At 43.3% G+C, this 137,802-nt stretch overlaps 3 protein-coding genes and 1 long non-coding RNA gene across 7 annotated transcripts; 2 read left to right on the forward strand and 2 right to left on the reverse strand.

Moving 5' to 3' along the window:
* Positions 1–13,546: 13,546 nt before the first annotated feature.
* Positions 13,547–18,791, reverse strand: LOC112547488 (uncharacterized). Its single transcript, XR_012902593.1, has 3 exons — positions 18,653–18,791; positions 16,761–16,845; positions 13,547–15,446 (listed from the first exon to the last, which is right to left on the reverse strand). It is a non-coding gene; the product is annotated as an uncharacterized LOC112547488 (long non-coding RNA).
* Positions 18,792–18,846: 55 nt separating this feature from the next.
* Positions 18,847–94,509, forward strand: ZNF292 (zinc finger protein 292). 2 transcript variants are annotated; one of them, XM_006133326.4, is made up of 9 exons: positions 19,015–19,152; positions 59,558–59,695; positions 60,726–60,880; positions 62,008–62,086; positions 63,344–63,479; positions 71,653–71,855; positions 74,902–75,038; positions 77,293–77,434; positions 86,376–94,509. In XM_006133326.4, the coding sequence occupies exons 5-9, from the start codon at positions 63,344–63,346 to the stop codon at positions 93,579–93,581; spliced, it is 7,824 nt and encodes a 2,607-aa protein (XP_006133388.2). In that variant the 5' UTR covers positions 19,015–19,152; positions 59,558–59,695; positions 60,726–60,880; positions 62,008–62,086; the 3' UTR covers positions 93,582–94,509. The 2 variants fall into 2 exon arrangements, with proteins under 2 accessions (XP_006133387.2, XP_006133388.2); XM_006133325.4 differs by lacking the exon at positions 59,558–59,695 and having other exon boundaries at positions 18,847–19,152.
* A 6,685-nt stretch (positions 94,510–101,194) lies between these two features.
* GJB7 (gap junction protein beta 7) lies at positions 101,195–114,784 on the reverse strand. Of its 3 annotated transcripts, none has more exons than XM_006133323.4 (3): positions 114,658–114,784; positions 110,052–110,205; positions 101,195–103,889 (listed from the first exon to the last, which is right to left on the reverse strand). In XM_006133323.4, the coding sequence occupies exon 3, from the start codon at positions 103,860–103,862 to the stop codon at positions 103,056–103,058; it is 807 nt and encodes a 268-aa protein (XP_006133385.1). In that variant the 5' UTR covers positions 103,863–103,889; positions 110,052–110,205; positions 114,658–114,784; the 3' UTR covers positions 101,195–103,055. The 3 variants fall into 3 exon arrangements, with proteins under 3 accessions (XP_006133385.1, XP_025045576.1, XP_075779964.1); XM_025189791.2 differs by having other exon boundaries at positions 110,006–110,205; XM_075923849.1 differs by lacking the exon at positions 114,658–114,784 and adding an exon at positions 113,208–113,473.
* A 14,234-nt stretch (positions 114,785–129,018) lies between these two features.
* Positions 129,019–136,316, forward strand: SMIM8 (small integral membrane protein 8). Its single transcript, XM_075923852.1, has 3 exons — positions 129,019–129,249; positions 132,759–132,916; positions 135,943–136,316. Exons 2-3 carry the CDS (start codon positions 132,782–132,784, stop codon positions 136,099–136,101), a joined length of 294 nt encoding a protein of 97 aa, XP_075779967.1. The 5' UTR covers positions 129,019–129,249; positions 132,759–132,781; the 3' UTR covers positions 136,102–136,316.
* The last annotated feature ends 1,486 nt before the right edge of the window (positions 136,317–137,802 follow it).

Genomic DNA, 137,802 nt, shown 5'->3' on the forward strand with positions numbered 1-137,802 from the left:
CCGCAAAAGCACTTTTTTGCGGAAAAGCATCCGTGCCAAGCTAGACAGGCTTTTCCGCAAAAAGCCCCGATCGCCATTTTCACGATAGGGGCTTTTTTGCGGAAAACAAATCTGAGCTGTCTACACTGGCCCTTTAGCGCAAAAGGGACTTTTGCCTGAACGGAAGCAGAATAGTATTTCCGCAAGAAGCACTGATTTCTTACAGTAGGAAGTCAGTGCTTTTGAGGAAATTCAAGCGGCCAGTGTAGATAGCTGGCAAGTTTTTCCGGAAAAGTGGCTGATTTTCTGGAAAAACTGGCCAGTCTAGACACAGCCTGTGTGTTTAAATCATCTGGAAGGGTCATGTCATTATAAGTTGCTTTACAACCATAATAATAATCACTGTGGCACAGTCCAAATAGATTTCCACTGCTATTGTATGAAATATTTATGTCCTTGTTTTACAGTGTGGCAAGATCAATTCCACTCTTGGGCCCCAAGCCCCTGTTCAACCCACAGTGTCACTAATACAGTGGTCCCTAAACTTTTGGAGTTGCTGGGCGTCCGGGGGCTGGGCCACTCACATGCCGTGTGCCCAGGGGTGACGACCCCCTGTGCCGCGCACCCAGGGCCGGCACCCACCATGCGCCCGGGGCCAGCGTCCCCCATGCGCTGCGTGCCCGGGGTGGGGCCAGCCCCAAGCACTTGGCGGGCGCACGTAAATGCCCCTGCGGGCGCCATGGCACCCACGGGCACTGCATTGGGGACCACTGCACTAATAGTTTAGGGTATGTCTACACTACAAAGTTAATTCGAACTAACAGATGTTAGTTCGAATTAACTTTAATAGGCGCTACACTAGCGCTCCGCTAGTTCAAACTTAATTCGAACTAGCGGAGCACTTAGTTCGAACTAGGTAAACCTCATTCCATGAGGACTAAGCCTAGTTCGAACTTACTAGTTCGAATTAAGGGGCGTGTAGCCCCTTAATTCAAACTAGTGGGAGGCTAGCCCTCCCCAGCTTTCCCTGCTGGCCACTCTGGCCAACACCAGGCAAACTCTACTGCCCCCCTCCCGGCCCCAGAGCCCTTAAAAGGTCATGGGCTGGCTACAGGGTTTGTGGCAGTTGCAAGGCTGCCAGCACGCTGCCAGCAGACCGTGCACCTGACATCCCATGAGCCAGCCCGATGCCCTCCAGCCCTCTCCCTCTTCCCGGGACAAGCCTGGCGGCTCCCAGGAGCCTGCCCGGGGACGCAAGAGGAGGGCGCCCGCGTGGTCTAGTGCGGAGATCGTGGACCTCATCCAGGTTTGGGGGGAAGCCTCCAATGTCCACGATCTCCACACTAGCCACAGGAACGCGGCAGTCTACGGCCGCATGGCTGCCAGCCTGGCCGCCAGAGGCCACCACCGCAGCAGGGAGCAGGTCCGCTGCAAGATAAAGGACCTGCGGCAGTCCTACTCCCGGGCCTGTCTGCCAGGGGCCGACCCGGAGGCCTGCCCCCACTTTCTGGCTCTGGACCGCATCCTGGGGGCTCATGCTGTCCCTGCCCCCCGGGTTGTGATTGACCCCGGGGCAGAGGGACCACTCCCTGACACCGAGGAGGAGGAGGAGGACGCCGAGAGCCAGGAGCCTGCCGGCAGCCTGCCCAGGACCCAGGACCCCCGAGGCACCCCACTGAGCCGCTCTCCTGTGTCGTCCGAGGCCGGAGAGGCCTCCACATGTGAGTACCATCATGCTCCCCTTATGTGTACGGGGGACTGAGGGGAGAGGGAGCCCAGGGACTGTGCGCCTGGGCCTTGCCCACCATGGAGCAGCAGCTGGGTGTCATGCAGGGGCCCTGGCCTTGCAGAGGGGGGCGTGGCACTTGGCTGACTTCTGCACTGCTCAGCCGGGCCGCCGTGCAGAAGCATGTGGCGCAAGCGGCCGTTTGGGCCCCTCGCTCCGTGTGCTGCATGGGGAGCGTGGACTTCAAACGGCCACTTGCGCTGCTTGTTCCCGCACGGTGGCCCGGCTGAGTGGTGCAGAAGTCAGCCGAGCACCACGGCGGGAGGCAACAGCGCTGCCCAGAGAGAACAGCCAGCATTTCAGCATTACAGAGAGACAGACATTGGGCTACTATATATATGATGTTATGATGTTTAAGTTGGTGACTGGGGCAACTAAAATGTAGTCTGTGACCTTGTTGGATCCTCTCATGACCTCCCTGAGTATTCAAAGATTGGCTTAAAAGAGATGTCCCGCCAAGTGATCACAGGGGTTCTGTTCTCTTCAGATTTTTCCCACCCTTATGGCTATATAAGGATCGTGTTGCCTTAGCCTCATGGCTGTCTGCCATAGTGACAGCAATGTGCAGGTCTCTCTATTCTTACCACCTGATGAGGAACAATCCCAGTAATGCCTGCAGAGGAAGAAAGAGGAGGATTACCATGCTTATCATCACACTTACCTCCTCATACCATCATCAGTCTTCTTTTTGACCACCGCTCTGGGACAGAAACATTGTAGGACTCCCCAGTGGTCCTCCCCAAGGGCTCTAAATCAGCCTGAGGGTAGGAGGTCCTAGGCACCTCTACCACTGGAGTTTTCTTACCATTTTAATTACTGAAGCCTGTAGTGGGTTCCTATTTGAAAACATGGGAAGGTGGCATAGCACACCCACATTCTAAAAGCCCCTCCCCCAGCCTTGTTGGAAGGACGACTGGACCCACGTCCAACTGATCACAGGGGACAAATAATGACTGAAGGGTAAGGGGATGCGGGTCACAGGTTTAAAATGAGGGAACCGGATGGGGACACCGAGCAGAGAACCCCAGACAGCGCCCATTGCTCCTTAAAGCTATCGATGGAGCCAGTGGATGCCGCCCAGGGGAATTCTGCCCGGATACGTGAAACCAGGGAGGAACGGAAATAGGCCCCACAGTCGCAGAGAACCACCTCATCCAGCATCCTCCTCCTGGTATTGTAGATGGCAGCTTTTGCTAAGGCCAAGAGGAGGTTGACGAGGAGGTCTTGCGACTTTGTGGGGCCATGGATAGGGTGTGCATAAATAAAAAGGTGTGAGGAAAAGTGCAGCCAGAACCTCAATAAGAGGTTCTAGAGGAGCCGGAATAGGGACTGCAACCTGGCGCATTCTAGATATGCATGCGCCAGGTTCTCCCTCACGCTGCAGAAAGGGCAGGTGTCTGGGATACGGGTGAACTGCACCAGGTGCTCACAGCTCCATACAGGAGCCGCCAACTGAAGTCCCCAATGGGCCGTGAGATTAAGGTGGAATATACGCTGGCCCATTGGGATTCCCCACCCTCTATTGGTCTTAAGTAGTCCCGCCACTTGGTGTCTGGGCGGGACACGAGGGTGAGTAAATGCAGAGTGTGGAGCAGGAGTGTGTACAGATGTTCTCTTTGCGTGGTTCAGAAACAGACCGGCTGCAAATCCTGTAGCCAGCTGGAGGTCTAGGGGTGGGAAGGCCGGGGGGGCCCCGCAGAACAGGGGCCCGATAACAATGGCCGGAGGGTTTGTAGGAAGGGAGGGGTGGGGTCCCTCTCGCAGGGACCGTTGCAGGAAATCGAGAGCGGGCTGCGGCAAAGCTGCCTTCACTCCTCGGAGTAGGCGCAGGGGGGTTTGAAGAGTGGAAAGCCCCATGCACTGAGTGAGCACTCAGGGATCCACCCAGGCTCCCCCATCATAGTCTAGGAGGTCTCCAACCTTGGTGGTTTCTGCCAGGATCAACCTCCAGTGCACCGAGGGAGACTCCGCCACCTGCACGCACAAGGCTGGATTTTGGAGCAGGGGCTCCGCAAGATCTGCTCCCTTGGTGGCCACAACGGATCTGGTTGCCGAGAATAGCTTCCAGGCCTGGAGGAGTCCCTGGTAGAATTCCAGCAGCTCAGAGAGGTCTTGCAGAAGACTCCTTGGGTGGATAAAAATGAGCTGCCGGTCGTATCAGAGCCCTCATAGGCGGCGGAGGAAGGTGCACCCCAAAGTGTTCCATGCCGGACTACCTGCACTAAAGAGAAGTCTCTGCAGGGCCTGGAGGCGGAAGGTCCGGACCTGGCTGTGCACACAGACCAGGCCCTAGCCCCCCTCCTCTGCGGGAAGAGACAGAACTCTTGCAGAGACCTAGTGCAGCCCTGGCCAAAAGAACTCTAGAGCTGTCCTCTGGAGATTGGACAGGACCTCAGGGCTGGGCTCAGGGTGTTGAGCTGGTGCCAGAACATGGACAGGATCAGCTGATTTAGCACCAGTGCCCTCCTACAGAGGGAGAGGCACTGGAGCAGTCCCGTCCACCTCCGCAGCCACTCACCCACCCTGGCCTCCAAACCTTGCCAGTTCTCCGGCAGAGAAGGATGCGTGGCGGATAAATGAACGCCCAGATAGAGTAGCAGACCCGTGCTCCTCCTGATGGCCTGAAGCGCGGGTGGGAGGGAGCCGGCCCGCCACCCATCCCCGACCACCAGGCCAGAGCTCTTAACCCAGTTGAGGAGGATGCTGAGTAGACGGCTTGGCAGGCCTCCACACACGTCAGGTCGCCTGGGTCCTGGACCACTAGGAGCACGTCATTGGCGTATGCCGACAGAACTAGCCACAGCTCTGGCTCTCGGAGCACCAACACTGTCACCTCCTATGGAGGAGACAGAGGAAGGGCTCGATCGCCAGAGCGTACAGCTGGCCCGACAGCAGACACCCCTGACGTACTCCCCGTCCGAAGCTGACCGGCTCAGTCAGGGTCCAGTTGTGCCTGACCAAACACTCTGCGAGGGCAAACAGCACCCGGAGAAAACCCACAAAACGGGGCCCAAAACCAAAGGCCTGCAGAGTGCCCAGGAGATACCCATGGTCCATCCTGTTGAATGCCTTCTCTTGGTCCAGAGACAGAAGGGCGAACGACAAACCGTCCCTACACCCAAGCTCCAAGAGATCCAGGACCAAGTACAAATTATCAAAGATGCTACGGCCCAGGACTGTGTAGGTCTGGTAGGGACGGATCATGTCCACCAGCACGGACCGTGGTTGCAGCGAGATGGCTTTTGCTAAGACCTTGTAGTCCGTGCTGAGGAGCGAGACAGGACGCCAGTTCCGAAGGTTGCGGAGGTCCCCATTCTTCGGCGATAAGGCCAGCACGACTCGCCTGCATGACAAAGGAAGGACCCCGCTCTCCAACGGTACCCATAGGAGCGGGGTCAGGAACGTGAGAGGACTCGGGGCTGGAAATTGATTCATGGAGGGTGGGATCAGGACCAAGGGCATGAACAGGGGAGAGGAGAGGATCAGGACAACAAAAGGAACCAGAGCTTTTGTCAGGGTCAAAGGGAAGATCCCCCGAGTTTGTGCCACTGGGCTGCAGTGCCTCCCGAACGGCGACTGGGGGGTAAGAGCAGGAGCAGGAAGGGGACCCGTGCTGGCACCGGGCTCAGGCGGAGAGGCAGAAGTTATGACCACGGCATCAGCTAGGGAGGTGTTCTCTGACAGGAAGGGAAGATGGTCGCCCCGCCTCATTTGCGATGGAGGGGGCCCCGAGCTCGGGACCCAGCCACTCAATGCCAGCCGTTGTCCCTAAGGGCTCAGCAGCTTCAGGTCTGGCACTCAAGTCAGCCGGGCCAATGGGCAACACTACGGGCGCCCCGAGCATGAGGACGGGGTCAGCCACCTGGGGCGTAAGGGTGGGGAGAGGAAGGGGCGGCACAGCACAGGTGCCGCCCAGACCGAGGCCCGCTGGCGGAGGGTCGTCCTCCCCCTGGGTGAGCGGGGTCAGACCCAGGGCCTCGATCTCCTCAAAAATGGAGCTAAGCTCCATCCCCTTGACCCCAGAGCTCTCCCCACCAGCTGCCGAGGCAACAATTACCTCGGCAGTGGCAACGGGGGGCTCAGCTGATCCCGGGGGAGCTCCACCTGAGGCCTCCTCATGAATGGGCTCCAGAGGAGGGATGGTGGCATCACCCCACACTGCCATGGCTTCCTCACCTGCGCCTCCTGCTGACGCTCGCCGCAGGCGTTCTCAGCAGTGCTGGTCCCCCTCGGGATTTTTCGGAAGGGGGCCTTCCCACCCTCCTCATCGGAGGGAGAAGATTGAGCCTGCGGACTGCAGGCTCAGTGCTTCCCCCGAACAAGTGTCCAGCCCTCCAAGGTGGAGGTGGAGGGCTGGTCAGCAGGGGCAAGGCCAGGGGGCCTTGGTTTTCAAGGGGAGCGAGGAGGCAAGGGAGAGATAGAGGGGGGTAGGGAAACCTCCCCCTGATGGGAGCCCTCTCCTTCACCCAGCAGTGACCACACCACCCTCTCCTCCTTGGGCCCCGGGGAGACAGATGGAACGGAGGTGGGACTTGCCTGCTCGCCCAGGCACACCAGAGGGGGTGCCTCCGGCTCCCGAGCGAAGCCGTTGGTTGCAGGAGGGGTGGCTGCGGAGGCTGGACTACCAGGGGGGCCGGCGATGTTAGGGCTGGTGCCCTCCCAGGTCCCAGGGGGGCCCAGACACCTTCTCCGACCAAGCCAATGGGCAGTCCCTCCAGACGTGCCCCATCACCCAGCAGAGAAAGCACCAGATCTCCACCATTGAATAATGGACCCGGTAGAGGGCCCCCTGGAAGGGCACCATGAAGGATCCCTCTAACGCCACCCCACCACGTGCCGCCGGCAGCAGCTGCAGGTGTACCTGCCGGCGGAAGGACAGGATGTGGCGCAGGGCAGGGTCCCTTCAGCCCAACGGGAGAGGGCTAATCGTTGATATTGGCCTTCCCAGGGTGGACAGGGCAGGCAGCAGGGCAGCACTGGGGAGGAAGGGTGGGACCACATCGCCAGGCCCCACATCGCTAGGCCCACATGCATGCCCCACATCACCAGGCCCCTCTCTACCGCCTCCTGGGCAGTGGCCTCCGAGGCAAAGAAGAACATTATACATTTTGGAGGCCCCCACCACCATTGCCAAGCACTTGTAATGTTGCCCTGACAGAAAGACAAGAAAGACAAGAAAAACGTCTTTGGGAGCAGAGTGCTGGCTTGTAAGCCTGGCTTGAAATTGTAAGCAAAGAAATTTCCTCCTGTTATTCGAGCTACTCTGTTCATGGAACCAGGAGCTTGTGTACATTCTTTGTAAAAACAAAAACAGGATTGCATCAAGGGAATACCTGATTCCAACATTAATTTCTCCTCCTAACTGAAACAACCTGCAAGATCCTAAATATTAGCTAACAGCTCACATCTAAAAGTTTGAAGAAATCATCCCTAATGGCTAAAAAAAAATCAGAAGATGGCTATTAAAAAGACTAAGTCATAGTTTATGGCTAGCTTTGTAACAGCTTTAAAGCCAGTATCATGGGAATCTGACTCAAGACTTTGAAGAGCAGGGGTTAACAATGCACTCCCTTGGGCCGTGTCCAGTCTCAGGGGCTTTTTCGGGAAAAGTAGCCTTTTCCCGAAAAAACTTCCCCTGCGTCCAGACTCAAGCCGCGTTCTTTCGAAATTATTTCGAAAGAACGCGGCTTTTCTTTCGATGGCGGTAAACCTCATTTCACGAGGAAGAACGCCTTCTTTCGAAAGTTCCTCTTTCGAAAGAAGGCGTTCTTCAATGTAAAGAGGCCGTCTTCGAAAGAGAGCATCCAGACTCGCTGGGTGCTCTCTTTCGAAAAAGCGGATTTCTCTTTTGAAAGATCCGCCTGCAGTCTAGACGCGATCTTTCGAAAGAGGCTCTTTCGAAAGATGCTTTCGAAAGAGCCTCTTTCAAAAGAAGCCTGCAGTCTAGACATAGCCTTGGTGGGTGGAGCCGAGTAGCTTCCCTACAGACTGAATAACAAGGGATCACTCCTTTCCCCTTAGTGGCTGAAGCCATCCCCCCTCTCCCCTCATCTGAAGAACCAGGGTGGGAAAGGAAGTATATGAGAACAGCCCCAGAACTCAGTGCTGAACCAATGGAAGCTGCAAATGTCTCTTCCCAGGAGCTGCAACCCTTACAGGATTCCAAACAGCTATGCCAACCAGCACCCTATTGAACAAAGAGACAGAAGACCCCAAGGAGTGAAGTGGCCTCCATCCAACTGCCAGATAGAAAGACAGCCTCTGCTCAGTATAGTAACACAAACCGAGATAGGAAGTAGCCCAGGGGAACCAGACTTTTGTCCAGTTGTGCTCCTAGGAAACAAGTCAGTGTATTTTGCTGATTTTCCCGCTGACTCCACAGTGGGACTTGCCACTGATAGGGCCCTGGGCTGGAACTCTGTGGAATAGAGTGGACCTGGGTCCCTCTACCCCCTGCCACCTCACCCTTGGGGTGGTTGCTTACTCATTTGCTATAGACTGTGGTTGCTCTCTGATTTAGCCAGGAGGATTGGACTAAAGACTGCTCATTGCTCTGCCCCATACAGAGATTTAAAGCTATAAACTGTGATTGCTGTCTGCTCTAACTAGGAGGTTATTGCTCTGCCCCACCCAGAGATCTAGACTGTTGCTTTCTATCAGCCCTAGTAAGGAGATGCAGGGTTAACAATTACTTATGCTTCAATATGCCCTTCCAGCTTGACTATGAGCCACTGATAACTATTCTCTGGGAATGGTTTTCCAGCCAGTTATGCACCCCATCTTATGGAAGTTCCAGCTGGGATGTATTTCCCCAATTTGTTTATGATATGGCCATGTGAGACAGTATCAAAAGCCTTACTAAAATCAAACTATAGCACATCTACCACTTCCTCCCCCATCTGCTAAGGCTTGTTACCCTCTCAAAGAAAGCTGTGTTTGATTTGATACAATTTGTTCTTGATAAATCCACACTGCTACTTATTATTTTCTAGGTATTTGCAAATGGATTACTTAATTATTTGCGCCATCATTTTTCCAAGTATTGAAGTTAAGATAATTGGTTTGTAATTCCCCCAGGTTATCTTTATAATATAGTCCTATAACACCCACAGAAGATATCCCCATGAAATTCTAAAAACAGTATACCGCCCATTCCCCTCGAGAACCTTGATTCCCCACAGAAGCTGCAACCAAAGTTCGAGAAAACCAACTGAAAAGTCTTGCATTACATTTCAAAATTCAAAGAATAGCCCCTAGAAATCCATAATCTTCCAAGAGATTTGGCAAAATTCAAACCACATAGTGGAGATTCCCTGCTTCTAGGAGAAACTGACATGAGTTCCGAGTATTTCTAGTCTCCCCTGTCATGAGGGAAGGAAGCAATTCTGACCCTTCTCCTACCATATTTCAAAAGAAAGGTCTACAAATCTCAGCAGCCTTGGGACGCCACTTGTCAGGATCTCAGGAGGCTGAGAGAAAAGCGTAGCCTTGAGACTCCAGTCCAGGACCTTAGAAAGTCAGTACTCTGTCTTCTCTACAAACCACAGACTGTCTTCCCTGAACCACTTCCTCTCTGTCTCGGTGATTATTTTCTTTGTTCCGTGAATCTGTCTTTGCAGTGCAACCAGTGGGATAAGAAATGTGACCATGGAGACTTCCCTCCTCGGTCTTAAATTATTGAGGGCCTACAAAATTCACAGTCAATTTTGGTCAATTTCACACTAATAGGATTTTTTAAAATGGTAAATGTCATTATTTCAGCTATTTATATATGAAATTTCATGGTGTTATACTTGTGGGGGTCCTGACCCAAAAAGGAGTTGTAGGAGGTCACCAGGTTATAGGGAAGGTTGCAATACTGCTATTCTTACTTCTGTGTTGCCTTCCCAGCTAAGCAACTATAGGGCGGTGGCTGCTAGCCAGGAATCCAGTGCTGAAAACAGAGCCGTTGCCAACAGCAATGCAAGATAGCATGATATGGTATGCCGCCCATCTCTGAAATCAGCACAGTAGTAAGGATGGCAATCCTGTGAGGTCACAACCCCTAGTCTGAGAAACACTGGTCTCTTTCCCCCTCCATGAAATATGTATAGTATAGGGTAAAAGCACAGAAAAGACCAGGTTTCATGGGTCAAGACCAGATTTCATAGTACATGACTCATGGTTCATACAGTGATTTTGGTAGGGTTCTACTCACTGCAAGCGCCATACTGCACTATTTTTCATAGGCACTGAATCTATGGGTGTGCTGGGATTAGACATCCATGGATAAAAAACACACTCCGCTCTCTCTGGCCCCCTCACCCTGCACCTCTCCTGCTCCAGCAGCCCCAATGACCAACTCCTTCCCTCCCTCCAATTGCTTCCAGAGCACCACAAACAGCTGATTCGCAGTATTCAAGCTCCAGGAGGGAGGGGAAAGAGTAGGCATGAGGTGCACTCAGGTGATGGTGGGGGTGGGGTGAAGCAGGGGTGGGAAGAAGCAGGGCAGGGGCAGGAATTTGGGGGGAGGGTGGAGTGAGGGCAGGGTCTGGAACAGAGTGTGGAGGGGGTCATACATCACCTAGCAAGAAGTTGGCACCTATACTATCATTCCACTTCATTCTCATCTTCTCAGTCCTTGGAGATGGAGGGAGAGTAAAATGTAACAGCCTAATTACTGCCCCAACATTCCTCTCTCCTGGCTTATGCAGGCCCAGTACTCTCCTCCTGATAAAAGTTCTTCATATAGTCAGAAATGTGTGGAGAGGATACAAATCTTCTCTTTTGCACAACAGGAGTGATTTGCACATGGGGGAGACATGAGCAAGTGAGGGCATGATCTCACTATACACATATGTTTTTCTTTTTGAACAGATATTTTCATAGACTTAAATATAGAAAAATATTTTGGATGGGGGCAAAAATGAGACCTTGATCTGGATTAGGGTTACCAGATGTTACAGTAATACAAAAATAATAAATTAATAATAAGCTCTAAATAAATAGAGTATTTAATATAGTATTTATACAACAACATAGTCCTGTGCTGCATTCACATTTTTTCATTGTAAGCTCATGTCTCATTGCTGTCAACTGTCGTCATCAGATCTTCTGTATTACTGCTTTCTAGCAATAATCTCCCATGTAACTGTTTTGTCTGATAATAATCCTCACATTTATTATGGCATATTGCAATATTGTTGGGAGTCACATGACAGTGTTATTAAAGAAATCCTACAAATTCTCTTTAGCTGTCGGGATAAGCAATTAAATCTTGGAAAATTTTTATTGTTGGTTGGGCGGGGAGCAATTCTTTTTAGAAATTGTGCATATCAGAAGGAAAGCTGGTCCTTGAATATCTACTCATTTATAAAGAGCCGCTACTGCCTGCAGAATATACCCAGGCAATCAGAGAAAGATATTACATTGTGTCAAAATATTTTGAGCCAGAATCTCAGTTGGCATAAACTGGCATATCTTAATTTAAATTAACAAACCTATACTGAAACCAAATTAGGATTTAACCCTAGAGTGTACTGTGGCATTCATCAAAATGTTGCATTCACAGTGTCAGGATCACTCTTTTTTCGTTTGTTTGTTATCCCATTTGTTATCTCATGCACTGATACCACCTCAATTCTCTGTATGCAGTTGTCAGTGGTTTGGCAAGTTCATTCTTTAAAACGCACATTGTCTGAACTATTGAGCTGTATATATTAAAATTTTCAAACTAATTTGTTTTTCCTTTTTTTTTACTTAACCTAATTCTGACAGGCCAACCTTAAAAATCCCAAAACTGCTAAGAAAATAATGCTACAATTTTTGATAACCCAGATACATGAAAGGTAGGATAAGACCAAAAAAAACCCTCAAACCCAACAAGAGTTAATTTGAGATTTATCACAGTGATCATGGCTAGGGTTACCAGATGCTTCCAAAAAAATACCAGACACAGATCGGGGGAAGGTGGGGAGAACAGCCAGGATGGGAATGGGGCTGGCCGGGAGGAGGTCGGCGGGAGTGGGGCTGGCCAGGAGAGATGGGGGTGGGAACCAGCCGGTGGGAAGAAGGGCTGGCCAGGAGGGGGTTGGGAGGAGCGGGGCTGGCCAAGGGGACCCAGCCGGCAGGGAACGGGGCTGGCTGGGAGGGAGCCGGAGGGAGCAGGGCTGGATGGGGGCTGGGGGGGGGGGGGGGGGAGGAACGGCCAGCGGCCCAGGCGCATGCAGATCCCGGAGTGCTGCCCGTCCCATGCACGGTCCCAGCGGGGTACATGGGCGAATCCAACCCCAGGGATTCCTTCCCGTCCCGGCAACACCCCAGCGCCACCCCCTCCTCTCTACTGTGTAGTTGCGTACTGCCTGACTGGTAGACACGCTCACGCAGTGTGAGTGTGTTTACCAGCCAAGCAATATGCAACTACGTATTGATACTCATGGTAATAATAAAACTTACTTAATTAGAAAATACCGGACATTTATATGTCCGGTATTTTCTCAATTTGTTTCCTGTACAGAAAGCTCAAATACCAGGCTGTCCAGTTCAAAACCGGACACCTGGCAACCCTAATCATGGCTATTTACGATTGCAACGATTCAATAATGAGTCCTGTCCTTTTGAGCAATATATAACTCATGCTTAACAAGAAACATTATTTTTTCCCCCCAGTTTTCTTCCTGGTTGCTTTCTGCTATTCAGTGATGAAATTTATCAGAATTATCCTCATATAACATCCAGCATTTCAGGAATCTGGTGGGCTGAAAATTACCGTATGCACATGAGGCAGACTGAAGCACTGAGCAAAAGCTATATAAGGGTGGTGACAATATAGGAAAGGTCAGTCCTTCTGACACACTCAAGCTTAACTTTACCCGTGTTAATAGCTCCATTGAACTCAGTTACTCATGTGTGTGAAGTTAAACACATGAATAAGTAAAGGATTAGGGTCTAAAAGCCATTAATTCTGAAATAACTGCACTGATAATGGGGAATTACTAGTCTTTCTAAATTCATTGTGGAGTTAAAAAAAATCCTACTGAGAATCTGACCTTCTTTCAAAAAGATGCAATGGACTTGAACTTATGAACGCAAAAGAAATATTAACTGAAAGCCACAGTCAAAACTGAACATTTAAAATAAAATTAAAATTAGTTCTTCTTCATCTGCATAATCTCCTGTATGTTTTACTATCCAGTGTTTAGACTTGCTATTTTCTGTTTCTGGCATGTATGTATTCTTGTAATACAAAGGCAGAATAGTCTGTAAATTAAAGTGCCCTTCAAGTCATATCATACTTGACAAAATTAACATTTTCACATAAACAACATAGCTGACAGAAATAAGACTATGGCTTAATTCCAATCCATAGGAAATGTAAAGTGTGGTGGATGTGGCATGTATATGTGTTTGCATGAGAGAAACAGACAAATAAATGAATTAGGTGAGCAGGACAGAGAATTCTGTAACTGGTGGGAAATAACTGCTAGTGAGTATATATTTGACGATAGTGTAACAGAACCTCTGCCTAACCTGAGGACTGGAATGTCTGTATTTTGGAACCTGGCTTAAAGGCTGGGGGGGCCATTTAGGGAGGCAACAGGTCACTGAAGGTTGAACCTGCTTCAGGTCTGCTTAAAGGAGCAGTCGGCAACTTTTTCAAATCAAAGAGCCAAACTACATCAAAATTCAGAACAAGTGGTCAACAAAGCACAGTATAAGAATGCTCATCTGCATGACAGAAAACATACAACTTAATATGACTGATAATTGACTATATGATTAATAATAGCATAAATGAAACATTATACTCAGATTTTAATGGGACTGCTGCTGAATCTTTTTGCACATTTCTTTGAAGTTTACATCATAACTGGTGAAATCCAGCTTCATGCACACATTCAGCAACGTTGTTCACTGGCTGGAGAGTTTGGACGTCCAATTTTGACAAAGAAATAAAGCGTTGAACACGATATTTGAAAGAAATGCTCTGAATGTCTTCACCTCCAGACCCATTATTTGTGCAGTCCCACAAAGATGAATTTTCTTTCTCAACCTATGCATCCTGGGCATGCAGCAGCCACTAAGAATTGATAAGACAACACAGACAGAAGTGTCAACAATGTGCAAAGAGCACACAGCTCTATTTTCCTTCACTGCACATGATAACTCAACAGTCACTAAAATGGCCCAGTGCTTGGCCAAAAGGCAGCCCATGACTGAACAACAGGTTGGTTATAACAGGGAATCACGTTGAACAGCTTGTAGCTATAATAAGGGCTGGCCTTAGGCTGATTCGTCCAATTCCCTGGAATTGGACCCTGCACCTAAAGGAGCCCAGTGCCCTGAACCCAGAAGCATGGGCAGCGAGTTATATGGGCTTGTGGTGCTCATGCTCCAATATTCAGAGCCGAGGGCCCTGCTCCATCAATATGTGGAGCTGAGTCTCTCCCCTGGCCCTCCCTGGAGTGGACCCTGGCCACCCCATGCGTCCTCCCACCCCGGCCCGAGCGTCCTCCCCCATCCCCATCCCCATCCCCATCCCATCCCTGCCGTGTGCAGCTTTCAGTCCAGCTCCCCATTGCCGGCTGCTGCCATGTGCGACGTTCCCAGGTAAGTGGGGATACGCCTGGGCACGATGTGACATCACAGCCCAGGACTTTAAAACTGAGTTGTGCCACACAGCCTAAATCTGAGTTTGGAGTCCGGGGACTTCTGGGGCCCAAGCGCAGACTCCGGCCCCACAAAGTGGAAGGCAGAGGTAAGGTAAGGAGAGGAAGGGGCTTGAGAGGAGGGGGAGGGGGAAAATAGGAGAAGGGGTGGGAGAGGAAGGGGTTTGTATGGAGGGGGAGGGGGAAGAAAGGAGAAGGTACAAAGAGACAGGGTGGAGGAGAGACAAATGCAAGGGGGCCAAGTGGAGACAATGAGGAAAAGGGCAGGAGGGGAGGTGTCAGTGGGAGGGGGGACAGGGTGATGCTGCAAGAGGCGAGGGTAAGGGCATTGGGGGCTAGAGGGGGGAAGGGGAGGTGCTGGGAGAAGGCTTGAAAGAAGGGGTGGGCATGAGAAAGGTGGGGATGGAGCAAGTCATGTGTGAGGGCACAGAGGGGCATGAGGGGAATGGGGGCAGAGAGTGGTAAGGGGGTGGGCATCAGGGGAAAAGAGGGCAAAGGGGGCAAGGGCAGTGAGGGAAGGGGGAGGCACCAGGAGGGTGCAGGTGCCAGGGGATTCTGGGGGTGAAGCAGAAGGGCAGACACCTGCAGGGGAGGGACCAGCACCAGAGGAGAGAGGCAGGGCAGGTGTGTAAAGGGAGGTCTTAGAAGAAGGGATGAGGAGGGGTAGCTCACATGATCAGAGTGGGGCTACTGGAGGAGTGGGCACAGGGGGCTGAGAAGGGCTGGTGGAGGGGGGCAGGTCTCAGGAAGGCTGAAGGCAGTGAGAAGGGCAGGAGTCAGGACAGCAGAGGAGGGTGAGGAGTTGGGGGGCAGCAGGCACCAGGGGAGCTGATGGAGCATGGCAGCAGAGAGCAGGGGCGGCCCATGAGCCTAGGCGAGCTAGGCAGTTGCCTAGGGCGCTGCTGGCCCGGGCGCCTGATGATGATGTCACGGGGAGTGATGACGTCATGGCCATTGATGGCCATTCATGCAGGGGCGCCGATTGCGCAGCCCCGCCTAAGGCGCCAGCTGCTGCAGCCGGCCTCGGGCCGTTCCTGGCAGAGAGAAAAGGTAAAGGTTTATAAAATATGTATAAATAACTTGGGTGCCACAGTGGCACATACAAACAAGCCACATGAACTCAGTACTGCTGCACAACAGAATTCATTCTGCTCATGGGAGGAAACACTTAGGCTATATCTACACTGGTGGCTTCTTGCACAAGAACATCTTGCGCAAGGGTTCTTGAGCAAGAAGTCTTGCACAAGAACATGTCCACACTGCCATGTGCGAGCTGTGCTTTTGCGCAAGAGCATCCATGGCAATGTGGACGCTCTCTTGCGCAAGAAAGCTCCGATGGCCATTTTAGCCATAGGGGTTTCTTGCACAAGAAATCCCTGCTGAGCATCCGCACTGCCCTCTTGCGCAAGAGAGCTTACACCTGTTAGAAAAGAGTGTAGCTCTTGCACAAGACACCCTCTCTTTACCACGCTGTACTGTAAATGCTCTTGTGCAAGAGCAGGTGGGCAGTATGGATACTCTGTGGGTTTTTGCGCAAGAACGGCTGTACTTGTGCAAGAAGCCGCGAGTGTAGACATAGCCTTAGAGGGGACACTTCCCCCAGCCTCTCTGCCCCTGAGTGAATGTCACACACATTGGGTTAATGCAATTGCAGTATAGTTGCATGAGGGGGGGTTGGTGGGGGCAAAACTAATCCCTCTTGGTAGGAGGATGGTGGGAAAAGTCCTTCAAGAGGGGTGACATGATACCTTTTACTTCTCATGTGTCCATCTTCCCCGAGCGTGTTACCTCCAGAGGCCTGGTTAATGGGGGTCAGGGGCGTGGTTAACAGGGGTCAGAGGGTGTGGCTAATGGGGCACCACCAAAAATTATACAAACTTGCCGCCCCTGCCCAGAAGTGTGCCAGGCGTGCTGTGAGAGGGGGTGTCGGCCCCGGAAGAGTACGGCGGCTGTCTGCACTGCAGGAGGTGTGAGTTGAACATACTGCCTGCACCACGTGGGGTGGTAGGGGTGGGGGTGTTAGCTACATCCAGGGCTTTGCGGGGGAGGTAGCTGGGGATTTTTTGTGTGCGGATTTATTTATTTATTTTGCTCAACCAAAATTGCTGCGGGGCCCTGTCGAAATTGTTCAAATTGGGCCCCGCACTTCCTAAAGCCGGCCCTGGCTATAATGCAGTCTCCATTGGTTCGATACATACTTATAACTGGTTAAATCAATCCACGGTTTATGTGTTTCACAGAATTCTTTGCTGACAAAAAGCAGCACCAGTGAAGAACACTATCACTACTATCTCTAATTGAATAACAGGCTTCATGACAAATGATGACCAGACTTCAGTAATACACACCTTCAACACCTCTTCACTGGACCACACCAATGCAACAGCTTTTAGGAAACTCCAACACAGTAGCACACCTCCTTCTCACCATGAACTACAAGGAGAAAAATAACCCTGCCTTTGCTCCTTTATACTGGCTTCCCATAGGATATCAATTCAAATTCAAGATCTCCATCCTTATCTTTAAGGTACTCAATGGTCTGGAGTCAGAACTCCTAAAAGACCTCCGGAGATAAGACTGCATATAACAACTCCACTTCTAAGGCACACTTGAGCTGAACACCTTAATGGTAATAATACATATATAATGAGATGGTGCCTTAGTTGGGATTGGTCCTGCCTAGGGCAGGGGGCTGGACTTGATAACCTCCTGAGGTCTCTTCCAGCTCTATTATTCTATGCTTTTATTGGGAGTGGACCCAAAGGTGTGGAATGAACTTCCATAGGACATCAACTCACAAAGCTGTACTAAGTACAATGTGTGGGTTTTGACCTATATAGCACTGAAGTCATAAAATAGATAGTAATACATATTTTAAACAAGCCTACAAATTTTTTTCTGTGCTTTGAAAAGAGACAGGCATAAGAAAAGTTAGTGATGTCACTCAATGTACTTTGGCTGTGTCTAGACTGGCAAGTTTTTCCGCAAAAGCAGCTGCTTTTGCAGAAAAACTTGCCAGCTGTCTACACTGGCCACTTGAATTTCCGCAAGAACACTGATGATCTCATGTAAGAAATCAGTGCTTCTTGCAGAAATACTATGCTGCTCCCATTCGGGCAAAAGCTTTTGCGCAAAAGGGCCAGTGTAGACAGCTCAGATTTGTTTTACGCAAAAAAGCCCCGATGGCGAAAATGGGGCTGTACCGGTGGTTCGGAATAGGAATCCGTGGGTGTGTCTAGACTACATGCCTCCTTCGACGGAGGCATGTAGATTAGCCAGATCGGAAGAGGGAAATGAAGCCGCGATTAAAATAATCGCGGCTTCATTTAAATTTAAATGGCTGCCCCGATCTGCCGATCAGCTGTTTGTCGGCAGATCGGGGGAGCCTGGACGCGATGCCCCGACAAAGAAGCCTTTCTTCATCGACACAGGTAAACCTGGTTTCACGAGGCTTACCTGTGTCGATGAAGAAAGGCTTCTTTGTCGGGGCATCGCGTCCAGACTCCCCCCGATCTGCCGACAAACAGCTGATCGGCAGATCGGGGCAGCCATTTAAATTTAAATGAAGCCGCGATTATTTTAATCGCGGCTTCATTTCCCTCTTCCGATCTGGCTAATCTACATGCCTCCGTCGAAGGAGGCATGTAGTCTAGACACACCCCTAGTTCGAACTACCTAGTTCGAGCCCCGTGTAGCCGCGCTGCACGGGGTTCGAACCAGCGGGGTTTTAAAAATGACGGCTCCCCGCTTATGCAAATGAAGCCCGGGAAATTCAAATCCCGGGCTTCATTTGCAAGTTCGGTATGCATACATTACCCGCTAGTTCGAACTAGGAGGGTAGTGTAGACATACCCTTAGAGATGGGGGCTGTCTTCACAGGCTGCAAAGAAATCTTAGAAGACTCCCTTTCCTACCCTTACCTGGGAAATGGCCATTCACCCAGGAAGCTCCTAAGTGGAGCTTTGTTTTATTCCTCCCTAGAGTGAGTGGAGACAGCAAGCATGAAAAATCAGGTGGGGAATGGGGGGGGGATAGGGGGGCAGGAGCTATGTAAGATAAAGCTCCAAATATCAGGCCTGTCTCTCGGGTCAGCTGGACACGTGCCAGGCAATGGTGACTGGCAGGAATGGCTCTGAGGTCTCCCCCTTTTAGGTCAGCCTCCAGGTCACGCTGCTGTGGCAGGGGAGGGAGGCTCCACAGCGGCCTAGGCCAGCGCCAGCCTCCTCTCCCGCCGACCCACCAGCACGTCACGTGACCCAGGACGCTGCGAAGGCAACCAGGCGGGCCTGAGCCTCGTCGTCTCTGTTTGCCGCCAAAAGCCCATCGGAGGAGGATCACGTGGCAAGGCTGGTCCAGCCCCCTAGGCGCGCGCCGTCGTGTCATGTGACGCGACACACCAGCCACTCCTCCCAACCAAAGCCTGCGGCCGTGGGCGAGGGAGCGCGCGTTTGTGCCTCTCTCCTCCGCACGTGACCCCTCCCCGGAACGTGGCATTGTGTAATCACGTGACCCGAGCGGCGAAAGACGGGGGCGGGGTGCGGAGGGGGGGTTGCGTACGCGACGGAGCGGGGTGCGAAGATGGCGGATGAGGAGGCCGAGCAGGAGAGCGGTAGCCTCGGCGGCGGCCTCCTGGAGCTGCAGCGCCTGCGGGAGCGGCTGCTGGAGCTGGAGAGCGGGCTCCGGGAGAGCGCGGAGCCGGCCGTGCAGGCGGCCACCGAGTACTGTCAGCAGCTCTGCCAGGTCAGGCCGCCTGCCCCTCCCCCGTGTGTGTGTGTGTGTGTGCGGGAGAGACGGGAGAGCAGCGCCGCCCCCGCCGCGCGCGGGAGGAGGCAGCGGCTCGGCGCTTCGCCCCGCGCGGAGCTGGCTGCGGCCGGGCCCTGGTGCCGCGGGAGGCTGCTGCTCATTCTAGCCTCGGATTAGCGGCCCGCCCCGCCCCCCGCCCCGGGAGCTGCTCCCGTCCCGTAATTTCTCGCCCCTCCCTCGGCCGCCGGCCTCTTGCGGTCTCGGGGCCCCTTTGTTGTGCTCTGCGGGCTGGTGTCGCCTCGCCTGGCCTTTGTTCCTGGCGGCGGCGCTAGCGGCCCTGCTGGGAGCAGCAGCGGGGCGGCGAAGGCCTCTCTCCTCCCTGGCAGGGCTCGCGAGCCGGGGGGAGGAGCTGAGACTCCGTTCCGGGGCCCTGTTTACACTCGGCGAGCTGCGGAGTGCGGGACTGGCGGGCGGAGAGTCCGGCACCGCCCCTGGGCCTCTGTATTGTCCGCCGCCTGGCCGGGCCTGGTCTGCCCGGGGGAGGGGGTGCGCTGCTCTGCTCCCCTCCTGCTCGCGCCCAGGGATTCACATTGCACTGAGTGGGACACTGTCGGAGCCCCGTTGTCAGTATCACCGTCTCTATCTAATTGGCGCAGGAAAAGCGCTTCCTGTGGCATTGGCTAGTCCTGAAGTAGAAACCTTGCAGGTTGATCCTATTATCTAGTAGCCCTTCTAAACGGGTTTCGTTGTACTATATAGTTAAAATAGTCCCATATCTCCTGTAAGACAATGCATTTGTCATGTTGACTTTCCTAAAGCGTTAAACATCAGAAATCGGAGAATATGTCTCTAGAATTCTTTGCAGGATAGAGAACTTCCATTTCTAGTGAGAGCTTTTTGGAAATTCAGCCACCATAGTGTGGGTAAATTCCTAAACTAGACCTCCCCTGCCCTCTAAAAATTCTACAAGTTTTCTTTGCTCTTTTCCTATTCTTTTAAATATCTTATCAGGTATCAGTGGACAATATAAAGAGAGAGATTCTGAAGTTAACTGATGCTCCCACTAAAGAAAGATTTCATTGTGTTGGACCTACAGAAGGCATAAATTCATAATGCCAGTGGGTGAAAAGCACCATGATTCAATGTTACTTTAAACAACTAATTTGAAGAATCTGAAGGTTTTGAGGGTGTCAAACAACAGATTTTTTTTTTTTAAGAATCTGTACTGTAGTTTTTCACTGACTTACCCTAATAAACGTCCCATCGCTTTATCTGAACTGTTGATTCCTAAACAAGAGTTCTCAGAAGATCTGCTGATGCCTAAATGTGTAGTGCCATCTCCTGTGGAGGTGCTTGAAATTACTGGGTATGATTCAAATATCATGTTTGGTTGTCTGCGTTGGATAAGGGTTGTTAATGGTTTTGTAGAAAATCTGCATTGCTGGAAGTCTGATATTTCAAAGACAGATTCTTCCTGGTTTTTTTTAAGAATGTTTTGCATGTACAAATAACAATCAAAAATTCACATAATTAAAACTTGCAACCATAATTCTATGCAAAATCTGAAAAGCATGAAGTAATATTTTAGTTATCACAGTACAATTTCTTACATTTTCCCCTCCTTAGTATTGTCAAGATTTAAAAACTACCTGTGGTATCCAAACTGTTCTGTTATGTTAGAGGCATTTGGATTTTAACAAGCAGGTAGGGTTGAACAGATGTGTAGATAATATATCGCATTAATTTGGATGAAATAAGATGGATCGTTTAATTGTGATGGGGGAACTATAACCATTGTAAGAAATTGTTAGATTAAGAAATAAATGTACTTTTGCACTTTTTTAGAGTAAAGTGTAGCTATAAAATGTGCACTTGTTCATCAGTAGATTCTGAGGTTCCAAGCCAAATAAGGAATTTAGCCGCTCAAGTCATGTTCACGTCAATTAAAGTTGTCTAGTTAATCCCTTAGCTGATTTGAAAATTTCTTTCTGAAACAGTTCAGGTAAACGCTTGCTTGTGCCTTGAAAAATAGGATAGCTTCATTCCAAATTTTACTGGTCTTGTAAGAGTGAAATACAGTGTAAATTCAATTTTGTCATGGTGTCATACCATTTTCATTATACACGTACGGTAAACATTTTTGTGTATTCAGTATTCATTGTCGCATATCCTATCTCATAGAACTGGAAGGAACCATATCCTTTATGTGTTTTAATAATTCTAAGAAAAATATATGTGGAATATTAGGCTGTACTTTATTATTCTATGCAGTTCCCAGAAAGTAGTAGTTACTTTATTATCACTGTACAACTGATGTAATGAAATTCAGTTTTATTCTCATAGATTCCATATCAACAGTTCAAACTGCATGTAGAGCGACTTTGACTTTCTTAATTACAGCTCATTGTCTAAAATACATTCTGTATTTCTTTGGCTTCCAAATAATCATCTGTAACAAAGATACCACGATTAAGGTTTAGTAATAGTTCAATTTTTCAAATCCATGTATTTGCTTTCTAAAAATTAAGCTTAATAGCCAGAGGCCTAGTCTCAACTGTTACATGTGGAAGTCCACCTACAACCACAGTTGTTTCTGCTTCTCCAGCTATTCTTTTTAGGAACATGGGACTTGCCATATCCCATCAGGCCAGTAGACCCTTTAGTCCAATATCATGTTACTAGCAGTAGCCTGCACTAGGTGATTTAGTGGAAGGGGTAAGAAAACTTGTAGTGGAAAATTACAGAATAAGCAGACTACAGGGAAGGAATTTTTTCTTTCCTTTAACAATTAGAAGCTGACTTATGCTCTGAAGCATGAAGATTTATATTTCTTGCATCTCTTTATGACATGCAACTGTAGATATTTTCATCTGAATAAATATTCCTATTTTATCCCCTCGTCAGATCTGCTTCCAGCTACAGTGCATTCTTCTGTTGCTGGTCATATTCTTCACAAGCACAAGGAAATGTGTATTGACACAATCTTGTCGTCTTACTGCTGACTGCAAGGTGTGACTATTAGTAGTAAAAGCGACTAGTCCCTTGTCACTTTCACTAAACAATCTACTCAGGCTGTTTGGGAAAGTACACTCAAGTAATCTGTATGCAGGCTCAGAAACACAGATCTGTGTTGGTTCTCTTTTTTGAAGGTTATTTTAAATGACAGACTTAATTTTGTATTGAAAACGTAGATCCTGCAGTTACTGATGGTTTAGAATGGACAACTCTCCAGAAAACTCTTGTCCTGCTCTGATTAATATTTTCAAACTTTGGTTTTATCGATAATTTTGGTAATACTTAGTTTTTAAAAAAATCAACTCTCTTTGCTATAGCTGCATAGAGCCAATTACAGTCCCTGACCAGACTGTCAGACCTCTAATCCTGGCCTTTAATGTACTGATGTATAATCTCCTCTGGGGCATTGACTGCTGTAACCTTGCATCCATTGTTAGTTGAAAATGGGGCTGTTCTATTCTTTCTTCTAGCTGTTTTCTTTGACACACCCTTTCTCCCCTTTCCCTGCTGCTGCCTCCTTTCTACAACACCTGTTATAAATTTCTTGTCCTTACTTTTACTGTCTTTTGCTGTTTAGCTCCACTCTATCTATGAGGCTTTTTATTGCCTTTACTCCACTAACATCCAGCCTTAATCTCACCAACTAATCCACTTCTCCCACACCTCTTTTGTGTGGTATAAAGCTCCTTCAGATCTCTTGTACATCTCTTCTGCTGTACTGCCTACAGAACATAGCCAGCTGTTATCAGACAGACAAATAAGGAGCTAAATTTTGTGTAGTCAGTCTCTAAAACTTGCTGCATACCCACACATTTTTTGCTTTGTTTATACTAGGAAAATGCATTTTTAGAAAACATTAACTAAAAGCCTATAGCTAATAGAATGCTAAATGTGATTGTTCTCTTTAGTGTGAGCAATCATTTTTTTTTAAGTTAACTAGTTGTGATTAACCTTAGAGGTTCCTTAGCTTGATAGCATACTAGCAAAATAATTAAAGGATTAGAAGAGCCAGTGAATGATCTATCCAAGTATAATTAGACAGAAAAAGACCTGTAAAGAATAACATGCTTATCCAACATATCTGCTCCCTATGTGTATTTTGAGTCATATCTGCTTGCTTTACAAATAATAACTTCAGTATATTAGTATAATACAGTTGTACCTAGTAATCTCAGGGATTGGGAATCCCTTGTACAAGGTGCTGTATAAACCAATAACAAAGAGTGTATCCCTCCCCCAAAGATTTACAAATTTAGGTTAGATTATACTTGGAAAATGCATTAGATTAGAAAAACATGTTAGCCAATCAGGATTAATCATAGTCAGATACCATGACCTTAAATATGATTGACATTGTTCACACTAACAGTAATGTTAACATCATGCTCTTTTGGAAATAGTCACTGAATGGAATCACATGGCAATATTACAGTATTAGTAGTAATACTTTAATAATTAAAAGTAAGCTAATATGACTTGGAATAAATACACACGCAAAGAGCAAGATTTGTTAAATAAGAACCTACTGCTAACCAAAACTAAAAAATAGATCATCAGTAAGTTGCTATTCTAATCATACTTTAATGTCTTTCCATTATGCCATCAAAGCTATCTCTGCCTTTCATAGCAGTTTGTTGTTCAAGTATATATATGTCAGCATTTACAGAAAGAATTATCAAGTTTTGCTGTACCTAATAGTTTATCCAAACATTCTTTACATAATTTATACATATCTCTAAATACACTGTGCCATACTAAAGCACTTCACTTCCATCAGATCTTTCTTATGTGGGGTAGATTTTCTGTGTCTTACTGGCATTGTTTTCCAGTTATTTGCAAACTCATCCATTGGGAACAGACTAAAATAACATTTCAAATCTGGGCCAGAACAATCCAAATAACCTTTTTGGCTGGTGCCCAATGCCTTGACTGACAGAATTCTCTTCCCTTCCTATTCTGCCTCTTCCTATTCTGCCAAAGTTGAGCTCTGCAGCACTGCAGTTTCTTTGAGAGGTGAAGGGAAGGACCTGGAACTCCAATTCCATGTGAAACATGTCTAAGCATTGTTTGTATTAAGCTGAGATCGCTAGATGTCCATATATTATAACATCACAGTTTATCATACTGTGGTGCATTCCCTAATTTGGTAAATTCCAAAAGTATTTCCAGAGGGAAACTGTTGACCATGGCATCAGTGGTGTGAACATTCGCGAATTTCTGTGTGACAGGCTGGGGGAGCATAGATGGTTCACGCAAATCTTTCAGGGAAATTGTATGCCCCAGAAAAGAGGATGACAGTGAACAGTTTGAAATTCAGAGCTATGTGGGAAATTGATCTACACTTGAACCTCTTAATCCCACAACCTTGGGAAATACACTATACTGGATTATGGAGTTTTATGGACCATGGGTATTTGCCATAATGAAGGAGAATGGGAGTGTAGAGTCAGTGAGGGAGGCTGCAGGAGTATGGTGAGGGTGCAAGGTATGGGAGGGCCTTCAGACTAGCATTTTTCCTGTATTGCCATTCCCCCAACCTGGGCAGCCTAAGAGAAATGTCAGCACACAGAGCCACTTCCTCCTCTCCTGCCAGGGTCTGAACCATAGATGTTCCCAGATCATGGAAACCCAGATTACAGCAGTTCAAGTGTATTTGATTAAACTTGTTGAGACAGTTGAATAGTAGTCTGCATAAAGTGAGGTGGGGTAGAATATTTGAAGTGTAAGTCTTAAAAAAGATTCTCTGAAAATGGGCTGAACAATGGAAGTTCTCAGTAAATTGTTAATTGTTTTGGTAAAGACGTTTTTTACACCGTATCTAGCACACCATGGCCCTGATTTTTATTCAAATCCCTGGGCACTATTATAATACAGATAAATGCACAGGGTGAGCCCTGTGCTCGCTATGCTCTCCAACTCCCCTCTCTCTGGCCACTTTTGTGGTTAGAGAGAATGACGACATTGTCACACGACAGGAAAAACTTTTTTATATATTGAGATAAAAGTTGCTTTCGTATAGGGCATTCAGCATTTCAGTCCAGTGGCAGTCAACATGCATTTTCCCTCGAGATAAGGAACAGAATCAGGAAATCAGACAGTCCATCTTCAGGAATGAGTACATATCGATTTGCTTTAATCAACAATAAATAACCAAATTTTTACATGTCAGTCTCTGAGAAAGGAAAGCATGGAAAATATACAATATCATTTAAATGTTATGGTCACCTAGTGAATTTCTTCCTTCTTCCTGAGCGGGTAGGCTTGATAAGATCAAGTTATTTCTCTGATATCCTTGTGAGCTTTCTGTTCATCTGACTCTTAAGGATATCAGCTTGTTTCCTTGTATTCTACGTTTTGGACTATATTCTGACTTAAGATTTCAGCATATGATTGGATCTTATGAAGTTCAGACTAGAATAATTGTTCCTTGGACTTCCAGACCAAAATTCAAGATATTGAATTTATAGACTTTTCAGGAATCCAGGAAAGAATCCACTTCTGATTCCATAAGAATAAGATATACCTTCAGAAATGGTGCTGCACTCATACTCTCAAACCATGATGCAACTTCTTTGACTTTTTTGGGGAGGGACAGTTTCTGTGTAATCTCCTTGCATAGTTTTCTGGAAAGAAGAGTGCCTTATCACAGCCTCATGTCATCAGCTTCACATAGGTTATGTTTATAGCAGCTCTTCTGTTGATGAAACTTTTGTCAGTCAAAGGTGTTGTGGGGAGAGGGGAGCAATCTCCCTCCAGCTTGTTAGTGATGTTCTGTGTTGGGGTTGTTTGTTATGCTGATGAGAGAGAGCTCTCTTGTCATAGAGTGGCTACAGGGGAGACCTTACAGAGCCATAACTCTGTTTCTGTAAGACCTGTAAAATAGACATGGCCTAAGGCAGTGCTCACACTACATCTACAAACTGAAATCCCATTCAACATCTAGAACTTGACTTTAGGTCATATAGAACCAGCCTTTGAACCAGTGTCCACTGTTTCCCTGTTATGTTTTTGATCATCACATGTAAAGAGTAATTGAAGTTAATATACTGTCCATAAAAGAACCATTACAAGGGTTTTTTTTCCTCCCCCTTCACAAAGTGGTCAAACTCCTCTTGAAGATGTATTCCCTTATCACATTCATGAAGCTTAATGTTTGTATTTATGAAAAACCCAGACCCTAAATGTTCAAAATATATTGCCTAGATGTGAGGAATTAACGACTCAATGCTATTCTGTCAAGACTTATCTGAGCTATTTTTATCTGAGCATACATGAAAGGAGCATAGCAATTTTTATCTAAGTTTACTTGATCAATTTTAGCTTCTTGGGCAAAGAAAATAGAACACTGCGTAGTCAATTTGCAGAGAATTTGGGAAATGACTTTTTATTTAAGTTTTTGCCAAAAAGGTTTAATGGTAATTAAATGTCCAACATAGTAAATGCTGGTGAAAATGAGGTGTAGGATCAAAGGCTAAAATAGAGAAAGAACAAGTTAAAAATTACTTGGGTAAGTTAGATGTCTTCAGGTAATCAAGGTCTAATTAAATACATCCTAGAATGCTCAAGGAGCTTACTGAGGAGATAGCTGAACCATTAGTGATTCTTTTAAAAGTTATGAAAGATGGAGCTGATTCCAGAGGCCTGGAAAAGAGCAAATATAGTATCCACAAAAAGGAATGGGGAATTATAGCTCAATCAGTTTAAATTCAGTACCTGGAAAGATTAGGCAAATAAGGAATCAGTCTGCAAACATAAAAAAGATAAGGTGATAAGTAACAGTGAGCATGGATTTATAAAAAATAAATAGTGTTAAATCAACCAAATAGCTTTCTTTGCTAGGGTAAGAAGACTTATGGACGGGGAGAAGCAATAGGTGTGATGTATGGTGACTTGGTAATACCTTGGATATCGTCTTGCGTGACCTTCTCATTAACAAAATAGGCAGCTAAAACCTAGATGGAACTATAAGAGAGTTTCTCCAGCCACTTACAAACCTTTCCCAGAGAGTAACTATCAATTGTTCACAGTCAAGCTAGAAGGATACATTAAGTGGGGTCCCATGTGGATCTGTTCTGAGTCCAGTTATTTTCAATATCTTTATGCTATTATCTAAGTCATTGATGGAGATTTACTTAAAGTTTACGGTGATATCCAGTTGTGGGGAGGAAGGGTTGCAAGTGCTTTGGAGGATACAATTAAAATTCAAAATCATCTGGACAAACTAGAGAAATGATCTGAAGTAAATAGGATGACATTCAATAAGGACAAATTCAAAGTATTCCACTTTAGGAAGGATCAATCAGTTGCACATCTACAAAATGGGAAATGACAGCCTAGGACAGAGTACTGCAGAAAGGTATCTGAAGGTCATAGTGGATCACCAACTAAATATGAGTCGAGTTAAAGTAAAAAGTTAAACAAAAATAGGAACGCATCCAAGAAAACTGTTCAACTAATCCAAGACGCTTAAACAAAAATAGGTGAAATAGATTCTGGCAGTGGATGAATTAACATAATAGGCATTTCTGAAACATGGTAGAATTTCAGGAATCAATGAGATACTGGAACAGCTTGCTACAAACAACACAAAAACAGATAAATAAGATTAGTGAGATGAAAACTTGAATAGCGATCCCTACAGTCAATGTGATATGGATTCAAATTTCAAAGCATAAGGATATAAAGATACCAGTTACACAACTGAACTGATCAGGAGAAAAGGAGACTGAAATCCGAAGGAGATCAAAAGCACTTAACAATGCATGATTTTAGCTACTCATTTCTAAACCGATAGTATGGTACAACAGGGTGAAGTTTGGGGGAACAATTTCTCAGTGTTTTAAAAAACTGCTGCTTAGAACATGGTAATGCAGACTTTTTTTGTTGTACTTCATGCAAGATTAGGTTCAAGAATTAATTCTCGTTGAATCACCTCAGCAGTAATAGTGACTGCAATATGATTGCATTTAATAACTTCTGAGATGAATGGTACAAAAACAATTGCTGTTACGTGAAAGTTCAGAAAGGGGGATTTAAACAAAAAAACCCTACCGCCTTGAATTCTGACCAACTTCATCCTATACAGTATACATTCTTCTGAGCTCATCTGCCTTCTGTATCCTACATTTCTGGAAAGTGCCATAAACTCTCAGACAACTCACTATGTTTGGTTCAAAGAGAGTCCCCCAGTTCACTTATCTGTAAATAGGAGGATTTAACATCTTCCCTCCTATGTACAGACCAAAATATTCAATCCTCCCTCCCCATCTTTCTCTTTTACCATGACTTCCCCATCCCAATCCACATGCCTTGCTTCGGGAATGACAGCAACTCTGATGCCAACGTTGTTTTTTTCCACTTCTTTTCCAAACCTCAGTTCCTTGTTCTTCCTCAGTCCATGTGACTATGCGTAAGCTTTTTAGGGTATATTTCCAGTGCAAATAAGTGGTAATTGTAATGCAGATACATACCTATACTCACTTTAATATAGGTAGCGTGGATAACAGTAGTACTGAAAATGTGACAGCATAGGCATCAATGTGGGCTAGCAACCAGAGTTATAGTCTGGCTCTCTGTTGGGTTTGTATTTCTCACCTCATGCTGCCAGGTTTTCATTGCTATTTTTACCCTTGCTGGCTATGTTAACTAACACAGTGAGTCTCTGTGCTATCCTTGCACTTTAACTGGATGTGTAGACATACCTTTAGTCTCCTCGTGCCTCTGTTCTCCTTCTGAAAAAATGAGGATACTAGCATTTCCCCATCACCACAAACCTGTTAATGGCTGTGGGGTGCTCTCATGTATATATAATCTCTTATGCTGTAGGATATATGAGCATGAATGGGAATCTACCCATTGCTTCAAGTTGAACTGTGTGTAAACGTTTGGAGCATCCAACCCTTAAGTGTTTCAGTGCAACCTTTTGCATGGAAAATAAAAATTTAGCTGTGAATTGTTTAATCTTCATGAGCATTAATTTTTCTCTTGAGTCAGATGGCTCTTTACACAACATCTGTACAAACCTCCTTATGTTGCTGTCTAATATCTTAATCATACCATGAAACATACTGACCATAGCAGTTCTGAGTCTCTTATGTGGGGAACTTATTTTGTTACTGATTAAGTAGTTGCCAGGCACCAAAGTGAAATCATGAAATCGGTAGAATTGTAATTCTTTTAAAAAAATGTGAAGCAAGACCTTCTGCTGTTAATCTTCTGGAAGTATTGAAATGAAAATCTAGCTAGCGAATATGTACAGTAACTAGGGCAGGTTTACAGATTTATGAGGATTATTATAAAAAAGGGCTTGATGACTGCTATTCTTTCTTTTCTGGAAAGAGCTAGGAGAGGAGCTAATGGTTACTCTCATTGACTTTGCTTCCTTGTCTTTTACCTGTTTCTTCGTCAAATATTAAGTATTCTCTGACTTTTATAAGAAACGTGATGGAAAAATAAAACTGTTCTATTCAGCAACTTGCATAAGCACTAATGGATTAATAGGCCTTGCATTGTGCCCGCACTTCTGAGAATGAGGGTGTGTTGACACTAAAAAGGTAAGTCAACCTAAATAAGTAATTAGGGCATATCCACACTACCCTTTTTGGTACTGTGGTGTGTCTTCACCAGGAGCATTTTCAAAGACCTAAAGGGGCAGCATAGGGAGCTGAGAGCCAAGTCACTCAGCTCCACTGGCAGCTTCTTGCTTGGAGCCAGGTTTCCTCAGAGGGTCCCAAGTTCCTGGCAGGCTGCTCTCTCTCCTCCCCATTCCCTGCAACACTGGGAATGGGGGTGGCCAGGAGCAGGGTCTAGCTATGAGCTCTCCAAAAGAGCAGTGGGCTATCTAGGCTCTTTCTGCTTGTCTGTCTTGTAAGTTTCATAGTTCCCACAGTGAAATTGACAAGATAAGAACATAAGAACGGCTGTACTGGGTCAGACCAAAGGTCCATCTAGCCCAGTATCCTGTTTGCCGACAGTGGCCAGCACCAGTTTCCCCAGAGAGGGTGGACCGAAGACAATGATCAAGCGATTTGTCTCCTGCCATCCTTTTCCAGCTTCTGACAGACAGAGGCCAGGGACACCAATTCTATCCCCTGGCTAATAGCCTTTTATGGACCTAACCTCCATGAAATTATCTAGCTTCTCTTTAAACTCTGTAATAGTCCTAGCCTTTACAGTCTCTTCTGGCAAGGAGTTCCACAGGTTGACTACACGCTGTGTGAAGAAGAACTTTCTTTTATTAGTTTTAAACCTGCTACCCATTAATTTCATTTGGTGTCCTCTAATACTTCTATTGTGGGAACTAATAAATAACTTGTCTTTATCCACCCTCTCCACACCACTCACGATTTTATATACCTCTATCATATCCCCCCTCAGTCTCCTCTTTTCTAAACTGAAGAGTCCCAGTCGCTTTAACCTCTCTTCATATGGGACCTGTTCGCAACCCCTAATCATTTTAGTTTCCCTTTTCTGAACCCTTTCCGTGGCCAAAATATCTTTTTTTTGAGGTGAGGAAACCACATCTGTACACAGTATTCAAGATGTGGGCGTACCATAGTTTTATACAGGGGCAGTAAGATATTCTGTCTTCTTTTCTATCCCTTTCTTAATCATTCCTAGCATCCTATTTGCCTTTTTGACCGCCACTGCACACTGTGTGGAAGTTTTCAGAGAACTATCCACGATAACTCCAAGATCTCTTTCCTGATTTGTCATAGCCAAATTATCCCCCATCATACTGTTCCTATAGTTGGGGTTATTTTTCCCGATGTACATTACTTTACACTTATCTACATTCAATTTCATTTGCCATTTTGTTGCCCGATCACTCAGTTTGGGGAGATCTTTTTGGAGTCCCTCACAGTCTGCTTCTGTCTTGACTATCCTAAACAGTTTGGTATCATCCGCAAACTTTACCACCTCACTGCTTATCCCTTTCTCCAGATCATTTATGAATAAGTTGAAAAGGATTGGTCCCAGGACTGACCCTTGGGGGACACCACTAGTTACCCCTCTCCATTCTGAACATTTACCATTTATTCCTACCCTTTGTTTCCTGTCTTTTAACCAGTTCTCAATCCAAGAAAGGACCTTCCCTCTTATCCCATGGCCATGTAATTTACACAAGAGCCCTTGGTGAGGGACCTTGTCAAAGGCTTTCTGAAAATCCAAGTATACTATATCTACTGGATCCCCCTTGTCCGCATGTTTGTTATCCCTTCAAAGAACTCTAATAGATTAGTAAGACATTATTTTCTTTTACAGAAACCATGCTGACTTTTGTCCAACAAATTATGTTCTTCTACATGCCTCACAATTTTATTCTTTACTATTGTTTCGACTAATTTGCCCGGTACTGAAGTTAGACTTACCGGTCTGTAATTGCCAGGATAGCCTCTAGAGCCCTTTTTAAATATTGGTGTCACGTTGGCTACCTTCTAGTCATTAGGTACGGAAGCCGATTTAAAGGATAGGTTACAAACCACAGATAATAGTTCAGCAATTTCCCGTTTGAATTCTTTTAGAACCCTTGGATGAATGCCATCCGGTCCCGGAGATTTGTTAACATTAAGTTTTTCTATTTGTTCCAAAACCTCCTCTAATGACACTTCAATCTGGGACAGTTCCTCACATTCATCACCCACAAAGGAGGGTGCAGATTTGGGAATCTCCCCAATGTCCTCAGCCGTGAAGACTGAAGCAAAGAAATCATTTAGTTTCTCCGCAATGGCTTTATCATCCTGATTGCTCCTTTAATATCTCGATCGTCTAGGGGACCCACAGGTTTTTTAGCAGGCTTCCTGCTTCTAATGTACTTAAACATTTTATTTCTTTTTGAGTTTTTGGCTAGCTGCTCCTCAATCTTTTTTTGCTTTTATTACATTTTTACACTTGATTTGACAGTGTTTATGTTCCTTTCTATTTATCTCACTAGGATTGGACTTCCACTTAAGATACCTTTTTGTCCCTCACTGCTTCTTTTACATGGTGTTTAAGCCAAGGTGACTCTTTTTTAGGTCTCTTGCTATGTTTTTTAATTTGGGGTATACATTTAAGTTGGGCCTCTATTATGGTGTCTTTAAAAAGTTTCCATGCAGCTTGCAGGGATTTTGCTCTAGTCATTGTGCCTCTTTTCTGTTTAACTCATTTTTGTGTAATTCCCCTTTTTTTAAATTAAATGCCAGAGTGCTGGACTGCTGAGATGTTCTTCCCACCACAGGAATGTTAAATGTTGTTATATTATGGTCACTATTCCCAAGCGGTCCTGTAACGGTTATCTCCTGGACCTGGTCCTGCGTTCCACTCAGGACTCCATTGTAGTTAGTGCAGTATCTCTCCACAGACACTCTGTGGCACTAACTACATTGATGTAAGTATTATGCCTCGCATTAAAGTGCTGTTACTATGCAGGTGTTGTAGGGTGCCTACATGGTCAAGAGGAAGGCTATAGTGTAGATTCTGACTAGGGATTTAAAAGAGTAGTCAGTCTGCTACTTGCATTTCCTCCCCTCTTGCTGCCTCTATCAGAGGCAGCAGTGGAGAAGAAGAGGAGCAGGAGATGGGGACCCCTTGAGAACAGGAACTGCTGCCAGAACAGCCTCTGTCCGCAGGGGTCCCAGCTTCTTGCTGGAACATTCCCCTCTCCAGAGAAGAACTGCTGGACCTGGCATGAGCCGGGACTGAGCAGGCCCAACTCAGTTCCAGCTCGTGCTAAGTCCAGAGGCTGCCTGCACACCCTGCTCTTAAGAACATAAGAACGACCGTACTGGGTCAGACCAACGGTCCATCTAGCCCACTATCCTGTCTGCCGACAGTGGCCAGTGCCAGATGTCCCACAGAGAGGGAGCACAACAGGTAATCCTCAAGTTATCCCTCCCCTGTCACTCATTTCCAGATAAACACAGGCTATGGGCCCCATTCCTACCCACCCTGGCTAATAACCATTGATTGACCTAACCTCCATGAATCTATCTAGCTTTTTTGAACCCTGTTAAAGTCCTAGCCTTCACCACATCCTCTGGCAAGGAGTTCTACAGGTTGACTGTGTGCTGAGTGAAGAAAAACTTTTTGTTTGTTTGTTTGTTTGTTTTAAACCTGATGCCTATTAACTTCTTTTCCTTATTCACTTTTTCCACACCAGTCATGATTTTATAGACCTCTATCATATCTCCCCGTCTCTACTCTTTTTTTAAGCTGAAAAGTCCAAGTCTTTTTAATCTCTCTTCATGAAGACCCATTCCAAACCCCTCATCATTTTTGTTGCCCTTCTTTGAACTTTTTCCAATGCCAGTATATCTCTTTGAGATGAGGTGGTATTCAAGATGTGGGTTTACTATGGTTTTACATAGAGGCAATAAGATATTTTCTGTCTTATTCTCTATCCCTTTTTTAATTATTCGTAAAATCTATTTGCTTTTTTGACTGCTGCTGCAAATTGAGTGGCTATTTTCAGAGAACTATCCACAGTGATTCCAGGATCTCTTGAGTAGTTGTAGCCAAATTAGTCCCCATCATATTGTCTGTATAATTGGGATTATTTTTTCCAATGAGTATTACTATACATTGCATTTTATTTGCCATTTTGTTGCCCAATCACTTAGTTTGGTGAGATCTTTTTGAAGGTTTTCACAGTCTGCTTTGGTCTAAATTATCTTGAGCAGTTTGGTGGTATCTGCAAATTTTTCCACCTCACTGTTTACCCTTTTCTCTAGATAACTTAGAAATAAGTTCAATCAGATTGGTCCCAGGACAGACCTTTGGGGGACCCCACTAGTTGCCTCTCTCTACTCTGAAAACTCACCATTTATTCCTATCCTTTTTTCCGTCTTTTAACCAGTTATCACTGTATGAAAGGACCTTCCTGCTTATCCCACGACAACTTACTTTACTTAAGACCGTTGGTGAGGGGCTTGTAAAAGGCTTTCTAGAAATCTAAATATACTGTTATCTACTGGATCTCTCTTGTCCACATGTTTGTTTGACCCTCTCAAAGAACTCTAGCAGATTAGTGAGGCATGATTTCCCTTTACAGAATCCATATTGATTTTCCCCCACCAAATTATGTTCATCTGTTCATCTGACAATTTTATTTTTTACTATAGTTTCAGCTAATTTGTCTGGTACTGACATTAGACTTACCGGTCTGTAATTTGCCAGGATTACCTCTAGAGCCCTTTTGAAATATTGGTGTCACATTAGCTATCTTCCAGTCATTAGCTACAGAAGCTGATTTTAAGAATAGGTTACAAGCCACAGTTCTGCAGTTACTACATTTAAACTGCAAAGCCGCAGTGGGGGTAGCTCCTGCTGAGAGCATTTCCATATCAACTGCACAAATAGTCAATACAGGTTGTATCGACTACACGATTACCCAGTTACATGCCTCTTAACATCCTTAATACTGATGTAATAAGGTCAATATAAGCTGCCTTAGGATGTTGTAACCAGATGTTGTGATCCAGTCATGAGAAAACAAATTTTATTGGTTCCAAAACATTCAAGCCTTTTTTTAACAGGAATTAAAAGAGGGGGTAAATAAGCCCTACTGTTTGTTTTTTGTTAAAAGACCTAATATATTTGAAACTGTGTTAGTAGGTGTGTTAACTTGTTCAGTAGTAAAAAAATTGTCCACTTTTTTGCCATAGTTTGTGGGTTTTCTCAGTTTGCATTTTTAATTTTCTTTTGTGGGAAAGGTTTATCTGGGATTGTTACCTATTTACCACTACCACTTTTAAAACCTTTATTGTGGCAGACATTCCTGCTGCTAAAAGGGTTCTTCTGTGTGAAGGGTAACTTTAGCCAGAGAGCCATTCTTCTTTCTTTCCAGCATCAGACTTCTTGTCCTGCTATCACAAAACCCTTTCCTGCTAGACAGTGAGAATATAAGCATAGAACCTGACTGCTTCTTGTCCAGTCCTTCACACTTTTGCCACCAAAATTGTAATTGATTTTAGTTAAAGCAGAAGCAGCAAATTCATGAGTGCTGTTTTCCTCTCTTTAATGAAGGCAATTGCAGTGGGAGGTGAGAATAGAAGTTTTAAATTTTTCTTTTTTTCCCTCCTTTTCATCTATCCCAGGCATCAAATGATTAATAATGATGAGGCTGCAACAGAAATAACCAAATGGAACTGGTTATTGCCCTATTTGGGCTAGGGCACAGTACAGTCGTAGAGGAGGCTAAGAAGGGAAATACAATTAAAGCATTGTATTCAGTCAGTTGACTGTAAGATTGAGATCTGTATCCTCCTCAGAGTAGAAATATGACCTTTCCATGATCTTTAAAATGTATTGGGTACAGTGATAGTGGAGCGGTACCAACATTATAGTTAAGGTTGGGATTAAATTACCATTTCACAGTCAGTTTTTCTAAGTGCTCTAAAGTCCACATGGTAACTCAGGCTATGTCTGCACTGGAAAGGTTTGGCAACAAAGAGTTTGTCAACATGCAAAAGTCACCAAAACATTAAATAGGTTTGACCAGTTTACTACCACCTATTGTCAACACGTCATGGTCACATTGTTAGTAATTTTGTCAACAGAGCAAAGCAACGTGGGTAAGCATCCCACAGTGTCTGGCATCACCTTCAGTCGCTAAGCACTGAGAGAATGCACAACGTAGCACTGTGCATTTTGTGAGCATGAAAAGCATCCTGTCAGCCACCTCTTTTGCTTCCCAGCCCTCCCTGGGCTTTCAGCTTATTTTCGTGCCATTTGAATAACAGTCCTTGCTGCAAACTCCAGCGTCTGCTTTGAGAGACCATGGATCTCACAATTCTCTCCCATGCTGTATTCAGTGTTCTTAGGGCATTTCAGCAAAGGTACTTATTCTATTAATAGCAGAGGATGAAGACTCAGATACAGATGGTAAAGTGAGTGACGGGGACTTCACCAAATTGGCATTGCATTGGACTGTCACAGATGAACTGTGCCCATTACACCCTTACTTCTAGGCTAGGGAAACCAGCACTGAGTGGTGAGATCGCACTGTCATGCAAATGCGGGATGAAGATCAGTGGGTACAGAACTGTTGGATGCATAAAGCAACTTTCCTGGAGCTGTGTGCTGAGCTGACCCCTGAATTGCGGCACACAGGCATCTGAATGAGAGCTGCTTTCTAGGTAGAGAAGCATATTGGGGTTGCTTTGTTGTTGGTGACTCCTGATTGCTACCATTCAGTTGCAAATCAGTTTGGAGTGGGAAAATCTACATCAGGGCATCACTCCTGCAAGTGTGCAGGGCAATAAATCACATTTTGCTGCATAAGGTTGTGACTCTGGGAAATGCGGGTGATATAATGGCTGGCTTTGCTGGCATGGGCTTTTCAACTTGTGGTGGGGCAAAAGATGGTGCTCATATTCCCATTGTAGTATCACCCCCACCTTGCCTCAATGTACATCAGTCATAAAGGGTAGTTTTCCATGGTGCTTCAGGAGCTTGTAGATCACCATGAGTGGTCTGGAAAGGTGCATGATGCAAGCATCTTCAGGAACAGTGGCCTGTTCAGAAAGCTGCATGCTGGAACTTTCTTTCCAGACTAGAAAATTACAGTGGGGATAGGGAAATACCTAGAGTGATCTAGGTGATGTGGCTTACTCCTTACAGCCTTGGCTCAGTGGGCGTCTGGACCACAATAAGGAGCGGTTCAACAACAGGCTAAGCTGATGCCACATGGTTGTTGAATGTGCCTTTGGCAGATTGAAAGGGAGATGGAGGTGTCTCAATGGCAGGCTGGATTTGTTGGAGGATCATATCCCCAAAGTGGTGGCTGAATGCTGTTGCTTACATAATTTGTGTGAGAGTAAGGGTGTAATGTTTGTCCATGGGTGGAACAATGAGACAGTGCCTGGACAAACAGTTTGAATAGCCAGACACTTGTGCTGTCAGAGGAGCTCATAGGGCGGCCAACCACATCAGGGAGGCTCTGCGAAACCATTTTGATAATGAGGGGTGCTGACATTTCTGCATGTTGGAGTTCTCATCCCACTGCTCATCCTGAGAGAGGCATTCCCATGCAACCCATGGGATATTTCAGGCTTTTACAGAAGCCAGAGCAATTGATGTAGGTTGTCGCACACAAAAAATAAATTAATGGAAACTTGCATCAGACTTGTCTTTGTTGATGTATTTTAATCAGGATATTCGTGGTAAGGGTAAAACCTCACAATGGTGCTAACATCCAGCTGTAAAAGTCAGATGCTATCAGAGGGAATGGAGTGTGCGGGGTTGGGGGGGGGGAGGGAAATTACTTGATTATAAAAATGAGTGTGTGGGTGTGGAGGGATGGTTGCTGTGAAAAGTATTGTGTATATGTTGACATTGAGACCTTTGGTTGTTTTCACTCTGCATATTAAGACACTTCAGCAGCTCATTTTGGTCTTCCATGAGCTTTAGCCATCCACTCAGTGGTTTGTGTTCTCATTTCCATCTCCGTTGCTCCCTTTTCCTTATTTGAACTGTTAAGTGACACAACACATCCTTGACCAGATCCTCCTTCATCTTCTGTGTTCTTTGCCTTAGTTGGTGGAGTCTGTCTGCTTATGAACGTGCCTGACTTCCAGCCAAGATCTGGGCTGGAAAAATAACTATTAACAATGAAGTTATTTCTATTCATGATAAAGATTATAATATTTCACTAACATGCACATCTCTGAACAAAGCTTGCCACTCTTGTTACTTTAGAGGCAAACACAGATCTCTCCAGACCCTCTGATCATGGTGAGTTTTAAAGGGAAGGAAGGAGTATCGGGCATGAGTCCCCAAGAAAGTACAATCTATGCTTGTGCTGGACATGGAAACAGTTTATAATAATCCTACATTTCTCTCCAGACTGACACATCCCTGCAGAAGGTTAACAGGCCACCCTGGGCTCAGCTTCTGCACGTGAGTGGAGGGCAGCCCTGCCTGTTCCTTATGCTGCCAAACTCTATACTGCCTTAGTTTGGGCAGCACAGTCTGAGGAATAGTTTGGAAGAGAGAGCAGTGAGGAAATGGCAGCCCTGCCATGGAATGTCCATGAGAAAATTGATATGTATGTCAGGCAAAGTTTTGACATCATCTCCCAGCAAGATTCTCTTAATATCTGTGTGTACATCAATACTCTGTCTGGACACAATACAGATTCAGGCAGGGCTTACTTAGCCAGCTCACAGCCTGTTTGCTCTTCAGCACCGACCCCTCTCAACTTCCTGCTGCAATAGCAACTTCCCAAGCCCCCACGCACACCCCCCCCCCCCCACCTCACTGCAATACATAGCAGCTTGGTGCCCCGCATGGCCTCCACCCTTCCTCCCCCGCTGCATGAGAGCAACTTACTGCCCAGTATGGCCGCCAGCCGAACCGCTCATCCCCCCCGCTCCCCATCTGCACAGCAACTTACTCTGCATCATTTCCCTTGCTTCTTGACTCTGCGTCTCATCCCTTTCTTCATGCTCCACATACAGTTGCTGAGAGTTCTCACAAATAATTGAGACTTAAGAACAATTCCTCACTGCCTGATGCACTGGTTGTCACCAGATTGACCCTAACTCCTTTGTCCACTTCCACCTCTTCATCAATAACTTGTCTCAAGGACAAGTGTTTCTGACTCTGCTGTGGGACATATCTACATTCTCCTTGGGTATGAACGTAGGATCCCCTCCCAGGATTGCCTCCAGTTCTTTATAAAAACGGCATGTTGTTAGTGCAGCACCAGACCAGCTGTTTGCCTCTTTCACATTCTGGTGTGCCTGCCAAAGTTCTTTTTTATCTAGGATAGCTCTGCATTGTAGGGTGTGTCGCTCATACCCCTTCTCTCATAGTGATTGAGAAACGTGACCGTGTGTCCCAGTCCCTACAGGTCACTCGCAGCTGTGATTGCACAGATTCTTCACCTCACACAGAAAAGATCCAAAAAGCTCTGTGTTGCTCCATGCAGGAGAGCATTTTAAGTGATAGCCACACCTTGTTTCCCTGAGAAGACGCCAGGAGGAGCACTATGCAATGTGCCAGACACCAGGAAATAGATGTTTAAAGTTCCCAGGATTTGCAGATGGGAAGGGTGCATCTGTTTATGTGGCTGCAGAGTTCAAAGCTCTGACCAGAGTGACTAATCTGGCATTGTAGGAAACAAACATGCTGCTCTCTCACAAAAAACCTACTGTAGAGTACACACTCCATGATTGTGAACAATAAAGGGAGGGAGAAGAGACAAAAGTCTTGTGCAGAAGTGGAAGATTTTTGTCATGACTCTTGTCGTGTTGTGATCTGGTCACTGTCTGGGTTTTGTCACCAAAAAGGGTAAGAGCTTTTTCTGGAACTTTTTATCCTGAGAGTTTTAACATCTGATATTTCAGTGTTCTAACATCCATATAAATATTCAGATTTTTACCTTAAGTCATGCTCCTTGTGTGCTAGGAGCAGTGTTTGGTCTCCTAAGCCAGAGTCTGAGCGTATCACTACCCAAGATGTTCCTGGGGAAACAATAACTCTTATCACTGCAAGTTGTCTATAAGTAGGAGTCCTAAAGCCTTTATAGTGCAACTTTAGAAATACTTCTAAACTAATCCTTGGTACTACTCAATAGCTGATCATGGGGACAGTCCATACTTCACATTTCATCAGGATCAGTTTTAGATTTTCCTTAGCTTTGCACAAAAAAGTTATCAAATTTGATTTATAGCCACTTTAAAGGGCTATATATCTGGGAACCCCTTTGATCAACTGACTCCATATTTTTACCACACCCTAGATTCCTTTGTAGCATATCAGTTTTCAAGATTATTTCTCTATATGGGTGGATTTGAAAGCACTTAGTCTCCCTAATGAGGAGCTGATTTTAATAATCTCTGTAAGAAAGGACCCTTTGACCAAATAAATGCTATTTACAACACTAACTCCATGCCTGGCCCTGATCTGATACAGTCAGGCAAAAACACCACCACAGCTAAGGTTACATCATGATTTTTATTTAAAGAGTGAAAAGCTCTGCTAAACTATCTTGAGTTCAAGGTTTTAAATGTTTGTAGCTTGTACACTACACTACTTTTTTTTTTTTTTTTTTTTTTTTTTTAAATAAGCAGTTTAAGAAGGGGGAATTTCACTGAAGGTTTGCTATGAGTTTTGAAAAGATTCATGGATTTTTCTGTACAGGCAGTCCCCGGGTTACGTACAAGATAGGGACTATAGGTTTGTTCTTAAGTTGAATTTGTATGTAAGTCCGAACTGGCTCCAGATTCAGCTGCTGTCACTGAAACTGACCAGGGGCTGACTACAGGAAGCTGGAGGCAGAGTTGCTCTGCCCCCAGCTTCCTGGAATCAGCCTGATCAGTTTCAACAGCTGCTGAATCTGGAGCCTGGGACAGAACAGCTGGGGCGCTGCCCGGTAGGTTCCCACAGGACCAACCCGGCAGCACCCCAGCTGCTCTACCCGAGGCGTCCCGCAACAAAAACCTGGTCTGCTGGGGGGGGGGGCATTAGCTGTGCCTCCTCCCCCCTCCACCCCCCCAGCAGACCAGGGAGACCCGAGCAAAGCCGCACAGGCGGAGGGACCCCGCCGCCCGTGTGGCTTTGCTCCTTTGCCCCGAGCAAAGCCACACAGGGGGTCCCGCTGCCTGGGAGGCTTTGCTCGGGTGTCCCTGGTCTGCTGGGGGGGTCCAACAGCTTTGCTGGACCCCCCCCAGCAGACCAAGGAGACCGGGAGAAGCTTTTCTTGCCCCGGAGGACACGGGTGGCGACTCGCCACCCGTGAGGTCCGGGGCGAGAAAAGCCCCGTTCGTAAGTGCGGATCCGACATAAGTCGGATCCGCGTAAGTCTGGGACTGCCTGTATTCTCTTTGCTGTAGAAAATTTGCAATTCTGTAAGATTTTGGCAATTAATGGTTCTTCAACAGAGTGGAAAAACATTGACGTTTAAGTTGTCCGTTTGCATTAGCTTATAACATTTTAAAACGGACTCTTCCAAAACATATGCTTTGGGATAAGACTCTTAAGAGTGATTCCTTGCTCCTTAAGAGTTAGTCTCCAGAAATCAGAGGAAACCTTCAATATGCTAGCCTTAAGGATAAGGGGTATTCCCACATTTTTCTGTTACTCATTTTTATCTCCACACTGAAGGTTCTGCACTTTTTGAAGATAGGTATGGACCAGTTCCACTTGTCACTTCTATTGCCCGCGCGGCTTCCCCAGAAAAGTGGTTCTCAATCTTTCCAGACTACTGCACCTTTTTCAGGAGTCTGTTTTGTCTTGCATACCCCAAACTTCACCTCACTTAACCTACATGCTTTTATAAAATCAGAAATAATAGTACAAAAGTGTTACAGCACATTACTGGAAAAATTGCTTGCTTGTTCATTTTTGTCATATAAAATCGATTGTAATACGTCACTCTTACAGTTAGTGCAATACTTGCGCCTGTTTTTCACTTGTAAGCTTTGTCTAAAGACTAAGTCTCACTGCCCAGAGCTGAAGCATATAACTTAGCGTTGCAGGAAGCCCTGTGATATGGGAGCCGGGCAGTTGCTGTGCATGCTACCCCTTAATGCCAGCCCTGCACTTGTGATCACTAGGAATGTTAAGAAGTGAGTATTTAATCAAGTGGTTGATAGAATTTTTATCGACTGCTTGATTTAGTCAATAGGCAGTCCTGCTCGGTCCTGGCTCATGCTTGGTGCAGGATCAAACCTCGCTGCAGCTCTGCGATTTAAAATGTGCTCTCCCCCCCCCCCCCCCCCCCCCCCCGCCAGCCAAGCTCCTACTGCCTTTTAAATTGCAGATCTGTAGCACACATCCAGCAGCAGTCCTTGTGCATTGGCGGGGGAGGGAAGTTCCCCACTGGGAACTCCTGCAGACAGGCTGCTTTGTGGCAGCAGCCCTTACGCGCTCCCCCCCAACCTCTGATAGAGGCAGCAGCGAGGAAGGAGGACTGGCTGCACCACTGAGACACTGCTGGGGGGAACTGGCTTTTAAGCTGGCTCTCCCCAGCACTGGCTCCTGCTCCTTCCCCTTTGTTGCCTCTGATATAGAGGCAGAAGGAGGGGGTGGGGCGAACATGAGTAGTCGACTTAACTACCTGAGAAGCATAGGCTTATTGGGTAGTCAACTACTTCCCTAAAGCTTAAACGCATCCTACAATCTTCCTGGGAGATACAATCCCCAGGTTAAGAAACTCTGATCTAGATGAGTTGAGCATCCCAGTTTTGTACAGAGATCAGAAAAATTCTGAAGGGAGCAGAGATACAGAAAAAGTACAAACGGAAAGGGTGTTTTAGTCTAGTGATACAATAGTAACATTGCAGAGTTCAGGGCCAAGTGTACCCTCCTTGCCAGCAGTTCCTGGAGGTGTTGTTGAAGCAGTACACACGGTTCCTAGGAGGGAGAAGCAGCAATCTAATTCCCTTTCTGTAGCTAAGGAAAACAGAAACAGAGACCTTTAGAGCCATGGTGACCAACATGCTAACCCAGTAGTCCCCAACCTTTTGGGGCTGCCGGGCACCCGGGGACGAGGCCACCCATGGGGACCGGGGCCACCCATATGCTGCGTGCCTGGTGCCGGCGCCACCCATGTGCCACACTCCCTGGGCCAACGCCACTCCTGTGCTGCACGCCCGGGGCGGGGCTGCCCATACGCCACGCGCTTGGGGCCAGTGCCACTCCTGTGCCGGCCCCAATCACTCAGCGAGCGCACAGAAATGGTCCAGTGGGCGCCATGGTGCCTGTGGGCACCGCATTGGGAACCACTGTGCTAACCACTAGCCATGTGGCTATTTATCTGGTTGAGTGTGGCTAGTTTGCTATCGTAGTGGCCACTAGAGTGGTTACTGCTTCAGAACTGGTTGGGCACCATGGCCTTAGAGCAGTGGTGACCAAAGTTTTTCAGTCACTCCCTGCTCCCTTGCTGTAATGGAAACCGTCCTCTCGTTTCCTGGAGTGAGCGAGGCTGGATGGCACTCCTTCCCTGCCCCCCCAGAGAAGATTTGACCTTGGTCCCATGACAACCCCCTTCCCTCCAAGAAGCATATGCCCCCACACTTGGGGACCACTGCCTTTGAGGACTGTGGAAGTGAAGAAAAAGTGGCATCTCAAATGATCCTTGAAAAAAGGTGGGGAAAGAAGAAGATAACTGGGGTGGGGTTTTTTTGTTTGGGTTTTTTTTTCCCCCCCATCTACTTCTGTTTTTGGTTTTGATAATTTTTGTTACTGTTTTGGAACACATACTGAAAGCTGATCTCCAGAGATGCATTAAATACAGATGGTTTTGGGGAGAGAGTTCCTGTGGGGGGGGGGGGGAGATTTTTTTCTGCATAGCCAATATGTAGATTTCAATCATTTATAATAGTATGAATTAGTATAGTTTCAAACCTTTAGATGGTATTACTCTGAGTATTCCCTTATGTTTTTGTTCATAAACACACAGAGATAAAGAACAAAAATAAAAAAAGCTGACAACATAAAGCCAATAGCCACCTCTCTGAATTCCAATTCCTGAGCTTATAAAGCTAACCTGTCCTATAAACTTGAAACACAGTGTGGAGGAATTTGGGGTTTGGGATTCGGGGGGGAGAGAATTTTGAGCTCCAAATCAGCGCTTTTATTCAAACTCATCCTTCACCAAGGAGGAGGAATCAGTCTCCAAAGCTGTCAACTCAGCAAGATGGTATAAATCAAAAGAGAAGCCTCTGTATCATCGTCTGCGTCCTAATTGGAAACACCAGAAAAACAAAAAAACCAGAGTTATTTCATTACCCAAAAAAGAGAAATTGTTACCCAAAGAAGAAGAATTGTTACCTGGACAAAGCAGAGGAGAAGAGAAGGAAAAGACAGGGTAGACTGTTCTCTCCATTTGTTTGGACTATGTTAAATCTGTTAGAGCTAGATAGCCATTGATGGACTTATCCTCCATGAATTTATTAGCTAGGGTGGGTAGGAATGTGTCCCTAGCCTGTTTGTCTGGAAATGGATGACAGGAGAAGGATCACTTGATGATTACCTGTTAACTCCCTATGGGGCACCTGGCATTGGCCACTGTCAGTAGGCAGGCTACTAGGCTAGATGGACCTTTGTTTTGACTCAGTATTGCCTTTTTTATGTACTAGAAAAACGTGGGATAGATGGAAGAATATAGTGAAGGATAAGAATTTGGAGGCATGCGTACTTAATTTTCAAAATCCAGAAAGGTTCTGTGTGTGTTCCTTCATTTTCTCATTCAAGGTCTTTATAAAGACAACATAGGAAGAAAACACAACACAAATAGAACAGGGAGTCCAAATGGACAGCTTAAAAATCTGTATTCAGACCAAAGGACAAAAAGGGCCCTTCCCCTTGTAAAATGTGATGTGCCTTTTAATAATTAACATCAGAAACAGCTGTTTTTTCATAATCTGGTGCTGCCAAATGTCGTTGTACCAAAATTGATAATTATAAACTGCATCATGACAGCTCTGCCAGTAAATGCTTGTAGTGATAAGGTACAGTGTTTTGGGCTTTGAGATTTTTCTGAGGTTCTCTTGTTTGTGTTTACCACAAGCTTTTGCAGCAACTGTATCAAATCACTTTTTACAGAACAAAAACTGAGGGCAAGTCCTCACTGAAAGATCATGGAAACAAATCTTATTCTCAGATGCTCTATCGTATATCCTGCCTTTTCTATTCCACCGTACATGTAGGATGTTTTTGATCAGTGAATCTACTTTTGTGTTGCATTACTATAGATCTTGAATTACCTCCTGTTAGTCTGATACAGAAAACTCTGTCAAGGTCATGGACAAGCTGTGGAAGTAGAAAAGGATTTCAAAATCTGAGAGATCATATTTAGGACAGTCATTTTGAAAAAATTTCCGAAGTATATGGACTTTGATCATTTTAAGTGCTCGAATGGTATGAAAATAGATTGTTTATTTAATTTGTTCCACTCTAATGCTTAGAAGCCCTAGGCCTTGACTAGGACTCTTAGGAGCTTAAAAACACTGAACAAAAAACTGTCTCTACTCCAGAGTTTACATTTTAAGAAAAGACACAACAGATAGGTGCAGATTGTGGAGTACAGTGAAACAATCAACAGCATTGCTCAGCATGATAGGTAGTGATCTCAACAGTCTAACCATTGCCAAGCCCCATACATAGCATAACACCGCAAGGCCCTCTGTTTCTCCACTTCTGCTCTATATTGTGGTCTTTTGTAGAGATGGCAAAGAGGCAGGGGCAGTAGCATGGAGCTGCTTTCTTCACTCACTAACAGTAGCATGGTGTGTCTCATGCCTTTCCTCCCATCTCCAAATGGGAGCTAGCAGGAACATTCTCCCACCTAAAACAGTATGGCGGCGGTGGGGGGCAGAGGAGGAACAGGCACAGTATTGTCCCCAGAAGCTGGGATATTGCCTGTTTAGGAGGATGAGCTCTGGCTGTGCACTCCCTTCCCCATCTGCTACATCAAGTCCCCTTCTAGGGCTATGTCTAGACTATATTCCTCTTTCAAAAGAGGGATGTAAATTAAGTGGATCATGGTTTTGAGTTTGCTTTGCAGCTATGAGTTCTAGTCATTTTTTTAAATGAAGACTTAATAGGGCCCTTTATGCCATTAGTAGCTATGTATCTATGAATGTCTTAAGTACTAGGTATAAAATACTAACTTCTATACAGCAGCAAAGTGTGGTGAATCGTGTGCGTGTGTGAGAGAGAGAGAGAGAGAGAGAGGTACAGCAGAATGCCTGTTGTCTGTGGAGTCAAATAAAAATGAATTTAGCTGGAGGCTACTAATTTTAAGTCCTCTAAAAAATGAGACCGCATAGAAATGAACAATTAAGGTTACCCCGGCAACCATAACTATGCCGATACATTCCTAAACTCTCACATCATCTACCTGCCTCTTATCTGTAATTAAGATAGGTAATTTTTATAAAGTATGTATAGATATAGAAATAGAAAATAAACCTGAACTTCAAATTTCTCAGCATAAGTGGGTAGGTGAGGAGGAGGTGGTGGTGGTATTTTCTTAAGAACTACAGTATTAACAAGGAGTTATTAAAGCTTTAGACTGATAGTTTGAAATCTAGTCAATGCTTAAGCATGAGCCAAATCTTTCAGGTACCATGCATCTCCTCCCAGTTTGTGACTTGCACTTGCATTTCCTGTCTTTAAAATGTTTGTTTCCTCTTTTTTTTGCTTTGTGAAAGATCCAGGAAAAAAGAAGAAACTAACTCTACAGTAGAAATAATTTACACACGTAATTTCTTTTTTTAAGGGAGTGCTAAATTTGAGCTATGTTACTGAATAACAGATTTATACTTTGTTTTAATTTTAAGTATGTTAGTTATCTCCATTAGCATCTACGGTCTTGTCATTTCTTTCAAAAAAAAAAAAAAAATGACTGGAGATGCTTATCTCCTAGAACTGGAAGGGACCTTGAAAGGTCGAGTCCAGTCCCCTGCCTTCACAGTAGGACCAAATACCATCCCTGACAAATTTTTGCCCCAGATCCCTAAATGGCCTCCGCAAGGTTTGAACTCTCAACTCTCAACCCTGGGTTTAGCAGTCCAATGCTCAAACCACTGAGCTATCCCTGCCCCCAAACTATCTGCGCACGCACACATGATCGCACGCACGCATGCGCGCACACAAAACTAGCTCTCTCTTCACTATTATTATCCAAAAGATTTGCAGTATAATGATTAGCAATTACATTTTGTATTCTAATTATTTTGGGGTTGTCTATAACTTGTCTTAAAAAAAACTTTCAATATACAGACCTATCATGTAATTTGCTAAGGAGAACAAACAAATTCACCAACATTATATGGTATGACTTCTTGCTGATAGGTTAACCCACAGCAGAAATTGGCTGGTCCTATAGCAGAGTGTACTTTTGTAATTTAACTACCTTGTTCTTGGCATGTTCGGTTGCCAGGCAAATATTTCTATACAACTACCAAAAATCCTCTCAACTACTTTTTTTTTTTTCTTCTTCCCTGTTTAGGACTGCCCTGAAGCGCAGAGCCATACTGGTATTCACGCAGTGTTGTATATTCCTCGCATGGCACAAAATTATGTCCACCAGCAGAAAGGAGTCCTAGCGTCTCCCTAACATATTGCTGGTGAAGGAAGCCTAGAGTGTGTGCTGTAATCCACTACAAGGAGTATGTAGAATAATGTTATAAAATAGCATTTCAATCAAGGATACAGAGCTACATATAGAAAGTCCAGTAAATCACCACTTACAGGGCAGATCCTCAGCAGGAATAAGTTGTCTGACTTCAGTGGATCTATGAAGTGAGAGGTACCCACTGAGGATCTGCTCCCATGTCAAAGTTCCTGCTGTCATTGGGAGGTAAATAGGATAATATCTGACCTGCAGAAAACAATTCAATTATGGCTGAATAACTGCACAGAAATGAGATGGAAAATTGAAAATCCCTGAATTGAATTAGCCATGTGGTGCACACACCTAGTACTATTAACTCATAGGTATTCAATTCAGATATCACCAAAGTTGTGTCATTTCAGGAGACCAGGACAGACCTTTCTTCCTTCATTGGCCAATTTTTAAAAATGATTGATATGACTAGTCAAATATATCTACCAGGCTTTTGAAGGTAGGACTCAAATAATTTTTCATGGGAAGGATGTTAGATTGTAGATTTTGAGTGGGGGAAATGCTGTAGTGACCTTTCCAAGGCCAGTGGGACAAACCCTCACAAGTCCATTTGTCCACAGTGGCATGATTATTTAAACTTGTGATTCTTGCTTCTATTTTTTCAGATAAAACTCCAATATGCAGTGGAGGTCGTGCTGTATTGTGCAGTGCACCATTCAGAGCATGCTAAATGTGAAAATGTCCAAATGGACTCGGTTGAGTGAGACATTCCTGGACTTTTAAATGCCATTTTAAATATGGTGATAGTGGGGAGAACAATAATACCCACCCCTTTTCTTTTTATATATATCTCTTTAGATTGATGCATGAATCTCCCCATCTGGTTTGGCTGCCATTCTACTGTATTCCAGTACCTGCTAGTTCTAATTGAACTCTCTAGTGTGCTGTATATTATAATAGTATACAGTCAGTCTCAAAGCATGTAAAATTGTACTCAGTTGGAGTCAGCCAAAACAATTCTGGTGCTCATTTTTTTGGTTGACTTACTTCATAGAATCATAGACACACAGGGCTGGAAAAGGTCTTGAAGTCAAGTTGTGCTCCCATGTTGAGGAAAGAATAAGTAAACATTGACAGCCCCCTGACGGGGGTGTGCGTGCATGCATGCATTCTTAAAAAAATCTCCAATGATGAAGATTCCATAGTCAACCTTTGAAGCTTATTTCACTACTTACAAATTTAGCTATAAAGCTAGTTAACTCACTTTTTGATCCACTATAACACCCTGGTCCTTTTCAGCAGTACTAACATCCAGCTGAGTACTCCCCATTTGTAGCTATACTTTTTTTTTCCCCTTCTTAAAGTGAAGTACTTTGCACTTACCTTTATTGAATTTAGCCCATTTCTCCAATTTGCCAAGATTGTTTTGGATCTAACCCTGTTCTCCAAAGTGCTAACAACCGTCCCAGCTTGTCAGCTGCAAATTTTATAAGCCTACTGTCCACTCTGATTCAAGTCATGAATAAAACTATTGAATGGTACTGTACTCAGGATTGAGCCTGTAAGATCCCACTAGATACACCTTTCCATTTTGCAATTGGTGATCTGATTTTGGTGTAGAAAGGAGCCAGGGGTGGGAAGGCTGCTGCATAATTATACTTCATTTATTTCTTAAATATATACAGGCAGTCCCCGGGTTACGTACAAGATAGGGACTGTAGGTTTGTTCTTAAATTGAATTTGTATGTAAGTCGGAACTGGTACATATTGTAGGGGAAACTCTAGCCAAACATTTCTCCAAAGCTCAGTTTTATTCTCCCACACCTCACTTCCCTCAGTCCTTTATTCTCAAGCTGAGGTGTCTGCTGAGAAAAGCCGCTCCACATATCCCTGGTTTGCTGGGGGGGGAAGCAGCTAGTGCGGGGTTGCCTCACCTCGTTTGTAAGTAGGGATCTGATGTAAGTCGGATCCATGTAACCCGGGGACTGCCTGTATACCATGTTTATAGTCACAAATCAAAATAATTTTGTCTGCACAAAAAGCATTAACTATTAAAGTATAATGCAGGCTGAATTTCTCTAGTCCAGGATAGTCTGGGCTAGCAATAATCATGGAACCAGGGCTGTTGGCCAGGGGTCTGGAGTAGAGCCCCGGTGGGGCAGAGGCTGGCAGCAAGAGGAGCAGGCATTGACCTCCTCTGATCTGGCAAGTTCCCTGGTTTGTCAGGTCCTAGGGCACTGGACCAAGGAGGTCCAACCTGTATATCAGGCCTACTTAACACACGGCCCGTGGGCTACATGTGGTCTGTGGCCCATTTGTTTGCGGCCCGCAAGTGGGAGCCAAAACAAAAAAAAGTAGTCCATATAATGGTCTTTTGTTGATATGTATTTTAGAAGTTAAATTCCTGGACTGCCATTGCTCATTAAAAGTGGTGTCATATGGGTGGAGATCAGGAAAATATTGCATTTTATTAATATCCACAGAACTGACTTAATGGCACCTGCGTGTTGTGTAGTCTTGCCTTAATCTTTGTATTCATGCCTGTCAGTGTGAAAAACTGTTTGCATATATTTGCATGTATATGCAGCCACACTTAAGTTGCGGCCCTCGGCATGTGCTGTGAGTATCATTGTGGCCACTGGGGCTTCCAAAGTTGAGTAGCCCTGCTGTACATGTTTGTGGTTTCTTTATAATTAACTCAAATGGATCTGTTGTGTTTTTGCAGCCAACAAAAATCTTCACATCTGCTGGACTGAAGCAAAGCATAAGGATTTTCAACCTCAAAGGAGAAGGGAAAAATAATTGAAAAGAGGGTGTTAGTATGGAGTGGTGCTTTTGAATTAACTAACTACTGCTTCAGTACTGCAGCACTGTAATTTTGAGGAAAGAACGTTGTTCTGTATTCTGTGCTTTCTAATAAACAGTTTTGAAAGTTGAAAAGCACTATAGATCTTATGAGCCTAATAATCTCTGGTATCTACCCTAGAATGGATCTTGTGAATCCCTTCAAGTTTTTCTTGTAAACATTCTAATTTACTCAAAGCCAGTACTAGATGCAGAGATTGTTCAGGTGTATTTATTTAAATATTTGTTTTCTATAGTTCATACATGGAACACTTCTCAGTTTACAAAATGTAAATCTACTTGCTGTTTCCTGGTATAGTGTTTTTCATTTCACAAGTTGTTGTAGGTGAAATAAAATGCTGTTTTAATCCCACATTCAGCAAAATTCATTGTACCTGTGATCTGACTACCTTGGCTGGTGAAAAGCCTGTCCTTTAGGAGAATAGGGTATCTGTATGAAACTTGATGAGTGGAGACTGTTGGGATGGGGTTAAATTGGTGTGATTATACTCAACAGGTGTGAATGTAATGTGACATGACATAAACATGGCTGAACAACAGAGGACTCTGGGAGCAGGGTCTCTTTGAGCAGACACTCACTTATAGTGACTGATAGTGGGCTCTATGCTGGAACTCTCCTCCTATGAGATTTATTTTGGCCCCATATTTTCTGACCAGTAAGTCCAATATTGATTGTACATTCCCTGTCAATTCATCAAGTTTACTTCAGTTCACTTCTGCTCAGAGGCCCTGCTCCCAGAGTCCTCTTTTAGTCAACCAAATTTGTCATGTCAAGTCACATTCACACCTGTTCAGTATAATCACACCAATTTGTCACCATTCCAACAGACACACAAGCCCATCTCTCTCTCCATGGTCATACCTGCAAAGTGGACAACAGTGATTTAAATAGGTGTTACCAAATATATCTAGATTTCAAAAGTATGGCATATGGTCAGAGAAATATTGATAATACATTTGGTACGTGGTACTTGGTAACTTGAGACTGATGCATGGAAAGCATTGCTGTGTGTTGCAGTGCCAGATTTAAATAACACTGGATACTTTCAGCAGATTGGTAAAAGAAGAAAGAAATGCGATTCACTAAGCAAACAGTGAATTTACCACATCACTCATTTTGCTTTCATACTTATTTTTCAAAGTAGGAAAACATAGGGTTTGTCTTCACATACAGTGCTACAGCAGCAAACCTGCAAAGTTGTGGCACATCAGCGAAAATGCTACTACACTGATGGGAGAATTTCCCCATCAACATAGCTAGCATCTCATTGGGAGATGAATTATTTCAATGGGAGCTGCTCTCCCGTTGACACATCACAGTCTACATTGGTGGATAGGTTGATATAAATACACTGCTTGGGTTTGGCTTTTTTATTCCTCTGTGTGACACAGCTATACCAGTATAGAGCTGTAGTGTAGACGTAGACTCAGTTTACTGATGAACACATTTTTATTCTTGATTCCATTTTGTACCAAGAAAAGGAACTGGATTTATCATCTTCTGTGCCTCTGATTAGTATTTTAAATTTAATTCCACAACCTCAGTTTCATCTTGCTTTAATTAATCAATGATATGTCATTGTCACTACTATTTTAGGTTTTATTTTTTAAAGATCTGCAAGCATTTTCAATAACCTCCCCCTTATTTCCAACATTTAGAATGTTTTGGAACTTCACATTCAAAACTTCATGTTGCTTTTTAAAAATGTGAATAAAAAGTAAACTTCTGCCTTTGACCTTTATCAGTTTTTGAATCTATAATTTTGTTTTAGTTGTGTGTCTTCACTTGTGTAGTCCTAATGAATTAGATCTTAAAAGGGGTGGAGGAGATGAATTGGGTCTATAAAGACTGTTTTTCAAAACTAATTCAAGTGAAAGGTCCAGAATAAATGTCAGGTTTAGATATATAACGTAGCTGACATTTATGAGTAACTTTACCCATGAAGTCTCATAAGTCTTTAATGAATATTGTATGTTTCCTGAATATGTAATTACATGCCTGAGAAAAGCAGTTGAGATTATTGAATTTATAATGCATCTGAGCTTTCCCAACATATAAACCAAAATGTCTAAATATCACCTTACCTAGCTTATAGCCATTTCCCTGTGAGTATGCATCTTGTTAAATACTTCAGAAGTAAATTCAAAATTAATTTTTCACCCCCATTATCATAGCTTATATATATATATATGACTTATTAATGTCCATGAAAATATCTAAAATAAATTTTCCTGCAGGATAACAGAATGACATCGTCATTGGTGTCACTCTCCCTTCCCCCTCCCCCACCTGCGTTTCGCTCCAGACAGGCGCCCCCTCACTAGCCCCTCCAGGCAGCAACTCTGGCCCTTACGTCATTCCCCTACCGGGTGGTGGGGAGTCATCTTAGGGCACCACCAGCTCCCACCCCCTGGCCACCTTCCACGCTGACCAACCTCTTCCCCCGCAGTCCTACCAACTTCTTTCCCCTACAGCCCCTCTTTACGCAGCACCATGCTTTCACTGCTGCAGGCTGGTGGTTTAGGAAAAGCTGCTGCCTTTCAGCAGAGCTACTGACCATGCTCATTAACCCTAAATTCTCCCTAAGGTAGTCCTAGAGAGCAGCTCTGTACAAAGCACTGGCACAAACCAAGACCCCGCACCACCAGCCCTCCCCCACCATTCACTGCCCACCCGAGACCCTCCAAACCCCCTCCCCCATGAGGTTTAAGCAACAGTACTGACTTCCTGTGGGGGAGGAGCCCCAAGACTCCCCACCTGATCCAGTTTGCAGGGAAGATGCGGCTGTGCATGCCGCTGCTTTCCTTCCTCCTCTCCCACCTGGGGGAACAGCAGCGCAGGGACACATTGCCTGCAGGCTTTTGCCGCCACTCAACGGCGCACTTTGTGAGCGGGGTCTCGGTGGAGGAAGTGAGGTAGCTGAGGGTGTGGGGTCTTGGTGGGGCGATGAGTGAGAGGGCTGAAGGTACAGGGTCTTGGCTTGGGGAGGGGCAAGGCTGAAGCCCCAGCACAGGCTCCCAGTGTGGTCCTAGTCTTACTGCCCTGCCAAGACCCTGCAGTCCCAACTCCCTCACTCATACCCCCTCCTGCTGTGACCACACTGTCCTCTCATTCATACCCCCCCACACATTCCCAGTCCCTTCATTCACCACTGTGCTGAGCTCCTGCACCCTGAGGCCTCTCTCTCACTTTCTGCCAAGATCCTGCACTCCCAGCCTGCTCCTGCATCCTCCCCCCTGGCCAGATGCCTATCACCAGTCTGCTTCTTTCCCCTCTCCCCTGGCCAGACATCCTGCTCTCAGCCCGCTCCTTCACCCTTTCTGGGGGTAGGTATCTGGCCAGGGAGGAGAGGAGGGATGGTGAGCGTAGCTCTCACTCTCTGAGAGAGCCACAGCCCCCTACTTTCCTTTATAAAAGGAAAAGTCAATGAATTGTTACAAAGTAATAAAAGGTGGGAAATGCCAAGTCTATTTTGACAATCCCATCTTTAAGTATCCATCACTATGTTGATGGACTTGGTACAGTATGTCAGGTACTATTGTATCTAAGAAAGTAATGTATAGCATGTAGTTCTTAATAATCTGTTTAAGAAAAAATTGAGCAAAATTAACTCTGTTGGCCTTAAACATCATTTTGTCCCCTTTTACCTCGTAAAATCACCAGCCCCTTGTTCCACCATTCATAACTTTAGAAAATAGTATTGACTGGCTGAGGATTTATTTCATTATTCAAGAGGTAGTAAAACAAGTTAAACATTGATGTTAACTTGGGACTAAAAGAAATACTGTTGCTCGGCATATATTGGCACATTCTAGTGCAGGAGAATCCAAGCAAAAGCACATTAAAGCAAATACTTTTTCCTTTAGTAACAAAAATAAAATGCATTGTCATTAAAATTTTCTTAAAAAAAAGTTTTAAGAAGAAACTAGTTGGCCGTGGAAGGTGCTACAGCTACAAGTCCTGCATCCACCAGCTGGAACAGTAATGCTGCTGCTTGTCCAGGTTTTCTCATAGTATCTCATTTTTGGCCATCACCATTAACCTGGAGAGACCAACATATCTTGTAAGGCGAAGGTAGTTAATTCTACAAGACTTGTCAATAATCAGAGATTAGTATGGCAGTATCCTATTTTAGGAGGAAGGCTAGAGGTTAAGCATCCCTCACTTCCCCCCTCCCTCCCCAATTTATTAATACTATTCCTATTTCCAGCTAGAGTGTTAAAAACTAGTACTGATTCTCTTCCTCCACTCCTAATACCGCTGTCAAAGAGGCTCAAAAAGTGAGGAACATAGGATTTGCATTTACAAACTGACTTGATACCTTACCTCTAGAAAATCTTTAAACAAAGCAGTTATAGCAAAGCCTATCAAACCATAGGCAACCTGACTACTTGTCCTTGGTTACATGAGGGTGTTTGGAAAGCAAGAAGAATTCTTCATATATCAGTAGGCATAGTCATCTTGGTCATAGATCTTAGGACTGAATTCAGTCTTGAAAATCAATATGAATTATAACATCATGCCTGTATTCTCTTTCCTGTTCAGTTAGCTTTCCTCTTTCCTTCTGCTCCATTTATTCACTAGTTCTCTCATTGGCTGTGTCTAGACTCAAGGGATTTTTCGAAAAAAGTAGCTTTTTTTCTAAAAAACTTCACCTGCGTCTAGACTACAGCCGCGTTCTTTTGAAATTAAATCGAAAGAACGCAGCTTTTCTTTCGATGACGGAAAACCTCATTTCACAAGGAAGAATGCCTTTTTTCGAAAGTGCTCTTTCAAAAAAAGGCGTTCTTGAATGCAAACAGGACTTTTTCGAAAGAGAGCATCCAGACTGCCTGGGTGCTTTCTTTCGAAAAAGCGGCTTGCTTTTTCGAAAATACTGCTTGCAGTCTAGACGCTCTTTTTCGAAAGAGGCTTGCAGTCTAGACGTAGCCATTGTGCCTGTCCTACTGTGTCCAGTAGTGCTACCAAAACAGTACAACTCTACAGAGTGGCAGCAGTAGAGTGAAACATACAATCCAACTCACTTTCACCCGTGTAATAGGAAAAGGCCATGTCATGGAGCAATGAATCACTACTACTGCAGGCAAAGTAGAAATTATATTTTTTGTTCCCTTTTAAGTAAATGGTGGAAGAACATTAAGACTTAGTCTTCACGGGCCTTTATTGCATGTGTTAAGGAACCTACATTTAAAAAGGCTATTCAAGCTAAAATAATTCTTAACAATGTTGGTCTGCAAGATTTAGTCCTATTCACCCAAGTCCTTCAAACTATTAGCCTGCATAGAGCTTGCAGTTCTCAAATAATAAACACTTAGATAAAGACTCTGATTCTGCAGATGTTTACATGTGTGCCTGACTTGTGAATAGTCCCACTGTAATCAATGGGCCTAATCATGGTATGAGTGAATAATATTCAAACCCAACCTTCCAAAAACTTGCTCAGATGACCAACCAAATTAGCCATTTCTAGGCCAATTCACTTTTTTGCGGTGATATTTCTATTAGAAAAAAATCTGAAATAATTCACTTTTTAAACTGCCAAGTGTTTAGTCCAGTTATGTGTTTAAACAATTCTGGTTGCGGAGTGTGTAAGAAATTTGAAAATAATGGTCTCAGTTCTAGCAAAGATGAAGTGGGGAGATAGCAAAATCAGGCAATAGGAAGTCAATGGTAACTGCATAAAGTTCTTTCCAGATACTGAGTCCTGTGTCCTATAACACAGTAGCACTGATACGTATCTTTAATTCCATCTGTTGGTGTAATTCTCTTTCTCTAATGGTTATAATCATTTTTATGCTGGTGACAAGCAATTGAAAATTTACCTGTAGTTATAGCAGCTATTACTCTAAAACTCCAGCTGGCTTTAGAATAGATAAAGGTGTTTTGTTTCTCATACATTGGTCATAGAAAACTATTCTGCACAGCTAGGATACTTTAATAGACAAGGCTAAATCTCAAGAAATCTTCTCTAAAATGAGACTTGTCATGGAATAGTTTTGGGATAATGGTGGAAATTTAAAACATTTAAATCTTGACATAAGGTACATTTACATACACACTACTGGCAGCAGCCATGAAAACCAAGCTGCATCCATGCTATGATGCATGTGTGTCTGAGAGAGCCTCTGGAAAGCAGCTTGGAAAGAGTCTGGCAGTTCTCCAGTCTAGGAGCCCTTCCTTGCCATTGCACCATTGGCAGAGTCTATCCGTTTGGTGTGGAACGATAAGGGAAACAAAGAGGCATTCAGCACAAAATCAAGATGTCAGGATTAAAATTTGTGCACTTGAAGAAATTTTATATGCACCAATGCCAGGCACCTGGATACTAACCAGAGAAATGAAATTGCTCATATTACTGAAACCTGATTAAAAGACTTCCGGGATTGGAATGCTAAAATCATTAGTTATAACTTATTTAGCCAAAAGGGGAGATGGAGTAACATTGTGTTTAAAAAAAAAAAAAATAGCATTCCCCATTGGAGTCAGTGATAACTCAGAAGAAAATGATCTTGTATCCTTCTGGAATAACGTTCTAATAGAAAAAGCTTAATATGGGGTTGATGTCTGCTGCAGACCACTAATTCACACTATACAGCAGAATGGACAGCTCCCTGAACATCTGTCTTTGTTTCCTACACATAAACTGCTATATATTTAAGAGAATTTGTCTGTTTGATCAAGAATTCCTCATGAATGGTAAGAGCCAGGACCACCATTGGGTATACAGCTTCCCCGTATCATAACTTAAAACAAGGTAAGGGTTTTGTTGTGCCAGGAAAATGGGATTCTCATAAAATCAGTCAGAAACGAGACAATCACCAAAGTAACTACAGTGCTCAAAACTGATATGATAGAGCGAATGTTGAAAGAGACTAAACCAAGATGCTCCAGAAAAATAGGCTGAACCTGCAATATGATTGCTTCTCAATAATCTTTACAGAAAAGAGATAAAATGCAGAAATTTGGAGTAGTGCTCTGTTTTCGCATACTAAATCAATGCTTAAGGTTTGAAAACTAGAAGAAAATGTTATTGGAAACCAAATTGACTATAACCCTTTTTTTGTTAAAACACAGCGAATTAAGAATTTATGGGGATGAAGAAACAAAATACACTTGATGGAATTCTTGAATTAGCATATCAAAAAGGAGTTTCATATCAAGTGTAGGACTAGTTTTAATTCCCCCCACCCCACCACTATGGAGCTCCTTAGTAGCTGCTGAGAAACTCCCCTTTCAGGGGAGCTCCCCAACAGCTGCCGGGGAGCTCCCTCCACCCCCAGGGGCTGGCAGGAGGTCAGGAGAATAAACAATTTTTCCCAACTGGGTTACAAGAAAAAAAGGTTGCAAACCACTAGATGAGACCATTACAACAGTCCCCTCAGTATTCAGCTCTGAGAAGCTTAATGAAATTCTGATGGTTTCCTTAAATATGATTAGTTGAGTATTTTTATTTGAGAATTTTATTATAAGTTTAAATGGTAATTAATTCCTGTTAAGCTTTTGGCATCTAGGGAACACCATGCAAATTAGCTTTAAAATAAAAACCTGTATCCTAAAACTTTTCAAGGTGATTAGACAACAAACTGGCAAATGAATTTTAATGTTGATAAATGCAAATTAATGCAGACTGGAAAAAATAATCTGAACTACACACACAAAATCATGAGGACTAATTTTGCAATAACCACTCATTGTACATAGTTCTCTGAAAACATTCACTCAATGTGCAGTGGCAGTCAAAAAAGCAGACAGGGTGTTAGGAATAATTTTAAAAGGGATAGAGAATAAGACAATTTCTTATTGATAAATCCATGGTACGTCCGCATCTTGAATACTGCATACAGATATGGTTGCCTCATCTCAAAAAAGATATATTGGCATTGGAAAGCATTCAGAAAAGGGCATAAAAAATTATTAGGGGTTTGGAATGGCAGCCCTATGAAGAGATTAAAAAGACTGTGGCTATGTCTAGACTGGAAAGTTTTTCCACAAAATCATCTGCTTTTGTGGAAAAACTTGCCAGCTGTCTACACTGGCCGCTTGAATTTCCGCAAGAACACTGATGATCTCATGTAAGATCGTCAGTGTTCTTGCGGAAATACTATGCTGCTCCTGTTCAGGCAAAAGTCCTCTTGCACAAATCATTTGCGCAAGAGGGCCAGTGTAGACAGCACAGTACTGTTTTGCGCAAAAAAGCCCCGATGGCTAAAATGGCGATCGGGGCTTTTTTGCGCAAAAGCGCGTCTAGATTGGCACGGACGCTTTTCCGCAAAAAGTGCTTTTGCGGAAAAGCGTCCGTGCCAATCTAGATGCTCTTTTCCGAAAATGCTTTTAACGGAAAACTTTCCATTAAAAGCATTTCCGGAAAATCATGCCAGTGTAGACGTAGCCTAGAACTTTTCATATTGGAAAAGAGTACACTAAGGGAGGATAAGATAGAGATCTAAAAAATCATGACCGGTATGGAGAAAGTGAATAAGGAAAAGTTATTTACTTATTCCTATAACATAAGAACTAGGGGGTCACCATATTAAAATAATAGCAGGTTTAAAACACAAGGAAGTTTTTCTTCATGCAGCGCATGGTCAACCTGTAGAACTCCTTGCCAGAGGGTGATGTGAAGACCAGGACTTTTAAAATTATTTAAAAAACTAGATAAATTCCTGGAGGTTAGTTTCATCAATGCTTAATAGACAGGATGGGTAGGAATGGTGTCCCTAGCCTCTGCTTGTCAGGGGCTGGAAATGGATGACAAGAGAGGGATCACTTACTGAATACCTGTTTGTTTTCACTCCCTCTGGGGCATCTGGAATTGGCCACTGTCAAAATACAGGATACTGGACTAGATGGATCTTTTGGTCTGGCTCAGTGTGGCCGTTCTCATGTTCAATCTTTCTTCTGAATCCTTTAGTTATAGAGAGAGCTGATAACAGCCCCTGTGTTGCCTAATTTTTCCATTATGAGGATTTTTAAGAAGTTCTATCAGATGTTTACAATAGACCTTTGATATTCTGCAGAGCAAAAAGTCTCATGCTCCAGAAGTGCCTTTTCTTTGTCCCGTGAAATTTCATTGAGGTGTAGCTTAGTTGGAATTTGTTTTAAAAAAATCACCATTTCCCTTCTCCATGTGTCAGGAAACTTCCAGTAACTTGTCCAAATCTCAGGCACGCTTTGGTTAAGCCAATTCTGCAGCTCCCAAAGCAGCAGCTTTAACAGAGAACACCTGGAAAGCTGCCAGAGGATTTGGAACAGTATGGGGTGAGACAGCCCAGCTTGGCTCTCCCTGAACTTAGAATAGAGCCTAATTTCCTACCACTTCCACCAGTCTCTGGTGGGCATGAGATGGGGCAGAAGCTCCTCCACATCCAGAGGGTTGGGAAGAGACACACACATCTGGCTCCATCTATAAATCTCTAGATTCAGCACAGGATCCTCAGCTGCCTGTTTTTTTGCACCTCTAGGAAATTCCCCTGTCCCAGGATGGTGAAGGAGTGATGGATTGAGTTCCCCTTCCCAGCCATCCCCTGGAACCAGCATGTGGTGCTAGCAGCCCCTCTCCTCTCTGGAGTAACAGCCTTCTTTTGTTGCCAGCTAATGTGGTTAGTCCTATAATTCAAGTAGTAGGCTGTCTGCTGAATGCTCAGGTTTCAAACCTTGTTGATGGTGCATAATGGGGAAGTCGTTACAGTTGTATATAATAAAATATTTTTACCTTTTTGTTCTTAAAATTAAAACCATGTTAAAATATTGTTTAGGTTATAAATTGGGCATATGGAAGTTAGAAAATGCCCATGCAATTATAATGTTCTCCCCTTGTGCAAATGCATCATTGTCAAGTGTTTAATTATAGGATCACAAACTATTTTTTCCAGAGCCATTGCACAGGTAAAATGTCCAAGAGTAATAGTGCATTGTAATCTAATAAACATCTCCCTTCTATGGAAAAACCAGAGAGCCACTTGCAGGTCTTGGCAGGATGCAGAGTTACAAATGAAAAGTTTGAGTGTCTAGCTGCAACAAAATGGAAAATTCAACTATGAAATTACTGAATTCTGTGGCATCTTGGGAAAACGCCAAATGCTGCAGCGGAAGACTCCTTAAGAGGCCATAAGAAATTAATTGAGATGAAAGGGGCAGTTATGCTTTTTCTATTGTTTCACACTCCAAACTTGGGTGGGCATCATTATAATCTTACTATACAGTTTAGAAATGTAGCTGCAGCGGCCATGGACAGGTGCTTCTCACCTGGACCCAAGCTGCTGCGATAAGAGAGCTAGGGTTGTCCTCTGTCCTCAGACAGCCTGCATACTTGAACCCTTCACCTTCAGCCCCAACCCAGAGCAATGATTTAATGAAGAAAAACAAAACTTATTTGGGTTAAGGACCTGAGCAACTCTGGGTGAATCTTCTAGTTATCTAGTAGAGCCTGTTTAGAAGTTATTGTAAGTATTCCTGTGTTAAATAAGGAAGTGAATGGTAATCCTGGTTTTGGGAACTCATACATTATCCTGTCAAGAACATACAGATGGACTAGCTAAAGAGGAAGAAAGCATAAAACGGAATCACTGTGGTTGAATATACTGTATATACTGTATATTGTGATCACTTTTTGTTCTTCCTTTTAAACAGACACTCCTAGAATATGCAGAAAAATGGAAGACATCAGAAGATCCCTTGCCATTGTTGGAGGTATACACAGTGGCTATCCGAAGCTATGTTAAAGCACGACCTTATCTTACCTCTGAGTGTGAAAAAGTAGCCTTTGTGCTTGAACGGTTAGCACTGTGAGTATATTTTCAATTATTTGGATACTTTGTGGAGTAGGGATGTAAGCGACTAGTCTACTACCCGATACGCAAATGCTGTTTGTGTATCTGAGTAGTCACTCGCTTCCCCATCCCCGCCCCTTGCTGCCTCTGTTAGAGGGAGGCAGCAAGGGGTGGAGAGGGAGCTGGTGCTGGGGGGAGCCAGTTTAAAAGCTGGTTCCTCCCAGCACCGTCTCTGCAAGGGGGCAGGGAAGGCAGAGGCACAGCAAAGAAACACCATAAGCAGGTAGGGTTTCCAGGTGGCTTCAAAAAAAGTACCGGACACACTTGATCTCAGATTGGGGGGAGGGAGAGACAGGCCTATGGGAAGCAGGTGGGAGGTGGTCAGGGGCAGCGGGGATAGCCAGGGGAGATCCAGGAGATGGGGACCGGCTGGCAGGAAGCAGGGCAGGCCAGGAGGGGCTCAGAGGGAACGGAGCTGGCCGGGAGAGATCGGGGCGGGGGCAGAAGGGGAGAACCGGCCGGCGGGAAGCAGGGCTGATTGGGGGGAGAGGAGGGAGATGGAGGGGAAAGAATCAGCTGGCAGGGAGCAGGACTGACCCGGGCACACACAGATGCCGGAGCGCTGCCTGTCCTGCACACAGTCCCGGCAAAGCACGAGCGAGTCCAGCCCCGCTCCCCCTCGCGTAGTTGCATATTGCCTGGCTGGTAGACACATTCACGCAGCGTGAGAGTGTCTACCAGCTAGGCAGTATGCAGCTACATACTGATACTCCTAATAATAACACTTACCTAATTAGAAAATACCGGACATTGTATATGTCTGGTATTTTCTCAGTTTGTTTCCCGGACAGAGCTCTCAAATACCGGACTGTCCGGTTCAAAACCGGACATCTGGCAACCCTAAAAGCAGGCACTGAAGCAGTCTCTGCTTGCACTGGGTTCTGACGGCTGCACTTCTGCCTTTGAAATGTAGCAAGAGCCCTGTACATTTGATTTTTGTGTGTGTGTGTGTGTGTGTGTGTAGATTTTAAGCAGAATAATAGATAATGTCTCTTTTTAGACAATTGAATGGCAAACAGCTGGTAGTGAGTTTTTTCATGTATTCTCAAAGCTACATGAATTAATACTCGTTTGACTTTCAGAAGCTGTGTTGAGCTTTTACTTTGTCTGCCTCTTGAATTACCAGAAAATCAATGGGAAGAGTTTCAAGCCTTTGTTCAGGTGAGAGTTTTGTTTCTTGTATAAAGGAAAATACTGAAAAATCATGTGATCACCAGCTTTAAAAAAACAGTTTAGGAATGTTGGAATATTGACTCATAGGAGTTAAGATCAACTCTGTGCTTGTTTCCTGTGGAAGAAAGTCATTCAGCTGGAAGTCCTTTGTGCTATCGGGTAATTAAGGTGCCAATCACATTCTTATATATGAAATAGTTATGCCAGCTTTGTGTGCAAAGTTTATTAGGGTGAAAACAAAAGAAATCCTTGGACCCATCCATTGAGAAATATTTCAGGCCATGTTTAAAGAAGGATGTGTATTCTTCAGTGTTCTGAGACCTGCTGAAATGGCCAGCCTTTTCTAACTGAATTTTTGTAAATATTTAGGTGTATTACAAAAGATTGCCACCTGTCAACATATATTTTTAACGAATGAGTATTTTCTTATTCAAAAGAGTTGCTTCATAACAATATGATGACCTTGATTATTTATTATTCAATAAGTATAGCAATAATTGTAGCAGTGCTTGAATCCCAATGCAAAATATTCCATTTCGAAGCCTATCAAATCATACTAATGTATAAGGTGGACATTAGAACACTTATTGTTCTTAAACTGAAACTTTAAATAGTCTGCATATAGGGATTTAGAAATTACTTATTGTATTAAGTCTCAGGGTACGTCTAGACTACATGCCTCTGTCGCCAGAGGCATGTAGATTAGGCTACCAGACATAGGAAAATGAAGCGGCGATTTAAATAATCGCCGCTTCATTTAAATTTACATGGCTGCCGCGCTGAGCCGACAAACAGCTGATCAGCTGTTTGTCGGTTCAGCGCGATAGTCTGGACGCGCGGGGGTCGACATCAAAGGTATTTGTCGACCACCCAGGTATGCCTCCTGGGATGAGGTTTACCTGGGTGGTCGACAAATACCTTTGATGTCGACCCCCGCGCGTCCAGACTATCGCGCTGAGCCGACAAACAGCTGATCAGCTGTTTGTCGGCTCAGCGCGGCAGCCATGTAAATTTAAATGAAGCGGCGATTATTTAAATCGCCGCTTCATTTTCCTATGTCTGGTAGCCTAATCTACATGATTCTGGTGACAGAGGCATGTAGTCTAGACGTACCCTAAGAAACAAAGTTTTAAAAGAAGGGACGGGTGTTACTTTTGAAGTTTTCCTCATATTAAAAAAACCTGTGAGAGATTTTATGTAACTTGTCACTGCTGTACTTGTGAAATATCAAACACTTTTCTTTAGATGGCTCATGAAAAGTTGATGGAGAATGGTAGCTGTGAATTACATTTTTTAGCTACGCTTACTCAAGAGAAGGGAGTGTGGAAGAATCCTGTGCTGTGCAGTATTCTTTCCCAGGAACCACTGGATGAGGATAAAGGTAAACTTACATTGGCTTATGAAAAAAATAAGTCTGTACAATTATTTGATGGATTCACTTTCTTAACAAATACACAAACGCTGCTTCAATATTACTGCTTTGTATATAGTGTTGATATAGTTGAAGGTCTCTTGCTGTTTCCTCTATAAACTCCGTTTTGTGAGATTTGTAAGCAGGCTTTTTTTTTTATAGGGTTGAAGTAGGTACTCAAGTGGCCATGTAAGATGTGCTTACATAAATTGTTTGTATGTAAGTAAACCAAAGACACCATTATATTTTTTTACTGCCATATGTTTAATAGAAAACTGAAACTGTTACCACCATCTACACTTAGAAACCACATTTAAAAAACCACTACTAACACATTACAGATTAGAGAGATTGTGATGATTTGAATCTCTCCTGAGAATGGGGACTCTATATGAATTACAAATATACTAAAAAAGCAATGTTACACCTTTTGAGAACAGATTTTCTGGCTTCTCCTTGTTTTAGCTGTGGTTATGCAGTAAAATTCTTCCCCTTTTTGCAATTCAGCCACCGGGTAGAAACACTCAGCTTCTGTTACCTGTAGATACATGCTGTAGCTCCATTAGATGTGCTTTTGTATTTCACATAACATAAGACTGTTCTCACTGAAACCACTGTTCACACTGGTTGTAATTGCTGGTCTCCCATGAAATCTGTAATAATATAGGGTAAAAGTACATAAAAGACCACATTCACTGTGGAGACCAGATTTCATGACATGTGACACGTTTTTTACTGCCATGAATTTGTAGGACCCTTATTGTGAAACTGATGTGCTTTAATCATAGCGTTGCTGTTTCCCAGACCTGAAGAGCTCTATGTGACTTGAAAGCTTATCTGTCTCATCAACAGAAGTTGGTCCAGTTAAAGATATTAACCTTTCCCACTTTTCCTCTCATGCCTTCCTATGTCAGCCTGATGAGTCCATGATTTTGGTTATTCTCAGCAGCTGTGCTGTAGCCTATAATTTGTATAGATTGGGGAAAATAATGCAAAAACTAATGCAAATGAATCAGACATCTACATTTTCTTTGGCTTTGTTTGCAACCTTTTCTTCACGTGTTTACATGATCAAATCTTACCAACATTTTGCAGAAAGCAAATTTCACAGTCCTATGCAAATATGTCAGGATATAGATGTTTTTGTTTTATTTGGATATATTTCCTGTGTTCATCCAATCAGGAAAAAGAAACATCCACGTGCAGCTTACTTGATTAATCAGAACCAGATAGCTCAAATACAGAGTATAAACTAAATGAAGAAACTGCTTATGATCAGTCCACAAAGTTGAGTGCAAAAATATTTACTCAGTAGTTTTTTAACAGGTCTGCTATTGGCTTGCACATATTCAGCAAGCAGTAAAAAGCTAAGTTGGGAATATAAATTACTTACAATTCATTTAGCTCAATCACTCCCTCAGTACCAGCAAGAGGATCTGAGATACTTCCTTCTTGGTTGCCCTTCTTTCACTGAAGTATTTGTGTCAATACAGTGTTCATTCTCCTCATATATTTGCTCTTGGCTTCAGAAGAAGTTATCAGTAGGGGAATTTTTTCTTACACATCGCACAGAGAGGCTGGATGTGAAATTTTTCTCCTTGGCATTGACACTTGGGAGCCAACATCTTTTCATGGATCTCTGGGCAGGGTAGGTGCGGGGGGCTCTCTAGAAAATAGCTGCAGCCACGGCTGGGAGCCACAGGCCAATTGCCACCTTTCCCTCTTCTGTTGGCAGGCCTGTTGATACCACTTTGATGTCAGGAAGGAGAAGTTATGGGGATCAATGAAAAATATGAGTATTGAGTCCATTACTTCTGTAAGCAACACTAGAGAATTACCTTGTTTAAAGGAAACTACAGTGCTTTGTGCTTACTCTTGTACCATATATTACAAATGAACAGTGGGGGAGGTGACAACCCAGTGCTTCATCATAATGTATCATAGTTAGCTGGGTTACTGCAGAACTCCCATAGCCCATGGAAATCTGCTTCTTGATCCTGGCATTAGTACGTACACAATTCTCAAGCGTATAGGTCTCATCCTGGCTGTGGTTGAATTCAGCAACCTTTTTGACTTCCCAGATGGCTTCTCCAAGTCATCCGACTCATACTCTCCAGCTTTTTGTTCTAATAGGTTTCATACTTTTATTTCTGTTACTAATCCAAGATTTGTCTTGTGGCATTTTTTTAAATCCACAGATTGCTGTAGATCCTAGTAAAAGTTCACTTTGGCTCTTGCTGACTTACTGCTATCTGCATTAGGTCCAGTGATCTGATCAACAGGAGAGAGCAGACTTTGATTCTGAGATGCTGTCTCTGGAAGCCTGCTGAATAAGGGACTGTGCAGAACTCCTAAATTTCTGTAAGGTTCTATAGGTTTCCCTGGCTCCCAGTACCCCAAAAAACACCCCTCAGTCCTAGTGACATCAGTATAGTCCATATCAGGCCCATGACTTCTACTCAGTTTCCCATTCTACCTACCTCCACTTCCCCCCCTCCCTCCCCCATATGAAAGTTATAATTTCATGGTCTGGACTGTGTATTGTTTTTATAGACTTGTTGGTCCCTGGATATTAGTGCGACAGTTTTGGTGAAGGTAATACCTTTTATTGGAACAACCACAGTTGTTGAGAGAGACAAGTTTTCAAGCGTACTCAGAGCTCTTCTACAGGTCTGCGTGAGGTCTTGTTTAGGCTTTGGTAGATTGTGAGCCTTCACAAACTGTGGGAAGTAATTATACTTAATATTTTTTAATAAATCAAAGATACCAGTAAGTTGTACAGGCAGTCCCCGACTTACGCGGATCCGACTTATGTCGGATCCGCACTTACGAACGGGGCTTTCTCCCCCCCGGAGGTCAAGGGAGCGGATTGCTACCTGCGAGCTCCGGGGCGAGAAAGCCCCGTTCGTAAGCTGCTCCGGTGCCCCTGGTCTGCTGGAGACCGTCTCCAGCAGACCAGGGGCACCGGGCAGGTTCCCGCGCTTCTGAGGCTTTGCCAGAGCAAAGCCTCAGAAGCGCGGGAACCCGCCACTGCTGCCGCTTCAGTCGCGGTGCCTGTGGTCTGCTGGGGACGGTCCCCAGCAGACCACAGGCACGGGGACTGAAGTGGCAGCAGCTGCGGTTCCCCGCGCTTCTGAGACTTTGCTTTGGCAAAGCCTCAGAAGCGGGGGAACCCACCGCTGCTGCCGCTTTAGTCGCGGTGCCTGTGGTCTGCCTGTGGTCCGCTGCGGCTCTGCTCCCGTATCCCTGGTCTGCTGGGGGGGGGGGGGCTAGTGTGCCCCCCCCCCCCCCCCAGCAGACCAGGCTTTTGTTTTGGACCCTGGAGCAGAGCAGCTGGGGCGCTGCTGATTGGTCCTGCAGCGCCCTCTGGGCACTACTGGACCAACCCGGCAGCAACCCAGCTGCTCTGCCCCAAGTCCTGATTCAGCCGCTGCTGGTCAGTTTCAGCAGTGGCTGAATCAGGACGCCTGGGGCAGAGCAGCTGGGGTGCTGCTGGGTTGGTCCAGTAGCGCCGAGGAGCGGTGCTACTGGAGCAACCCAGCAGCACCCCAGCTGCTCTGCCCCAGGCGTCCCCAAGTCAGCCGCTGCTGAAACTGACCAGCGCTGACTACAGGAAGCCCGAGGCAGAGTTGCTCTGCCCCAGGCTTCCTGGAATCAGCTGCTGATCAGTTTCAGCAGCAGCTGACTTGGGGACGCCTGGGGTTCTTAAGTTGAATCTGTATGTAAGTCAGAACTGGCGGTCAGTTTCAGCAGCGGCTGAATCTGGATGCCAGTTCCGACTTACATACAGATTCAACTTAAGAACAAACCTACAGTCCCTATCTTGTACGTAACCCGGGGACTGCCTGTATCTCATTCTACTAAGGCATCTAGTTTTTGTGGACCAAAAGATGACCCTGTTTGTATTGTAACTGTGCATTCAAGATTTTTCTAGATTTTTCTTGAGGCATTGGTCCTGGAGCAGATTAAGGTTGTATTGGAACCTTAGCTAATAACGTCAGTATATTCATTTTTTGTATTATTTTAATCTTTCAATTGAGTAGGCTTTTGATGTTTGGATCTTTTGATAACTTCTGTGCTTTTTTAGGTTTTTCCCTCCATAAATTACTATCTTGTACTCTCAGGTTATGTCTACACTTGCACCCTCTTTCGAGAGAGGGATGCAAATGAAGACATTCAAAATTGCAAATGAAGCCAGGATTTAAATATCCTGTGCTTCATTTGTATAATCGCGTTATGGCGCTATTTTGAAATACATAACGCGGTGTAGATGCGGTTACTTAGGGAGAACAACCTTCTTCCAAAATAACGAAGAAGGGTTGTTCTCCCGAAATAACTGCATCTACACCGCATTTTGTATTTAGAAATAGCACTATTTCGAAATAGTGCCATAACACGATGATGCAAATGAAGCACAGGATATTTATATCCCAGCTTCATTTGCAATTTCGAATTGCTTCATTTGCATCCCTTTCTCAAAAGAGTGTGCAAGTATAGATATACCCTCACTGGAAACTCTGTCTTTGCTGAATTTTGTCTTGGAATATATTATAGGTTCAGATCATGATCACAGAATAAGAAAATAGGATTGAAATTGCCATATTTGGAAGTACAAAATAAAGCTTAATATTAAAAATTTAACTGGAGAAATATCACTTAAAGAGTTTATAGATCAGGGTGGCCAACCTGTGGCTTTTCTAAAGTTAATATGTAGTTCCTTGCTCAGGCACTGATTCCGGGGTTGCAGCTACAGGTGCCAGTTTTCCAGTGCTCAACTCCTGGCTCCACCTCCTCCTCCAAGCATATTGCACCCTCACTCCTTCCCTCCCCCACAGAGCCTCCTGAGTAACATGAAACAGCTGATTGGAGTGGGCAGGAGGCGCGGGGAAGGAAGCGGAGGCACTGATCGGTGGGGCTGCTGATGGACAAAAGATACTGGAGACGGGAGAGGAGGCACCTGATGGGGACTACTGACAAATTACTATAGCTCTTTGACTATGTACATTGGTAAACTGTGGCTCTTCTCAGGCTCAGGTTGGCCACACCTGTTATAGACGTTAGAAATGTGTTGTCTTAAATTTGAGATCTTCCTATATTGTATTTCAGAGATAGCCAAAAATATTCCAATATTTATGCTTGACAGACTATCTGGAACAGTAAACACTGCAGTTTAAAGGATTATTGGGTCCTGTAAGAAGATGAGCAAGGCCAAAAACTTGCCACTAAAATATTAAATGGCGTAATTTTAGTATCATATGGATTAGAGGGAAGATTCATGAGTTAGAAGAATAGCTTTAAATCTGAGGTCAGCTTATATCACATTTCAGAGATAACAGAACATGTTCCAATGTTTATGCAAGACAGACTAGCTGAAACAGTAAACACTGCAGTTTAAAGGATTATTGGGGATCTGTGGGTGGAAAAGCAAGGATAAAAATGAACAAATGTAATTAGCCACTGGGTTGTGTGTGGGTTGGACAGAACATGAATGCTCTTGATAAAATACTTAAAAAGTGGACACTGAAGGAGAATTTTTTCAGCTGTGAAAAGGAAATGCTTCACTACAATATTTAACATATACAAAGATTTAATAAATGTTCAATTCCAGGTTATCATCTACACAACATTATTCAGTACACTTTGTTTTGATTCTACGTAAAGTAAGATTGACTTCATCCTTAAATGAGAAAAATTGTATCTTTTTAACTAAACTGGTTTAGAAACTATTTTAGTGAAATTGGCATAACCCCCATATATTGAAACAATTTGTATTGCAGACTGTGAATTGAAAGATAGCAAATATTGTACCTATATTTAATGAACATTCTTGGGGAGATCCAGGGAATTATAGACTAGTAAGGCCGGAGATGGAGAGGTGTGCTTGTGCATGTGCATGCATGCGAGAGATTGTATGTCTAGGAGCCATAGCCATAGATCAATCCCTGGCGAATTGGTTGAGATTATCGTTAAAAGGGAATAACAAAACACATGGTAGACCGTGATATGGGATGGTCTAACCAGTAGGGTTTCTGCAGCAGAAAATAGTGAGTAAAGGAAATTGCTTGACGTAATTTAGACTTCAGAAAGGCCTTTGACAAGGTCCCACACCAGAAGCTAGTAAAGAAGCTAAATGACCGTGGAATGAGAGACTGTTTATTGCCATGTATCAGAAACTGCCTAGGGAAGACAAAGCAAGAGTAGGATTAAATAGTAAGTTTTCATTATGACAGAACATTAACAGTGTCAAGGTTCCACACTAGGTCCAATGTTGTGTATTATGTTTATTAATCATTTAGGAACTAGGATAAGCTTAAATAAGTAGTAAAATTTGCAAATGATAAAGTACATTCCCACTTTTACATCCCATGTAATCTATTCATGCTCCATCTCCACACCTTTTCTCTTCTATTCACACCTTCCACTCACCTTTCCATTTTCCCCTCTCTTTCTCCATAATCCCAGAAGGCTTTGTTAATGTTCCAGAATTTTAGAATAGTAGGTAGCTGTCAAGAGAATTCCTGTGAAACGGGCTTGTCAAGCTTGAACCATTTTTATTCTTAAAGAACTGGCGGGAGTGTGCTTGTAGTGAAAATTAAAACTTAATGCTTAAAAAACTGCATCTCTGAAATGTGATACTGTGAAAAGTTACTATTGCCAAGAACATTTTTGCCCAAAAAATTACAAGACTGGGGAAAGTATTATTTTGGTGTTTTTAAGGATCATATGCATGTGATTAATGCTATCTTTCCAAATTTGTCAGCTTTATACTTTATTTTATATGTTTATCTCATTAGGGAGATAAAGTGGAGTGATTTAAAAATTAGAAATGGGTAGAAAATAGGAAGCCCAGACTCATCCTTAACTAAGAACAGTCAAACAGTATTTTCATTTCATTGAACAAGTCATTAAAGGGTATTTTAGCAAGATAACTAAGCATATTATTGGTTCAGAGGAGTAGCCGAGTTAGTCTATAACTTGAAAAAATTTTAAAAAACAAGAAATAGTCTAGCAGTCTCTTAGGGTATGTCTACACTACCACCCTAGTTCGAACTAGGGTGGTAATGTAGGCAACCGGAGTTGCAAATGAAGCCCGGGATTTGAATTTCCCGGGCTTCATTTGCATAAAGCCGGGCGCCGCCATTTTTAAATGTCCGCTAGTGCGGACTCCGTGCCGCGCGGCTACACGCGGCACGGACTAGGTAGTTTGGACTAGGCTTCCTAGTTCGAACTACTGTTACTCCTCGTTACTCCTTCATTTGCAACTCCGGTTGCCTACATTACCACCCTAGTTCGAACTAGGGTTGTAGTGTAGACATACCCTTAGAGACTAACAAAACATGTAGATGGTATCATGAGCTTTCGTAGGCACTACCCACTTCTTATTGGTGGTAGATATGCTAATAGAAAATACAAGTGTTTAATTTCAAATGCATTTCAGTTTATTAATTTTGGGAAATTCTTTAACCTCTTTGAGAACATTTTAGATTTCCTGCCTGAAACATTATGAGGGTCAATAACAGGTTAAATGAATAGTCAAAAAGTAAGATATTTAATAAAAAAAAAAAAAAAAAAGTTCCAGTGCTTCCTATGTTTTGTGCCCTTTTACTCCGTATAAATGTTAGTGGCTACGTCTACATTGGCATGATCTTGCGCAAATACTTTTAACACAAGAGTTTTTGCGTTAAAGTATTTGCGCAAGAGAGCGTCTACACTGGCATGTGCCTTTGCGCAAGAGATGTGCTTTTGTGCAAAATTATCCGTGCCAGTGTAGACGCTCTCTTGCGCAAGAAAGCTCTTGTGGCCATTTTAACCATCGGGCTTTCTTACGCAAGAAATTCATGTTGCCTGTCTACACTGGCCTCGTGCGCAAGAACAGTTGTGCAAGAGGGCTTCTTCCTGAGCGGGAGCATCATAGTTCTTGCACAAGAAGCACTGATTTCACACATTAGAACGTTGGTGTTTTTGTGCAAGAACTCCCCACCGGTGTTGCTAGGCAGCATTTTTTTACACAAAAGCGGGTGCTTTTGCGCAAAATCATGCCAATGTAGACACAGCCAGTATGAATATGATTAAATTCCATCTGTTAACTGCATAACACTTCATGAACTATATGTATGTAACATTTTGTTTTGTTTTTCTGTAGTGAATGAATTTTTAGTGTCTGAAGGCCCCATTCTGCTGGACATGCGTATTAAGCATCTAATAAAAACAAAGCAGTTAACTCAAGCAACTTCCCTGGCAAAGCTATGCTCTGACCATCCAGAAATCAGCACCAAAGGAAATTTTAAGCAAACCTACCTGGTCTGTCTCTGTTCAGGATCACCAAATGAAAAGTTCATGGAGGAGGTGAGTGAATATTATTATTATAGCTTATGATTTTTTTTTCAATAGGAACAGTCGTATTTATAGTGGTGTTGGTTTTCTTATAGGAAAAAAGTCCCTTGCTTTAACATTGTATATAAAATGTAGTATATGGCTTGTGATGTTTTTAAAAAATTGTTCATTTAAGGCTTTCTATAAAACTAATTGGGAATTGTTTGTTTTGGTTTGGTTTGGTTTGTTAAAAATGTGGTCTTGAGGCTAACATACAGATTCAGTTCTGGGCTCTGCCATAGCTTTCCTGTGTGTCCATGCACAAGATACTTGAACTCTCTATACCTCAGTTCCTAACTGCAGAATGGAGAAAATAATACTTGTTTTCTATCATCCTTTTTCTTCTTGTCTGTTTTGATTGTAACTCTTCAGAGACTAAACTGTTTCGCTTCTATATACAGCTTAATATAGCAGGGCTTCAATCTCAGTTTGGCCCCTGTATTTATTATAAAGAGGCCATGTTCATTTTTGTAATGTGTGACAGTGATATATACTTTATTTACTAATTAGTATACCTGAAGTTACTTAATTTTTAAACTTATATTTTCTATCCCGCTGATCAGTTTTTGGTAATAGCTTTGAGTATACCGTATTTTCTGGCGTATAAGACGACTTTTTATGCTAAAAAAACATCCCCCAAAAATCGGGGGTCGTCTTATACGCCGGATATACAGGCAGTCCCCGACTTGCAGGTAGGAATGGGGCTTTTCTCGCCCGGAGGACACAGACTGCGGGACCTCGCGGTCCCGCCGCCCGTGTACTCCGGGGCGAAAAAAGCTGCTCCGTGTCTCCCTGGTCTGCAGACCAGGAAGACGCGGAGCAAAGCCGCGGAGGGGCTCCGGCAGCGGGGCAGCCCAGGCGCGCCTGGGATGCCCCACTGCTGGCTTCCCCCGAGGCTTTGCAAAGCCCAATATGTGTCGTTCATGTCCATTCAACCTCTCCTCCTCTTCCCCCTACTCCCCTCTGTCGGAGTTCCGGCAAGAAGGAACTGAGGACAGAGGGACCCGGGAGTGCTCTATATTGGGCAACACGTGTGTGCCACTCCAGGGGGCGCTGGGGACCCTGGCTCCTATGGGTACTACTTAGGGATAAACTTCTGGAACCTGTTATATAGCTGTTTGAGATCCTTTTGAAGTTCTGCACAGACTTAACCTATCTTGAGTTTAGTGACATCTATGATTTTTGCCACCTCACTGTTTACCCCTTTCTCCAGATCATTTATGAATATGTTGTAATAGGGTTGGTCCTAATACGGACCCCTGTGGGACACCATTAGTTACCTGTCTCCATTCTGAAAATTTACCATTTATTCCTACCCTTTGTTTCCTGTTTTTTAACCAGTTACCAGTCCATGAAAAGACCTTCCCTCTTACCTTGTCAAAGGCTTTCTGGAAATCTAAGTACCCTGGATCCCCCTTATGCACATGCTTGTTGAACCCCTCAGGGAATTCTAGTAGATTGGAGAGTCTTGATTTCCCTTTACAAAAACCATGTTGACTTCTCCCCCAACAAATTATGTTCATCTATGTGTCTGACAGTTCTGTTCTTGACTACAGTTTCAGCCAGTTTGCCCAGTACCGAGGTTAGACTTACCAGCCTACAATTGCTAAGATCACCTCTAGAGCCTTTTTTAAAAATTGGCATCACGTTAGCTATCTTCTAGTCATTAGGTACAGAAGATGATTTGAAGGTTAGGTTACAAACCAGCTAGTCATTCTGCAGTTTCACATTTGAGTTCTTTAAGAACTCTTGGGAGAATGCCATTTGGTCCTAGTGATTTTTTTTTACTGTTTAGTTTATCAGTTTGTTCCAAAACCTCCTCTAATGACACCTCAGTCTGGGACAGTTTATCAGATCTGTCACCTAAAATGAATGGCTCAGATTTGGGAATCTTCTTCACATCCTCAGTTGTAAAGAGCAATGCAAAAAATTCATTTAGTTTCTCCACAATAACCTTATCTTTGAGTCCTCCTTTAGCATCTCAATTATCCAGTGGCCTCACTGGTTATTTAGTAGGCTTTTTACTTCTGATGCACTTAAAAAATAGTGCTACTGCTTTTTGAGTTTTTGGCTAGTTGTTCTTCAAAATCAAAATCTTCCTAATTATATTTTTACACTTCATTTGGAAGAGTTGATGCTTATTTCTGTTGTTCTCACTAGGATTTAACTTCCACTTTTTAAAAGATGCCTTTTTATCTCTCACTGCTTCTTTTGCTTGGTTATTAAGCCACAGTGGGACTTTTTTAGTTTTTTTTTTTTTTTTAATTTGAGGGATACATTTTAAGCTTTTACTTTTGGCACTGTACCTTTTAATTTCTTTAACTAACCTCTTCACTTTTGTCTAGTTCCCCTTTCTGAAATTAAATGCCATAATGTTGAGCTGTTGTAGTGTTTTTCCCATCCCTAGGATGTTAAATATAATTGTATTATAGCCACTATTTCAAAGTGGTCCAGCTATATTCACCTCTTAGACCAGATCCTGCACTCCACTTAGGCCTAAATCAAGGATTGTCTCTTTTCTGGGTTTCAGAACTAGCTTGGTTTGTAATATTTGTAATCATCCTAAAACCCTTCAAAAAACTACATGCAGGCATATATAGTACAGCTCTGTGGTGGACTTCTGAAGCCGTAGTAAAAACTGAGATGCACAGTAGGCTACTGCAATAGAAAAATGGGAAGTATTGACTAATAACACAATCTCAAATCTGTTACAATGCTTTAAATAATAAACACACAAAAAATGAATAGTACAGTAGACAAAATCAACATTGTCTTGCAAAATCTTTGAGATATATCCATTTTATAGATAGACAGTTTTTCTTTTGGCAGATCTAGTATTTGACATACTACTTCTATCCAGAGGCTCATCAGTTGCTCTAAGTCCTTAAATGTGAAATAAGAAGTTTGAAAATGTTCACTAAATTCCTTGTTCTTGCCTTCCCATAGAGTCCCATATTACCACATGCCTGAAAACCATCTTGTCAGTTTTCATTGATCCAGTTGTATTTTTCCCCTCCAGATCGCAGCAGTAGATTGCAAAGATGCCCTAGAAATGATCTGTAACCTAGAGTCTGATGGAGACGAAAAAAGCGCGCTAATTTTATGTGCAGCGTTTTTATCTCGTCAGCTACAGCAAGGAGAGATGTACTGTGCTTGGTGAGTTACAATCTCTTTTTGCTTGTTTTTTAACAGTAAAATAAAATTTGTTGGAAGGAACAGGTCCTGTCAGCTTTTTTTTGATAAAATAACAGAAAAAGCTTAATATAAATGTAATGTTTTATAATAATCCACAATAAATAACATTTTCTTACATTTCTTTCAAAGGCCATATTATGGATTAGGCATCAGCAGACAATGTGAGCACTGAGTCACTTCACTTGAAAATAAATTAAATATATTGTACTATGGAAACATAATTTTTACATCTGTTAGGTGGTCAACCTTGTAATAAAAACTGTCTCAATTTTAGACAACTCTGTTGTCTGGAAGAGAACTTTTCACATAAGTCACCTATTTCAGTCTATATTAAAAAATGAAATAATCATTTCCCGTGAAATCTTCCAGGAACATTTCTCCACAGTGGCATTAAAACCTCATTGTAGCTGAGCAGCATTTAGTAGTTAGAACAAGCTTTCACCTGGCATGTAGAACAAGTAGCAAGTCTCATTGGGAAGCAGCAGACCCACAGGAACTTCAGTCTGGCAAAATTGGTAATTTGCTGACTGGTCCCAGCCCTGCTCTTGGATTTGCTAGTGCTGGCCAGGGCTGCTGATAGAATTGCCAGGTCCCTGGGTAAGGTTGGGGAGGCAGGTTCCAGGCCCCTGGAACAGGTAGGGCCTCAGGCGGAGGAGGCAGAGCTGGGGACTAGTCTCCCCCAGTCAGCTCTTAAGTGCTTCCTGGGACTCTGGCAGCTATTTAAAGGGCCTGGGGCTCCAGTTGCTATGGCAGCCAGGGGCCCCACACCCTTTTAAATGGCCAGGCCCCTGATCAGCTCCCTTCCCCCCTACGATTTACAGTTGGCAGCCCAGGTTCTGACTTGTGTCTGTGTGAAGTATCATTTGACAATAATGGGACTCAAAGAACTCAAGGCTTTGCAGTAATGGATCCTCCTGTAGGCATAGAGCCAATCTTTGTATATCATTAGTGGTTATCTAAAATACTCTACCATTTACACCTGCAAATTTGGTGTTTTCTTCTACTTTATTTTGTTAAGAAGAAGCAATCTGGCCTCCATATTTTTATCTGAATATCTAACTTTATTGGGCTAACTTTCAGAGTAATTATGTGTAAATATAATAAATTCTGTACATAAAGTCTGTGAATTAACATAGGGCTGGAAGGGACCACGATAGATAATCTAGTCCATCGGCACATGCTGAGGCAGGATTAGATATACCTAAACCATTTCTGACATATATTTATCAAACTTGTTCTTAAAAACTTCCTTTGGCAACATGTTCCATTGCTTAACTACTATTATAATTAGAAAGTTGTCCCTAATATTTAACCAAAATCTATGAAGGTATGAGAAGAAGTCACAGTCCCTTTGCTGCAGATTAGGCCTGTGACTTCTTTTCCTACCTTCAGTGGACACAGAGGACAATCAATCACCAGTTTCTTTGACAGCCCTTAACATATTTGAAGACTTACCAGGTTCCCCCTCAGTCATCTTTCCTCAAGACTATCCATACCCTGTTATTTAAACCTTTCTTTGCAGTTTAGGTTTTCTAAACCTTTTATCATTTTGATTGTTTTCCTCTGGACTCTCTTGTTTGTCAACATCTACTTAAAGTTTGGCAACCAAAACTGGACACGCTATTCCTTCTAGGGCGGAGTGGGGAACCTAAGGCCCAGGGACTGGATCCAGCCTCTGGCTTGCCTGGATCCAGCCCCTGAGGCTCGGGGATTCCTCTCTCCCACCCCCACTCCCCCCCCACCGCCGCAGCATTGGGGAGCTCACACTGGTGCTCCAGCCTCACTGACACCCCCAGTGGGTCTGGAGCACACAAAATCTATTGCCTGGGCCCCCCTAGGCTTTGGGGTGTGAGGGGAATTTGGGGAGTGTCATTGAGGGGTTTATTTTTTTTATTTTTTGCTTCTCACTTTTGTGTGGCCCCTGACTGATTTTTCTGAGTCAATGGCCCCACCCCTGTACTAGGGCCTCACCAGTGTCAACTAAAGCAGAACAATTACCTCCCATGTCTTTCATCTGACACTCCTATTAATATAGCCCAGCACAGATGAACCATGATTTTCTATAAAAATATGAATTGTTAGATTTTTTTTCAGAGGCAGCTTAAATCTTGTTTTCATCCTTATATTTTAAAAGAATTGCAACTTGATCAAATATAGTAGTTGTGTTGTTGCTTCCATTTATATTTTATTCTGTCTTTTAAAACTCTATTTCCAGGGAATTAACTCTCTTCTGGAGCAAACTGCAGCAAAGGGTAGAGCCTTCAGTGCAAGTGTATCTAGAGAGGTGTCGTCAACTTTCGGTGTTAACTAAGACGGTTTATCATATATTCTTCCTGATTAAAGTAATTAATTCAGAGGTAAGGATACTGTGAAAAATGTATTTTCACGGCCCTTTCAATGAAACTTTGAAAATTTTCTGGATGCCAGCTAGCAAGTACAATAAACCTTTGAGCCCTAAGCCTTGCCTTCTTGCCTTCTTATCAATGTATAAACCAGGTGGTGGGCAATCATTTTTGGTGGGAGGCCACTCCAAGACTTTGGAAAGTGGTCAAGGGCTGCACTTTTCTGTGGAGGAGTTGCGGGAATCTAGGCTGGAGGTGCAGAAGGGCACATGGGGTAAAGGACTGGGGTGCAAAAAGGAAATGGTGTGTCTAATGGAGTTTGGATGAAGGAACGGATTGTGACTTGGATCAGGGGACAGGAAAGGATTCTGGCCTGGGGGAGGGATTGTAGAAGAGGGTGCAAAATGGGAAGGAATTGTGACCAGGGAGAAGAGGAAAAGAGGGTGCAGGCTGCAGAGGGTTTGAGTGGTAACCTGTGGCAGGGGAACGGGGTGTAGGATCTCAGAGAGGGCATGGGTGCAGGAGAGGATTCTGGGCTGGGGGAAGGCTATAGGAGGGGCTACAGGGTCTGGGAGGGAGTTATGACCTTGGGCAAGAGTGGAAAGAGGGTTTGGATGGTGACCTGAGGGAGAGAATTGGAGTGCGGGAAGGGCAGGGATGCCAGAGGCAGGTTTTGGCTGGAAGGCACTTACCTAAGCATCTCCCGGCCAGCAGCCCTGCAGCACCCCCAAGAGAGGCTGTGTTCCCTGCCTGCTGCAGCCCCACACCACTTAAAACTGCATGCTGCTCCTTCCATGTGGCTCTCAGCTCCAGGAGGGAGAAGGGGCTTGCACTGCCTATGTCCCTCAAGCCAATCTCAGTTCCTATTGGTTGTTTCCAGCCAATAGGTGCTGAGGATTGGGCTGGGGTCAGGGAGCTCATACAAAGCCTTCCCCTCTCTCCAGAGCAGACAGTCATGGAACAGCCCGGTATTTAAAACAGTGGCTGATGTGTGCCTGAGGGTCCCAGCAAGGTGGTCTGCAGGCCAGATCTGGTGGCTTGGCAGGCTAGATCTTGTCATGGGAGATATCTTGCCCACCCCTGGTATAAACTGATGTAAAATCAATTTGAGTCCTTCATATCTGTTTGACTTAAGTTGGTAAGGTATTCACTTAAGATGAATCTATATAAGAGACTCTTAAATTGATTTAAGAATGTCCACACAAGGGATTGCAGTAACTGAGCTAATTTATTACAACTTTTGAGTATAGGCAGGAGTGGGAATAGATATTGCAACTTGGAAGATGAGAGATCTGTTGCTGAGGATACAGCCTCCTGTAATATTATTCCTACGCTCCAAATAGCTACTTCAAGCTACTTTGGTGAAGAGAGGAATGTGAGGACCTAATATTCTTAATACTTAAAGTATAAATGAAAATAAAACGGGGAAAACAAAGATTTGAAGGTGGGCGCAATTGAAGCTGTCTCAATGTTTAAACGGGCTGTAAAAGGCAAAAAACAAAAGTTTGTTATTGCTTTATGATTCACCATTAAGGGTATAATTTTGCTTTGAGGGCTTAAGTTATGTCTTGACTTTGAAGTATTTGCTTTTTATGGATTTAGAATGGATTTGGTGTTCTAAGCTCAATCCATGCATCTCAGTTAATCATATATGTAAGGTCACCCATTGTCTCCTCTACATCTTTCTTCTATTAGTTAATGTTAATCACTTTGTCTTGTCCTTCTTGGGTTTTTTTCTACAGGCAGTAGATCCATAGCTTATTGTTTTAAGAGGAAAAACAAGTTTTTTTCTGTAAGTGGAGTTCAGAGTGGTATATCCCATAAGACTATATTCACTTGTCCCCCTACTTCTTCCTTCATTCAACACTGATTTACTTTTTGTATTTGATTTGGATAGAAACAACTGCTTGCATGAGAAGTTGTGGTCCAGACCTTGAGCCTTGTGTATTATATGCTTAATGCATTTCCTAAAAATAGGAAGTCATTACTGAATGAGTTATGGATCATTCCACGTGATGGTAGAAATGTAAGGTATAGGAAATGAACTTCATAAATACTATAGCCTTTCTTCTCATTTACACTAAAGTCAGGGGTGGCCCGTGGCTGTAGGCCAACTCGGCCATTGCCTAGGGCGCTGTCTTCAATGGCACCCGATGATGACATCACCCCATTGACGGCCGTGCAGGCGGGGACGCCGATTGTGCGTTCCACATGGGGCGCCAGCTGCCGCAGTCCAACTCGGACCGCTCCTGACTAAAGTTTCTTTACAACTCTTTGGCAGTTTAGAGGGCTCTTAAAGTGACTATAAAAGTAACAGAACTATAGGAATGTAGAGCTGGAAAAGACTTTGTGAAATCATCCAGTTCCACCCCCCTGTGCTGAGAAAGGAAAAAGTATACCTAAACCATTTCTGACAGGTGTTTGTCCAGCCTAGTCTTAAAAACCTCTAGTGGTGGGAATTCCTAGTGCCTATTGAAATCCTATTCCAGACTTTAGCTACCCTGATGGTCTTCTTATACCTAACCTAAATGTCCCTTGCTGCAGATTAAGCTCATTACTTTTGTCCTGGCTTCAGTGGATATGGAGAACAGTTGATCACTGTCCTCTTTATAGCAGCTCTTATATTTGAAATTTATTATCAGGTCTTCCTTGAATCTTCCTTTCTCAAGACTAAACATGCCCACATTTTTTTAACATTTCCTCGTAAGTCAAGTTTTCTAAACCTTTTGTCATTTCGTTGCTCTCCTCTGGACTCCCTCCAATTTGTCCACATCTTTCCTAAAATTTAGTGCCCAGAATTGGATACAGTACTCCTGCTGAGGCCTCACCAGTGCAAACTAGAGCATAATGGTTACTTTTTGTCTTTCATTGAACACTCCTGTTAAGGTACCTTAGAATATTAGCCTTTTTTGCAGCTGCATCATATTGTTGACTCATAGTAGATCACAAATTGAGTATAACCTCCAAATCATTTTCAGCAATATAACTACCTACTCTGTTGTTCCCCATTTTGTAGTTGTGCACTGGATTTTTTTTCTTCCTAAATGAAGTACTTTGCGCTGTCTTTATTGAAAGTGACAGCTGTCACACCCTGACAGTGAACCATTGATGCTACTCTTTGAATATGGCCTTTCAACCAGATGCACACGAACCTTACACTAATTTCCTTACTAAAATAGAGATGTATCACTCTACTGCTTCCTCCCTATTGACCAAGCCAGTAACCTGTCGAGGAATGAAAATAGGTTGGTTTGGCACGATTTATTCTTGACTAGCTCCTCTTTGTGACCCTATTATCCTCTAGATTATTGCAGATTGATTAATAATTTGTGCTGGTATAAATCCAGGTTTTGATTTTAGACTCACTGGTTTATAATTTCCCAGGTCCTCTTTGTTACCTTTTTTGAAGATAGTTACTATGTCCTTCTCTAGTCCTCTGGGATATCACCCATGTTCCATAAATTCTCAGAGGTAATTGCTGATGGTTCGTATTGCTTCAGCTAATTGTTCTGATGGTTCCTTATTTCAGCTAGAAATAATTTCATCAGATCCTGATTACTTGAATACATCTAATATACTTCAGTATTCTGCAACTTGTTTTTTCAGTCTTTTGGCTTGCATTCCTTTCCCTTGTTGTTAGTATTAATTATGTTGAGACTTTTAGTCAACATTAACCTGTTTAATAAAGACTGACAAAAATAGGCATTAAGCATGTTACACTTCTTGATGTCATTGGTTGTTAGCTGTCCCTTCTTGTGAAGTGGAAGACCAACACTTTCCTTCATCTTTCTTTTCCTCCTAATATATTTAAAGAATCTTCTCTTTCACTCTTTGTCCCTTGCTAGGTGTAAATAGTTTTGGGTTTTCACCTTTCTGATTTTTGTCCTTCCATGTCCTTTTCTTTGGTACTTCTCCTAAGCAATTTGGCCATGTTTCCACACTTTGCAGGCTTTTTGATTTAGCAGTCACTAAAGAGACCCTGATGAAGCTATATTGGCCTCCTTACCATTTTTCCTTTGCATCAAGATAGTTTGCAGTTGTGCCTTTAATATTGTAACATTTTAGTATTAATAACAGGGATAATTTAGAACAGTGTTTTCCAAATAGTGCTCTGTGGAACCCCGGGGTTCCGTGAAGTGAAAATAAGGGTTCTGCAAGAACCCGATCACTCCTTCCTCCCCCATCCCCTGAGCCGGTCTTAGGGAGCCAAGTGGTTGCCCGGGGCCTCCATTTTCAGGGGGTCCTGCGGTCTTAGGGGTGGGGCGGTGTGTTTTGTTTTTTGCTTGACAGTTTTCTCCACACAGACACCCTTCCCCCCCCTCCCCCCCCGATTGACTACTTCCCTCCTACTTTTTTTTATAAGGGTTCTGTGGCCAAATAAAATTGGGAAACTGTGATCTAGACAGTGCTTGGTCCTGACATGAGGGCCAGGGACTGGACTCGATGACCCTTCGAGGTTCCTTCCAATTCTAGTGTTCTGTGATTCTATGATTGTCTCTTTGGGAAACATCCAGCTCTCCTGAACTTCTTTTTCCATTAGATTTTCTTCAATGGGACCTTATGTACCACTTCTGGGTTTGTTAAAGTCTCCTCTTTTTTCCCCCCATTATTCTTCTTCTTCTTCTTCTTCTGCTCTCACTGCTTCCTCTTTGTAGAACTTTGGTTACTTTCACCCAAATTGCCTTCCCCCTTCATAACAAATTTCTCCCTTTTGGTCAAACTCAAGTATAAAATGGCCATTCTCAGTTATATCCTACACTTTGTGAAACAAAAAAGTTGCCCCTAATACAGTGCAATAACTTATTGCAGATGTGTTTCCTGTATTACTTTTCCAATAGTTATATGGATTGTTAAAATTCCTCATTACTATCAGTGTTCCCTCTGACATTTTCTATCCTTGGGTGCGTTGAATTTTCTTTTGGGCAGGTTGAAATTTCTTATGTGCAATACCAATATTGAGGTAACTTGTGGACAGGTACCACTAATACAAACTATATAAAAATATATAAAAATTCTAAACAGTCCATAGGTGTGGAAGAAAGTATATTAAAACAAGGGATAGTTAAAAAGAACAATACTTATGATATTTAATATGAAATTAAATAAAAAGAAAATTAATGCTACCCTTGGAGTATATGTATGATCCTTTTTAACAACTCAAGCTAGTAAATACACAAAAATGCATATTATCCACACATAGCTCAGCTTTAAGATGCTAAACACATCTATGAATCAACTTGAAACGTAATCATGCAAATGTCCTGGCACACGCCCTTCCCCATGCAGCCTGCTTCCCTCCTCCACCAACCCAGACAGACAGAGAGGATTGCAACTAGTGAGTCTGGAGGACACCCCAAACAAACTCTCCTCTCCCTACCCCCACCTCACTGCACAGATGCCAGCACCACATACCCCTTTTCCCCCACCCACCCCTGTACAGTCTGCTCCCTGCAACCCAGCTGGCAACTGGGATAAAACCATGCTTCTCAGACTTGCAGGCACCAACAGCCTACAGGAAATGCAGCTCTCCACTCCTCCCCCACCTCACCCCAGGACACACAGCACAAACAAACTCCCCTCACCTCCACCTCACCCCAGTGTCAGCACCCACCCACCCTTTCCCCCACCTACCCAATGCAGTCAGCTTCTCCCTCACTCCCCCTTCCCAGTCCAAGAGGCTTGAGAAGAGTGCTGAGTTTCTGCCTCTACCTCTTCTCCTGGCGCAGACCGGACTTTCCAAACTCCCCTCCCCTTCAACTCCTCCCAGCCAGTTACTCCCTCCTCCTCTCCCCAAATGCCCCTACTCTGCAATTCTCCCCCCAGCCACTTATCCCTCCTTCCCTCCTCCTTATCTACCCTCCCTACCTACTCTCTGAGCTCCTCCATCTCAGTCAGGCAGTTCCGTTTGAGGGTGCTCAAATATCCCCTCCCCCAGCCGGTCCGCTGAGTTCCCTGCCTGTGCTGCGGGAGCTCCAATAAATAGCTGCGTGGACACGTAACCGCACAGTTTACAGGGAACTTAGATTACTACCCAGTCTTGTGCTTTAGATAATTCTGGTGTTTGATTTAGAAATGTCTTGTCCACCTCCTCTTCCTGATTTGATAGTTTATAGTGTGCCCCTACCAAGATGTCAGCCTTTATTTTTACCCAATTACATTCAGCTGGTCTGCCTGCTTCATCTCCCAACCATTGTATACATACTTGGTCAGTGTTCCCTGTAAGGTGCGCATCTGCTCAGACATGCACCAAGAATTTTGGTCCTGCCCACCACCTCAGTAGAGCTGTGTAGCCACAGCCGCAGCTGCTCACAGGGGCAGGGCCATGTGGTAAGTAGCTGCCTCAGGAGCAGTGGGGCAGCTGCCAGAGCTGGAGCCTGAGCTGTGGTACTAAAAGTAGCACCGTGGCCCCAGCTCCAGTCCTGGCATACGGGGCACATGAAGACTCACCCCTAGGGAGTGGGCTGCTTCCCGCTGTCCGAGATGCAGAGTGCACCCTGGCAGCTGCGACCTGTCTGCAGAGGTTTAACTAAGGTTAGAGGAGAGCACTGTGCCTTCCCCTCACCCAGAGTTCTTGGTGCCTGCAGCCCGCACGTGGCAACAGCGGCTTTTGGTTGCCAGTATGAGCTGCTCAGTACACACCTCTTCCCCAGGGGGTCTCCATTGTGTGGGACGCTCAGCTCTGTGCCCTGAGAGGGATTGGCTGCTCTGCGCTGGTATCTGGGGCCGTTCCCTGCCTGTGCTCAGGGAGGGAGCATTTTTCCAGAGGGATTTCCTTTCATTACTTCAGGTTAGGGTATACATTGTTATTTATGTCTTGCTGAGGGGCTCACTGAATTCTGGCTGCCAGCCCTAGGATATCTGCAGGATTACTGGTTGGCCAGGTTGGAAGGTAGGTCTTGTTTCTGCCTCTGTACACTTCAGTTATGTAGTTGCTAGATAGGAAATTCTCTGGTGGATGCTTATTTATAATATGCAGAATAAAACAATATGGTAACAGCACTGGCTCCGGCACGAGGGATGCAGGTGTCAGGAAGGTAGAAGGGGGGAGGTAAGAGACAGGAGGGGGTGAGGAGAGGAAGGGGCCAAGGCAGGAGAAAAAAGGGGAAGGCACAAGGGGCAGGATGGAGGAGAGACAAATGTCAGGGGGCCAAGAGGAGACAGTGAGGGGAAAGGGCAGATTGATCAGAGGGGGAGGGAATTGTCAGGTGTCAGTGGGGGTGGGAAAAGAGAGGGGACAGGGTGATGCTGGAAGAGAGGAGGGGCAATGAGGGCAAGAGGAAGGAGGAGGAGAGGGGAGGAGTGGGTGCTAGGAGAAGAGGGGCTGAAAGGAGGGGTGGGCATGATGAAAGTATGGGATGGAACAAGTCGTGTGTGAGGGCTCAGAGGAGGATGAAGAGAACTGCAGCTAAGGGGGGGGACCAAAGAGGAAGAGGGCAAGGGGGGCAGGTGTTGAGACTGCAGGGGCAGTGAGGGAAGGGGGAGGCACCAGGAGAGTGCAGAGGGTAAGGGAAGATGTAGGGGTAGGTGGGGGAGGGTTGTGGTTGAAGTGGAAGGGCAGACATAGGGAGGGGCATGGAGGGGAGAGATGAGGACCAGTGGACAGAAGAGAGTGGCAGGGCAGGAGGTGTTAGGAGAGAGGATGGGGATGGACAACTACAGATGATCAGTGGGGCTAGAGGAGGGGGTGGGCACAGTGGGGGAGGGAAGAGTGGGTGCAGGGGTCAGAGAGGATAGGGAGGGGGCAGGTCCCAGGAGGGCTGAGGGGAGTGAGAAGGACAAGAACCAGGACAGCAGAGGAGGGTGAGGGGTGGGGGGCAGCAGGCACCAGGGGAGTAGATGAGATGAGAGGAGGGTAGGAGACATGGCAGCAGAACAAAAAGGGAGAAACTTATAAGATATTTTTAATAACTTGGGTGCCACAGTGGCAACCATCTGGACAAGCGCACACCTCAATATTGATGCACAAGACAAAATTCACTCAGCTCATGGATGGAAAATTTTAGAGGGAACACTGTTCTTGGTGTATAATGCAACACCTCCCTTTTTACCCAGCCTGTCCTTGAATAAGCTATATCCCTCTATACCAGTATTCTAGCCATGAAACTTATCCCACCAGGTCACTGCCAGAGTAGTATAATGTGGCCTTCGTATAAATTAAAATCTGAGTCCACCTCTAGAAAAAATTACCCACAAATTACTGTTTACACACTTAGGTGAAACACTTTAGTAATATATTACAAGGTTTATTCTGATTACTAATCTAATCAGAATACAACCTTATCTTCTCAATTTAAGATCAGTGTGACTTTATAACTACTGTTCCATAAAACTGGTTTTATATCTTAAAGAAAAGACAACTATTTTGGTGCTGTGCGTACTGCTGCAATTAGCATAACTAGGAAAGCTAGAAGATTTATTGGTCATCACACTTATCTTCTGTGACCAGAATTCAAGTTCTAAGTTAAAGATCCCTAGTTAAATGAATCTGATATCAATGGAGTCCCTCTCAAAGCCATAGTGTAATTTGGCATAGTTGGTAGGCTTTATTTGTAAAAAGCCCAGTTCTTCATTACAAAGACTGAACTACTGTACTGTACTAATGAACAAACTCCTAAAATAAGGGATCCTAACAGGGCAGGAAAGGAGAGATTTCTGCATTTCTTATTTACATGTGAATTTTAAAAAGAATGGTGGTTCAGGTTCCTTTGCCAGCCTGGAGATCAAGTAGCCCAACCAAGGCATAATACTCTGAGCTTTTTTTCACTGTGTTGCACAGTTCTACAGTTTGAACTACTAAACTGTCATTTTTTAAAAACTTTATATTATTCACATTTTGTGATTTGCCTTTTCAATTTCTTGAAATTCTGGATTGACCAATGAAAATGATCTCGCATTAACAAATGGAAAAAAGACCCTTGTAGAAATGACTTTTTAAAATTTGTATCTATCTTTGCAGATTGAAGCTGCTGGACTTGCAACCTGCATTGAACTGTGTGTGAAAGCACTGCGTTTGGAATCCAGTGAAAATACAGATGTCAAGATATCCATTTGCAAAACTATCTCCTGTTTGTTGCCAGATGATTTGGAGGTTAAACGTGCTTGTCAATTAAGTGAATTTCTTCTTGAACCCACTGTGGATGCATACTATGCTGTTGAAATGCTCTATAATCAGCCTGACCAGAAATATGATGAAGAGAATCTTCCAATACCAAATTCATTACGCTGTGAGCTGTTGCTTGTATTGAAAACTCAGTGGCCTTTTGATCCAGAATTCTGGGACTGGAAAACTCTAAAACGTCAGTGTCTTGCATTGATGGGAGAGGAGGCATCCATTGTATCTTCAATAGACGAGTTGAATGACAGTGAAGTATATGAGAAGGTCGAAGACTGCCAAGAGGAGACTAAAGAAACTTCTCTGAATGGTCTTGCTGGATGTTTTGATGAAGCTACAAGCCTGCTTAAAGGCATAAGAGATGAAAAGCAGAAAAAGAGAGAAATTAAAAAACTGAGAGAGAGGGGATTCATATCAGCAAGGTTTAGGAACTGGCAAGCCTACATGCAGTATTGTGTGTTATGTGACAAAGAATTCCTTGGTCATAGAATAGTTAGGCATGCACAGAAACACTATAAAGATGGAATTTACAGTTGCCCTATATGTGCTCACAATTTTAATTCTAAAGAAACCTTTGTTCCTCATGTAACTCTACATGTTAAGAAGTCTAGCAAAGAGAGACTGGCTGCTATGAAACCACTTAGAAGATTGGGAAGACCTCCTAAAATAGCAACCACCGGTGAGAATCAGAAGGCTAATGCCATATCCAAGCAGGAACAACGACCCATTAAAAAGAATAGTCTTTATTCAGCAGATTTCATAGTGTTCAATGATAATGATGGTTCAGATGATGAAAATGATGACAAAGATAAACCTTATGTACCAGAAATAATACCAGTTCAAAAACCATTGCCTGTTAATGAATTCACATGTCCAGTAACATTTTGCAAAAAAGGTTTTAAATACTTTAAAAATTTGATTGCACATGCAAAGGGGCATAAAGATAATGAAGAAGCTAAACGATTTCTTGAAATGCAAAGCAAAAAAGTTATTTGCCAGTACTGTAGACGACATTTTGTAAGTGTTACTCACCTCAATGATCACTTACAAATGCACTGTGGCAGCAAGCCCTACATCTGTATACAGATGAAATGTAAGGCAGGTTTTAACAGTTACGCTGAGCTCTTAACTCACAGAAAAGAACATCAAGTCTTTAGAGCAAAATGTATGTTTCCTAAATGTGGCAGAGTGTTTTCAGAAGCATATTTGCTGTATGATCATGAAGCACAACACTATAATACCTATACCTGCAAATTCACAGGCTGTGGAAAAGTTTACCGTTCTCAGAATGAACTGGAAAAACATGCTGAAGATCATAATAAGCAGCCTGAAAAAGTGTTAGAGATTGAAGGCCAGATTAATCGAACTGATATCATTCAATCTTCAAAAGCGAATGAAAACCCTGAAGGAATTGCTGTAAAAAAGGAATTGATCTCTTCTCTAGACAATAACACAAGTAACTTTACTGAAGCAGACAGTAATGTGTGGAATCAAATGAAATCAATTGGGACAGAGAGAGCAAATAAATCAGCCAGCATGCTGAGGCAAGCTGATTCCCTATCTTCTGATGGTTTGGAGCGCACTGTTGCTGGTCCAGTAAAGAAAGAAGCAGCAAATAGAATGAGCAACATCAGGATGCCTGTTCTTAGTCAGAAGGTCCGGGATAACTTTGTTCGAAGAGGAAAGTTAGCTTCTGCAGGCAGTAAAATAGATATCAGTAAATCTGAAGTCCGGCAGTTGTGTCCGACAGTTGAAGATTCTTGCAATGATTCTTGTCTTCCAGTTTTACAGGAAAGAAAGGAGGATGACTCTTTCAGTCAGTCCCAGAATATTCAAAACATTTCTGTAAATTCAGACACACAAAAACCAGAAGGTCTTGCATCAAAAAGCCTTGAAAGACAAGTAAATAATGCGATGCCTTTCAACATGCAGAATCAGATAGGCTATCGAAACAACTTACCCATTTCCAAACTCGAACTTGAAGACAGTATTAAGAGTGCAGCTAATCCATTTAATTTGCCCCTGAAGACATTAGAAAGTATTATATTTCTTCCATCACAGTCCAGCCTAAGTAGTTCTTTAGTTTCAGCTGTACCGCCAGTTTCAGCTCCAGTTCAAAAATTTAACTGTCAGGTTGAGGGGTGTACTCGAACCTACAACTCCTCACAAAGTATTGGCAAACATATGAAAGCAGCACACCCTGATCAATATGCTGCTTTTAAAATGCAACGTAAGAATAAAAAACCCAGAAAACCCAGCAATTTTCAAAATATGCCTAGTGATGGAAAGATTGTGTATTTTTTGCCATCGCAAGTGGACAACCCAAGTAATGCTGCTTTTACATCACAAAACAAAACCAGTGTAAATACTGCTTCCTCAAGTCATTTGCAACATCTCTCAAATACGCTTTTTCCAAGTCACTTGGACACTTTGTCTAATCCAATTATACCTACAGTGGAAAGTGTCATAAATCCAGTCTGTATTAAAAGTGAACCTGAGAGTGTTTTATGTTCCCAAATGGAAAATCTGTCTAATACAACTTTACCTTCACAATTAGAAGATCTGGCAAAAACAGTTATGCCTTTGAATATTGACAGTGGTTCAGATCCCTTTCTTCCGTTACCTGCTGAAAGCAATTCCATTTCTCTCTTCCCTTCACCAACAGACCATGTCCCAAATTCAGTCTTCTCGCAGCTGGAAAACAGTACCAATCATTTTTCATCTCAACTAGAAGGAAGCACGAGTTCTGTTTTTCCAAAGGAGGAAAGTATTGATGAACCAATATTTTCTTCTCAAGCAAACAGTGAAAATAACTTCAGTGAAACCTCTTCGCAAGTTTCAGCTTCAGAAAAGGTAAAAAAAGATCGTGGACGGGGTCCAAATGGAAAGGAAAGGAAGCCAAAACATAATAAGCGAGCAAAATGGCCAGCAATTATTAGAGATGGCAAATTTATCTGTAGTAGATGTTTCAGAGTTTTTACTAATCCTAGATCACTTGGTGGTCACTTGTCTAAACGATCTGTTTGTAAGCCCATTGAGGGATCAGAAATTTCTCCAGAAGCCCTGCAGACAAATGGACAATCTTCTCTACTTGCCAGTATGATTCTGTCCTCAAATGTCGGAAACTTGCAGCACCCCCAGGAGTCTACATTCAATCCAGAAGCATGTTTTAAAGATCCATCATTCTTACAGTTGCTTGCAGCTGAAAATCGCTCAGCTGCTTTTTTGCAGACCATGTTTCCACGGGCCAGTGTGACGAACTTTAATACCAGTGGGAATGAGGAAGGAAATGAAATTATTAAACAAGCCTTGGAAACTGCAGGCATTCCGAGTACATTTGATAGCACAGAAATGCTTCCACATATAGTTACAACTGGCTGTGCCACTGGTACAACTCAAATGAATGCAGCAGTTCTCTCCAATCCAACTGTATCCCCTCTCTTGCAAACAGTCTGCAATCCAAGTACCCTACTAACAAACCAAAACCGGGCCGTAAACAACAAAATGCCTTCAACGGATGAAAGCAACAATTTACCTGTTTTTGCAACAGATGATTTAATGCTAAAAACTATCGAAAATGGCTTGTTTTCTGGCTCATTTTCTAATTCTGTTGCAGCAAAACAGAATATTGCAAGTAATAGTTCAAGAGTTTCGGTTATAAATAGTCCCAAGAATTCAGGACCAAGTACCTTGAATAAAAAGGGGAGCAGTGCTTCAAAGAGAAAGAAAAAAGCAGCTACTCCGTTGCTTGCACCTACCACTTCACAAAACTTAGTAGTACATGATTTAACAGCAATGGGACTTCTAGCCAAAAATATTGAAGGATGTGTACAAGTACCAACAGATAATTTTCAATCAAACTTATTGGCAAACTGTGAATCTCAGGTGTTGGTGGAAAATCTTACCCAAAAACTAAACAATGTTGACAATCAATTGTTTGTGCCCAGTGTCAAAGAGAACTTCAAAACGAACCTTGATTCCCATGCAGCATTAGCTCCTTTAACAATAAAAACTGAAAATGGTGACTCTCAAATGATGGCTCTGAATTCCTGTGTGCAAGAAAATTCTGATTTGCAGATTTCAGAGGACAATGTTATTCAAAACTTTGAGAAAACCCTTGAAATAATTAAAAGTGCTATGAATTCCCAAATACTTGAGGTAAAAAGTGAAATCCAGGATGCTGTTACTGCGTCAACCCAGAATACACAAGTAAATACTACAGAACTCCCTCCAGCAAATTGTACACAAAATGTTAAGTTACCTAGTCATGCCCAGTTTGCAGTACACACTAAGGATGTCACTACTGCAAAGAATAACTCTTCTCAAGCTGAAACTTCTCAGAAGGATGATGTTCAAGTGCTGGAAATTTTAGAGGGCTTGCAAAAACTGAGATTAGAAAATGATACTTCTAGTCAGACATCTGATAGTGTGTCTCAGGGTCCTCCAGTGGATACACTAGCACCTCTGACTGCTGTTGTATCAATTGAGAATACATCCCAGGCCCAGCCATCACAGGCACAGACAAGTAATATTCAGTTTAGTGACAAAGTCCATAAGCCTTTTGTGTGCCAGGATCCAGGCTGCGATTATAGTGCTATGACAAAGGATGCATTATTTAAACACTATGGCAAGGTACATCAGTATACCGCAGAGATGATATTGGAAATCAAGAAGCATCAATTGAAATATGCTCCATTTAAATGTGTTGTGACTACCTGTCCAAAAACATTTACAAGAAATTCAAATCTCCGAGCACACTGTCAACTGGTGCATCATTTCACAACAGAAGAAATGGTAAAATTAAAAATAAAAAGACCTTACGGACGACGATCTCATAATGAAGCTATAAATATAACCACACGACCCGTTGAAATAAAAAATCTGCAGACTCTAATAATGAAAAGTAAAAATGAAACTCGGTTGGTTAAAGGAATTGAAGTGAAGAAAGAAGCTGCCATACAAGCTATGAAAGTCCCTGAAAAGCTTATACCAGAAAAAAAGCATCCTGAAAAACTGGAAAAACCTCCACAGGCGCTCACTGTTCCTCCAGAGCAATATAATGCAGCATCTTTCAGTAATATACAGATACAACCAAAAGCACGCAAAATTAGGAGGCATCGGAAGGAGAAAGAAGAAAGAAAACGAAGGAAACCTGTAACTAAATCTCTCGAGTTTCCCACTAGATATAGTCCTTATAGACCATACCGATGCGTGCATCAGGGCTGTTTTGCAGCTTTTACAATACAGCAAAACTTGATTCTTCATTATCAGGCTGTTCACAAATCAGATCTGCCTGCATTCTCTGTGGAGGTTGAAGAAGAAAGTGAGCCAAGTAAAGAAGAACATGATGAAACTGAAACCAAACAAACTGTGAAAGAATTCAGGTGTGAAGTGAGCGATTGTTCGAGAATATTTCAGGAGGTTACTAGTCTGATACAACATTATATGAAGCTTCATGAGATGACTCCTGAGGATATTGGAAACATGAAATCAGCCCTGGATGTTGGAAAATTTCCATGTGATCAGTCTCAGTGTAACTCTTCATTTACAGCGTATTTTAATTATATTCTACATCTGGAGACAGATCATGGAATTAAGATAAGACCAAACAAAGTGGAAGAAGATGGCATATATAAGTGTGATTGTGAGGGTTGTGACCGTATGTACGCAACTAGATCAAATCTCCTGAGACACATTTTTAATAAGCACAATGATAGGCATAAAGATCACTTAATAAGACCCAGACGGTTAACACCAGGTCAGGAAAATATTTCCAGCAAGGCAAACCAAGAGAAGCCAGTAAAATCTAAATATAGAGGACTGAAACACAATAGGTCAGGAAAGGAAGGAAACAGATTGTCAATAAAGACCAAGCGAAAGAAAAATGTGAACTTGGAAAGCAAGAATGCAAAAAGTGGGCAGATTCAAGAAAACAAGGCTTATTCCCTGAAACGTGGAAAACATGTGTATTCAATAAAGGCTATAAATGATGCCTTATCTGAATGTACAAGCAGATTTGTAACACAGTATCCTTGTATGATAAAAGGATGTTCCTCAGTTGTTACAAGTGAGAGTAATATAATTAGACATTATAAATGTCATAAGCTATCTAAGGCATTTACTTCACAACACAGAAATCTTCTTATTGTCTCAAAAAAGCACTCCATATCACAAGTAAAGGAAGCATCCTCTGAACAAGAGGAAGCTAATAAAAAAAAAGACGTGGAAGAGTCTGATCCATGTTTACCAGAGATCAATGATGACTTGAGTACCTCTGCATTATCACAGAATGAAATTGGGAAAGGTGAGAAAGATGAAGTGGATGAACTGACAGAACTCTTCATTACTAAACTGATTAATGAGGATTGCACATGTGCTGAAAATCCAGCAAAGACCTCTTCCAGTGTAAATAGTAACTTTCAGGAAACTGTCTCCTGTCATTCAGAAAAGCAAAAATCAAATAATTTAAAGAGAGCAAATAAAGAAAAAAACCTCTCTCAAAATAAAAAGAGAAGAGTTGAGAAATCTGAGGAAGTACTGGCAGTTGAGTTAAGTAGTGTACGTAGGGAGGAAGAGACTGCAGTTGCTGTTCAGACTGCTGAAGAGCAGCCCACAACTTTTGATTGGAGTTCATTTAAGCCTATGGGGTTTGAAGTATCATTCCTCAAGTTCCTTGAAGAATCTGCTGTGAAGCAAAAGAAAAATGCTGAGAGAGACTACCATAGCAGTGCAACCAAAAAAGGGTCTCATTCAAACTCAAAAAAATCCAATGAAAAGACTTCTTTAGCAGGTAGTAATGTCACGTGGTCGTGTTCTGAAAGTGAAACCTTTGTACAGTTTGCCAACCCATCACAACTTCAGTGTAGTGAAAATGTAAAAATAGTTTTAGACAAGACTCTTAAAGACTGCACTGAGCTTGTGTTGAAGCAGCTTCAGGAAATGAAACCTACCGTCAGTCTGAAAAAACTTGAAGGACACTGGCAGGATGATCCAGCGGTTACAGTTGCAAAAGAAATTATGGGTAGTGAGGAAGGGGAATCACATTACTGATCATTGTGTTTTAAACATGACCTGTAATACATTTTTATTTTGAATAGGAAGCCATCAAGCATGCTAGTAATTTGTGAAGCTTTTTTATTTTGTTGAAGTGATTTAACCTAGCAAAAACATGACAGTAGTCATGTAAATTTCTTATTTGTTTTTATCCCTATGGGACTTGAGGAACAGAATCATTGCTTCAGTTTTGTAAATAGTTGATCAGAACTTCAGCTTTCTATCAAATTGTCCTTTCCATTAACTAAATCTTTGTGAATTGTCTGTGATTGGTATCTTTCACCAGGTCACTTCTCGTGTATAACAGTACTCTTTGTTTGTAGATACATTTTTGTATATATTTATTATTGTAAATCATTTGCTGCCACCAGCAGTCTGTAAGTCTAAACTATTAAATGACACATTTATATTCGGAATTTTAATTTGTAACTAAGCGATCAAGTTTTTAAAACTGTGCTTTAATCGTTTTAAATTAAGAACTTTTTGAACTAAACCTAAATAAGTCTGCCATATCCAGTTTATTTTGCATAAAGCATTTATTTACAGGAAAGGAGCTGGATAAGATCACATTTCATATGTTCAACACATACTGACAGTTCTCATTTTTTGTAAATTTTAACATCCAGTATCTTTGGATGGTATTCGTATATAGCTAAATCATAAATTTAAATAGTTTTCCTATAGCTACATTTTTCATTGCTTTTAATTGGATACAAAGCTATTATGATTCCATAATACAATGGAAATGTGAATAAAAATAGTTTGCTACATTGGAGATTTTAAACAACATTTGGTATTAAAGAACCTGTTGTGAATGTGATAGAAAATTAGTAGTGTGGAGCAGTGTATATATTTGAGGTGGTGATTTGTGAAGTAGCCCAGTATTGCCTTAAATAAAATCACATTTCATTTCTTGTTTTATACATGTGATCTTATGAAGGTTATTTTTATTTCTGTAACTTTAGAGTCGTGTATAGCTTAATATTTTATTTTTGTTTATTTAAAAAATGCTACTTCGGAAACAGTGAGGTTGGGGTTGTTGTTTGAGGATAACTATAAAATATGAGTCCTCGTGCCTTGACAATTAAAACTGAATAAATGGAGCACTTCCTGAAAAGAAAGTTATAGAGATTGTGAACTCATAGGCAAAATATCTAGATTCTATATATGGTATAGGTCCTCTTTTGCACTCATCTTTTCTCTTGCTGAGTGTTTTAGCCAACAGTTTTCCCTAGTCTGTATTTCCACACTGGCATGAGACTTGAAAGCAGTTCCACTTGTCATAACTGGGATTTATGAGATCTCTTTTTATGCTGCTAACTGCGATGACAAGCATCTACCTTTGTTTAGTAGCAAAACTAGTAAATACATTAGCAGGAGCCGTCATTATGCAAGAAGATCTAAAATGTTTTAAAACCATAGATTATACTTAACTTACACTGAACAAGCCAGCTGTATTGTTTTGTATAAAAAATAATTTTCCGTGGATTCTCTGTTATTGGACACAACTTACCTTCCGTGGTATAAAATAATCTTTATCTTGATTGCTATTCACTTGATTTTTCTACAGAGCTGCCTCACTCCCATGTAATCCTCTTTGCATTACATATTATGTTTGATTGTTTAAACTTCTCACCTACAATCTTTGACAGCTGATATGAATATTGATGTAAAAGGCAATTTAATTCAGAGCAGTCTTTTTTTAGGATGCAGATAATATATAAAATGTTGGAGGAGAAAGAATAGCAATTGAACCTTGTGAAGAGTCTGTTACCATCTGGTATTAAATGAAGTACCATTTAACATAAAACAAATGCTCTTGTATGAAGTGAACCTATTAGCTAGCAATAGTAACTTTAATCTGCTTTTGAGCCACTCAACCATTGCTGCCTCCAAGTCAAGAAAGCAGCCATACTAAAAGTAAATGTGATAAAATTAAAACATAGATTCTTAGATGTTAAGGTCATAATGTGCCATTGTGATAGTCTGCCTTGACCAGTAAAACACAGTCCTTGAATTAATTTTTGTTTCAGCATCAGTATACTTGGTTGGACTAGAACATAGATTTTTTTAGAAAAAAAATTCTAGTCTTGGGGAGGTAGAAGGAAGAGACAAATTCTTACAGGGATATCAAGCACTTTCAAGTGAATGGTCCTATGGAAATCAAGGATTTGCAGATTTCACCTTTTTATATAATTCCATAGTCATTGTCTGTTCCTTGTTACATAAAAACTGAACATGTGATGTTAACATTCCCAATATATATATACTGTTTATGATTTGCATTTCAGATTCAGCAGTGAATCTGTACTGTTCACAATCACTTGTGTTTCTAATTCGTTTTTCTCATATGTTAGTACCTAGGGCCCAGATCCACAAAGGGGCTTAAGTGCTGCAGTGCTTAGCTGCACAGTGCCTACAAAATCACAGGAATAACACTGTAATCCGCTAAGTCTGAAAGGTCTACATTCCCTATAAAATGAATGGGGAAAATTAGCTTCTGTACAGTGAGATGCACAAGGCCAGCATATTAGGCTGAGATCTGCTCATTCTAGCTAATGGGAAATGCTGACAAGGATGGGGGGTGAGTCCAGCCTCATTCTTTGAGAGCTACCTTCTTGCAGGCCAGACTTTGGCACTTATCTCTCCTTAGTGATTCATGAATGGGAACCAGTTTCCTGATGTCATGCAGCTTAGGTGCCTCTGATGAGTGTAAGAATGAGTTAGGTGCCTGCATTGCTCTTCTCTCTGCACAAAATGGCTGGAGGAGAGGGCACGTACATTATATCTTTTGTCCCAGTGAATAGCGCACTCACCTGAAAACACAGAGACACGGGTTTTGTTTCCCTCTGAACCAAAGGCAAGTGAATCTAAACAGGGGTCTCCTACTTCTCCGGAGAGTGCTCTAACCATTGAGCTATCCGGTATTCTGATGGGGGGAAGCCTCTTAGTCTCTCCTATTGAAGCTGTTCCACTATGAATAGATAATGAAAGAGTGATTTGAGCAAGGAGATTGGCCCTTGTCTCCCACCTCCTGGGGGTGGAGGGGTGCCCTAACTTCTGAACTACCAAGTCATTCTCTTCCTCTGGCCCACCAATAGAACAGCCATCAGGCCAGAAAGAGAGAATGGGAATGACACTATTCCAGTGGATAGGGAAGCTCCTTGCAGAGTGGGTGACCTGGGTCCAGTCCACCCTGTTCCAAACACTTCCTTGTTTTATACACAGTAGGTAGCATCAGAGCCCCAGATTGGGCCTGGCATGAAACTTACGTGGCCAAAGCCCCATCTTCCCTATGTCTGTAAATGTCAACGCAACTTTGCCAGGAGGTAGGCATCCAGTTGCTTCAAGGGAGGCAGCAGTGTATGCGCCCAGAGATTGACACTTAGGCAGCAAGGGAAATTTTACTCTGAAAACTTAGGTGCTGAATGAGCTTAGGTACCTACACAATTTGGTGGTAGTTTTGTGGTTTGTAGTGGAGCCAAAATTGGGACTTAGGTACCTAAGTAGCTTCATGGATCTGGGCCTATGTTTTCATGCTGCTCTATAGAATGGAAATGCCATGAATATTGTGGGCCAGCATTTGTTTTACATTTGGATTCACAGGTATGTCCTAAAATAAAAAAAAATTACCATTGATATAAATGTTCAGGAAATAATACTGTTCTTAGTATAGTATTCATGTTTAATAACATGGATCCTAACACCAGTTGACAATGTCTCTGAGAAATTATTATTATTCCCTATTTTCTATCCTTCCCCACGTTCAGAAGCAAAGTCAGAACTTTGGGGTCTGTACCAATCCAAAGTGGTTCTTTCGTCCTTGCTGGATGATTTGTTAACTTGGAATTGAGTTACCTGATTAAAGAAGTCTACTGCCACCGTTTTTTATTTACAAGGGAAAATACCACATTTGAAAAGCAGGTTTTGTGTATTAAGTATTTTTGATTGAAAATAATATGAAGTACAAGAGATATTTGGCAAAAGTATGTTTCATTCAGGAAGAGTGTAAAAAGAGTAATTCACTATTTAATAGACATGTTCCTTTTGTGTATTCAGACATACCTGTTCTCCTTAGTGACAAAAATAAGTATTTTGTATTGTTTCTCACTTATGATAACTGTGTGATGGTGTAATGGTGCTAAGAATCTACTGAATCTTTTCTTCTGTGTATTATCAGAAGAGCCATTCAGGTATGGTATCTTCTGAAGATCTATTCAGGTATGCGAAAAGAAATGGAAGTGAACATATCTGATGGCCTTTTCAATAACTTTTTCAAATGTACTCAGTTTACAAGTTAAGTATGTTTGAGTTTGCCAGCCCATGTAGTAAGACTCAGGTTGGGCTTTTTTTTTAATTTCCTCCTGCACTGCTGGCAATTGAAACAATAGTGGATTCTCCATCACAATCCTCTTTAAATTGTTCTAGTGGTTAATTCCTCTGTTAACTATTTACACCGTGTTTCTTGTCTCAGTTTATCGAGCTTCATCTTCCAGCCTTTGGAAGATTTACACCTTTCTCTGCAGCACGGAAGAGCCTATTATTAAGTATTTATTCCCCCCTTTTGCTAGTTATAGATTATGATCAACTCATTGTTAAATGCAATTTTTAAAGCAGGTCTGCACTTTATTATCCAATACTCTTTAATTCCCCCACAGTTTTACATAAGGCATTTCATAGTAATTCTGGACCTCTGAACTTTTAAAGCATGCGGGTAAAAATATAAGGTCACTGAGATTAATAAGTAGATCCCAAATCCAGAACAAAAGAGTAAATAGATGCTTAGAGTGATTGATTCTAATGTTAAGGTTTTTATTTTTATTTTTTTGAAAACACAAGTTGACATCTTGAAAACATGGAATCAGAGTGCATAAAATCCTATCCCATAAATGAGGACTGATTATTTAATTTTGTATAAAAAAAATAATGGTTTTCTATGACATTCTCCTGCACCACTTATTTGCTTACTTCTGGGTATTCATTCCCTTGTATTCTGTGGTAAGTGATATTTACTTGGGATTGAGAGAGTCCACTGCCAGAAAGGACCCAGCACTGTGATCATCTGGTCTGACTTCCTACAGAACTTCCCCAAAATAATTCCTAGAGGATATATTTTTTTAAGAAAAAATCTGATCTTAATTTAAAAATGATCAGTGATGGAGAATCCATCACAATCCTCTTTAAATTGTTCTAGTGGTTAATTCCTCTGTTAACTATTTACACCGTGTTTCTTGTCTCAGTTTGTCGAGCTTCATCTTCCAGCCTTTGGATCTTGTTACACCTTTCTCTGCAGCACTGAAGAGCCTATTATTAAGTATTTGTTCCCCCCTTTTGCTAGTTATAGATTATGATCAACTCATTGTTAAATCTTCTCTTTGTTGAGCGAAATAGATTGTGCTCTTTGAGCCTTATCACTGTTGGGCAGTGGTTCTCAAAATTAGGCTAAGTTTGTGCTTAAAATATTAAAATACTGCTGCAGCAGTGCTTTAAAGTGTAAGTGTGGCCATGGCACCATTGCTGGGAGAGAGGTCTGCCAGTACTCTCTGTAAACCCCCTAAACAAGGGGAGTAGTTCCCAATGCTGGGAGCCCACTTACACTGGCTCTTTACAGTGCTGTACCTTGATGTGTTTGGGGTATTTTTTCACACCCTTGAGCAAGAAAGTTGCATTGCAGCAAAGTGGCAGTATGGATGTGACCTTATTTGCTCGCACCCCTTTTCTGTCTAGTGGTTTATTCCCCCCACCACACAAGTACATACACCATTTTTTAAAAATCAACATGAAACTCCCACTAAATAATCAAAGAGCCAATAGTCCTTTGTAGTAAGAGCCAAAGCAAAGCTGTGGCTGTGGTTGATGCATACAATTAAATACACACCACAACATAGCAAATGGATTAACATATAGATAGATGGCAATGGTATAGTGTAATGCTATGCAAGCTTAACACAAATCAGTCAAAATGTGCAGCCTCATCTAGAGTCACGCACAGCCACACCTGAGACCTGATATATCTGAAGGAATCAGCTTTGGTAGTTACTCATTGCTGGGGGTAAAGTGCACAGGGTTTTTTTCCCCCCAAAAAAACCACCTTATTCTCCCACAGTATGTTCTGCACATGCACACACATTTGAGAACCTCTGAGAGTACAAGATATATTTTTCTAATTCATTCTCCAGACTCTTCTGTGAACTCTCTCCCATTTATCAACATCTTTTTTTAATTGTGAACCCCAGAATGGTGAGTGAACATCAATTAACAATTGTTCAAACTAAAGCACATTGGGCTAGTAGGTTTGAATTACCTGGGAGCAGACACTGCCTTGTGTTGTCTGAAGCAAGCAGGGGGGAAACATTGGGGGGGGGGGATGGAAAATTACCAAAAGGCAGAACAAAAGAAGCAAGGGAATCCAGCAGGAAAGGGACTCGGAGAAATGAACTGGAGGCAAAAGCTGTTTTGTACCAGTCAGATAAGGGAGGCTATGCTGAGGCAGGGTAAGCAATGGGGTGAAAGATCCTGCGTGGAGCACAGTTGGTTTCCCAAGAGAACGCTAGTGAGGGACAATTGTGTTTAGGGTGTTGTAGTACTTTGCATGATCTGTGTGCATTACTTAGTGAAGTATAAAGAACTTCAAACTGATAGATTGAACAAAGTGGGTGGGTGAGTGGGTACTGCTTCACAACTACAGACTTAAACTAAACCAAAATTTTCACACACGTCGGGTGTTGTTCTGGAAAGTCAGAGGGGTAGGGCAGCGTTCAAAGCAGGTAGGTCCCCTTCTTAGAGGATGGCCAGGAAGGGAAGCTCACTAGGATTGGTGATAGGACCATGCCAGCATTTTTATTTGAATTGTGGCCTTAGAAGATTTTTAAAACTTCTGCTCTTAAACTGGAAGTTGGTTGCAGGTCTCTTGGTTTGTCTAGGTAGACTCTAGTTAGCAAGTATGAATGACAAACAGCCCCTGAGCCTGTGTGCACGCTGAGGTCTGTCTGTCTGCTGCTGCTGTTCTGAAGAAAGTCGAGCTGATGGCCATGCTGCGCTCATGCGTTATTAAACCTGATCCAAACCTGGGGCCAGAAGTCCCTTTTTTCTTACAGGCCATAGACAATCCATCAGTGTTGGGGAGAAGTCTGGAGCTGTGGAGGTTGGGGTGGAAGAGGAGACAAACCCAGAGATGTCAAAGTGAAAGCAATTCCGGGCCACAGGACACAAAAGTCAGTCACCACACACGCATACCGTGGTAGTTTTGTGGAAGATGCAAATCCTAAACTGGCCACTAGCTGGCAGGCTGACATCTAAAATTCAGTTTGATTCTGCTGCCCTTGTAAATAGAAAAGCAAAGGCAATATATTCATATATTTCTTAGGAAGAGGCTTCCTTTCAGCAACACACAATGGGAATGTGCACATAGGCTAAAAAAGCATCATAGTAGGCTTAGTTTATTATGTATATTGATTTTTAGCAAAGCTAGTGCTACCATGAAATAACATTTGCTTTTATACCAATAAGCTTCAGTAAGGCTTTAATTAGCTGCTCCTTAAACTACCTATTTTTCTGAAGGCAAGGCTATTTAACTTATCAGGTACTATTTACTCTCTTTTCCCCAGAGATTATCAGAGAAACATAAACCATAATGTGTGTTATTTTGTGATGACACCAGCAAGCTCCATGATATATTCTCTTTTAAATATCACCCAAAGCTTTTTTTCCTAACGTACGTGCCTTAACATGGGAAAACTTGGCAGATCTCTAAATGAAAAACACGAGCATTTTAAGTTGAAATTAATATGTTTATTTCAAAAGCCAATTCAAAACAAATATTTCTGTTATGAACATTTGAGGTGGAAAATTGAAACTTGTCAAAATCCACATTTTCCCATGGAAAACTTCAATTTCAGCACAAGCATATTTTTCAATGGAAAATATTTCAAATAACTTCAACCAGCTCTAATCTCTAGCAAATTGGATGGGTGGATGGATACAGGCATGCACTTCTTAAAACATATCTACCTTCTAAAATTTAAATTACTCTAAGCAATATTAATCTGTAATAGCAAAAATGGCTTAGTAAATCTTCCTGAGTAAGGTGCCTCTGTACTGTATTAAGTCTCTGGAATTCAATTAACATTGAAATAAGTAAGAAATTGGAACAGTTGAACCCAGACACAACCATAAATGCCTATCATAGAAATTTAAGTTGGAAAGATGGATCCTCATCTTTTTTCATTGAGTGCAATAGAGAATGAATTTCTTGCTGTCCTCATTTCTCTTGCTGTCTACCTGTTACAGGCTTCTTGGGATAAATAATCATCTCCTCCCTTCCCCAGTTTAACTATATAATGTTAATTTTAAAAGAACATAATTACAATTGGTTTTGAAGTGCATTCTGACATTTTGAAAAGGACCATAGAGTTTTCATTTGTGAACATTCTGATTTTGTTTCCACTTGAATCTAAAATACCTTTTAAAAAATTGAGGCCTAATCCTCTGAGCTCTCCAAGGCTTCAGAACTTCCACTGGAGTCTAAGAATTTCAAACAAGGATCAGGTTCTTAAAGGGACTGAATTTACTGTTAGCAAAAAGGAACAGACTTCAGATAGTTCTGGGGACCAAAACCTTCTAATTTCCCTATCAGTGTACTTCAAACCTGAGAAATGGAACTTGGATGGATAAGGTTATAAATCTCCATAGCCATAGAGAGGGAGGACATTTCGGTAGTTATGGAGGTGGTCTGCGACATGGGAAACCTGGGATCAAGTCCCTGCTATATGAGCTTGGGCAAGCCATTTAGTATCCCTACATCTGTTTCCACTGTCTATAAAAAGGACAATAGTACCACACACACAGTGGGGTTGAATATAAATACATTAAAGATTGTGAGGTGGTCAAATACTGTAGCAATAAATGCTCGATAAATAGCTAAAGTAAACAGCTAGGTCAGTCCTTGGGATCAGTCTGCCAGCAGGTGTGCTTAATTGTTTTAAAATATACGAATGTTAATATGTAAACAAACCCAGGCTCAGCCCATCACCCACAAAGACCAGTAAGCAGCCATCATCTGGCAGCCCGACAAAGATCCACTTCAACAAAAACCTTCAAAAAGATCCTCAAAAACATACAACTGTGAACCCAAGCAGACAAATGAAATATCCAAAACACAACTATTTGAGCAACTGTCCTTTTAAGAGGATTTATCACAAGCTTTGGTATTTGTATTACATCTCAGTGGAAATGTGTTTACATCTCCTTGATTCAGCCTGAACAAACCTGAAGAATACATAATACAGGTGAATGTGAAAGGGAAAAAAAATCCAATAGTGGGGATCTGACAATATTTTTGAGAGAGAAAAAGAACACAGACTATTTTAGATGAAAATAAAAGGTTCCTCATTATCCACTTATATGGATTTCTTTGACCTAATGTACAAGCAACAATTCAAACAGTTTCTTTAACATTATGCAAAATCACTTTTATCCTTCTCTCAAGTCAGTACCTAAGTTTTTTTCGGGTTGATCTGGAATATTGATGAGAACTGGTGAAGCATTGTTGTGGAACAAAGCTGTAGCTGCTGTTTCATTGTGGTGGACACAATTTAGCCTCTGGCACTCTCTTTTCAAGGTTGGAACTTCCTTGTCATATCTCTTGAGGAAACATTTTATGGTGTATTTAAAAATCAGATAGCTCAGTTCACTCACATTTAAAACCACACATAAGCATGAAGTGACCAATGCAAAATAGAGGAAGACTTTCTTCTCTGTGGGCTTGGAGATGTAGCAATCTACCGTGTTAGGACAAGGCTTCATGTCACATTTCACAAGGCGTGGTACATTGAATCCACCATATAACTTGTAAAACAAAACCAGGAAACCAATTTCAAAGCCTGTTTTGCAAATGAGGCTGATGAGATAAGTGCACAGCAATCCGCCGTCCATGCTTCCTGGGTTCTTGTAGATTTTCTGTTTGTGTCGCTTTTCCCTGTTCTCTCGATAGGCAACATGGAGAGCAACCAAAAGAGAAGGGGTGGAGACCATGATTAGTTGCAAGGCCCAAAGTCTAATATGGGATATAGGGAAGAAGTGGTCAAAGCAGACGTTTTCACAACCCGGTTGCCTGATGTTGCACTCAAATTCCTTCTGTTCGTCCTTCCAGACATGTTCTGCTACCACCACATAGACCAACAAGCGGAATATAAACACAATGGCCAGCCAGATCCTGCCAATGCTGGTAGAATATTTATTCACTCCACTTAGGAGGTCTCTAAGGAATACCCAGCTCATGTCTTTTATTCAAAGAAGGACAAAACTCTGTAATAAACAAACATATGGTTAGAGATTTCCCTTCCTCTGGAAAAGATTCTCCATTCATTTTTTATACACAAAAAATAAGTCCATGCTGAAGCATATTGATATAACTAGTATCTAAACCAGCCTACAATAATTAAGGACAGGGTGCTGCTCCAAGATCCCCATGGCAGAGTTTAGAGCTGATATTCAGTACCTCCAATGGTTGCTAATACTGAGAACAGTTTAATAGCAAGAGTAGGCAGGACCAAACCATGTTGGGCTCTGTATCAGACACTGAGGATCAGCCTTGCTCCAAACATGCTATAGGTACAAAGCAGGATTAAAATTAAGCGAATTCATATAATAGTTTAAGGCTATATCAGGAGTGAGGCTGTTCCTAGGAATCAAGGATAAAGCTACCAGGTGCTCACCCTATGATATAAATAAGGAGTACGGTTTCCATAATTGCATCTTCAACCCAGGCTGCGCAGGTGAATCTGTGCTATCATTATATACTGTGTAATCACCCTTCTCCTGTAGCTTCAGAGATACTGTCTTTAGGTGGAGAAGCAGTTGCAATGGTTATCATTAAACAGCAATAATTTTGGTAACGTCTCCGTTGTAGAACAATAAATAGAACAATATCTTAATATAAGGAAAAGTGATATCTCAGGAGTGTTTTGAATACTAGCAATTGCAGGCATTGTGATGGTGACTATTAAATATGAGAAAAGCATAAGCCAAGAACTTTCCAGGTAATAGATGCATTTGGCTCCGCAATTTGAAGCATAATGATAAAGCTAGGAAGAAGATTGCAATCTCTCTGCAATGTAAATGAATGGAGAATCTTATTTATAAATATGTGGGTTATTTTTGTTTTGATTTCATTTTTGTCTCTTCCTCACCGTTCCACTTAAGCTAAAATGGAATGGAATTTATTTCATTGTTCTTCACTATTCTGAGCTAAGCACATTTATAGTCAAGGAAACATGTCTGAAATCCTCCGGAAAGGTTCATGTTTGTGAATGATTAAAATGAACTTGTGCAGTGTAAAACAAGGATTGGTTGTCAGCAGATGGAGTGTCACCTAGTGCATCTGTCAACAGCACAGCTATATAATGCAGCCTTTGTGAGCCCTTTAATCAAAGCCCACATAAATTGTCTAGTAGGCCAAAGTTGTTGTCAAACAAACAGTGGAACTTATAAAATCGTCAACACGAGGTATTCCAAGCCCCACGCTTCTTTATTTGAAAATGGTGGATGTAATGCTAATGTTAATCTTTTCTAGTTTGTGTTTAATGTATGTTCCTGCTACTTGATCCCAACAATACATATAAAATGATGGAGTCTAAACTGTTACCACTGAAGAAGGAGATCTTAAAATCATTGTGGATGGCATCTGAACACTTGGTATACAGGCAGTCCCCGGGTTACGTACAAGATAGGGACTGTAGGTTTGTTCTTAAGTTGAATCTGTATGTAAGTCGGAACTGGCGTCCAGATTCAGCCGCTGCTGAAACTGATCAGTTTCAACAGTGGCTGAATCTGGACGCCAGTTCTGACTTACATACAGATTCAACTTAAGAACCCCAGGCATCCCCAAGTCAGCTGCTGCTGAAACTGATCAGCGGCTGATTCCAGGAAGCCCGGGGCAGGGGCTTCCTGTAGTCAGCCACTGGTCATTTTCAGCAGCTGCTGACTAGGGGACACCTGGGGCAGAGCAGCTGGGGTGCTGCTGGGTTGGTCCAGTGGCACCCAGAGCGGCGCTACGGGACCAACCGGCAGCGCCCCAGCTGCTGTACCACAGGCGTCCGGAGCAAAGCCGCGGAGCACGGGGGCAGCGGGACAGCCCAGACGTGCCGTGGCTATCCTGCTGCCCTCGGGCTCCGTGGCTTTGCTCTGCTTTGCTCCCCGTCCCCCTGGTCTGCAGACCAGGGGGACGGGGAGCAAAGTGGCGGAACACACGGGCAGCGGGACAGCCCAGACGCGCCGTGGCTATCCTGCTGCCCTCGGGCTCCGCGGCTTTGCTCTGCTCTGCTCCCCGTCCCCCAGGTCTGCAGACCAGGGGGAGGGGGAGCAGAGTAGAGCAGAGCGGCGGAACGCGCGGCCAGCTGACAGCCCAGACGCATCTGGGCTGTCAGCTGGCCGCGTGCTCCGCTCTGCTCCCCCTCCCCCTGGTCTGCAGACCAGGGGGAGGGGGAGCGGAGCGGAGCAGAGCAGAGCGGCGGAACGCGCAGCCAGCTGACAGCCCAGACTCTGGGCTGTCAGCTGGCCGCGCGTTCCGCCGCTCTGCTCTGCTCCGCTCTGCTCCCCCTCCCCCTGGTCTGCAGAGGGCGGGGGTGGGGGGGCGAGCAGAGCGGAGCGCGCGGCCAGCTGACAGCCCAGACGCGTCTGGGCTGTCAGCTGGCCGCGCGTTCCGCCGCCGCTTTGCTTCCTCTCCCTGGTCTGCTCGAGACCAGGGAGAGGAAGTGCCCCGTTCGTAACTGCGGATCCGACATAAGTCGGATCCGCGTAACTCGGGGACTGCCTGTATTCAAGGCTGTACAAAATGGGTTCTCTGCAGAATTAGGCTGTCAGGACTTTAATAGCCTTCTCACAAGCTTTGGTCCATTGGATTTTCTTAAGAAAATCAGAGAGAGATGTGGAATGGTTGAGAAACCTGGAATAAATTGGTGGTAGTACAGGTCTGAAAAACTGAAAAATCTGTTTCTTTGAGGAAGGTGTGGGGGCACATCTTGAGGGCCTGGATCTTATTGACTTAGAGTCATCCTGCACCGTTTCCCAAAATGTGCCCAAAGTACATTGTTTCATCTTTGCCTCCATGACATTTAGTGGGATTTGTTGTCAGCCGGCCTCCTGGAGGGATTGTAACACAGTCACCACGTGTTTTAGGTTGTCCTGCCAGGTTCAAATGTAGACTTCATTGTCATCTAGGTACACAGCAATGTATTGGCTATGGAGCTGGAGGATCTGGGACCCTTAGCTACTGGAATGTGGCCAGGGCCCCATGCAAACTGAAGGGCATTATCCGGAATGGAAAGAGTCCAAAGGGAGTGAGAGAAGCTGCCTTTCTACTGGATTCTGGTGTGAGAGTATCTGCTTATGCTTCTTTGTCAGATCCAGAGTGGCCATGTACTCTTCTTCCCCTAGCCAACTGAGCAGCTCAGCGAGGCGAAATATCAGCAAACAGGAGAGTAGGGAGTAACTGGTCCCAGTTTCTGACAGCCATAAGGACAAACTTTCAGGGCATCTTTTTTAGTATCTGTTTAATCTTTCCACCAGGCCATCTGTTTGAGGGAGGGGAACAGAGAGCCTTGATTTTCAGCAGGTGACAGAGCTCCTTGATCATCTAGGATATAAAGCTCATTCTCTGATCTGTTAAGATCTCCTGTGGTACCCCAATCCAAGCAAAGATTTTCATCAGTTCAGTGCCCACCATTTTGGCATTCACAGATGTAATTGTACTGCTTTGGGATGCCTTTTCACAGTCCAAAGAACAGACAACGAGGGCCTCTATCTGGTGAGACCAGGCCTCCAACTGATGTTAGTGCCCAAAACACTGGAAGGGGGCTTGCAGCATTTCCAGTCCTCTACACTTTCTCTGTCCCTTTCATTTTCCTCCTCCTTTTTACTCATTAGCTGCACAGTCAGTACAACTGTGGGAGAGTGAGCTGGAATCTACTGTGTCCCCTACATCTTCAAAAGGATTGTTTGCTCAATTCCAGTCCAGAGCCTTAGTTGCTTAGATTCATCGTGGCTCTGGGAGGACTAAATAGAGTGTGTTCAGCAAAAGCTGCAAAGCTTTAGGGCGTACCTACACTGCCCCTCAGTTTGGACTATGGAAGAATGAATAGCAGAGTGCATCAGTGTTCACTGTCACTTCCCCCATGTGGGAGCCGAGAGCCTGAACTAAGATTCCTGCTTCCCATTAATATAATAATGTTTGACAAGGGATGTGAGCATGCCAAAGAATGAATAAAATATGGTCAAGATTAGGGATGGGCCATTAGGTTTCCCTTTTCTAACATTGGGTAATTTACTTTGTCTTAGAAACCCAGGTTTTGTATTAACTGCTGTCATGTCATCTTTCTTACCAAGTAATTTTTTTACTTATGGAAACCTGCAAAGGCAGAGTGAGAACTTTAATGTATAGGAACAGCTCTTTGTTGGGGTGGAAGTGGCTTGGGGGATCAGCACTTTTGAAAACCAGGCTACTTTGAATTTAAGAGCCTGTCTTCAGACACTTGCTTTTGAAAATCTCTGCCAGTGTTTCTATACCAGGGAGTGTCCCAGTGGCCTAGCCAGGAGAGCCCACCTGAGTGGGCTCTGACTTTGGGTGGGTAGGCAATGGAGAGCATGGGAGTTAAACCCTGGTGCCCTGACCCCACTCCCCAGCTGGAGCACCGTAAAGTTCCAGCACTGTAGCCCTGCTCCCTGGCATGGGCCTGGATGCAGAGTAGGTTGGCCACAGCCCACCCAGGGCCATGAGTGGCTATGCCCCAGGAGTGCCTACACACTAACTGGGACTAGAAACAAATGTTCCGCACATCTCTCCCCACCCATTCTACCTTGAAAGCAAGCTAAAGAAAAGCACAAAGGAAAGACTTGTCCAGGGAGAATGCGGAGGGAACTCTCCGACAGCCCTTAGGCAGTATGTAATCCCCAGTCTACTGAGAGAGCAAAAAGGAAGACGAGTTTAAATCTTGTAGCACTGATATAGAATAGATCCAGAACAGGGTTTAGTTAATAGTTACATGATTAAATGCTCCTTTGGCTGAAATGCAATGTTTATGGTCATTGTGGGACACACAGCTATAACTTCTGGAGCCATTACTTCCCAAACACCCAGCTCTAGGCAACAAAATGTCAGTGTTTGTACATCAGTAGTTTTCCCTGTGACACTGACTGAGTATCCATAGGACAAGCTTCAGATGAGCAAGTCTATAGAGTAACAGAGCTTGTTTTGTGGCATTCCTCATGGTCACTGGCAACATTTCTATCCATAGGAGGTGGAAACATGTCCTTAAAAGGAAAAAATGTTTATTTTATGTGTGACTGTTGCTATAGGGCACGTAAGCGTTTAGCTGATGCTCACGTTGATCCTGTACACGATGCATTATTATTCAAAAGCTCAGATTTTGCGGAAAGAGTCAGTCATCAGTTAAAGAATAAAGTAGGTTTTTAAGAAAGCAGTGATTCAGGGATGAGAGGGAGACAGAAGATTTCCTCATGAAGCAGTTCATGTGTGAGAGTGACACCTAGCATAGGGAGATGGACATCAAGCATAGTGAACAGAAGGGCCCATGATTTGAGAAGATAAAGTCATTATGTCAGGAGTCTGAAATCCAGACCAATTTACAGATTCAGAAAGATTATAAAAGAGGAATTGAAATAGCCGAATTGGGTTGTGATTATGGCAAAAGGGAGGGAGAGTTTGGGCAATGCTCCAGAAGACGTGTGAGAAATGGCTCAGCAACTTAGAGGTGACTTTCATTCCACTTAACACTGGATATAAACGTTTAAGTTGTGGGACAAAGATGGCTGTATACCTGGAAGGAAGATTTCACTCTTTAAAGGGAGAGAGAGGGAGGGAAGGAGAGAGGAAGGAAGGAAGCAAGCAAGCAGTAAGTTCAGGGTCATGTAAGACTAGTATCTGTATTGAGGTAATGTTCAATACTGAAGCTAGCAATGAGATGTGACAAAAGGTGTCAGGAAGAGTGAACAAGAAGCAGGCCAAAGATGGTGCCTTTGCATGGAAGGGATGATGGAGAGATACTGTCTCTATCAGAAATTAAAAAGGAGTTGTTAGAGAGTGTTCAAATCAGCAGAGGGCAGGGGGCTGAAAGGGAAAAAGGAGTTGCTTTTTCAAAGTCCTTGAGACTGAACAATATGATTGTGTGGGAAGCTGTGCCATTAATTGCTAAGCTGGTTGAAACAGTTATTGAAAAATGTTGTTGAACTTTCCTGGTCTGGCACCCTCAGCACCTCACAGATCCCAAATCAGGGAATTTGCTGGACCAGGGGGAGGTCCATGCCAGTCCTCCGCTGCTACTGGCTGCGGGACCGTGCTCCAGTGATAGCAAAGGGGGCAACATGACGGAGCACTTGGGGGAAGAGGCTGCGCTACTGGTCCCCACCTCTTCCCCTGCGTCCCTGCTCTGTCCCCACTTGTCGTCCTCCTACCACAAATCAGCTACTCGAGGCTCTCTGGAAGCTCAGATGCGGGAAGAGGAAGAGCTGGTGAGCGCAGGGCACTCAGCTTTTCTCTTTCTGTGCTCCTGCCTCGGAGCACATGGATGTTGGACCAGAAGAGTTGCCGGACGTGGGAAGGTTCAACCTGTATGTGAATAATACAGATGACTGAATTATACATTAAATAATTGTATCATTCAATGTCTATAGCAGCTTGAATAATATGGACTGAATAATGCATCCAATTAATAGCATATTACTTGGTTCATAATTTCATCAGAATTTTGACCAGTTTTGCTAATTATGCTAGCAATAGAAAAGTATGGGGCATTAGGCAAATATGAGGGGGAAAAGAGCCAGTGGAAAATGGAGCTAATCCATCAGGAGTTTGGGGGGCAAGGAGAAAAGGGGACTGGGGGAGACTTTCTAGGGGTACGAGTGAGAGAAGGACACTGGGAACCAACAGGGGAGAGTACAGAAGGAGTGGGGAGTGTGTGTGGCTGTACAGTACAAGCAGTGGAATGCAGAGGTGGAGCAGAGAGGCCAGGCTGTCAGCCAGGAAAGAGAAGGTGAGGCCCACAACTTGTGTACAGACTTGGAATTGGCCTAGCAAGCTGTGCAATAGCAACATGTTTTCTGTGTAACCATAGTTGATTTAAAGCATCAGTTTTGTTCACTACCAGACATTGTCTTTCTTTATGGCTTTATGACAGAGGAGGGCGAGTGATGGAAACAATTCAGTGGTTCCCAAACTTTTTGGCATCATGCCCCCCTTTTTGATTTTTGAAAAACCCTCACGCCCCTCCCCCCCAAAATAGCAGGAAACTTGTTGAAGGGGGAAAAAAAAGGAACTTAATAGTGCAGCAAAACTTGATGGGGAGGGGGGAGGCTGAGTCGCCTCGCGCCTCCCCCCTGGAATTTCTTCACACCCATCCAAGGGGACACACACCCCAGTTTGGGAACCCATGCACTAGGGTGTGGAGCAAGTGCTGAGAGTCACAGACAAAGTCATAGGAAAACACAATGTGGTCAGTACATTGAGACATCAATTGGATTGTGAAGGCAGTGTAGTCTAATGGTGAGAGCATGTTACAAGCTGCCAGACTTGATTCTATTCAGAGTCACCCTGGTCAAGTCCCTTATGGACTGAGGTGCTAAGCAAATCCCACGGAAGTCAATGGGAGCTGCAGAGGCTCAGCAACTTTGAAAAATCAAGCCACTAGCTCCTCGGTGTGTTTATCTGTAAAATGGGAGTGATAATAGTCACTTTGTAAATTGGATGAAAGGAGCCATGGAAATGCCAAGTGTAATAATTTAACACTGGGAAAATTATTTTGTCTAGATTCTTTCATTGTTCAGATAACCCTTTGTCCATCCTAAAATGAGTCAAACTGAAATAAAAATGTACATTTCAATACTCGTCGTTTTTGAAACCTACAAGAAACTAACCAGTTAAGATACATAATTACTTGTATTCCACTAGCAAGCAAACCCACACCGCTGAACTGTGTATTAGTTTACTATTATTATTTATATAGTGGCACTGTCTAGCAGTGCCAGCTGAAAGAGGGACCCCATCTGCTGTAAACACTTCACAAACACAGAGTAATTCAGCTTTGTCTACACTGCACTTTTAGCTACACAGCCAAGTTGACATGGCCATGTTGCTAAAAGTCAGGACGTGTAAACACTGCTTTGTCCACAAAAGTGCCAAAAAATACTTCCGCCCTCTACAAGTTTTTGGCAGACAATGAGCCGTTTACGCTGCTACTTGCCACAGCAAAACTTTTTTTCTTCGGGGGGGGGGAGGTGGGGGGGATGCAAGAGTGTTTTAAGCACCCATGAATGACAAAAATTATGTTGATTCAATTGGCAGTGTAGACAAAGCCTAAGATGCAGAGTCCCTCCTCTGAAAAGTTTACAGTAAAAGAGAGACAGACAAAAAGTAGGAGGGAAATCAGAAGCAATCTGATTTACCAAAGGTCACACAGCAGGTCAATGGCAGAGGCAGGAATATACCTGTCATACCCCATGCCAGTGGCTAAGCCACTAGAACTTAGCAAGTTATTGTTCTATCTTATTAATGTTAACTTTTCATTACATCATGTGTAGCATTAGCGTGTAAGCTCTTTGGATCACAACTCATCCTTTTATCTGTAAATGAAAGAAGGCTGGTCATTTAGTTGTGCTCTGGATTGGTACTCAATAGATTTTGATTTTATTCCTTGCTCTGGTTCATGTATAACCATGGGGGAATCACTTAATCTCTCAGAACCTCAGTTCTTTTTAAAATAAGGATAATAATACTTCCCTTTTCCACTCTTGTCTGTCCTGTTTATTTAGAGTGTGAGCTTTTCAGGACAGGAATGATCTGTTAGTTTGTGTATGTATAATTTCTGCCACCACCATGGGACCATGTGGGGCCTTGAGGAGCTACCTTGATAAATGATTTAATAATGATACCCAGCTACTTGCAAGATCTGGATATAATTCTCTGCTCTGCTACAGTCTCTGAGTGACTGGAGTCAACTCATTTAATCCCTCTGTGCCTTAGTTCCTCATTTCTAAAGTGGAATACATATTTTTCTTTCCCTCCTAGGGGGTTTCGGTAACCGGGTTTGGTTCTTTAAAGGATTTGAAACCACAGACAGAGGAATACTTCTTTTTAGGGTCAAACAAAGATTTTTCTATTTTTTCTATTTACTCTATAATTAATTTTCCATTTAAATCAATTCACTATTTTTTATTCTTTTAAGACAATATAATATACAAAGAAAAAGTAGAAAAACAGTACAGATAAAAAAAAACAAGAAATAATAACTTCTCCTACAGATATACCCTCCTGATTTACTTTTAAATAATTTATGGAGTTAACAAATATATAATACGTTAAGAAAGATAGAAGCATTGCTTAGATTCAGGAGATATTCTTTTCTTTATGTTTTTTCTTTCTTTGGATTTTTCATTGCAACGTACGACCGGTGTTGTTCCCCTTTCGGAGCTTATGTGCATCAGCGAGATTCAGTGCCGGGGAGGGAGCCCTGGTTAATCAGACCTAGCTTTTTGGATTCGCAACCCGTCCGTTCTTGGTCTGTTTCAGCCAACCTTATATACCCTGTTTCGGTATTTTGGTACTCCTCCACTCACCTGACAATTGCTGACGTTAGATTTTTGTTGTCTCGTTCTGCCCTTACAAAAACTTTCGTCTGTTCCATTTGGGGTAATTAGCACTTTGTTGCATACTGCTGTCTGAGTTACTTACTTCCCTAAAAGCGGGGTTATTGTTGGCCATCCAATCAAATTTTGTTTTTATTTTTATCTCCTGTATCTCACAATGCTGCCTTTCCTTTCCACTTACAATTAAACTGGTGCTCATTTGACATATTCTGGGTAGGCCTCAATACCTTCCTTTCACAGGGGGAAGTGTGAAGATCAATTAATTGATACAGTGTTTCCCAAATTTTTTCAAAACTTTCATTAGGAAAATTAAACTAATCATCTACCTCCACTTCCAAATGCCCATCCATGTGCTCCTGACGCCATATACAGCATGTATATTGAGGCACTGAAACATGATGGTGATGATACCGTACAAGCTAGTCACTAGTTACTCAAGCTAATTGCTCAAGAGTCTGATTCAGATCTAAATAAGACACAACTTCTTCTTTAAATAAATAAACCTACCTGCCTTTGCCACTCACCCTCAGAAATGTGTAGAAAGATCAAAATAGTGCATTTAGGGGAGAATATCATCCATAAATGACACCTGAAGTTTTTATCAGAGACTTAACGCTCTTATAAGCTCTTTTTTATAGCTAGTAGTTGCAATGGTCCATCTCACTAACATTTTATATTTGCTTTAGAGAAATTACAAGCACCATTTAACAACCCAGCAGCTACCAGCTATGATGGTCTGTCAATCAGTAACTCTTTGTGGTGTCTTTAATTATTTTCCACATCAAAGGAAATGAGAGGAACGGTGACTCTCAGCCTCAGCTTTTCTGTGTATCTTAGTAAATTAGGCAATCAAGTAAAAATGATACTTGAAATGTCCAGGATTACATAAAATACCAAAATAGTTGCTGTGTCAATGATAAATCCGCACAATAAATAATGGAGTTCTCCAAAGCACAAAGAAAAATCCTTAACCATTTTACTTTTCATTCACCTCTTACAAAGAAAAGCTACTTCTACAATATCCACAGCAATGATCCCAGGTATTGAGAAGTGTTGCTATACTGCTGGGATCATTCCTGTAAGAGTTGTCAGAGGACAAGAGTATTACAATCACAGGGCAAGAGATTTCACCTTCGGAACTTACTGAAAAAATGAAATTAGAGCAGATGGACCGTATGTCACAGATGACTACATTCCACCTTGTAACAATTAGTTGCTTAGAAAGCACATCAACAGTGCATGTGAAAACTGTCATTTTCAAGGTTTATACTTAATTAAAATTGTATCTATATTTGACACCTTCTGGCACGATACTTGCTTCAAACTATTATCCTAATTACTGATACAAACAAAACTTCCCGCCACCCCATTTCTTATTGAATAAAAACATATTTTATCTTAAAAAGAAAACCTTACTTACCTGAACAGCAACAACAAGTGATGATTGAAACTGAACTAGTCGTTTTCTAGTACCATTAACAATTAATGACTCATTTCCCAGAAAGGACAAAATTGCTGTAAGCTGTGCAAATGGAGTCCAGTTGTTTCCTAGGTAGTATAATATAAACAGGTGTAACCTGATCACTTCTTCTGGCATATTATTCAAATGAGTACTACAGTGTGTCTATAGTGCTGTCAGGAAGATGTATGAAGAGTAATTTGAGACTAGAAACCATTATTTAATGCTACGCAAGTAGTTTTCCTCTGTTAACATCCACAAATATTAATTTTAATGAAGGATAGCAGTTCTTTGCTTCTTTTCTTACATTATCACGGATAAAGCCTGAACGGTCAACCACTATTTTGGCATAGTGTGCCAGAGGGAACAGGGTCTCAAGCTGATTGCTGATCATGGATTGTCTATGGAGGACATTTAGTCTATCTACTCACAGAGCATTTTAGTAAAATCCAGCTAGCACCTCAAAACAAAACTAACAAAAATTAGAACTTACATATAAAAATTCTGGAAAGAAATAACTAAGGTATCCAGTCTGTTCCCCTTTTCCAGATAATTATTTAACCACTTACTGAAATCCCACCTGATTTACACTGTTCACCTACCATTACCTGTGTCTCCTGAAATTTGCAAAGATCAGAATAACTAGGACAAGCCTTCACTAAACGATATTTTCAATCTTAATAGAGTATTTGTTAAACAAACCTTTTTGTTTGTGAATTTGCTTGTGTTCTCCTCCCCAAGCCATCCCCATCATGCACTCCAAAAGTTTAAATTGGGTTGCAATATACAACCCTGCAGGAAGAGAACACTCTTGCAGCGCTTAACACCTCCATAGGCGCAAGTATCAATTACACTTATGTCCACATGGAAACCTTTTAACCATGCCTTTTTTTATACCTAGGACATGTTGAGCATTTAGGATTTTTTTTTTTTTTTTTGAAAAGCCCCATAAATAATGTAGGAACCTAAGTGCTAGTGATTTTCAATGAGACCTAGGCTCCTGAGTCATTTAGCTCCAGAATGTTACCTTACACCTTGTAATGTAGATGAAAATTCTGACTTTCCTTCACTAATTCTATGCTTCCTGGATCCCCTGTATAAACCCCACTTTGTGCCTTATATCATCACTCTTTTGCCCTCCCCCCCCACCGCCATCTGGACCCCAGCATTCCTGCTTCTCCATAAGATGCAGAGAACTTAGCTTGCAGTACATCTAAATCCTCACTCATAGAATAAGTTCATACAACTTCCCCCAACAGCTGCAACTAATCCAGTTGTTCATCTTCATTCTATTTCAGTATTATTATTATTATTATTTTATTGTATTAATTACTCTTTCATTATTGTCACCTCTTTTGAGTTGGTCAGTTAGTCAATACTTGAAGTCTTTCAGGTTGTTTCCATGAGAGGGAGAAAATGATTAATTATTATTATTTCTTCAATGCAATCCTCTTTATTTACAAGGAATGTGCACAAAATCCTGTATGCCAAAACATTAGAATCAAATAGCAGAGACTTTCTTTGCTCAGAATTCTAAGCCTCTTTCTAGCAAGCATTCTGCCCAAAAAGCACTCTCTCTCTCTCTCTCTCTCTCAAAACCATTTCTTCAGTTGCCATGGGGGCTTCCTTGGTGCCTTAGTTGTGTACTTCTATGCAATTTTGTTTGTTGTTTTCTCTTTCTTGTATACACACAACTCCATCAAGCCATGTCCAGCCCCTGATTTGCATTTAGACCACAGGGGAAACTCTCAAACAGCATAGTTCCTATTCTAGCCTTGTATGTGTGGTCTATGTTTTGGATGACGGCTCCTGTTGTTTCAACTACCGGTTGGACCTCCCTGATCCAGCACCCGCCTGACCTGAGTGGTCCCAGACCATGCAGTTTGCTGAATTAGGGGAGGTCAAGGCTCCTCTCTGGGCTGTAGCCATCTCTAAAGCCTAGGCTTCCTTCCCCCCTGCTGGCTCCATGCTGGGGCTTTCAGGGTCAGCCTCCTCAGGCGGGGATTCCCTCCAGCCACCGCCGGCCCCTCTCTGCCAGGGTTCCCGGCTGGGCTGGGGCTTCCCACAGCCACTGGAGTTCCGGACTGTGACTGGGGATTCCCTCTGGCTGCCACTGGCCCTGTTTCCACTGGGGACCTCCCTCCCCCGCCCCCGGCTGCTGCTGGCCCCACTTCCACCTGGGTCCCTGACTGAGGATTCCTCACACCCACCACTGGCTCAGCTGCCACCTGGGTTCCTGACTGGGACTGGGGATTCCTTTCAGTTGCCGCAGGGGCTCCCTAGCCTAGGGTTCCCCACGGCTGGATTCCCCACCCACCGCAGGACCAGCCTCTGTCAGCCCAGCTGGGACTCCACAGCACCCACAGGACTCCAAGCTGACTCATGCTCTTTGCCTCCAGGGCTCTCTCTTCCAGCAACATCCATGGTCCTTCCTTCCAGACAATGGATGTTGCTGGACCAGAGAGTCCTGGATTTGGGGGGTTCAGCCTGTATCTGTTTACATATACTTTGGTAATTGTACCAAATTGATTATTTTAATTGGGTTCTTATGTCCAATTTTAATTGGATTCTTATTAAATTATTATAATGAATGAACAATGTAGCAAACATACCTATTCTAAAAAAAAAAATAATAGTCCTGTAGCATCTTAGGGTGTGTCTAGACTACATAGCTCCGTTGATGGAGCCATGTAGATTAGTTTACTAGACATAGCAAATTGAAGCGTCGATTTAAATAATCGCCGCTTCATTTACATCAAAATGGCTACTGCACTGTGCCGATCAGCTGATTGTCGGCACAGCACAGTAGTCTGAAACGAGGTTTACAGGATCTGACAGCAAAGCGTGCTGAGGTCGGCTGATCCTCGTCTAGACTACCGTGCTGTGCCGATAATCAGCTGATCAGCACAGTGCGGCGGCCATTTTGATGTAAATGAAGTGGCGATTATTTAAATCGCCACTTCATTTTGCTATGTCTAGTAAACTCATCTACATGGCTCCGTCAACGGAGCCATGTAGTCTAGACACACCCTCACAGACTAAAAAAAATATATATAGTATCGTGAGCTTTCGGGGGTAAAACCCACTTCCTCAGATGAGATGTGTCAGAATCTTAATCTTCTATACTTATTCTGGTTTTGATTTTCAGGCTGCTTTTCTAAAGGATTTGGCTATACTGGTAAATAACATTAGAAAATTGATAGCTGAATTCATGCTCTGTTTAAAAGGTCTTAAGAGTAGAATGTATTTATGCAATATGTGTGGAACTGCTGAACACATAGAGAAGATTTGCAGAATAAAAACTGACTAAATTAAAGATACATTTGAGTACCTATTAAATGTTAATGTAAAGGTGAAAATATTACAGCGACATTGTAATTATCCCCAAAACAAGCATTGTTAACCCAGGGAATTCAGAGTTAAGGTTCAATTTTAAAGAAATCCAAATATGTCAAGAACATACAAATATGAATGGTATGAAAATGCATCTTAGTCACCAATCTATACCCTATAGTGGCATCAGGAGGGGAAAAAATGAAAACCCCCCCCCACAAATTTGCTTTTTAAAAATGCATGTAATCTATTGTGGGACTACCAAAACCATTTTGCATTAATCACAGTTGTATGGTTGTTGCATAGTGATAAGTACAGGATAGACCTCATGCTATCCTGATGCCTTAGCTGTGCAGAACACCCAGCCTTACATCTCTCTCTCATCCATGCACAAATGCTAAACTGCTTCTTTGTAAATGTTAACAACCTTGTCTATTTTAATACATTAATACATGATAATCCTTTCTTGAAGGTCTGTCCCATTGTGTGTTGGGTCTGTCGGTGTCTATTTAGAGATGGCCATGTGGCCTACATAGTTTTCAAACTGCACAGAACCCAAGAGTCCTTAGTTTCAGTGGTTCTATCTACCCTGTGGAATTTGTAATCTCTGCAAGCTCCACAGAATTCTCCATCACTAGCTACTATTATGAATTCTGAGTCAGGTAACGTTCCTGAGACACGAGGGTAAAGGACTGGTTTTACTTGTGGTGAGAAGCTGGCACTGTGGCTCTTTCTCACCTCTCAGTTTTCAACAGAAACCTGATTTTCCACTCCATGGGGACATGTTTTGTTCTCCATTCCATTGCTGAACGTCACAAATCAAACAGGTGCCATTCATGAATGAAAGTGGAACTGAACAAAATGCTGTTTTTCTTCCAAGTTAAACCCACTTCAAATGCTTTATGAGCTTCTTCAGTATTTGAAGAACAATTTCTTTAATCTTTATAGACATGCAAGGCTGAGTGTATGATGTAGTAGTCCATCCATTTCCCAGAAATAAGGTAAGCATGAATGCCAGAAATATATATAGCATTGTGTAAAATGGAAGGTTCACTTCTGACAGGACTGTTTGTTTATAATATCATTATTTTCTTAAAACTGCTTTGTCTCATCAGTGACTGGATCCATACAAGTATAGACCAGAGCTTGGTTTCCTTGTGCATACACAACTCTCAATGATTTCAATGGGAGTTACACAGATATATGGTAATGGGTGAAAAATCAGGCTAATAGCTCTAGAGATTAACAGGATGAGTTAACTAAATAACAAATTCATTAAAAAATATCACAGTGGCACTGCAGTCACGCTAGACACTTTGTTTTCTGCATTTATATTTTTAATAAAGGAACATTTTGTGGTATATATGGTTTGACTGTGAAAAGGGGGGGCATTATAATAATTTCATTTACAAAATGCCTTCCTGTCCCTCAACTGCTCCAAGTTGCTCAAGGCTGTTCGGGACACATACACCCCCCCTCTCCCCCCCAAAATAGTAAACACAAATTCAAACATCTTAAAAGAAGTACACTGTGTAAAAACGTCATTTGGAAAATCAAAGTAAAACATTGGAACATCCCTTCATATGAAGCCTGGATCAAGATCTTGAATCAAGCAGTACTGAAAGAGAAAGGTGGTTTTGTTTTTACTTCTCATACATGGTATTCAGATACCAAAGGGGATGGGTAACCACTACGATAGTATTTATATAGCAACTTCCATAAAAATATCTCAGACCACTTTCTGAACATTAATTAATTAATTTCCAACAGCCCATTAAGAGGGTAGATATCATTGCACTCATAGGTAAGAAAAAATAGACGTTTTCCAAGATCACATAGCAAAATCAGCAATAAAATCCAGGAGTCCTGAAAATTCAGGCCCAGATCCTTCAAGATATTTAGATATCTAATTCCTATTGATTTCAGTGGAAGTTAGATGCCTTTTGAGGATCTGGTGTGTGTGTGTTCTAAACATATATCACTAAACACAAAGTGTCAGGAATGTGGGAGAAGTATATAATACATACATTGGACTGGAGCACTTTAAAAAGCACTCTTCTCTCTCACCCCAAGAAAAGAAAGTAACCACAGTAATGCAGAGGTTCATGCAAGTATTTTACAGTAACTTTTTTCGTTAATTCCATAAAAAGACAAAATTAAGAGAAATAATAGTAGTAACCTTCATTCAATACTGATTCTTTTTTTTTACTGCTCTGTGGATTCAGCAAAAAAGCAGCACTTGTTGCCAAAACAAGTTACCAGCTTAGCAGATGGTGTGTTGTGAGTTAAATATTGACACAAACTACAGATGTACCACTAAGTCCTCTTGTGATACCAAAAGCTCTTTCCTTTTATTTTCTTCATTCTGTGATATTTGCAAATAGCATTGAAAACTCAATTTGTAGGGACAAAATTTATACTTACGATTCACAGTCGACAAGTTGACCAGTGGCATCACACATCTTGCCACTTAAAAAAAGCCAATAGTTTGAGCATATTTATTGTACAAAAGTAAAGGACTACAAGAAAAAAATTAGGGATATTACACATTGTTATTAATCATTTACTCCGTTACAAATAGGACAGAGAAAAACCAAAGAATAACGTGACTGTGATTTAAACACATCCATTGGTTTTAAAGATGGGCTAGAACCAGAATTTAGATCCATATACCAGAAATACAGCTGTTTAATCCAAACTTAATAAAACTGAATTTCTTGAACTTGCAGATATACATCTGTGTGTAACCCCTGCTGATGTTTGTAGGGATGTTCAGACCCGGGAAATCTGCAGACTTGGCCATCTGTGATTTTCTTTACATAATTTTTAGAATGAAAAGAGAACTGCCACTAATCCCATTTAGCCTTGTGTGTACTTACATACCCACTGAAATCAAATTGGAATGTTTTTCTTTGGTATTCTATTTCTGAATAAACAAATAGCCCATTGTGTCAAAACTTTTACATCAACCATTTGTAAAGCCTTGAGGCCTGGGTACAGTATTGCAAAATGAAAGAAAGTAACCTGGGAAATTTTCTTAGTCCTGAATAAGTCTCAAATGTTTTACTTTTCTTTTGGGGGTGCAGGAGAGTCAGTCAAAAGTCTTGGGAGGGTTGCATTTGTACCACTGCTTTATTATGTGTCATGAATTAATATATTTTGCTGCTTCTCAGTTTTTCAGCTGCAAAGAAAAAAGATTTTTTCCTCCTAAATAATGTCAGATGTACCACTGAGTACTCCTACGTCAGTCCAATTTTGAAAGTGGAATGCCAAGCACAGGTCCTCAAGATGCATATCACTATAGCTAGGCTTTATACTGCTATGGCTACACTGGCAGCTTCTTGTGTAAGAACCGCCATTCTTGTGCAAAAACTTGCCTGCTGTCTACACTGCACGCATGTTCTTGTGCAAGTAAATTTACAGTATAGCATCGTAAAACAGGGCTTCTTCTGGAAGAGTTATTTCTCTTCCCATGAGGAATAAGCGCTATTCCGCAAGAGCTCTTCTACAACAGGCCAGTGTAGAAGGGCAACATGAATTTCTTGTGCAAGAAGCCCCTAGGGTTAAAATGGCCATCACAGCTTTCTTGCGCAAGAGAGCGTCCACGCTGCCATGGATGCTCTTGTGCAAAAGGACATGCCAGAGTAGACGTGTTCTTGTGGAAGACTTTTTGCACAAGAACTCTTCTGCAAAACAGTTCTTGAGCAAGAAACTGCCAGTGTAGACTTAGCCAGATCTGAGTATTTGATTTGGATAGAATTCGTGAGTGTCTGATTAGCAATGCTGATTGAATCTAAACTTCATCTGGAATGTCAGGTTTGTCTGTGCCACCTAGGACTTCATTTCTCATCAGAAATTTCAGCCAACACAGAAAGATCAAATAACAAAAGATTGGGTATCTATAAAATACCTTTCTATTTATAAACTACAAAATGTCAATATAGGCTCTTAATCTTCCACAATAGGACAGGCAAAATTACGAGCAAAAGACAATGAGGACACATTTCATATCGCTTCCAGTCTTGGGGGCTGCATTAACAACATGTAAAAGGTGACCTAAAGGCCATTAAAGTAGCTTTTAAAAACTAGGGAGCAGGCTGCATTTTATAATTTGACTAGAGGGAATTGGGAGAGAATTTTGCAGGAAGGAGTTGGCTCTGGGGTTTGGCTGCATATTCCACAGGTCTAGAGAGCTCAGGGACAGTGGTAATTCTTATGTTCAGATTAACAGAATTTGGCTTGGTCAGACACAGTAATTACCATGGTCAGTGGTGTGAAACAGAAACCTAACATGCATCTGACGAAGTGGGTCTTTGCCCACGAAAGCTTATGCTCCAACACTTCGGTTAGTCTATAAGATGCCACAGGACTCCTCACTGCTTTTGCAGATTCAGACTAACACAGCTACCCCTCTGAAACTAGAAACCTAATGAGTCCCTTACAGAATATGAATTATTTTTTTATTTTGCTCAGTAATAATCCAGCTTGTGATGATCCAGGCTACCCACATTTTGTTATAGATGGGCCGCTTCCTGAGGTTAGAGAGACAATTAAAATGGTGTTTGATAGGAGTTGCACTAATGTTTAGATTTTGAGTTACAAGAGCAGAATGTGCTGTTTGCCATGCTCTGGAGGGTAAGAATAAGGACCCAACTGATGAAGCTAAAGAACTCAGGGTTGAAAGTGGTCAGGAGCCCAATTCTGAGGGTAGTACAGGAACCCTTGTGTACTGAGTATGGACAAGGGAAAGGAGGTGACTATGAGTGTCCATGTATTCCTTTCTATAAGGTACAAGGGGTGTAATGAGGAGATGCAGAGTCTTCAGGAGATGATATCGGGAATGGGGAGCGCTTTGCTGGCTAGAACTGCTTCCTCCATCCCCTCCCCTCTCCCCCCGGAAATTGAGCCTCCTTTTACTCATCCAGGATTCTTACCCGCATTCCCTTGGAGGAGTGGGGATTCCCCAGTGTATCATCAGTTATTGGAGGCATGTGTAAGCAAACTCTAACATCTAGTAGTCAGGTGAGGATGTCAAACACCAATGTATTACCAGGACTGGAGTGACAGGACAAGGACCTACTTGCTGGCTTACTAAATCCTTACATTTCACAGTAGGCAGCTTTTCTGTTACACGTTTTTGTGGCCACTGATTCTTGGGAGATTGCAGACATAGCTACAAATGTGCTAAGTTGAAAAACAAGTTTAAAAAGTCACAGAGATCTGTTTAAAGCTACAGAATACACTGGCTGAAAACTGTTGTGCTGGGCTAAAAAGGCAAAATGTTTTCAATCCCAGAATTTAGTAGCTAGTGAGAACTTGGGAAAGGTCCTATTTCACAATGAAAAAGTGAAGCTGAGGGCTTTAAAGAAGGGAATGAGAGGATAAAAGGAGTTTTGCTCAGACACTAAAACGGGTGAGGAAACTCAGGCCCAGGGGCTGGATACATCTCCCAGCTTGCCTGGATCTGGCCCCTGAAGCTCAGAGCCCCCCCTCCCCAGCACTGGGGAGCCTGAATTCATACTCCAGTCCTCCCTCTTCTGCTGCCCCACCGTGGGGCTGGACCACATAACATTTACTAGGGTGGGCCCCCCTAGATTCTGGTGTGCAAGGGGAACTTTGGGAGTATCTTTCTCCTTCTCAGTTGGGAACCTCGTCAGTGAGGGTTTTTTTGTTTTGTGTTTTTGTTTTTTTGCTTCTCACTTGTGTGCGGTCTCTGACTGATTTTTCTGTGGGTCAGTGGCTCCCAGCCCAAAAAAAGTTCCCCACCTCTGCCCTAAAAGCACTGCAAAGCTCGGAAGGGACTCAAAAGTTGGGGGCAATGCAAGTGTTAAATATTAAAGAAAATGCTGATGACTTATTTAAAAAAATACAATGGGAGGTGGGGAATACCTAGTTAGTACAATAACTGCCTGTCATACAAACAGTTTAAGTACAATAGCAGAGGTACCAATATCTAAGTTGGCTGGAACTCAGGAAAGAACAATGAAATCAAAGCAGCAGGAAAACAAAACACTGCTAAAATACAGCAGCTAATAAAGCTCGGCACCCTCCAAAAAATTTTGCACCTGAGAAAAACACATTAAAATCTGAACTATAAAAATAACATGTAAGCTGCTAAATTTAGGGGAAGCTCCCCCCCCCCCAAAGAAAAGATATTTTGATGGTCAATCTTCTGGCAAGGAGAATAAAGTGGGAGATCAGGTACTTGTGCAGTGTACTTCAGATAAAAAGGCTTTTCCAAAAGCCAGTTGTGGGGATATAATAGCCAAGGCTAGTCTATCAGTACTCCTGATTCAGGTATAAGATGAAAAAGGAGTGATGAATTGAGGATTGCATGCTATGCAACTGAAACCATACACAGGAAAGTGCAGAAGTGAATCTACTAATGTAAAAAGATGGAAGCAAACAGGATATTTGTTTTTTCTTTCACGTACTGATCACTGTGGGAGGCATAAAATGAATCAAATCAGGATCCCTGGAATTCAGGATACAACAGAGACAGAAGGCAGTGACAGTGCACAAGGGGAAGAATGCCACTCTACCCTTATGGTTTCCAGATAATCATGCAGGAAAATCTATAGTATTCCAACAGCTCTTGGACTGCAGGCAAGGTAGGGAGCAGCACAAGCCACTCTTAGAAGCAGAGACTGGGACTGGGAGACTTAGAGATGTTAGTGTGTTTAAATGGGATGGTAATAACTAAAGTAACCAATTACAGCGTACAGTTAACACCTGAAGGAAACATTCCAGTGATTTAGATTATTAAAACTACCTACAATTCCAGAAAAGAGACTGAGACTTTTACGTTTTCTCTGAACGTGATTAAGGACTGGCAGAGTACCATTCCTACTCCTGAGTATACTGGAATAACAATTCCTCGTATTCCAGCATTAAAGCAAGATGCAGATTCATGCTCAGAAACTGATGCAGGACTTGATAATGGACTAATGATAAACTGAAATCGGATTATGTATAATAGCACATAGTACCAATACCTGTGTATTGAATTTAACCAATGTAACATTACCACAGCAGCTTTGTCCTGCTACATATGTGCACTTCTATATGCAAATGATAGCAAAAATGGTGACAAATTTTGGACAGTCTATGGATAGGATGGAATTGGAGGAAACTTGGTGGCTTAAAAAGGAAAGAGAAGAAGAGAGATAAAAGAGATATATGAACAGTATTGAGAGTTGGGGCATTGGGAACCTCAGAATGATGTGTTGAGGAAGGAAAATCAGGGTATGGCTACACTCCAGGCTAAAGCTTGTCGAAGCAAACGCCTCACTCAGTTTACGCGGCTAAACAGACAGTTTTATTGGCCAATAAAAGCAAAGTGAGCCCAACGTGGTCTTAGCAAAGCTGGGCCCAGTAAGGCTGCTTAACACAATTAATTCTAGTATTTTTATACCCTTAACCAAACAGTCAATCAATTAAACTAGGAAAAACAAAGCCTTATTAACAAGATGGCGGACAGGTACGAGGGAGTACCTCTCCTCTTTGAACCAGCCCAATTAACACATTCCAATAGCACATTTGTCTTGGCCTGGTGCATGGGGTGATAGAAAGTTTACTTTGGCCTACGTGCAAAGACAAAAAGCTGAAATGGTTTCTGTTATACAAGATGGCTTCTAGCTAAACATAAAATAGCTTCTACAACTCCCCCCTTTTAGCCTTTTAAAGGCTAACCATGAAACCGTTTGGGATGGTGGCCCACAAACAAGCTGAATTAAAATACACAACTTCAGTTACATTAATTGCATAGCTGAAGTTGAAATACCTTAACTCAGCTTTTGGCACTGTCCACACTGCGAGAAGTCAAAGGAAGAACACTCTTCTTTCAACTTCCCTTATTCCTTGGGGTTACAGCAGAGTAAGAAGCCCATTATTTCAAAATTATTTTATGTAGACGTGCACTGTTATTTTGAAATAATGCTGCTGTATAGACATGCCCTGAGAAAATAAGAGTCCAATTAGGAAATCTGTTCACAAAACTAAACAACAGAATGAGGACATGAAAAGATTTAAAGGATGTTCAGGAATCTAGGATAATAGGACAGCTGTTTAGGGACATGGAAGTTGAGCCTCCCTGCCCCATCATCCCCCACTGTCCTTAGTCCACCCTCCCAGCATTCACCCTATCCACGCAGAACCCACCATTAGAACAGCCCTCCTACCATATCAGCCCCGCCCTCCTCACTTCTGCCTCCCTGCAGCCTTCAGGCCATTGTTCAGTTCTCCCAGTCTCTGCTCTTCAGAGTTCTTCACCCTCCTTAGGCCTGAAGGGGCTGCAGTAAGATCTCCTTTCCCATGTCCCAGGCTGGCTGGGGAGCAGCTGCCCAGGGCTGATAGTGGGAACTCAGGCACAGGGCTCACAGTGATTTCTAAAAAAACAAACAAATGGTCTGCTAGCACCTTATAGACTAACAAAACATGTAGATGGGATGATGAGCTTTCGTTGGCACAACCCACTTCTTCAGATGACCAGAGTTAAAGTACCGTAAGTTAAATTAAGCCTCGCTCATGCCAGAACGCCCAGGTGTCAGGATTTTCTTTTTTGGATATGGCTGGAATTTTTAATGCAAACTCATGAGTGAGACTTAATTTTACTTGGAAATCATGTCTCTCGCAATAAATTTGTGAGAAATGGCACATCTAGACTTGCAGTCCAGCTAACATAGGGGACAGAATGCCAGAAGGGGTATCACAAAAGGATACTTGTCCAGTTTTATACTAGACCCTAGGAGTAGAAACTGGGGTTTTACTGTGAAAAGTTTACTGATGCTGTCAGAACAAAGCTAATATTATTTCTTAGGTGACCATATGTCCTGTTTTGGCCAGAACAATTCCTTTTTAAGCCCTGCCCAGGCCATCCTGACTTGTTAATCAAGTTGATCAAGTTGTCAAAAGCAATTGGGACAAATGCTCACTTTTGTCAAACAAGTTCAGTGTGGAGGCATGTGAGGGGACCTAGTGTCGATGCCAGCCCTGTACAGGAAGGGAAGGGGGCAAGGCTTGGATAGCAGCAACCTCCACTCCATGTGGAAAGGAGGGGGACTTAGGTGAGCAGCTTGGGGCAGCCCTGTGCAGAGAGGATCAATCTAGCCTCACCTGGTTTTCCCTTAGGCTTTGGGAAATATGGTCACTAATTATTTCATGATTTTGAGAATCCCAGAGCTGTATCTGTGTGTTGAGACTAGGAATTGCAGCTTTTCCACATTTCTATTGAATATGGCATTTATTTTCCTTAGATGGCTTCCAACACCCCCACTAAAAAGAGAAGTATTCTGGCACTGCTGTAATGGACAGTCCTCTTTTTGGTTGGTTTGTCCCCCATCCAGTACTGGAACAAAGGCAGATGTGTTTTTGTCTGGTATCAGATTGAACTCTGCGCAGTTCTACCTCCTACCCACATGACCTCATACACATGCTGCATGAGAGGTCAGGTGTGAGAGGAGGGGGAGCAGTGTACTCTTGAAAACGATGCCCCCTATGTGACATGATCTCATACACACCGTATATCCAAGGTCAGTCTTGCAGCAGACACAGGCCCATGCCATTATCAGAAGTGCAGGAATGTGCAGAATTCCAGGAACATGTGAGTGGTCACTTGATCCTTTGTCTCAGGATCAAGCTTAGGACTGCTAAGAGGGTGAGACTGCTGTGCTACCAATTGTACTAAGCAGCTTCCTGATACAATGCTGGTCACTGCCATCTGGAATGTCAATAGCATCTCATGTTCAATTCAGGGGCAGGGTAAAACAAGACAAGCTTCTGATAATCCACCTAGACTAGAGGCAGACCCCACCCCCCTGCCTACCTCTAGAGCTGCTCATTTAGCTGCTCATTTAGCTTCTCATCTTGCTGCAGAGAACCACTCCATCTCTTACTCGGGCAGGGGGGAAGCTAAGGGTGTGTCTAGACTACCGAGTTTTGTCGACAAAAGTGGACTTTTGTCGACAAAACTATACCAGCGTCTACACTACCGCTGAGTTCTGTCGACATAACGTCGACAGAACTCAGCAGTTTTGTCGACGCTGGTATACCTCATTTTACGAGGCATAACACCTTCTGTCGACAGAGTCCTGTCGACAGAAGGTGTTATTGCCTGTAGGGTTGCGTCCAGACTACGGGGTTCTGTCGACAAAGCAGCTTGCTTTGTCGACAGAACTCAGTGTGTCTGGACGCTCTTTGTCGACGGAAGTTTTGTCGACAGTATCTGTCGACAAAACTTCCGTCGACAAAACGCGGTAGTCTAGACGTACCCTTAGGGAAAGTCATTGCTGACCAGGAATTGAACCTATGCCCCAGCCCGGAGAGCCCCAAAGCCTAACTCCCTTAAGCAGTGGTTTTCAACCAGGGGCACGGCCCAGCACCCCTGGGGGCAGGTTTCAGAAGGGCTACCAAACATGGACTGCATTAGACTTGCCAGAGCCCATGGCAGAAAGCTAAAATCCCACCACACACAAGTGCAGCCTGGGACCCTAAGCTACATCACTCAGGACTGAGGCAGAAGCCTGAGCAACATGGCTTCACAGTTCCCGGGAGACTTGCCCTGCTTGCTACCCCTTGACACTGGCCCTGGCTTTTAAATGTAGAAAAGCAGTTGGCGTGGCACAGCAGGGCCATGGCGTTTTCATGGCACTGGGGGAGGGGGGCGTGTGGAGACCCCTGCCCGAGAGCGCCAGGGACAAGGCACGAGCGGCTCCCCCTGCACAGACTGGCAGCAGCAGGAGGGCTCAATGCGATGGCGGAGCGGAGACAGGGCTCGCCCGTGAAATGCCCCAGGAGGCCGCAGGCTGGAAAGAGGAAGGGACCAAAGGAAAACAAGGCAGCTCACAGCCCTGCCCAGCACGGGAGCAGCCTGGGCCCGGGTGCGTCCCGGCAGCCCCCGGGCCACAAGGCTCTGGCTTGGAGCGCTGGGGGTTGGGCACGAGCCCGCAGCCCGAGCCCCCGGGGGAGGCGGCTCACAGGCGGCCCCTGTAATGGAGGCGGATGAAGCCACGTGACAGGGCAGGGCGCAGGCCGCGAGCCGCTGGGTGCCGGGCCCTGGCCTTGTGCGGCGGCCCGGCCGTGGCGGGGAGGAGGGACCTCAGCGGCGCCGGCTGCTGGGCAGCGCTGCCCGAGGGGGCGGCGCCAGGCACCTGACCGGTGGGCGGCCCTGCGGCCTTGGCTGCGGCGTCTCTGCGCCCGGGCCCGGCTCTGGGCAGCAACGAGGTGAGTGCAGGGCGCGCTGCGGGGAGCGGGCGGGACCTGCCCCAGCCCCTTCGCCTTGTCTCCAGTCTGCGCCCCCGCGCCAGTGTTTTAACCGTCCCGTCCGCCCAGCGCTTAGCCCAGCTCCCCCTCCCCCGCCCCGCCTCTCAGCTGCCTGCCTTTGCAGCAGCTCGGACCTTTGGGGGCATCGGAGAAGCACGCAGTGAACATTTGCAAAATCTGTCTGCCCAGGCCCGGGGAGTGTTGTACAGGCCCAGCTCTTCTGTGGGGCAGGGTACTGAAATGTCCTGTCAGTGCTATTAATTAAAAGCCTTCCCCAGTGCTGGGGTCTCCCTCTCCTTCCTCAGATTAGCCAGGCTTTGGACAGGTCTGAATCTTGTTCTTTACAGTCCTGGTCAGAAATTACTAGAAGGGATTTAAATTAAAGTGTTTTAAAAATATTTGAGTCTGGTTTAAGAAAAAAACCCAGATTCCTATGTATCAAAGTGATGAAGAATTACCCATTTTGAGTGTGACCATGCCAGTCCTTACACCTAGGCTGTGTCTACACTGGGCCACTTATTCCGGAAAATCAACCGCTTTTCCGGAATAAGCTGTGAGCTGTCTACACTGGCCCTTGAATTTCCGGAAAAGAAACAACGCTCTACTGTACAAAATCAGCCACTATTCCGGAAAAACGATTCTGCTCCCGCTCGGGCATAAGTCCTTATTCCAGAACACTGTTCCGGAAAAGGGCCAGTGTAGACAGCCCAGTAGTCTTTTCCGGAAAAAAGCCCCACTCGCGAAAATGGCGATCAAGGCTCTTTTCCGGAAAAGCGCGTCTACATTGGCCACAGACGCTTTTCCGGAAAAAGGGCTTTTCCGGAAAAGCAGCCTGCCAATGTAGACGCTCCTTTTCCGGAAAAACTGAAAACGGAATAGTATTCCGTTTTAAGCATTACCGGAAATTCATGCCAGTGTAGACACAGCCCTACAGTTTTTACATGGTGCCAGTATCAAGTGGATGCAAAGTACCTTTAGCGATCATTGAAGTCCTTGGGAGCTGAGGATGTCATTCAATCTTTTGCTGGATCAGGCTCATTTAAATTACTAATGGCCCAAAACTGTAAAGTCCTGAACCATGGTCAGCTACAAGAGGCCAGGTTTAACAAAACATTTAGATCAACATAACTATCTCACTTAGGGGTGTGAAAAATTCACAAGCGGTTAAGCCAAACACCTGCCGTAGATGCAACTACATTGACCAAAGAATTCTTCCATTAATCTAGTTCATGGGTTCCCAAACTGGGGGGCATGAAGAAATTACAGGGGAGGGGGCATGAGGCGACCCAGCCACATACATCCCCGTCAATACCACCCCAAGTTTTGCTACTATTTTTTGGGGCGGAGAGGCATGAGGGTTTCTCAAAAATCAGAAAGGGGGCATTATGCTGAAAAGTTTGGGAACCACTGATCTAGTTAGTGCTGCTGCTCCAAGAGGTGAATTACCTACATTGACAGAAAAATAACTTCCCTCAGTACAAGAAGCATCTACTCCAGGGGTGGCCATAGGCCAGATGTGGCCTACCCCTGCAGTAAAGAGCAGCTTCACACTGCTCAAAGCAGCTCTCTGCATTTTGGGGGGGAAAGGGATGAGGCTTGCCACTGCGCTTGCCCCCAACACAAGCTTTCAGTTCTTATTGGCCAATTTCTGGCTAATAGAAGCTGAGAGATTGTGCTGTGGATGGAGGCAATGTATGAAGCCCTTCCCCTTTCTCACTGCCCCATTTCTCCCCTCTGCCCCAGTAGAGATCCACATGTAACAGCCTAGGAATGTAATACGCTAGTCGATTAACCAATAACCAAAAGCTTATAGACTACATGCATTAGATGCTATAGACTACATGCATTTCCTGCCCCCCTTTGCCAGTAAATTTTTTAGCAGGCTGGCTAGCAGCCTGGCTCAGTCCTGGCCTCCACCGGCTCAGGGACCTATCCCTGCTGCAGCTCTGCATTTTAAGCGTATTAGCAGGGCTCGCCGAACTACGGCGAGCCCCTCTCGCCAGTTGTGCTGTCTGGCGATCTGCGTATGCGCAGATCGTTCTGCACTTGTGCAGATCGCCCGAACTCGGCTCTTCCAGGTTACGATCTACTCGCCCTGGGCGAGTAGATTGTATCATTTGTTGAGCCCTGCATATTAGGAGCCAGGCCAGCAGACAGCCTGGCTCAGTTATGGCTTGCGTGGGGTCTGGGAGTTCAGGCCTCCCCCTCCATCTGGATAAGGGCTGGTGCCACCCCAAGCTGTGCAACAGTGCGGGGTAACAGGCAACCAGCCTTTAAGGGGAGCTGGTTTTTAAATGGGTTCCCCTTGTGGACCAGCTCCCATCTGGCACCCCATGCTGCTGCCTCTAATAAAGGCAACAGTGGGGATGGAGTGCACAGGCTGCCAATCTCATCCCCAGGGACTATAGAATAGTTGACTAACTGATAAAAATTCATGAGGTTAATCGACTATTCAATTAACCGATATTTAACATCCCTATAATAGCCAGCTGCTTTGAATAGCCTGGGGCTGCTGACAGGCAGGGAGCTTGCCTTAGGGTCCCATTGGGCTGCTGCCTGGGAGCTGCTTAAGTAAGCGCCTCCTAGACTAAGCTTCCTTCTGGCACCTCACCCCCTCTAGCACCTCAACTCCCTCCCAGACCCTGCCCCCCCTTACACCTCTCCTCCAGACCAGAAGCCTCTCCTGCACCCCTCCTGGACCCTGCACCCCAATCCCTTGTCCCAGGTCACCAACCAAACCCTTTGCACCTTATCCCCCTCTGTCCCAGGTCACAATCCCCTCCTTGGACTCCATATCCTCTACTGTACCCAGTCCCCTAACACAAGCTTCTTTCTGCACACAACCTCCATTACAGACCTTATACCCCCTCTGTAGAAATGTGTAGCCCTTGACCACTTACTAAAATCTTGGAGTGCCTCCACATTAAAAATTATTGCCCACCCTGATCTGTATTGTGCATTTACTGTGAATAGTTACAGTGCTGCAGCTCTGCTGTTTTAGTGCTCTGGTATAGACATGGCTTAAAATGGAGTTGAATGCTGAGGTCTCTGGGATCTGGCTGTGAGAACTGTTTAAGTAATGTTAGCTGACTTGTCCTGAACATATTTAAAGATATTTCATGGATTTGGGGTTTGACATTAATTTTCAGTATGAAAACAAGTCGCAATTTTGGCCCATTTCGGAATACAGTATCCAAACCAAATAAGATGATGAATACCATTCACTAGGGATCAAAAAGACAGTGGCTCCCCCAAACTAAATTCTTAAGGTAAAGAAGATAATGTACAGAATCACCAGATGTAGGGGACCAACAACCAGTTATCCAAGTTTGAGTGGCATAATCTTGAAGCACCAAAGACAGTAGTTGGCATGAGCAAAGAATATAATGCTGAAACAGCACTGGTCTATGAATCATTAATTATTTTCTTCAAAATCAGTATTAAAAATATATTTTTAATCTTATCTTTAGGTAACGACGCATCTTTAATTAAGATGTCCTCAGCACCTGAGCCACCAGATATTAAAAAAGAAGCACCTAAAGAGAAAGACAGTCGAATTCCAGGACTCAGAGGTGTCCGAACGACCACCCTGTTCCGAGCTGTCAATCCAGAGCTTTTCATTAAACCTGTAAGAAACTACTTTAGAGACAATATGTTTAAAGATGCATTTTTGAGAAATTTAAAAAACAAAACCCCACATTTAAGTCAGTAGTGTTATATGTACTACCTAAGAATGCTATAACTGAAAAATAGTTTTCACATTTTTCTAGTTTGATTACTTTGTATAATGGATAACACTGTGTGTAGTCAGTTTCCTCTATATACAGGCAGTCCCCAGGTTACGTACAAGATAGGTACTATAGGTTTGTTCTTAAGTTGAATTTGTATTTAAGTCGGAACTGGCTCCAGATCCAGCCGCTGCTGCTGAAACTGACCAGGGGCTGACTACAGGAAGCTGGAGGCAGAATTGCTCTGCCCCCAGCTTCCTGGAATCAGCCACTGATCAGTTTCAACAGCGGCTGAATCTGGAGCCTGGGACAGAACAGCTGGGCTGCCAGGTAGGTCCCTGCAGGACCAGCCCGGCAGCACCCCAGCTGCTCTACCCCAGGGTCCACAACAAAAGCCTGGTCTGCTGCGCCCCCTCCCCCCCCAGCAGACCAGGGACACGGGGAGCAAAGCCGCAGTGGCGGCGGGGTGCCGCGCCTCTGAGGCTTTGCTCCGGGTGTCCCTGGTCTGCTGGAGGCAGTCCCCAGCAGACCAGAGGCACCGGGAGCAAAGCGGCAGCGGCGGCGGGGTGCCGCGCCTCTGAGGCTTTGCTCTGGCAAAGCCTCAGAGGCGCGGGACTCCGCCACCGCTGCGGCTTTGCTCCTGGTGTCCCTGGTCTGCTGGAGACGGTCCCCAGCAGACCAGGGACACCCGGAGCAAAGCCGGGGAGCTGGGGAGGCCAGAGCAAAGCCTCAGAGGCGCGGGACCCCTCCGCCTCCCCGGCTTTGCTCTGGGTGTCCCTGGTCTGCTGGAGACGGTCCCCAGCAGACCAGGGGCACCCAGAGAAACTTTTCTTGCCCCAGAGGTCGAGGTGGCGGGACCGCTGCGCTCTGGGCGGTCCCGCTGCCTGCGAGCTCCGGGGCGAGAAAGCCCCGTTCGTAAGTGCGGATCCGACATAAGTCGGATCCACGTAACTCGGGGACTGCCTGTACTGTGAGACTGTTTTTGCATATAATGATAGGGATTCTGTGAATCTGCTGTTATGTAATTTGATGCATTAGTTACTGGAAGCTTCTCTTCTATGTTTAAAGGGGGTAAAGGAGGATTGAAATATTATAAATAAAAGTCAGAGGAAAGAACAAGTGTTTGCTTTAAAAAAGTAATTTTTTTTTCATTTATGTGCCTCAAACTTGAGAGACTTCTCAGAATTTAAGATCTGCAGTGTTAGCCTACTTCACCACTCATTGCAGAATGTTAAAAACCAGTTACCACTTTTTATGGATGGTTTTTAACTTAATAATTGTTTAAAACAACATTTGTTTTCATCTTGTTAAATAGCCGTGGATAGGTTAAAGCCAGCCAGCACATTTTGCTGATCTGATATTATGGCACTGGCCCTGGCAGCAGCTAGAACATTAGTTACACTTGAACCTCTTTAATCTAGGAACCCTGGGAAATAAAAATATCCTGGATTATAGAATTTTCTGGACCATGGGTGTTCATTATTATGAAGGGTAAACAACGTCTATTACTAAAGCTTTTGTATGTACAAACCATTATAGAGTACTGTTCACGTATAACATATCATAAGATAAATCCTTAATGCACTGAATTTAAATTGTTATTGGAGTTGGGGGTGCAGGGTCTGGGAAGGAGGTAGAGTGCAGGAGCATGCTGGAGGTGGGGGTGTGGGAGGGAGGAAGAATGCAGGAGTGTGCTGGGCGTTAGGGTACAGGAATTACTGCCAGTGGGAGTGGCTGGGACATTGCTTGCTGGGACATCCTTACAGTGTGCAGAGCTCCCTATGTCCTGTTGGAGATCTGGCACTCTCATCCCCTGCCCCCTCCAGCCCACATCTCTACCCCGTCCTGCCCTCCTACCCTAGCCTGCTCCTGCACCCTTCCTCCTGCTAAGACCTCCACCCTCAGTCTGCTCCTGCACCCTCCCTCTTGCCCCAGACCTTGTTCTTTCTCTCCCAACCTGCTCCTGCACCCTACCATCCAAACCCTGCATCCGTACTGGGAGTAAGTCCTGAGCCTTGATGCTGTCCCTTACCCCATGAGACTGGAGCTTGAGGGGAGTGAGGGAAGTGTCTTTTTTTTTCCTTTTCTCATTTAGAGGCCACATCTGTGAAGGTTTTTTTTCCCCCCTCCTCATCAGGGGGGCAGGTCAGTGAGGGGGTTTTGTTTTTTGTTTTGCTTGCTTCTCATTTGTGAATGGTTCTCAGCTGATTTTTCTGTGGATCAATGGTCCCTGATCCAAAAAAGGTTCCCCACTCCTGGCCTACAGGTTGAATATGCCAGCTAATATTCTTTGTTACTATATCCTTTTTTCTAACTAAGTAAGGGAAATTCTGTTTGACATCTGCACAGCCCTGAGACATTTGTAAGATGGTACAAAATGAAAAGGCAGAATTTAATCTGCTTGATAAAAGCGTGTTTTATTACAATTTGTAAATCAGTTTTAGATAAATAAAATTCTTTTGGCCAGAGCACAGTGTATTGCCCAACCAGTAAATCTAAATTGAATATGTTGCAGAAAAGTCTTTATCACCTTTAGGAACTCTGCTTCTGGCCAATCCATGAAAAACAATATTTTGAACTGTGGGGGTTCAGAACATTGAATGTTGCCACACAAGGTCTCTAGAAAGGGGCCAGGAAAGCATTTCTTAACTTGATGATTGTTTCATATAAAGTATGTTTATCCTTTAAGAACATATCCTCTTCTCCTTTCTGAAAGCAAATGGCCTAAATGGTAGTCACCAACATTGTCAATTTGTGTCATAGCTGTTTGTATAGGTCTCTAAAGTGGCAGTGGTGTTAGTGCCATAAAGAGATGTCAGAGAGGACCCTGGTCACTTGGCATGACATGAGCTAAAAGCTTGATGTATATGATGGATCAAAAAACCAAAATAGCTGGCTAAAAGTGCATAATAATTTCTTTTGACAGAACAAACCTGTTATGGCTTTTGGACTCATAACAATTACCCTGTGTGTGGCCTACATTGGCTATTTACATGCAACGCAAGAGAATAAGAAGGATCTCTATGAAGCTGTTGACGGTGAAGGAGCCAGGTATATGAGGAGGAAGACTTCCAAGTGGGATTGAAGAAGCTGCTTAATAACAGAGAAAAGAGAGAGGAGTAATTGACAATGTAGGCATCTGATTTGTTAATGTTAAATTAGGTGACTAACTGTTCTATGCAATTTTTTGAATGATGTATATAAAATTAAGTCCCATTTCCATTCCATTTTACAATGCCATACCTGTATCTATAAACTTTACAGAAGACATACACAGTAATAAAAGGGATAAGAACTGTTGTCTGAGTTGATGATTACTAATTCATGTTAGTAGATATCTTTTATGTAGATAAAAAGAAATAAGTAAGTGTGAGGTTGAAACTACAGTGATAAGTGACTAAAAAATTCTGTGATAGTTCAATTCATATTTTTATGGTCTGTTTTGGTTAGAAGGAAAGCAGTTTTAAAATTCAAGGCACAATTTAAGAAGAGGTAGTTTGAGCTGCAAAATATATATGTTTTTCATATCGCAAATAAAGATATTTTTAAAAAAATGTAAAATCTTTTTTTTTTAAATCTAGAATTCTGTAAATATTGACCTAAAACAACTATTCAAAATGATAATTTACTCTGTTATACAAATCCTTTGTTAGGATGTCCTTTTCTGTCAATCTTAGTGATTGGTTAATTTATAAATTAGTTTAAAAACTATTTACCTTCATTGGAAAACATGTGCCATCCATTTCTTGTTAGTTACTGGAATCAGGGTAGTCTAAAATGCACAAAATTTTAAAATGGTGGGGGGTATTTTCTTAATATAAAATATAGTTTATGTATTTTTATATTAATGAAATATACAAGTTAACCGTAATTCAACCTCCCTGTGTATCTATGTTATGACCAAATCTTTAATTACGTGATCGCATACTTTTTTTTTTTACAGAACCATTACCTCTTTCAGTTTCCTAATTTTTTAGTGCTTCACTTTGCAACCTAAATAATTTTCCTTAAACATAGCTTTTTCTGTCAATTTTCCTATGTTCTCAACTAAGCCAACTGATAAAACTCTATAGAAATTCTGTCACATGATGTCATACTGACACTCATATGGATCATCAGCAGGGTTGGAATCCACTGTACATTACTCTGCCATGTGATCTAATGGTTGTCTGTCATCCTCTGAAAAGACTTGCACTAGATGGGAAGGAGGTACACTTTTCTAGATATTTGTTGACAGCAAAGGAATAGTGAGACAAGAATTTTGTGTTTCATTCCAAGCCTTAATGATCACACAGTCTTCTGCCCATTCCTCGTAAGAATGACCCTTTATACCCCATCCACTCCAACCTGGCCTGAACCTTTTTTTCTCCCTCCTCTGGGTCCTTGTCCCAGTTCCATTGTCACCTAGCCAGTCCCCCTCTTCACTCCTAAAATATTTGGTTCTGGTCTTGCCCATCCAGAATCTGTCCCAGCCCCTCTCTCTCTTCCTAGTGCCCATTCTCCCCCTGCACTCTGGTTCCTCATTAGAACTGCCTCCTCTCCCAACTCAGCTTCTTTTCCCTGTCCCATGCCCAACTAGTAATAAGTTCCAATCTCTTTATGTAGTCAATCCCCTTCTCCTTTGGCTCATTTCAGTCTCTTCCCTTCTAGCTCCCAGTCCTCACTTATTTCTCTTGTACACTCCCAAACTCCTTTCCATTCAGTCACTGTTCCCCTTCCAGTCCTTTTGTGCCTTAAGTCTGTCTTCTTGCCCAGCCAGTCAGTCATCTCCCTCATCCCAATGCCT

This window comes from Pelodiscus sinensis, chromosome 3 (assembly GCF_049634645.1).
Source record: "Pelodiscus sinensis isolate JC-2024 chromosome 3, ASM4963464v1, whole genome shotgun sequence".
Classification (NCBI taxonomy): Eukaryota; Metazoa; Chordata; order Testudines; family Trionychidae; genus Pelodiscus; species Pelodiscus sinensis.

What these genes read in the sequence shown, in the direction of transcription:
- SMIM8 (XM_075923852.1), top strand. Translation starts at nt 132,782, where the DNA reads ATGTCCTCAGCACCTGAGCCACCAGATATTAAAAAAGAAGCACCTAAA. An exon ending in CAGAGCTTTTCATTAAACCT is followed by an intron (nt 132,917 to 135,942) that starts GTAAGAAACTAC and finishes TTCTTTTGACAG; the next exon opens with AACAAACCTGTTATGGCTTT.
- ZNF292 (XM_006133325.4), top strand. Translation starts at nt 18,991, where the DNA reads ATGGCGGATGAGGAGGCCGAGCAGGAGAGCGGTAGCCTCGGCGGCGGC. An exon ending in ACCACTGGATGAGGATAAAG is followed by an intron (nt 63,480 to 71,652) that starts GTAAACTTACAT and finishes GTTTTTCTGTAG; the next exon opens with TGAATGAATTTTTAGTGTCT. An exon ending in GGAGAGATGTACTGTGCTTG is followed by an intron (nt 75,039 to 77,292) that starts GTGAGTTACAAT and finishes CTCTATTTCCAG; the next exon opens with GGAATTAACTCTCTTCTGGA.
- GJB7 (XM_006133323.4), bottom strand. Translation starts at nt 103,862, where the DNA reads ATGAGCTGGGTATTCCTTAGAGACCTCCTAAGTGGAGTGAATAAATAT.